The 141,959-nt window shown below is 47.7% G+C and overlaps 3 protein-coding genes across 3 annotated transcripts; 1 reads left to right on the top strand and 2 right to left on the bottom strand.

Annotated features, from left to right (window-relative positions):
- Positions 1-21,254: 21,254 nt before the first annotated feature.
- On the bottom strand, positions 21,255-37,476 carry PARD6B (par-6 family cell polarity regulator beta). The gene is made up of 3 exons (XM_084217792.1): positions 37,311-37,476; positions 32,452-32,674; positions 21,255-25,776 (listed from the first exon to the last, which is right to left on the bottom strand). The coding sequence occupies exons 1-3, from the start codon at positions 37,374-37,376 to the stop codon at positions 24,947-24,949; spliced, it is 1,119 nt and encodes a 372-aa protein (XP_084073918.1). The 5' UTR covers positions 37,377-37,476; the 3' UTR covers positions 21,255-24,946.
- Positions 37,477-46,979: 9,503 nt separating this feature from the next.
- RIPOR3 (RIPOR family member 3) lies at positions 46,980-87,496 on the top strand. Its single transcript, XM_084217996.1, has 22 exons — positions 46,980-47,040; positions 64,249-64,377; positions 68,679-68,825; positions 70,992-71,070; positions 71,430-71,453; positions 71,586-71,639; positions 72,295-72,444; positions 72,878-72,941; positions 73,293-73,336; positions 73,894-74,019; positions 75,081-75,226; positions 79,173-79,302; positions 79,670-80,254; positions 81,231-81,367; positions 81,627-81,759; positions 82,203-82,311; positions 83,357-83,521; positions 83,677-83,835; positions 84,444-84,646; positions 84,967-85,050; positions 85,820-85,910; positions 86,687-87,496. Exons 2-22 carry the CDS (start codon positions 64,277-64,279, stop codon positions 86,782-86,784), a joined length of 2,829 nt encoding a protein of 942 aa, XP_084074122.1. The 5' UTR covers positions 46,980-47,040; positions 64,249-64,276; the 3' UTR covers positions 86,785-87,496.
- A 1,998-nt stretch (positions 87,497-89,494) lies between these two features.
- On the bottom strand, positions 89,495-119,319 carry PTPN1 (protein tyrosine phosphatase non-receptor type 1). Its single transcript, XM_084217635.1, has 9 exons — positions 119,191-119,319; positions 98,497-98,587; positions 96,813-96,913; positions 95,483-95,581; positions 93,836-93,973; positions 93,186-93,395; positions 92,648-92,809; positions 91,807-92,042; positions 89,495-91,288 (listed from the first exon to the last, which is right to left on the bottom strand). The coding sequence occupies exons 1-9, from the start codon at positions 119,251-119,253 to the stop codon at positions 91,084-91,086; spliced, it is 1,305 nt and encodes a 434-aa protein (XP_084073761.1). The 5' UTR covers positions 119,254-119,319; the 3' UTR covers positions 89,495-91,083.
- Positions 119,320-141,959: the final 22,640 nt, after the last annotated feature.

The following is a 141,959-nucleotide window of genomic DNA, read 5'->3' as shown; positions in this document are numbered from 1 at the left end:
GTGGGTTCTCCATCTTGAGCTTTTCCACATGCATTTTTAAAACAAGCATTTTTTCCATTTCTCCATATTGTACTTGATGCAAAGCCAGTCATCTAAAAGGTAGATCCCCTCCTCTCTTCCCTATTCAAAGAACTAAGGGGGTTTAGTGCTCCTGGGCCTGTTTTGAAGTAAAAAACCTTTAAAATGCTACAGGTGCAGGGATGGGCTGGGCTGCTGGTGGTCCTGGCTAAAGCACACCTACACTGCAGAATGGAACAGGCAAAGGCCCAGAACAGCTGCACAGAAGGTTTATTTCTATCATTCAGGTTATATCACACAACAGCTTGTAAAACACTGCTCCTGGTGCAAAGAGTGTGCTGGAGGCTTCAGCCAGGTGGTGTTTATGGCATTTTAAAATTCTGCCATTGGCTTCAAATTCTCCTGCAAATTCAGAGTGTTTGTGGAGCTGGCAGTGTTGGCACCTGACTAGCAGGTTTGCACTAGAACACTTAACCCCCTGATCATTTCAAATATGAAACATGAAGGTAAACAAAGTGAGATTTTTGGACATTGTCTTCACTGAATTTGGAAGCTCAACCAAGTACAGACTCCTGGGATCAAATCTTTTAATAAATCTTCCCTCTCCAGAGAGCTACAACAGGGTCAGAAATCTGCTTCCCCTTAGAGCTGCCAGCCAAAGACCTGAGGTGTAACAGAGCCAGGGTGTCCTGAAGGATGAACCCTTCAGAATAAACTCAGGCACCTTTCCTAGGAGCCTCTTGGTTATCAAGAATGACTTACTTTGACTTTTGGTACCTACACAGTCCCAGGAGAAAAACTTCAGCTGGGGAGGCTCTGCAGGTCAGAGGGGCGAGGTGCTGGCAGGGCACGGCTCTGAAACAGAAACAGGGCAGAAATTCAGCTTCTTGCTCAAGAACAGGAAATAATACTTGAGGGAATTGTCTGCTAAAAGAGACAAGGGGGGTGGAATCATCATCTCAGAACTGAAGTTGCGCTCCAGTAATAACTGACTTTGTAAGAGGTGCTGAAAATGTGAAGTTGTTTACTCTCACACCTGATTCTACAGACTTTGAAATCATCTTAGCTGGGTTAATATTGAACAGATAAAAATAGAGTAGAACACGGGGGAAATCAGTTTTAAAGCACAGAGAAATGCAAATGAATTAGTACCACTGGAAAATACTGACTACAGAAGAAATACAGAGAGGGATTCGGGTTTGCTTCTGGGGTTTTTAAGAATTCAAATAATTGATTAATCCAGAATTAAGGAGATAAAGTAATTTCTTTCTGTAGTGCAGCAATCCAAACCTCTAGCTAAAATCCCAGTCTCAATGGAAAAGGAGCCTGTCTTTCCCCTGAGGCTGATGCTCTCCAGGCTCTAAACTTCACCTATTTCCAGAGGCCAGTTTGCTATTTAGATTAAATCCTCCCATGTATTTGTGTGCAATTCTCCTCCCCGTGTTTCACCACCTCCATCCCATGGGCACAGCTTTCAATGTAACACAAACCCAAGTTTTCCTTCTCTGACTCTCAGCCTTCACAGGCACTGGTCAGACAAGCTGAGGAATCTGAACTGACCATGGAAGTGCTGCTAGTCGTGACCTGCACCCCTGTGAAACAGAAAGGACAAAAAGCCAGAAGCAAAGAAGCTGTGAGAATATCCAGCTGTAGTAATTCATGGTGGGATATGAACACTATCATTGTCTTCCTCAAAATAAAAGTAGAGAGAAGGAAAAGTTACAGCCCACTCCAGTTTCCTAAGTAAAATAATCTGTCCCTCACTTCTAAGGCAGCACTGCCAGTGGTCACCCCGGGAGCAAAATTGGGCTGTGAATGACAGTAATTAAGCTTAACGAGCTGGGTGCCAATCTGTTTGCAGAAAGCTCTGGCCAGAGCAAGCCAGCTTCACTGTGGGCACAGCCTCTCCCACCAGCCTCAAAAGCAGCCTCTGGCTTTCCCACAGCTCATGAAACCTCTGTGCCACTCTGCTTTGTAACCAGTTACTTGAGAGAGTGAGAGCACTTACTGTCCAAAATTCCTCCAAAAAGATGATGCCACAGTTGCAATGTGAATTTAGTATTTTTTAGATCCCTGCAATAGTAAATCTGATGCTTTGATGTCTAATACCTCACTCTTTCTATAACACTGCAGCTCTTTGGACTCACACCTTCCCCTCTGACCTGCAGGTACCACATTCTCTGTACCCCCTTGCCATGGGGCATTTTTGGGGGTGACTCTCAGAACTGTGCCATAACCACTTCCAAAACCACTCCTCCTTTGGCTGCATCCCCCAAACTCAGGGAGGAACTCTTGTTACCAGCCAGAGTTAAAGGAACCACTTCAATCTTATCTGCTCAGCTGCTGAATCACTGGGAAATGAGAGGCAAAGCTCCCAGGCCACACAAGGTTTTCCAAAGGGCACAAGGAAAGCTTTTCCACAGTGGGGCAGGAGGAATCTCTGTGCTGTGCACAGCTCACAGGCTGAGATGAAATAATTCCTTTGTGGTCAGGCTGCTGCGAAACTCAAAGGAGAAGTGAGGTGGTTGCCTGCTAAGCAAGAGGGGGATGTGGGGAAGAGGGAGAAAATGTCTTGAAATTCCAAAGTGATCAAAAGAGAAAGGTTTAGGCAGGAGCAAAGAGCTTTTTTCCTCCAGATCACTGGATTCCTCTGTGTCCCCAGATCATAAAGGCAGATCTCTCTTGATCTGCCCCTGTATTCTATTAACTCAGATACAACAATGAGGGAATAAACTGAGAAAATAAAGATTAAAGGAATTACCGAGGAATTCAGCATTTGGAAGGCAGTGTAGCATGTTCAGATGAGGCCTGATCAAATAATAGTAACTAAAGGATTAAAACATTTAGGAGAGCTTTTGAAAAATCAAGCACGCACCGCTCTGCACTTGCAGGCAAATAAAAGCACTGGCATGTAGAATCATGCCTGGAAGATTAAAACTTCTGGTGCCAGCTTTAGAGACTTCAGTCAGCTGCAATTTAACAGGAAGCCAGGTTATCCAGGGAGACAAATTGTGTGACACACTGTGGAAGGCACTAAAAGCACCCTGGAGAAATGCAGTTGGAAGCCCCCCCAGGCCCCAGATGGCACAGCAAACACAAGGAGCAGAAAGGGAATGACCCATTTAAGGGCAGAGTGGTCACTGACAACTGCAGCCCAGCCTCAGAACAGCAAAGCTGGGTCTAAAGCTGATCACTTCCAGGGTACATCACATCCAGGTGGAAATTCTCTTCAAGACAGGAGTAGCTTCTGTCCTAAGGCAAACACAGCGATGTCAAATCACTCCAACTTTCAGAGCACAAGCCTTGGAGCCCAGTTTTTGCTTTCCTCCCACACTACATACCCTGCACTCAGCATTCCTTGGATTCCATTCTCCATATGGAACACCTTTATTATCACAGACAGGTAAAGGAATCAAACTACTGCCCTGCAAGCCCAAAATGACTGAATGAGGAGCACAAGCTGCAGGATTTTCTTTCTGGAGAAACACAAAAGTCCTTTCCTTCCTGTTGCTCTAAACACTTCTGTGCAAGCACTTTGGAGCAAAGTCAATTCCATGCAAGCTCCAGAAAGCATCACATAGATCTTGTTGACTGAAACTAGTCATTAATGACAACCTTTCACTAACAACATATCATTTCCTCGAGGCAAGGATAAATCAGGCTTCCCTTGTGAAGCACAATGCCCTGACAATACAAAAAATAATCTGCCAAAGAGTTATTTGTATTTCATAAATAATAATGAGATACATGAAGTCAAGAGAATTTAGAAAAAACACAGGAGAAAAAAACAAAAACCATGTCCCACTTTTTCTCCCTCAGTCTCTTCAGATCTGTTCAACAGCTGCAATAGTGATCTGCACAGATCAATAATCTTGCAGGAGCCTTGGGAGCTCAGTTCATTGGAAAGAGACAGGGATGCACCCAGGAGTGTGGGAGGCAGCAGAGGTGGGACAGCTCCCAGGAACTCACCACAAGCTGAGTTCTGAGTGTCCAGTCCCAACGTGGTGCTGGGTCTGTTGCACACCCGGTGATGGATTCAGCTCCTCACTGATAGAATAATTTCCCCAGGATGCTGTTGCCAGGAGGAGCAAGTCCTTTCCAAGAGAAGGTCTGGATGTGTTTTGTTGCCATTTGTGGCTGGTGTGACAATCTGTGTCTGTGAGGCTTCCTCGGGCAGCCAGCCCTGGCTGTGGCATGCCCAGACTCCCAGCTGCCTCCTGCTCAGCTCCAGGAAAGCCAAGAGGGAGCTGGAGTGAAACAAGGAATGGGACAAACCAAGATAAATAAAAACCAACACTGTGAGCATTTCAACCTTCAGGAGCAGCACAGGCAGAGACCTTCACAGCACCCTTCTAGCACAAATACTCTCATTTTATCAGTAAGGTAACTCCATGCATTCTTTGCCCTGGCTTTTACTGCCAGCTCTGCTCTCAGGTTCCCAGGTCCCTGTCCAGTGGGACAATCTAAGGAAGTGCCTAGGACAGGCAGATCCAGAGAAGGACTATTGCAGCAAGCTGGTAAAAAGAGAAAAAAAACAACAAACACTAACAATACCTTTGGGACCAGATGATGCATTTGGGGATGCTAAAGCTGTTGGGTCACAGCACTGTGAGGCTGCTGTCAATCAGCTGAAATGCCAGGGCAATCAGAGCAGGGTCTTGATGGCTGGAAAAAAGCCAAATGTCGTGTTCAGCTTCCAGAAGGCTGAGGAGGAAGAACTACAGGATGTTCAGCCTAACCTCAGTCCCAACAAAAACATGGAGCAGAACCTTTTGGAATCCATTTCCAGCACTCCAAAGGAAAGGGGATGATCAGAAAGAGTTGGCACAGCTCTGCTCAGGGTGAGCAGTGGTCAGTGACCCAAATTCCCAGCTGGCAAGGGGGCAGTTCTGTGGGCAGGGCTGGTGCCCCTCAGAGAGCAGCAGCTGCCCTGAGCAGCAGCCTGTGGCAGGGAGAGGTGGCACAGGGGGCATGGGGACCAGCACAGCCAGGCTGGACACACCAGCCATCAGCAGAGGCTGAGCCAGCTGCTCTCTCAGCCTCAGGAAGAGAAGGAATGGGCATGGAAAGCACCTTGGACGCTCCAGCAGATCCTGCAAGTGTGGCAAAACTGCAAGTGTCAGATTTAGCCTGGCAAAATACTCAATATTCTCATGCTCATTGGGAAGGCATTCAGACAAACAGAGACTGACCCACCCACAAGTCACAGGAGATGGAAAATCACACTCATTTTCCAAGAGTAATCCAGCAGGAAATAAAGATCAGTGAGGGCTGGCTTGTACGTCAACTCTAGTGAGCAGCTGGGATGCTGTTCTGTGGTGGTACAGCAGAAATTTGCCCACAAATACAAGAATAGCCAGCATGGTTTCACCGTCCAACAAAGCTGAGGAACTTGTTTCCAGCTGAGACCAGCAGCTGATGCTCAGAGTATAAAAACAGGGCAAGTATGCAGCACTCCTTCCTGAAATACTGCCCTAACCTATAGGAATTTGCAGCATAGGAGTTCTTTGAAATAGAAAGATAGCTTTGCTAAACAACTTTGATGAATTTTAACATATATAAATCTTCTTTCAGTTACAACTGCAACAAAGAGTTCCAAACCTCAGTGATGCATTACATGTCAAAACCCCTCCCTTAGTTCATTTGGAGACCATTTCTTGATAATTTCTACTTACTGTCACGTGAAATTTCAGATTTCATAAACTCTACCGGATTCCTGTTCAGCGTGGAAAAGGGAAGACTAAAATCTGTTCAGCTGTTTCCCAAAGGGATGTGGATCCCAACTCCTGCTCCAGTCCTGCTGCAACAGGATCAGAACTTCAAAGATGAAACCACAGATGCAGAGAGGGACAGAAGATGGTTTTGATTTTCTGTCTTCATACTTCTCCTAATGGTTCCTAACTTTCCTAATTCTTTCTTGCCTGTAACTGACCTGTGAGCTGAAGGTTTTCCTGAGGCCATCTGGATTACTTCATGATCTCTTTCTTTAATGAAAAATGCTGGTTCACAGACCAGCACCACCCACCTGAGGCTCCCTTGCATCAGCCTCAGCTGCATCATAATTTATCGACACCTTGTTTTGGCCAGAGTTTTCCTCTCAGTCTCTCAATGTTGCAAGGTCTATCTGCACCTCTCTGCAGTTGCCATTCCCTTTTGTGATCTCAAAACAGCCATGTCAATAACCGTTCTCACCTCATGGTTTGCCTCATTTTCTAAATCCTTTGTGAAGGCTGAGCAGCCTGCTAGGGATACAGACAGCACCTGAAAGGCTTCTTCCCAAGCCTCTTAGCTCAGGAGCATGTAAAATATTTGTGATCCCAAGAGGATGAAGGGGCCCGCACTGCATTTCTACACTTTGCAGGCCCATCATGGAATTTGAATATGTGACTTCTAGCAACCTGATAAGAGCACAGCCACAGTGCTTAGGTGGGAGAACACCTCGGACAGTTCCTCCCCTGATACAAGCCTCTGTTTCTTTCTTTTGTAAAAAGAAAGAATGTTTTCTCTTATGGGCTGGAAATTAGAATAGCTTTGCAGTCCCACAAAGTCCTGCTTGCAGAGGGCACTCAGGAAAGGAAAGAGCTCAGCAGGAATGGTGGGGGCTCTGCACGGGTTACCCAGACTTTTCTGGAAGAGACACTAGCAGGGAAGAGTTCTCCTTCAGTTGGGTCAGGGGGCAGAACAGGGACACAGCAGAGCTGGGGGGCCTTTGGGGTCCCCCAAACCTGGCCCCACCCCGCCAGCCTGGCCGGGGCAGTGAGGGGAGCCCCGGGTCAGCCCGGGCCGGCCGCACACGGACACACGGACAGGCAGACACATGTCCTGCACGTCTGTTCCTGGCAGAGCGCTGGGCAATCGCTGCAGGTGTGCCGGGCCGGCACAGCCCAGCAGGGAGACGCCCAGAGCGCCCTAAGTGTGAAATCCCTCAAATCCCTGCCAGCAGAGCTGGCACCCGCGGCGCTCAGTGCAAACGTGCCGCGCTCATACCTGGCGTTCTGCTTCCCCAGCCACATTGACACATGGACTCTGCGACAAAACGAGCGCTACTGAAGCCCAAAAATATCTGCACTGACTATAAATATATTATGAAAGAGCTTTAAACTCTGCCCTGAAGCAGTTCCCGATTGGCTGCCAATGATGTCACCCAGCCCCGGAGCCGGCGGAGCGCGGGGCTGGGGAGGCTCCGCTCGGAGCTGCCGGCAGCGGGAGCGCGCACCGCGGGGCCGAGCACGGCGGGACCGCGGGGGAACCGGGCTGTAACCAGAGTGCAACCACGGCGGAACCGCGGGGTAACCTCGGCGGAACCGCGGGGTAACCGGGCTGTAACCAGAGTGCAACCACGGCGGAACCGCGGGGTAACCGGGCTGTAACCAGAGTGCAACCACGGCGGAACCGCGGGGTAACCTCAGTGTAACCAGAGTGCAACCACGGCGGAACCGCGGGGTAACCTCAGTGTAACCAGAGTGCAACCACGGCGGAACCGCGGGGTAACCGCGCTGTAACCAGAGTGCAACCACGGCGGAACCGCGGGGTAACCACGGCGGAACCGCGGGGTAACCGGGCTGTAACCAGAGTGCAACCACGGCGGAACCGCGGGGTAACCTCGGTGTAACCAGAGTGCAACCACGGCGGAACCGCGGGGTAACCGCGGTGTAACCAGAGTGCAACCACGGCGGAACCGCGGGGTAACCGCACTATAACCACAGCGCAACCACGTGTAACCACGCTGTGTAACCCTATTGTAACCACGGTGGAAGCACAGTGTAAGCGCACGGTGTAGCCCCACGCTGACTGCCCCAGCCCCACACCGGAGCCGCAGCAGACCCGCACCTTCCCCCAGGAACCGCTGTGCCCTCAGGCCCTGCTGTGCTCACAGCCCGATCCCAAGGACGGCGCTTTACTTGGAGAGAAGCCTTTCTAAAGGGTACGCAAATCAGCGTTTGGATATTAAAGACACCCTTGTGCACATTCAGAGCAAGTCGTTTGGTCTTTCCCAGCAGCTGTGACCTTACATTTCTAGTCAAAGGCGAGCTAAGTACTCTGCCCTTGCCTTTCCACACAGGCACCTGGCCTCCAGTCCTGTTTGAATAAACTGCTATGGACGTGAACATTTTACACAAACCCAGCAATACCACTATCCCAGGGTGCTCTAAGCCCTGTCCAACCTGGCCTTGGACACTTCCAGGGACAGCCACAGCTGCTCTGGGCAACCTGTGCCAGAGCATCACCACGCTCACAGCACAGAATTTCTTTCCAACATGCCATCTAGCATCGCTCTCCAGCCATTGCTCCTTGTCCTCTCACTCCAGGCTCTTTTAAACTGTCCCTTTCCATTTTTCTTGTTGGTGCCTTCAGGTGAAGGCTGCATATTGTTATCCACTGTTGTTCCTTCTGCCTTTCTTTGCAGTTTCATATTAAAGACAAATGCGCTAAAATCAGTCATAGGGAAAAAAACCCCACAAGCTCAGCGTCTAAAAAACTCCCGCTTTCCTCGATTACTCCTAAAGGACCTCTTGACCGCTGAACCCAGCACATACCATGGGTTATTTCGAGTGGAACAAGTCCATTAACTTGTAAACACTCCTGGAAACCGGGAGGCAGCGCCAGCCCGCTCCCTGCTCCCGGCTCAGGCAGAGCCGCAGTCCGTGTGCTCACACTCGCCATCTGCTCGGCTGCGTTTGTACCGCAGGAGAAAATGGGACTGCTGAGCAAAGGCTCCTCGGAAGCACGAGAGGATAACCCGACCTCACCGAGCCATAAACTCGGGCTCGTTTGGATTTTCCTTCCAGGCGCACAGCCCTCGCTCTCTCGCCGCTCAGCGCACCTGTGTAAAACGTGCTGCCAGCGCTGCCGCCGGCAATGGCCACGCTGGAACCGGGAGAAGCAGCCGGAGCACGGGCGTGAGCGCGGGCAGCGAGGGATCCGGCGGGGACAGGCGGGGCCGGGCGGCGGGCGGAGCGCGCGGGGATGCGCCGGGATGCGCGAGTGAGCCCGGGGATGCTCAGGGATGCTCAAGGATGCTCAGGGATGCTCAGGGAGGCGCGGGTGAGCCCGGGGATGCTCAGGGATGCTCAGGGAGGCGCGGGTGAGCCCGGGGATGCTCAGGGAAGCTCAGGGATGCTCAGGGATGCTCAGGGAAGCTCAGGGATGCTCAGGGAAGCTCAGGGATGCTCAGAGAGGCGCAGTGAGCCCGGGGATGCTCAGGGAAGCTCAGGGATGCTCAGGGAAGCTCAGGGAGGCGCGGTGAGCCCGGGGATGCTCAGGGATGCTCAGGGATGCTCAGGGAGGCGCGGTGAGCCCGGGGATGCGCGAGTGAGCCCGGGGATGCTCAGGGATGCTCAGGGATGCTCAGGGATACTCAGGGATGCTCAGGGAAGCTCAGGGATGCTCAGGGAGGCGCGGTGAGCCCGGGGATGCACGGGGGGATGCACACTTCGCTGCCGCTGCTGCGCAGCAAAGTCCCTGCCCCGGAACACCGCGACATCAGCCCAGAGTGCCCAAGGCCACGGGGCCAGCGATGGAATGTGCTCCATTTTGGGAAACAAGCATGGCTTAAATTAATTCTTTTCAAAAATGAGATTTACAGTACAAACCCCTTCTGACTCACTGGGAAACTAAGGAAAATCAATTCTTTGCCCCAAAAGTCAGACACAGCTGGAAAAAAGGGCTTTAGCAGGACATACTCATGCCCCAAACACCTGAGCACAAGGCATCTTTAGACTGAAAACTTCTTCACCTGGTCCCAGATCCTTCATCCTTCACACCCACACCCTTTTACTGCCAATCCAGCTCTGGCCTCTGCACAAAGGAGCCCAGGTGTTTCTTGAATTCACTTTGCCTTTCCAACGCTTCACTCATTCCCCTATTAATGAAACCCATATGGTTAAGTATTACTGCCTTCCCTGTCTTCCTCAAGGCCCTTTTCCAGAGACTTGAATTCACTTTACGACTAGCTTTCCCTGTACTACAAAAAGTTGCAGAGGTTTTATGAGCACATTTCACGATTCTGAAGGCTACTATAAAATGGCTTATTTACTTGAGCCCATTTGGACATGAGGAACCCAAGATGAGCGTCTCCTATTTTCAAAAGCATCTTTGTCCAAGATCACCCCTTTTACAGCTTTCCACTTAAGAGCCACTTCAAGAATTAATGTGGCAGACTGCATATATTAAACTGGAAGCTCAGAGACAGAACAGATTGCATGAAGACAGCTGCAGTGATTTTCAACCCCAATTGAATCCCGAGTATAAATTATGAACTTGTTTTTATAAAGTAAAATGTTTGTAAACAGATAATAATTTTATAGCTTTTTTTTTTCCTGTGCAGATATAAAAATAGGAACAGAATAAACAGAGATTTTTGCTTTTGTCACACTGAGACCACAATTTCCACAGACATTCCTCTGATGGGACACTGTTCCAAAAGTATCTATTACATGGTTATAGCAGCGAGGAGAGGAGCATAACGTGCTTGGAGTCAATAATCCACAGAAATATGGTAGAATAAAGTTCCCAACATGCTCACCACAACTATGGCTGGCAAGAACAGAAATTCTCAGTGTACTAACAAAGCCCATTTGAAATGCTTAATCCTAACATCATCCAATCTGCAGGATGTTTCCTCATCTCAGCTGGAATAGAACGTGTGGCTGGTAGAGCACAGACAGAAAAACAGCATAACCAAAGAAACCCTGAAACAGGAAACAGTCAGCCTTCCCTGGTAAGGCAATTCTAATATTTGGAAATGTGGTTATTTTCTCTTAACAGCAGATGTATAAATGGCACACCTGTAGCAAAGTTCCAGCCCAGGTTTGTGAAGAGGAGCCCTGACCCATAAGTCAGAACACAGGTTGTTTTGTAACGCTGAGCACACCCAGCCCTGTCTGATGGTGTAAATGTGGCACTGAGCCTGCACTGCAGACAGAAATGCGAATACAGCAGAGCTGCTGCAGCTGCAGCGACTCCCCCTGCCCCAGCAGCCAGGCCTGCAGAGCTGCAGTGGAACATGCAAACACTTCCATCAGCGTTGGCAGCAGCTCTGCTCCTGCATTCCTGAAGGAGCAGCACAGGGCCTGGGGTGAGCACTCAATTCCTGCTAGTGACGGTACCAGCAGCACTGCTCTGTAAGGAACTCACTCCAACTCTGCACAGGGCAGGGCTGTGCAAAACGCCGCCCAAGGAAGATTTTTCTGCTTTTCAAGAGCAAGCATCACAGCCAGCACCGTGTGCTGCAGAGTGCATTTCAAGCTGAACTAACCAACAGTGCCTGGCACTGACACGGGGGAGGAGCTGTGGTTCCTATTTTCTGGCACAGATCAGACCAGCTTACAGAAAGGCAGCATTTTATAAATCTTTACATATGTAGCCAGAAGCTTTTGTCAGTGAGATCCAATTATAGCTTAAAAACAATTCCTATGACAGAAAAGAGGCGAGAGCACTAATGAAGGTGCCTCTCTGACAAACCGAGTTTTTTCTAGTTGTTTTTGTTCATTCATTTGATCTCAGTACTGGAATTTTGTAACAAGAATTGGCTTCATATCTTTCAAAACATAAAGGGCCTAATCCCTCCCATTAGAGAACAGGAAGTCAGAAAAGAATCTAGCACGTGCTTAAATATGTAATGTTAAGAACTTTAGGGGGATATTCAGTTTATTTTACCTGCAGCTGTGCTTAAAGTTCATCCAGTAAAAAAAATGGCCTGTAGTACTCAGCACTTGAAAATTAATGAGTTTTAAATATGAATATAGTACACCCCCAGTTTTGAAATATTCTGCTCTATTTTCCCTCCTCTCATCTTTCCCATCTGGTATGGTTTAGTATTAATTTAACAAATATTTTTCTTCAAGACTGTCACAAAAATCTCATAGCACTTTGAAAACACCAAATATTATCTTGTGAGGTAAATTAGGACACAAAAAGTAGTGCGACGTACATGTGATCACACATTGTCAGTGGCAAAGAATAACAGAAACTGCAGTATGTGCTGCTCTGGAGTCTTCAAGAAGAGAAACTGCTAATATACAGCAAAGAGTGAGGCTGACACCTCCCTCAAGTTACATTTGAAGGATGATCTGCAGAAGTTAAAAAGTGCAAAGCCTCCACATGGGAGAGATTTCTCACTCCAGTGATTTGTTTCTGATAAGACACAGCTTGCTGTACTCTACATGAAGCAGAACCCAAACTCCACGGAGCTCCTGAGCCCTGCTGAGCTGTGTTCTGCCAGAGGAGGGTCTCTGAACACTCTGTGGAGATGCAGCCAGCAGTGAGGGATGCCACCAGCCCTGGGCAGCCCTGCTAAGCAGAGGTCTCTTCCCCAGGTTCTCCAGTCAGACCCATCAACAACTCCTGCTCCTTTCTGGGCTCAGGTGAGCCAGTAGAGGAACACAGAGAATGTTCCATATCCCACTCTCAGTTTCCCACTTCCATTTCAGAGAATCAGCTCCAGGGGTCAGGAAAAACCTCAGCCAGGACAAGAGAGCAAACCCCAGAGGAGCAGCAGCTGGTCTACAGATTACAATATTTGTATGGCAAAAAAGACAGTAAAATGCCTCTAGAATAATTATCTAATAAATGTGCACTTTTTCTCCATACCAACAGCATGAGATTTTTTTTGAGGTTATAAGTCTGCAATTACACAAGGGTTAAAAAATACTCTTTAAATAAGCATTTGACAAGATTCTCAGCCAATGCCATTGAAAGAAAATTTCCAGCTTTAAGAACACAGCAGCTATTACAAGCTGAAAACAGCAAGAGTTGCTAATGTCCAGCTTTCTTCCATCAGAAGATACAAGTGGTTTCTTTAAACTCCACATGCTGAAGTTCTTTAAAACAGATTTACTGCCCTTTCTCTAATACTGCTGCACCCCATTCAGCCAGGGCACAGATAACATCTTTGAAGAAAAATGTCTGAAATTACAGTGTCTGCCATATGAAGTTCAAGCTTTACAGCAGAAAAGCTTTTCTGCCACAGAGCTGCAAACTTCACAAGAGAAGGCTTCTTCCCCTGTTCTGCTCCCTCTGGAGGTGTTTTATTCTTACAACCCAGCAGCCTTACACAGCCATATTTGTAATTTATATTGAGTACAAGGTCCTTTCTCTTCAGCCCACCTTGGATGTTCCAAACACAGAGTAAATCCTGATAACTCACTTTACTCCTACAGATTAGAGCCCTTTCTCTTTTCTTCACCAATGTCATCATTCCAAGGTGCTTCCAAGCACGAATACACCATTATGCAAAATTTCAGCATTTTTCTTAAAAAAAAATAAAATGAAAGCACTGTGCTTGTTCAAGCCCAACTCAAGGAAGTTTCTGTGCTTCCAGCCTGGCCTTCGTGTTCTTACTGGTGTCCCAGTTACACAACATTGTTTGTATGGGCAGCCCAGCCCTGCAGAACCTCCAGCTTGGATCTTTTTTCCATTTGCTGCAGGTTTAACAATTTTGGAAATTTCTAGGGAATAAAACCAAATCAATTTAGATAATGAAATTAAGGAAAAGTACGTGTTGTTTAGTGCTTTTGAAAAGCCCCGATGCCTTCATAAGCTACAGCAGAGATTTTAAATTGGCAGAAACCTACCCTCATCTGGGACATATTTTCCCATTTCCAGGAAAATTTGACGGAATTTGGCCAAGCTGCAATTCTTTACTGAATTCTTTACTGTATATAAACTGTGTTTTCCTGAAGATTCGCTGGAGCCCGACAGCTGAGGGTGAAATCAGTGTGCACCAGCCACACTGAAGAGCCTTTATTGTCCTGGCAGCTCCTCTGTGCCACGGACCTGCAGGAGCTGAGCAGGATTCTGAGCAGGACTCTGGATTCTCCTGCAGCTGAAGCTCCCCGAGCTCGCCCTGGCCCCGGCAGAGCTGTGAATTTGTGCAGCTGTGCCCCGTGGCACCTGTGAGGAGTGGGAGGGCTGAGGTCAGGAAGGGCCACCTGGAGATGTGGGGCAGGAGAAATTCTTCTTTAACCACACAGAAAAGAGTGAGGATCTTAGCTAGAATGGAGAGAACCTGGCACTGGGCTAATAGTGCAGGGAATTTTTTTAGGATTTTCAGGTATTTAATCTAGAATCTCAAATAAAGCATGAATGACTGCTGTAGGTCATTTAATCCATGGATGAGCTTTATAAACCCCAACAGGTACTCGTACATTTTACTGATTTACTTTTACATTTACATTTTACTCCAACAGGTACTCGTACATTTTTACTTCCTAAAAAAAGGCAAAGACACAAATGAGTAACATTTGGTGAAAAATGTGACTCATTTGTGTCTTCGCTTATTTCAGGTAGTTGTGTTTTTAACAGCTGAGTATAAACAGAACAACATAGTATATAACGACTCCTAGTAAGATTTGATGGTATTTTTATTACCAGGAGTAGATCAATGCAGATCAAGTGCTTTTTTAGTGCTCCAAGTGTTCTGCAGTAGCAGTTCAAACAGCTGTGTGGGCTGGTTTGGGGTTGGTTTAGGGCTGTTTTAGGGCAGTTTTAGGGCTGTTTTCGGGTGTTTTTGCAGGCTCCGCGGTGTTTTAGGGCTGTTTTAGGGCTGTTTTGGGGCTGTTTTAGGTGTTTTCGCAGGCTCCGCGGTGTTTTGGGGCTGTTTTGGGGCTGTTTTGGGGCTGTTTTGGGGCTGTTTTGGTGCTGGTTTAGGGCTGTTTTAGGGTGTTTTTGCAGGCTCCGCGGTGTTTTGGTGCTGTTTTAGGGCTGTTTTATGGCTGTTTTAGGTGTTTTCGCAGGCTCCGCGGTGTTTTGGGGCTGTTTTAGGGCTGTTTTAGGTGTTTTTGCAGGCTCCGCGGTGTTTTAGGGCTGTTTTGGTGCTGTTTTAGGGCTGTTTTAGGTGTTTTAGGGCTGTTTTGGGGCTGTTTTGGGGCTGTTTTAGGTGTTTTCGCAGGCTCCGCGGTGTTTTAGGGCTGTTTTGGTGCTGTTTTAGGGCTGTTTTAGGTGTTTTAGGGCTGTTTTGGGGCTGTTTTAGGGCTGTTTTAGGTGTTTTCGCAGGCTCCGTGGTGTTTTAGGGCTGTTTTGGGGCTGTTTTCGGGCTGTTTTAGGTGTTTTCGCAAGCTCCGCGGTGTTTTGGGGTTGTTTTGGTGCTATTTTAGGGCTGTTTTAGGTGTTTTAGGGCTGTTTTGGTGCTGTTTTAGGTGTTTTCGCAGGCTCCGCGGTGTTTTGGTGCTGTTTTAGGGCTGTTTTGGTGCTGTTTTAGGCTGTTTTAGGTGTTTTCGCAGGCTCCGCGGTGTTTTGGGGCTGTTTTGGGGCTGTTTTATGGCTGTTTTAGGTGTTTTCGCAGGCTCCGCGGTGTTTTGGGGCTGTTTTATGGCTGTTTTAGGTGTTTTCGCAGGCTCCGCGGTGTTTTGGGGCTGTTTTAGGGCTGTTTTAGGTGTTTTCGGGCAGTTTTGGTGCTACTTTAGGGCTGTTTTAGGTGTTTTCGGGCAGTTTTTGGTGCTATTTTAGGGCTGTTTTAGGTGTTTTAGGGCAGTTTTATGGCTGTTTTAGGTGTTTTTGCAGCCCCCGCGGCGCTCGCTCCGGGCCCGACCCGCCGCCCCCCTCGCCCCTCCGGCGGCCCCGCGCGCGCCCCGGCGCCCCCTGGCGGTGACGGCCCCGCAGCGCCGCCCGCGGCCAAGATGGCGCCCCGAGGGCCCGGCCCAGAGCGGGCCCGGCCCGGGCCCAACCGGGGACAGAGCGAGGGGACAGAGCGAGCGGAACGGCGGGGACACCCCCACAGAGCCCGTCCCAGCCCTGCCCAGGGACACGCACATCAGGCACAGCCATGTCCTGCGGCAGAGGCACGAGAGGTTCCGCTGGGCGAAGCCTTCTACGGGACCGTACTGAGCTCCTCGGGAGCGCGGCTTAACCTGCTGCAAATGCTAATTAAACATCCTAAACCCAAGCGCTGCACGAAATAAACATCAGCATGGACGGCAGAAGCCGTACACTAGAGGAAAGTGCTATGCCTGACTGAAAATGTGAAAAACAACAGTGAGGCAACTCTCCGTGAAAAGGAGCCGAAGTTCCCATTTCTAAGGCCAAAGAAGACACTGGAGAAGACTCAGCCACAGAAGCTGCGATCAACTCTCAAGCAAGAAAACACCCAAATTCCACGGCTGCTTGGAGCAGGCTACCAAGATGTGCGAGGATCAAGAGAGGTCAGCAGTAAACCAGGTGTTTAATTTCAGCTGAAGAGTCTGAAGGGAACAGAATGACTTCCAGCGAGCAAAGAACATAAATTATTTCTGTATTTCTCACCAGAACTAGCAGGCACTCACTTGCTGTACAGCACTGCACGGCAAAGCCGTTTGTGTCTTCTTTATTTCTTATTTAACACCAGTACAAGTGGCACTTAACTAAACCACTAGACTCCAGCTGACACGAACTAATGCTTGAATGAAACTTGTTCCCTATTAAGTAGTTCACTTTGCAACATCATCTTAATCAAGCTTGAAAATTCATTATTCATTTTTTGCAAATGTAAACAGCGTTAACAAGATTTGTGTCTTGCCCACTGCAGATGTGTAGTTGACAGAAATAAGACAAACACTGCCAGCGGCTTAACCGCATGAAAATGATGTGGGTATCCTGGACCAAGCATTGTGTCATCACCTTGAAAATGCTGAACACAAAACCAAAACAAAGATCCCAAGATGTGGATATGTGTAAGTGGCCTGATTATTGCAAATCATTGACAACCACATATGTAAAGATGATGTCAAGGAAGAGGCATGGAAAAAAATTCTCTGAATAACGAAACTGAACAAATTTCCATTTTTTTTTCCCTTGGAGACAGAAATAAATTGCATCAACATTTTACTGTCAAAATTAAGGAAGGGGGTGAGGGGAAGCTATTTAAAAGGCTGGCTTAGGAGCATCTTTTGTCATGACAAGAGAAAATTTTAAATAAACTGCCCCAAAAGAACATTACCAACTTTACATCACCACCAGGCTCAGGTGGGATATCAGCTTCCTTTGGGTCACAAAGGGAGCGCCCTTAAGTGCTCCCACTTGGGGTTTGGAGCCTTCCTCTCTCCCTTGGTGGTGGTGGGGAAGTGTCTCAGCCTACAGAGGGCAACTTCAAAGCTTCGGTCTCTGCTCTCGGGGGTCCCTGTTCCTTACCGGTGGAGCTCAGCAGCCGGAGGGCAGCCGGCTGCACCTCGGGTCCTCCAGCTGCCCATGGTCCCGCTCAGCCTCACGCACCGCCGGGCTTCATTCCTGCAAACCAAATAGCCAGCACCAGGCACAGCGATTAACAGGAAAAAAATAATCTAAACAAACAAAAGCACGCAAATACTTTTCCTGCAGCAGCTCGGCTTTACCCAGCGCTGCATCCCAGCCGCGGGAGTCCCGCAGACCCGTCTCTGCTCATCCCGAGGGAACACCGGCACTCACGGAGCACCGGGCCGGAACCGCCCCGCCGGAGGGCTCGCTCCGGGCTCAGGAGCCCCCGCGGCTGCAGCGGCACCGGCCGGGCGGCGCGGGCTGCAGCCCCCTCGGTACCGTCCCGCCGGGACCCCCGGCCGCGCCTGCAGCCCCCCGCCCGTGCCCCCGCTAGGACCGCTCCGAGCCCCCTCCTCTGCACCCACCTCCTCCCGGGCCGGGGCTGCTCCGGCCGCGCATCCCGAGCGCCCCCGGTGTCTCCGGTCCATCCCGAGTGCCCCCGAGCGCCCCCGGTCCAGTCCGAACGCTGCCGGTCCATCCCGAGCGTCCCCGGTCCATCCCGAGCGCCCCCGAGCGCTCCCGGTCCATCCCGAACGCTCTCGGTGCCTCTCGAGCGCTCCCGGTCCATCCCGAGCGCCCCCGATGCCTCCCGAGCGCTCCCGGTCCATCCCGAGCGCCCCCGAGCGCTCCCGGTCCATCCCGAGCGCCCCCGAGCGCTCCCGGTCCATCCCGAGCGCCCCCTATGCCTCCCGAGCGTCCCCGGTCCATCCCGAGCGCTCCCGGTCCATCCCGAGCGTCCCCGGTCCATCCTGAGCGCTCCCGGTCCATCCCGAGCGTCCCCGGTCCATCCTGAGCGCCCCCCGTCCATCCCGAGCGCCCCCGGTGCGCTCCGGGCCCGGCTGAGCTCAGCGCGCCGAGCGCGGCACCCGGCGGAGCGGGGCGGGAGCGGCTGAGCGAGCGGGGCGGGCTCGGCTCTCCGGTTTTAGTCACCGGGAAATTAAAGAGCTGCAGAGGAAAATGTAGCCCCAAGGTGCTCGGAATTTTTCCGTCCCCGTTTCTGGGTATGGAAAGGATTTGAGGTCAGAGATGTGCCCAGCTCACAACCAGGTGCTGTCCTTGCCCCCTTCCTTTCTACACTATAGAGATCCAGGTATTGACCACCTGAAGCATATTTGAAAGACAGTTAACAGCATTTCAATGTTTAATAAAACCCAAATGGTCTTTTGCGAGTAGTTTTTTGTTTTAAGTTTTAGCTCACTCATAAAATCATGAGTTTGCAAAAATATATATCCACTTTTCTCATTTTGCTGCACAGGACAGAGTATGAATAGCAGACTAAGTAACAAGGTATTCACAAGATTTAAGCACTTAGGTTTTTTAATTTCAGCATTACAACACCAAGCATTTTATACAACCTCATGCAGCATTCATAAAGTCAGAGAAATCTATGTTTCAACTCATTCTCCTCAGCATTTTCAGAATTTCAAATCATTTGTGTCCTCCAACAGAAAAGAGAAACCCTTTTTTTTTTGAGTACACAATATCCATGACAAAAGGAAAAAAAAAAACAAAAGAAAAAAAATGGCAAAAAGTCTTGAGAAATCCCAGTGTCTCACAAGAAGAATACTCTTCTCATGCCTAGAATTTACTGCTACAGCTATGGGGTCGAAAGGGACCAGGCTTGCAGGTAGAGATAGGATCTTTTCTTTGACCAGCTCATACAGCTTCATGGAGCAGACAAACTTGTGGCCACTGCAGAATTATGTATTCCTTTCTGCAGTGTTTGGGACTCTCACCTCCCTTATTAGTTAATTTATTTGCTTCCTGCTCTTTATTTTTTCTCCATTTTCTCTTGCAGCTGTAGATATTGGGCCACTTCGAGCCCTGGTTTAGACAGGACAGACTGTGATGCACACCAGCTTTGTGTGTTATAAGCACACCAACCAAATGCCATTTATAAAAGCATGACCCCTGCACTGGGTGGTGTCCCTACCTTCTCTGGCTCCTTCCACATCAGCTGTGCCCTCTGTTCCTCAGCTCTGAGCACTGCCATTCCATTGGTGACTACAAAAAAGCCATTATCAGTACCTGGCACTGCCAGGTGCTCACGAGAGCACTCTGGAGAAGTCACTGCGCCTCACAGGACAAGAACCACGTTCTGATGTGGGGACAGTAAATACACTCATACACCTCCTTAAAGGTAACACCCCAGAGCCTGAAACAAGTGTCTCACTGATGAAATGCAAGGTATTTCCTTACGCTATCAGGTAATAAAATAGTAGTTCAATAGAAAGGAATGTTAATTGCAAAAAGAGGAAATGATATCTTATTAGCAACACTGCTGAACTGGGTATGAGAACCGCTGGTTTAATAGCACAGCACTTCTTTAATCGCTTTGTGCTTCATGGCCCTAAAGCACTTTTAAATCAAGCACACGACATCAAGTCCCCAGAGACAGGTTTATCTCCTGTGTGAGAGGAAAAGTACACAAGTGATCTGTCAGAGCTGCACAAGGAGTCTGAATTCCTACATCTTGGCTGCAGTCTCGCCTCCCCAAGGAGCAGCTCTGCCATTTACTGCATACTTCTACAGCATCCAAAAATATTGTTACCATCCAGCACATCTTCCCTCCTCTTAGCATTGGAAGCCATTTATGAAGCTACCTTAAAGCTGTTTTTTCCTCTCTAGCATTACCATGTGCAACTACATCCCAGTATCTGAGTGTAACACTTGGATTGCAAGGAACACATACTCAGAAGACTTCTGGAAAGTCTGTAGAATGCCACAGGTAATTTGAGGCTAAAAAAAAAAATTCAAAGGGGTATTTAGCACTAGTCTAAATCTTTCTCCTGTTGGTATACTAGTTAGAGTAGGACTTCCACTTGATTACTTATGAAAATACTGTATCTGTAAGCATACATGAATTCTCAATTTCATAAAATAACCCAAGTCCTAATGCCTTAAGAGCTCATCACCTTGAGAAAAGTGAAATGCTGCCGGGTTTAAAGGACAGCTGCAGTTAACAGCTGCATTCCTTCCTCAAGGAGGCAGCAGTAGGGAAAGTCAGTCTTGCTTTAAATAAGTTTCTCAGTTTTAAGAAGACTGCTGTGGGTATGAGTGCTCTGCAGAAGCAGCGCTGCTGACCTGTGTGAGTGCACTGAGCCTCCTTCCCTGGCAGTCCCAGCTCAGGGGCTGTGCTGTGCCTGCTCTGCGGAGCCAGCCCCATCGGGCTCACTCCATCCTCTCAGACAGCCGTTCCCAAGGACAGCTCCTCAGCCTTTGCTCTGCTGCCTCGGGGGATGACCCCAGCGCCCCGCTGAGCCAGGAACACGGCAGAGAATGCACTGCAGAGCTCACACCATGCCGGGAATGCCACTCTGCTTCCAGCATTCCTTCCAACTGTCCTGTCCGAAGAGAGCAAGACTCCCCCAGCTCCAAGCCACTCATGCTCCAGTGCCCAGGGCACAGCCTGGGTTCTCTGGGCTGCACTCTGAGTCAATGCTGATCCCAGCCTCGCTGTCCCCTCCCCAGGGCTCTGTCTGCAGGGGTGGAAAGCCCTGAGCACACAAACAAACCAGTCCCACAGACACGAGGGAGGTGCAGGGCAGAACTGTGCTCAGCCCCAAAGCAGCACGCAAAGGGCTGAGCACAGCCCCAGTCTCTCCTCCCTGGGTAAATGTTTACAAGGGCTGCCAAGGCAAGAGGTGAAACAGTTGTAAGTGAAATGGGTTTGAGAGTTCAAGCTGCCCCGTGGACGCTTCTAGAGACACTCACAGCAGCAGTGACAGCGTCCCCAGCAGGAGGGACCTGAACCTGTGCCAGGAGCAGTCCTCACTGAAGGGTCGCTGCTGCGGGAGCAAGCACAGCACAGCACAGAGAGCAGCAGCACTGAGGGACTGCCCAGGGGAGGGACAGGGACACTTGGAGAACACTGCCAGGAAAACACTGCCTGCTCCGCTGGCCAGGAGAGAAACATTAAGCCCATCTGTTGTCACACTTGAGAAAAAGGATACATTCTTCCTCATTTTATCTGACAGAGTAATTGAGAAAAAACCATTTCATTTCTATATCCATTTATTATTTTGGTCTGTAAAAATATAAGACTAATATACAACTACATCTAGCTTGATTTCTGTAAAATCAATCTTCATTCGGTGAGATACCAATGTACATTATACATTAAAGTTGTAAGAAAAATACTGATATTTGACATTTTAAACAAGTTCATTCATGTAAAAATCACATTGCAAGTAAAATTTAATTAGAAAATACATAATATTCACAAAAATACACATGTTAAAGACAGCTTGTGAGAACATTGTCCTAAATTTAATTCAGGTGTGGAAAAAAACATACGATTCACAGTTAGGCTTGACTTCTCCAGTACCACAGCAGAACTTTAAAGTAAATGCATCTTAATTCTATTAAGAATTTGTTCTTCCTATTAAGGTGCACTTGGATCTCCCAACCACCAGGGAGGAATCACTTGTCCCCCTCTGTGCATGAACACAACATATAACACTAGTCAAAGTAATTTTAGTTTTTCATTCCATTCTGAAATAATTTGGGTATTTTATAAATTAATTTATAAAATCTGGATTGAAAATACAATTTACACACACAGGATACTTAATACACAGATTACATCAATAGCAGCGTAGTATTGTCAATCATGCGCAGCATCCTCACTATCACTTCTGGAATTCTTTCTCCTTTTTTTAGCTATAGATAAAATCTATATAAAACAGTCAAGCCTTTAAGTATTGTCTTCCAGGGAGAAAACAGTATAGATGTTAAAAATTTAGGAGGTAGTGAATGACAGGCTAACAATATCAGCATATTTTTAAAAACCTTATACTGAACCCCAGTATCATTTATATATAAAATTAAATTTAGCCACTCATAATCAACCACTGATCATCCCAAAATAGCAATTTAAAAATCTTTTGTAATTAACAGTGTATGTATTAGTAAGATATGGAAGAACTTTAGAAACTTTATGGTAACTGCAGAGTTAAGCAATTACATGCTGTGCAGTCTGTCACTGTAACTGTAAATACACATTCTTCAGTTTTATTCTTTTAAGTTTTTATCAAGGCCCAAATGCTTAGTTTTACTACATGTCATCAAATTTCTGTGAAACAGAATATGATCTATGTCAAAAAGAACATTAACTCACGTTTAGATTACTCAGTTTGCAGGAAAGGTCCTAAGAGATGAAGTCTCATGCAGTTTAGAGTAGGACCTCAGTTAAATTTCTACAAGTCCTTAATACTGGCATCAATATTATTCAGACTACCAACGCACGTGCCTGGCAGCACAGCAGCCTCAGGGCTGGCACCTGCCCAGGTTCCTGGCCAGACTCAGCCCTCCCAGGCAACTTCAAAATCCTCATGGGCCACATCAGCCCCGGAGTGGATTTGCATGGAATGAAAACGTTACACCTGCATTAAGTGCACTACCAGTTCATTCTCTGTACCTCTGGACCTCTCTTCTCTTCCCATCCAAGTGCCTTTATTCCTTTGATTATTCACAATACATTCAAGTAAACCAAAGGCACAGAAGTGCAAACTAGCAGAAGAATGAGTCTCACCCTCCACTGGTGATTTCATACAGGAAGGAAAGTCTTTTGACAAAGGAAAATAAAGATATTTTCAAAGTAAACAATCTTCCACAAAGAAAGGAAGTGTAGAGCAGCACTGAGAGAAAACATGCACAGGTAAAGTCTCCATGTTGCAGAATGAACATTACTTTTTCTCATTTCACACTAAGGGAATGCAGTTACTTCATTTTCAATAATTATTAGCAAAACAAGTGAAACGCTTGAAAGATCTTGTTCTTGTAAAAGATTCCAGGGCTCTCCACACACACACTAAGAAACCATAAATAAGTGTAACAAAAGAGCCCCTCACCTGTATTTGCAGAGTACCACTGGCTGCTGTGCCTATTCTCCGTAAATCCTAAGGGGGATGAATGCCTCTCTTGGCATTGGAGGTTTGAGAAAACTGCTCATCAGATACTAATTTCCAACGTGCACTTTGTAACATCAAACAGCAGGCATTTGTTTCTGCAGCAGTGTTTGCATCATCACAAAAACCTGAAACAAACAGGTTTAGGCTCCGATAGTCTGTGACGACTTTTACAGATGCCCTACCATTAAACTTACAGTTGAGTTGGTCTCCTGTTAGTAAAGTTACCAGAGGTAGATTTTCCTCAAATAGACTGAGGGGAAAAAAAGAAAGGGGTCAGTCTCCATTCCCACTCATCACATCTTCCCAGAGGGTAGAACATGCTCCCAAGCACCTGACTGCTGCTCTGGGGAGCACAGGACAGAACTGGCAGCACCCTACTCCTCCTGACAGGCTGACAGAGGCCACAGCATCCCTGGGGAGATCCTTCTCCCCAGTCCTATTAGTCCCAGCTCATTTTCCCACCACAGCTTCTGTTCCCAGAGGAGGGTCAGGTTGGGAACCAGGGGCCAAAGGGGTAAAGTGGGAGATACAAAAAGGGGAAGGATAAAAACAATGCTAGAGGTCTCCCCTGCAGCTGTCCCAGTGAGTGCAGTAGTTACACACACACACACCTTTGCTCTTGCAGCATCAGGACTTGTCATCAGTGTTTTCACACAGAGCAACACTGTAATATCCACAACACCCAGCCAGGGGCACACAACAATCTTCATTTACAGAACAGCTCCTAGTAATGAATAAGTTAATATCACACGGCTCAAACAAGGTGTAGTAAAGCCTCATTCTGATTGAAAACTTTTTTAATCCAGGGATTTAACAAGACTGTTCTAATTTGTTCAGGTTTGAAGAAAGTCACTTGTATATAATCCAGACTCATTCCAACAAACCTCTGCTAGTAGAAATCATTACAGTTTCTACAAGGACTGCAAGTGTAACAGAGATTACATTATGCTATTTCCATAGCATTAAGTTTACATTTGATTTGTTTGTAATTTACTGGGATTAATAACTAAATCCAATTATATCCTGAAATATTGCAAACTAGAATGAGAACAGGTCTTTGATGCATTAGTGTTAAGACTTTCACATCTGAATTTCAAAATCAGAGTCATTAAAAGTAAGCTTGCCTGGCCATTAAAACCAGTAATGGTGCCTGACTAACACGCCTGTGGTTGCACATTCACTCACAAAGGAACAGTGACCTCCAAAGCCCCACTGCCCACAGAGCCCTGCTGTCCCTGTGTCAGGCAGGACCAGACCAGTCATCCCATCTCTTCCCAGCCCACCTCTGGCCCTCTCCCAGCTCCCTCTTGCCCAGAGCCCATGCACAGCTCTGCCAGGGGAGCAGCAGCCAGGACAGGAGTGATGTGGCTGGAGCAGCTCCATCACACATAAGCAGCACTTCAGAGGACCGTGAAACCACAGCCCACGAGACGGTCAGCTGCACAGGTAAGGAAGTTTACTTCTATAGAACCAGTAGTATACGGCATAAAAAAATAATAAAAATCAAGTACCTTTAAAAGAAAGCTCACAGCCATCTCTTAGCTATCCTTCATTTTCAATTTAAATTTTCCTCATTCAATTTCAGCTATTTATCAATCTTTGTCCTGCTTTGTGAATTATTTACATTGAAGTGCAGAATTAATGAAGTTAGTCAACTTATGTAATTTTGAATTTCTTGAATTTACTTTTTTTCCCTCCTTTTAATCTAACTGCAGTGCTTGGTAGATGGAGAGGTATAAAGTGTGTTACATATTAAGCCCAATGAAAACATGTATGGCATCCTTACTTATACAAAGTACACCAATGTCACTTCATAGTGTTATTATAGTTCCATCTTCTTCTAAGGACTTACGCCCTGGCTCTGGGACTTCATACTCCATGCTAATGCTGCCTGTTGAGTGATTCAAGTTCATCTCGCTGGAAGGAAGGAATCCATTTTGTGTGGACTCGTGAAGGAGTTCAATTTGTGATAAGGATTCTATGCTTTCGCTGGCAGGCGTAGCTTTTGGGATCTGCTGTGGCTCGCCACTGTCTTCAATAATAATGTCCTCCTCATCGCTCTCCTCTTCTCCTTGCAGCAGACTCCCCAGAACGTTTGGAGTGCTGCTGGGAAGGCTGGACTCAGTGGACTGGCCGGAGCTGCCCGAAGTCCGACTGTTCCTCACGACGTTGTTCCTCTGGTTGGCGGGTCTGACCGTGATGATCAGGTTGCGGCTGTTGGCAATCATCATGTCTGTAACTTGATCGAGGCTTTTTCCCGACACCTCTATGCCATTCACCTCCAGCACTTCATCATTGACAGCCAGCAGGCCCGTGCTCTGAGCCAGCCCCCCGGGGACCAGCCTGGATATGAAAATGCCCGGCACCTTCTCCAGCCCGTGCGGGGTGACCCTGACGCTGGAGCCGTCGCGGATGTAGAAGCCCAGCGGTTTGTCGGTGCCGTACTTGTAGAGCCGCACCCTGCGGTGGGTCTCGGGCAGAATATCCACGTCTATGATGGAGGACACGGGCCTGAAGTCCTGGGGCATGCTAATGACAATGTGGGGTTTCTTCTTGTGGTTGTCCGGACGTAGCACGTTGGATAAGACATTCTTCTTCCTCGTCATGGTATCCGTCCCAAAGGCACTGTAGTCTGCATCCTCTGGAAGACAGAGCACACGGGGATTAGAGCTTGCAGACAGCCAGGTCACACTGCTCCCATGTGTTAGCTCAGCAGAGACAAACAGCTCATCTAGGTGTTAGCCTTACTATCACAGAAGAATTTCTCTCTACGCATGAAACAAAAGCTTTAATGTTATGAAACACAAAGTCTGGAATACTTTTGGTTTTCTACTACCGAAGGAAAGAGTGAGCAAAACAAATTAAAACCAGTTAGCAGCAGCAGAAACAAAGAGCTACAGCGGCCTGAGAAGGGTAGAATGGAAAGAGTGAACACATTCCTAGAAACATTTTAATTTTATTCAGAGTAATTCCACTTGCTAGTTTTCTCTCCTCAGGTTTCAGATCATTGGAAAAGAAAGAATGAAAAAGGGAAAGCAGCCAGCATGCCTATTATTGCCTAGTTACTGGGAGCCAGCCAAGTGACCTGGATTCAAACTCCAGAAAGCTTATTCCATTCTGCACTCTTCCCTGCCCCCACGCCATGTAGGTAAAATGGCTGTGGAGCAGAAACAAAGAGACCTCGCACACAAGTACTTCAAGCAAAACTGTTCATGCAAGCAATGCTGTAACTGCCACAACTTGATAAAGGAATAGGCAAATGGCTTAGAGCTTAAAAAAAATCCAAAAGAAAACATATTAGTCCCACAACTACTTGTAAGGGACAAGAAAACATGTTCTGAGGAAGCAATACTAATTTCTGAAATGCTTATTTACCAAAGGTTCCATTTTTCTTTTTACTATGCAATAACTCACCAAAAAGAATCAACCTAAATACATTCAGATCTGAGCTTCCTCAGAGTTACACTTGTAAATTGAGTGTAATCACTCAGACTACACAAATCTTTGTTCTGCAGGGGAAAAGCCCCAATAATCATGCAGAACTGGACTGCACTAACCCCAGGACCCAGAGAAGTTGGGATTTCTTTGTATTATCCCATTCAGATGCCACTGGTACAGCCAAGAGAGTGGAAGAATGGCTATACATTTCAATCTGTGGACTGGGCTGACTGTGGCAATGCTGCCCTGGTGGCATTTCAGGACAGCTGCCAGCTGCTGAGGAAATCAATGAGTGCACTTGCTTCTAAGGCTGAGATATATAGAAATGAACCAGTTAGATTTGGACTCCTCAGATGCTTCAAGCAAAACAGACCAGAGAAAGTATTCCTAGAGCAACAGGCTAACACTACTGCTAGTGTAACACCAAGTCCTCCCCTCCCAGCTTTTAGGGCTGCTGAAAACAAGAACAGTCCTTTGGCTGCTCTAGGAAGGCAGTCTCGGACCTGGTACTCTAAAAGATAAAGGACAAGAAGAAAAGAAACAAATTTAAATTAGCCCACAAAAAAAACCTCAAAGGGATTTATTGTCAACTCCTGGCTTGTGTGTACACAATAGTTCATCAACATGTCTTAGAAAAATGTGTCCTGATGATGGCCTCATTTACATTTCCTTTTTATTTCCTTTGTTTAAAAAAAATAATTACACCATAAGGAAGGCAAAGCTCTTGCTTAGCTGTTTCCTAAACCAGAGCATCTTTTGCACTGATGTTTATAGATAAAGTTGTTCAACAATTTAACTCACACAATTAAGAGTTATTTCTGTAGATATCCGATTCACACAGCCCTACTATAGCCTGAAGTCACTCCTGTAGCAATCTGAGTTACTTTGTAACTTAAGGTTTAATTAATATAACATTAGATCTTAACATCAAGCACAAAGGCTTTAGAAATAGCCTAAAATCTGATCTTCTCATGTCTAAGAGTGTTAGGTCAGCTGTGTTGAAGAGCTGGTGCATGAAAAAACAATTCAAGCTCCCCAGCCAAAGCATTTTAACAGGTGAGCAGTGTCTGAAGTGGAACACCTACACAAATGCAAACTCAGCCTTTTCTCTGTAGAAGGCCCTTTGGAATGTCTGACTGACTAAGATCAGCTGGATAAACCCCTGTACTCCATCCACTGCTGACAACATGCTGACTTTTCAGACAACACGGAACAATTATTTTCATGTTTGCTAAAAATTTATGATCAAATGGAAAAGTGAGAGAAGTTTTGCCCTTATCTCCCCTGACAGGGTCCAACCAGTTTCCAGTTAGACATCTGGTGTTTCATTGAAAGGATTTTTGCAACTCAAAGAGGCACAATAACTTCTCTTTTTTTATTTAGAACTACAATTGTTTACAAAACAACCTGGAAAGGAGAATTGTGAAATCAGATCCTAGACAGGGCTTACTTTAAATATCTCTTGCTGCTTTAAATATAAGGAAACACTTGCACTTATTCCTGCTGAAGTGCAAGTTCCTGATGACAGCTCCAGGACACAGGTCCCAACAGACTGGTGCCACTCAAGCACTCTGCTCCTGCTGCTCTTAGTACAACAGCTGGTTTAGAAAAAGACACGAGAAAACAGGACAGCAAAGCTTTGTCAGGACTGATTCTGCCACGAGTGTTCTCCCACATCATTGTAACATTCAGTTGATGGGGTTTTCTCCTTAAATTCAAAGTGCACAAAGTCAGAGAATCAGACAGACTGTGGTATTTTACCTATTCTGTCATATCAAATATGTAAAGTATTCAATGATCCAAGCTTGCCACAATGGCTATAAGGCTTCTTCACCTTCGTGGCAGGACACACACCCTGCAGGAAGTCTGGCATGAACTGGATATACAAACACATTTATTACGTCCAAGTAGATCTGTCGTGTCCTGTAAATGATCAAAGACAGTCTGTGCTCTTTACTCAAGGTAGATTTAGAACTGTTCCCAACTTCCTTCACAGAAACCACCTCCCAGCCTGCCTTCCACAACTATCAGCTGATAACTTCTGTCTAAATCAAATTTTTCCAGTTAGCAGAGAAGCACTAAGATCAGCTGCAACAGGACTGGCTTTGAAAGAAATATTATGTAAATGTCTGTATGCAAATAACAGATTCCGAAGGACTTTTTAAACAAAAACTAAGAACAGAAAAAATTTCTTGGAAAAGAAAGGAATTTTAAAAGTCTCTTTCAGAAGACAAATCAGAAGTCTTAAATTGAGCTGGTGGTTTTGTTTTTAGTAACTTTCTTAAGTTACAGGACACATGGCTGAAGTAAAAGCATCCCAAAACTGCAAGCCAGATGTCAAAACATTTAAGAAACTCTGACAAATCAGAAGCAAAGTTTTTTTCATTATAAATGCTCTTAATAGTTAAATAATTCAGAACTAGCACGAATCTTCAGATAGACAGTTAAGGTTAGAGAATTTGTGAGGAAAAAAATTGTGGAAGGTTGATAAACTCATCTCCCCAAATCGCAGCAGAACAGCACACTCTGGGTAACCTCTCTTCCACTGCTAAACAAGTTTTCTAAAGCAATACTCTCAAGTACAAAGGCATCTTTGTTCTGGCACCTCACTAATCAGTTTAAAGCCCCGGCAAAAATATTTTGGCCTAAAGCCAAAGGACAAGGTGTTAACCGCTGATAGTGTGAAGGAGAGGCGCAGGAAGGATTTCTCCCCCCAGCAGTTTCAAGCTCAAGGTGGCACCAATCTGTACAGACTTACTACATGAAATTGAAAACAAAAACCCACAAATGCCAAATGTGGTTTCAATTTAATGTTATTGAAGACAGATTTTTGAAATATTTTCCTGACCCATTTGCAAATCAATGTAGAGTAACCTGTTAAGAATTAAATTTTCAAAGCCCCCAAGTAGTTAGTGTATTTGAAGAGAGATGCAATTTAGCATTTTTAAAATATGACCCAACAAATCTCCTCCTATTTAGTCACAAAATATAACAAAACATGGTTTTAGGAAACCAACCTGTGTTTTTAGGAAGAGACCTCAGAATAGCTAGGCTAGTCCACAAAGAGCTGTTTAAAAAGCCAACTGCTCTTACTTCTCAGCAAAGTAAAGCTTCTCAGTGACAAAGTGTCTCTCAAGAGGCACAAGTGGATTAACCAAAGAATCCACTTCTCACTAAATACAGCCACATCCATGCAGAACTTGCAGGAATTGGATATTGTAATTTAGAATCCTTCGAGGGACTGTTAAGGATAAATAATGAAATGCATCTTCTGTTATCTCTGCTGTTCTTGTATTTACAATGCAAAGCTCCCCACATCAAGCTGCCCTTCAGCCTGTGCAGACTGTTATCCTCCATTTTCTCTTCTGAAGGGTTTTTCTCACAGACAGAGTGACTCCCATACATCTGGATTTAATCACAATACATCAGTTTAACCTTTAAATACCAGATGTCAACAGTACCTGTTAATCTGTTAAACTGCAGAATGAAATTCCAGTGAGGAATGTTTTCTGCAAGCTGACAGCCAATCCTGACTTGAGCAACATCAAGCCCCAGTTTAGATTCTAGCATTGGAGCAGTTTGTAAAGTATTTTAAAGGAATTTTGTGAAATACAATTAGAGGAACCTAAGAGGAATAATTTGTGATTTCATCACAGGATCTCTAGGTTTTTTACCACATCAACATAAATGTTCAGGACAAACACAGCTTTCAGAAATGAGGAGTCAAAATCAAACAGGAGAGAGAAGAGTTGTTACTCTGGCATAACATTTCCCAAAGTCTGGAGTCCCATTATCACAACCATTGCTTATTAATAGAAGCCAAACCATCTTGCAGCTCCCATTTCAACCCCTCAAGGTGTTCCTTGGATGCAATATACTAAGAAGTTAATATTATTTACATTAGATTTCACTGCAGTCTGCTCATACCTCAAGGTGGCTTCGCGCAAATTATGTGAAGTTTCTAAATAGTTAAGACAGTATGATAAAAATTTCACACATTATAAAGAATCAAAATGCTTTCTTTCCCCACAGTGGCTTTTTTTCAAAGATCTTAAATTACCAACTACTGCTGCTGGAAATACAAAAGAAGTCAAAGTTCCATTACAAAACCCACAAAAACTTTTCAGCTGATTTAAGAGAATGCATGAAAGCCACAAGTAGCCTTGCAGGTGGAAAAGTAACTTGTGTCACTTATTATAGTTCCAAACCAGCCCAGATCAAAGCAGCCCCATCAATAGCAGGTATTTGCTAAGACCTTTCCATTCCAGAGGCAGAGCTAGTAAGGTTGCTGCAATCTGTGAACAGAGGACACCTAAATCATGCTGCAGAATATATGAACCACCCCTAACTCCACCAATCCAGCCTTGGTTACAAGCAAACCATCACAAATAAAATACAGAATAAAGTTATTTCTGTATTTCCCATCCAATAAACATCTACTCTGCATGCAAAGATGTCAGTGAAGGCAAAGCATCAATTTCATCAACAGACGTCATCAGTCTGATCACAACTAATTCCCTGCAAAGTGCAGTAGGGACTGTGGTGCCAGCCTGGGCTCTATTTCCTGAAACTCCACAGGCAGAAGGCTCTCATGTCCAAGGGAAGGCAGTGACAACTAGTACTTCCTACACAGCTTTTCCTACTCATCAATTCTTGTTCTGATAAACTAAAATGGATTCATCATCTCCTTTTGTGCATTATATCAACTCCTGGCACCAGAGTAGTAACAAATAATCCACCTGGATCAAATCAAGGTAAATGATTGTAGGAAACTAAAGAAGCGTGATAAATGCAACACTAGGAACAGGCAACGTTAGACCTGTCACAGTAGGAACAATCTAAAACCATATGGTGTTAAAATATAAACTCAATAATCCCAGTCTGACAAAGTGGCTTATCCCTTCCTGTCATATGGCTACTGTAGGGGATTAGATGGAATCATAGGCCTTGTCTCCCTCCAGGTTCTGCGAAAGCAAATGCTTCATGCCTTTGGCATTTCAGCACTGAGAAACCAGGCCTTACCAGTCTATTCTACCAACACAAGCAAAACAAACATTTTACCAGCACTCAGCAGCTGCCAAGCAGCCACACTGCTTATGAACATTGTGTTTGTGTCAGGCTCTTGTGGAGTTCACTTTTTGGAGTGGGAGTTGATAGAAGGTTCTGAAGCCCAGCATTTTCTAAGGAAAAGATGCCTGTCTTTGCAACAACGAGGAACAACACCACAAGAACAAATACAAACTTCTAATTAGATTTGGTTTTTTTCCCTTCATGAACAAAAGCAGACAGTGGGAACACACAACCACAGCAGACACACTACTTTTAAAGGCAAACCATCATAGCAAGCAGCCCTCACTCCTGAGGTCTGCTAACTGATATAAGCTTGTCAACTGAAAACTTCAAGATGCTTTATTAGGAAAGTGTAATAAGAGTAGCATATTACAAAGTTAGTCTTGAATCTATATTTTAATATTGCATTTAATACTTCATGTAATAACATTTTTAGTATTACTTTCCATCCTGTAATGTCTCTCTTCTTGTTTGATCAAGATTGGATTTTTAAGTGAAAAGTATCCAATACAGAGCAGAAAAGCTTAGAGGTTAAAAGTTTATTTTCACTTGCTTACATAAAACCAGAAAGAGGCACTTGCTAGAGATTTAACTTGACTTTAACTCAACTAAATATAAGCAAAACACCACAAAGTATAAATAGGTTGCCTGAGGAAGCCCTTGCAAGAGAAACAAGCTGTGAATACCTTTCATGACCCATAATTATTACGGAATTTGACACGAAGAAATAGGACTGAAGGGTTTTTTCCTCCATACATCACACTGTAACTGGATGAACAGATGATTCACATTCTTCAAGTGCTCCTACCTTTTCTCTGAATGAAAATCCTGAGGAGAGGATTGGCTGTAGAAACTGCTTTGTGATAATTGTCATCATTATTGATAGGCAGCAGGTCTCCGTGAATGTCCGTGTATCCTACCAGAACATCAACATTTGGGATCTTGTGTACATGCTGCAGTAATCCATAGAACTCCTCAAACTTTCCAGGTTTGGATCTCTCCAGAGAAAATCGTCGAAATTCTGCCCCAAACTACAACAAAAACATATCTTACATCATTAATATGGAAGCAACAATTATTTTATGTTAAACCAGAAACATTATGGAATTAAAAGTGCACCAAAAACTACAACAAACAATTTTGACATGGTATAAAACAGTCAGTGAAAACAGCTGGTTTTTTCCCCCCAAAGTTATAGCTAGTTTTGTACATGTACCTTTGAGCATGCCAAGGCTGTTTCATGGCTCCATTTAACGGGAGCACTAAGGTGACAAACCGGTGCAGGGATTGCTGCAGATTCTCACAGGCTCATGGAGCAACCACGCTGGGCAAGGCACAGAACAGAGGCAGCGCTGCTGTGGTGCTCAAAGCAGGACTGATTAACATCCTCTGGTATGTGCCTACCTGGAATTTGGTTCTGAGAACTACCAGTACCCTTGGAAACAGTGTGTAGAGACTCTTACACAACTCTGGGTCACCCACGCAAGGCTGAGCAGCCTTCACACCCCCAGCTGTTTGGGCAGGAAGTGAAAATGCCCCTTGGCTGTGAAGACCACAAAGAACTGCTGCTGCTTTTCAGTACAACTCTGGGGAGCTGATCTCAGCTCCACTCTGCTCCCACCTAAAGAGAGATAACAGAGGCAACCAGCCACTGCCTTTAAGAGCATTCAAAAGATTCCTGCGCATGAGCAAGGCTCAAATCTTGATTGCAACAGTCTTTTAAATCAGGGTTCTAGCCAGGGTATAAATCTGGTAAGGTTCAGAAAATATGGGAAAAAAATAGTCACTGATACTACTTTAAGGGGCAGCATTTGCTTGTAGTCAACATAATCATTCAAGAAAAAAACACAGCTCACAAATCCACTCAAGCTCAGTCTCCTAAATCATCTCTAAAGCAAACACTTATTAAAACACGTTGCTTATTAAGGCAATAATACAGTGGGAGTAGGCAGAGACTCAACTGGGTGCCAAGAAAAGGGTGAGCATTAGATGTAGACTAGACAAATTGTGATTTTTATCACACATAGCTAGTAAAATGTTGGTGTTCTGCCTAATAAGGGCAGGACCCAAAGCAAACAGAATAGTGGATAAAAATTACTCTAAAACCTCCGTATCAAGCACATACACAACATACCAGAGACGTCAAAAGGAATTCAGAGATAGCGGCAGCCAGGTTCCAAAAACCAGAACAGATTGTATACGAATTAAAAGGATAATAAGCTAATAATTCAAAAAAACTCAAGGTGGCTGGTTTTGTGTGTGTGTGTGAATTCTATTGCTGACCTACAGTGAAAATAAAGACTTTAAATAATTTCTTTAGCAAGTTTAGTTTTCAGTAGAGTAGAACCACACTGGAAAAAAATGCTCTGAGTGCACGTTTGAGCCTCAGCATCACATACTTTGGGTGTATCTTACACACAGGAGATGTGGAGGTGCACTTTACTTCACACCTGATTACAATCTTTTGGAGAATAAAAGCCTTGGAGCTCTCACATACAAACAAAGCACTGAAAATCAGGAGACAAGGACCTCGTTGTTAGCACGTTTACACCAATGTGTAACTCAAAGCAAGCTACACCTTCAACACCCCACCTTCCTCCAAAGGCTTCAAACAAAGGAATTATCTGGGACCATTCCGGCTCTAAAAAAACTGCAATTACCCCAACATTGACTAATGAGGCAGAAGGGATGATTCGTACCTGCTTACAAACAAAAGCCCAGCCCACAGGAGGAACTCCCATCACTGTGCTCCCTCCCGTCAGAGGCAGCACAGCTTAATCGTGACATCAGAGCAGGACTTCGTCCTGCCTCAGCTCCTTCCCCAGCTACGCGAGGTGTGAGCCCCGCAGGAACTGCCCAGGCATGGCAGCCATCGAAATTGTTTGGCTTTCAAGGATTACATAGCTTAAACATAATTCAGTAATTAAAGTTTTAAAAAGCCAACAACCTCACTCTCAGGTTGCAATAAATGTTGAATCTTACCACAGCAAGCAAAGGGCCAGATTTTCAAATGTGCGATTTTTATTTTTTCCATGTTATTTTATACATATTTGGTGCAAATACTAAAATACTCCTAACCCACTCGTATTCCTAACACAGCTTGCTCAATACTATTAGAAAGCAGATAAAAGACAATTCCGACTGTGCAACTGCACAATCTGAATCCCTGAAATGTCTGCATTTTCTATCAGATGCTGCCCTCCATCCCATGAAACAGGCCTGCACTTGATGTTCTGGAGGAGTAACTTAAGCAGAGAAGGCTCCTTGCCACCTGAGCTCTTTACAAGCCCGTGCTGCTCCCGTGTAACTCCCCCGGGAGAAGGCAAGGGAGCCATGGCAGCACACCAGGAAGGCACCCGGGATGCTCACTTAACACTCATTTGTGGGTCACCTTTTTAAAGTCCTCTGAAACACAGCACAGAGCTGCTCAATGCAAGTCTCCATCACTGACAGAACATGAGCTGCAGTGACCTTCTCTGCCTTACCAGTTATTAAGACTTTACTCAGAAAAAGATGTTATTCCAAGCCATGAAAAAGGGGGAAACCTGAATTTTAATATATAGAAAACTAGAAGCTTATTTTGGGGTTTCCATACCATCAGCAGGAACTCTAGTCTGGGGTATAAAGTTTTATTTTCCATGACAAGAAAATGGGCTGACTGGAATTCAAGAACTATGGGGAATCTCAGGGCAAGCTCAGACCAGTTACCCAAACTGAATAAACTAAACTAACAACAGGATTGTGCTCATGTAACTGCAAGCACAGTTGGGCTGTGCTGGCCCAGCTTTGTCAGCTGAGGCAGAATTATTGATTTGGAATATCTAAATAAAGAGCTGTACATCATGGAGCAGCCTTCAAAGCCCAGGCCACTCCACAGGAATGGCTCCCTCCACCTCCCACACAGGCACTTCTTCTTTCTCTCCAGAATTGCTCATTTTCATAGAAGGAAGATGACTCCTCAGCGATATTAAACTGAGGTGCTGTTAAATAATGCATTAGCAACTATTAGTTCTAGGAATGCCTTGAATCCTGCTCCATAATATGCACTTGAGGGACAATCCCTATTCATTAGGGCTACACCTCTCTGCACAAACACCAGGAAGGCATCACACGGCTGATTCCCTAGATAGATTTTAAATCAAGGAAAACACACAGCATGAAAACAGTAAACCCAGAGTTCTGGGCTGAGGAAACAAGTGATTTGGCTTTGTAAGCACATCATACTGATAATTCTCAACCTTACAAGAGCATAAATAATAGACTTCACCATCACGGTACTGACTTAAGTGGTATTTGAAATAACAGCTACCAGATACTCCTGTGCTTGCTGGTTCACGTCACATGAAAAATGAACACTTCAAAGAAATCTTCCTCATTCAGGCTGTAGAGACCAAGGTCACACTCCCCAGAAGTTCCAGCACTATGATGCATTATCCTTAAATGTCCACACAGCTCGAGTCATGACTGCTTCACCTGCACTGCTGCTGTAACACCTCACTAGCAAGAAAGGAGGGGACAGAACACAGGCTGCTCCCCACTTCAAAAAAACAGCTCAAGAAAGCCATGTATCCACCAATGAAAAACACATTCCCATGTGCATGCACTTACAATCTGTCTAGGCAATGAAAAAAGGGTTTTACCTAAACATTTCTTCAATAGAGACACGCTATCTCATACTGTGCATCCAGCAGTTTTACAACTTGGAAATTAAAAATGCTTTATATTAAAAATATAAAACAGAATAAAAAAGATTTCTAATTTCTCTCAGAATATCTAAGTTTTATCAGAAAAACTTTGCCTAACCATCAAATAAAAATTAAAACATAGGCATGGATACACGCATGGGAGAATTTACAGAGCTGGGCAAAGCTGTGAGCACCTAACACGGGTGATCTCTGCGGGAACACACAGGTACACACTCCTGCAACACTGCCAGGGTAAAAGTCTCTCGAGGTCTCTAAGAGAAGGCAAACTCCACTTTTGGATAAGCTAGCCAGGGCTCACCTCTACCTCTACAGTGAGCCTACCCTGTACCGCACTAAAAGCTACAGAAGGACACAATCATTAGGGGAAAAAAGGTAACTACAGAAACAGTCACTAACAAACGCACTCATTGCAATTCGGACAAAGAGAGGGTCTTTGACGCTTGCAAATTACCACAGAACTTTTACGGCTGGAACGGTCCTCTGGAGATCATGTATCCACTCCCCAAGCATGTCTCTTAACACCTCTTTTGGCCCCGTGATCCCGCACTTTCCTCACAGCACATATTTGTCTGTACGTCTTTTAGTCTATCCAGAAACTTAGGGGCCAACTCCACTTACCTGTTTTTTTTTAAAACCACCTCAAAACCATTTGTATTTTCGCCCGCAGACAGCGCGCCCAGCAAGCGACCCCACGACCTTCGGCAGCCGCGGCCCCGGGGGCGGCGGGGACAGGTGGGGAGGGAGCGCCGGGCCCGCCCGCCCGAGCCCGGTGGCCTGCGGAGCGCTCAGGCCCCGGCGGGGCCGTGCCCCCGCGGCCCTCGGGCAGGTGAGTCAGCAGCTGACGCCGTCCCTGTCCCTGTCCCCGTCCTGTCCCCGCAGCGACACCGCGGCCCGACGGCCCCGCAGGGCCGGCCCGGTCCCTCCCCCGCGCCCGCGGCCCTCAGGCGGCGGCGGCTCCCACCTTGCTCTTCACCTCCATGGTGCCCAGGCCGCGGCTGCCCGCGGCCCCGCGCTGAGCCCGGTTCATGCCTCGCGCGGTCGCTGCTCTCGCTCCTCTGTCCGCCGGAGCGCTGCGGGACGGGCAGCGGCGCGGCCCAGCCAAGAGCCCCGGCACCCGCGGCCGCTCCGCCGCCTCCGCCCTCAGCGCGGCCGGGCCGGGGCGGGGCCGCGCGGCTCCGGCACCTGCCGGGGACCGGGGCGGGGCCCTCGCCGCGCCTGCGCCGCCTCCGCGGGGCCGCGCACGGGCGGGGCCGCGCACCTGCGGCCGCAGCGCAAGATGGGGGCGGCCGGGCGGGAGCGGAGCGGCCTCTCTGCTCCCGTCCCCGGCAGGTGCGGGCCCTGCCGCCGCAGACGTTGTCCCGCAGCGGCCGCGGCTGTGCGCGCACGGGGCTGGAGCGCGGCTCGGCTCCCGCTGCCTCCTCAGGCACCTCCCGCCCCGAGGGCCGCCATCCCGCGGCTCCGCATCCTCCCGCGGCCCTCCGGAGCCTCCATGCCGAGCTGCGGGTCCTCCACAGCCCTGAGGAGCAGCCCTAACCCTACCCCTAACCATCCCACAGCCCTGAGGAGTAACCCTAACCCTAACCCTACCCCTAACCATCCCACAGCCCTGAGGAGTAACCCTAACCCTAACCCTAACCCTAACCCTAACTGTCCCACAGCCCCCGGGTCAGGCTGCCCTGAAGGCTCCAGCCCCTCAGACGTGGAGCTTGGTGCTGGACTGAGCCATCTCCAGACAAAGATCCCTTCCAGCCCCAGCGATCCTGTGATTCAGGGATCTCGGGGTCCCATGGATGTAGCACACAAACCATACCAGTGTTAGCTTATATAAATAAACCTTGGTCAGGCCAAAAGTGTGAAGTCTCCCTCTGGGGACGTGGCTCTGTGTCCACCTGTAAAGGTGTTCATAGAGCTTATTTTCATTTTAGTCACAAATAAGATTGCAGGATCTGGTAATGTCAGAGCTAACCTTCCTTATTGTATTAATTCTGAGACAGATCAATTTCATTTAAAGGCCAGTTAAGCTACCCTGACAAAAGTACAAACCCCAGAGATTGTAAACCGTCTGAAAATAAAAGACTTGTCACGTGTATGGACAAGAAGAAAGCATGTGCATTAATCTCATCATGTCAACAGACCTTTGAGTTACAGGTCTCTCCATTAGCCATAAATCTGGTGGAGGAGAACGCAGTGTGAGGTTTCATCCTGTAGATCTTGTGTGGATGGCGTGATGGGCGCTCAAACAATGCCCGCACCCGAGGCACGCCGTGGGTGTCTAGTCAGTTCTCAAGTCTCACTTGGTAATCAGTAATTAAATAAAAAGCATCCAGTGCTGAATCACTTCTAAGTCAGTGCTGATTTTTGTACAGTTGATCTTCCTCCCATCACGCCAAAGGCAAAGGAATTGCAGCTCTCACTCGAGCCAAGACAAGCTGTAATTAGCACAGAGGATATTGTTAATAGTTAAGTATAGTTTGCTGCCAGACAGTGTCTAGGCTGATTCAAGTCTTCTTGTGCTTTATCCAGCGTGTTTTGGTTTTACACTGCAGAAGGATGCAGCCTGTAAATTCAGATAGAATCTGTGATCCTGGTGCAGTAGAAGGCAGATTACAGCTATGAGAGCGAGACCAGGATAAAACCTCTTGTTCTGTCACTTTGTAATTATAACATTGAAAAGGGTTTGGACTGCTTTCCATATCTGTCTTCTACAGCTCTGTTTAATAAGCTGAGCACGGAGAAGAGTGCAAGAGACAAGGGAACAGTGATTTCTCTGGGGCTTTAAAGCTGTTGGGTTGGCTCTTTTCTCCTGGAGAAAGGGAGGAAAAACCTCCCGAAGCTGATTTCTGTTTGGAGCCGCTGTGCAGTTAATTTTACTGCTATAGATTTATGAGGTATCGCCTAAGATAATTTGTTTTCTATTGTGCATTCCTAGCATGGCTGGAGTGCCAGGCAGTGGGTGTGGGAGCGAGCCTGAGGAGTCAGGGCAAATTCATTTCAAGTCACTGGAACCAACCTAATAAAATGTATTAATCACTGGCTGGCTTTCATCACAAGGAGCTGACGTATGAGGAAGGAATGTGATAAACAATTTGATCTGAGATAAAGGTGGGGAGGGAGGCAGGCTCTTTGTGCCTGCTGTAAGGTAAGCTTATAGAGCTATTTTAGTCCCAGGTTCCGTACAACCTGTGATTCAGACCTGATCAAGCTATTCATGGCACGTTCCGTTTCTGTAAAGTTGAAAGACAGGTTGGGTTTCCTGATCTCTGAGCAGCTGGGGGAGCATTTTGGGAGGCCTTTTTTTTTTTTCTTTGTTTGTTTTGGTGTAGAAATTCCATCACTTATGTCCACTGTGCAGTATAGTGAGGTTGTGCCGTGATGTTGCTTTCCTGTCCCAGATTTCCCACATTTCAGTGGAATTGTTGTATTCCATTCAGCCCTGCTGGGAGCTCACAGAGTACTTCCAAGAATAAAGCACAGAAAATTTCTGTCAGCATAGGCTGACTGTTATTGATGATCCACCTAATCTTTTATTGCATAGTGCAGGGCTTATGCTGACTTCATATTTAACATAAAGTAGTCTTAATTTACACTGTCAGTGCCAGCTCAGAGGAGTGATTGTTAGATGTACTAGATTGTAATCTGATCTTGTCTTGGAGTTGATGAGAGACTGGAGAGTTTTTTTGATGGGGAGAGAAAACTAAAAAGGAAAAAGAGAAGCTTTATTTTCAAAATGATAATAAGGTCCTGCTTTCTTTAAAAAATAAATTCTGTACTTACAGGCTTTGATACGTTCTGCAATTTTGATACGTTAATCTTGTGTCCCAGTTACATTTCCCTACAAAGAAGCATTTTCAACAGCAGGGAATACTCTTGGATACTCCATTTTCAGAATATTAGGGACCAGCATGACCTCAAATTGCTTTTGCCCTCCCCTTGATAAGTGAGGGGTGCAGACAAACCACTGCTGCCACGAAGGCATCTGATGTTGACAAATGCAAAAATATTGCAGAGCACCACTTCCAGGTGCCCAGGAATCCAGGGAAATACATTGAATACCTTTCTGCTGATAGGGCTGATCCTGAGGCAGAAGGTGTGCGTTCACAAAGGCTGCATCAGAGGGGAGGAATCTGAGAAGGGGAGTTTGTTGCATTTTATCTCCATGGAACACACTCCATACCAACAGCTCTACACAAACACAAGAGCAAGGCTCAGCAAGTAAACCCCAGGACATGGCAACTTAGCTAATTTATTAATAACAGGAGTATTTAAATAGCACTCATGTAATAAAAATTTTATTGCTTACCCTGAAACTGTGACAGCTATAGGATTTTAATTTTGGTGGGTTATGTTTATTTGTTTGAGTTTCTAAAACGTTATTTTATTGAGGGGGGAGACAATAGTTGGGTTAGTAATGAGTTTTTGTGTTCTGTTTCTGCCTTTGCTTTCTTCTTTCTTGTCAGGAAAACTAGCAGCATTTTTTAATTCCCCACTCCTCTTCCAGGAATCTTTAGTTGTTACTTTGCTGCAATATTTATTTACCTGTCTGTGACAAAATGAATTGTTTTTAAAGCTCATATATGAGATCTTTTCCAATAAAATATTTATAGTTTTCTGGGGTTGGAGGGTTTTCTTTCATTTTGTACTTTTATTTTGTCTGCCTTTATGGGAAAGGTTGTCTTCATACTATGCTGCCTGTGAAAGAAACATTTGTTTCAGGTGTGTTATAAATCCAGTTATAAACTAGGTCCAGCAATACACTCATGACGTTTTCTGAAAATACTTTCCTAGCAAGTCATAAGCTGATACTGACACATTAATTTAAATTCTCAGAGGTTTCTAACTCAAATAATGAAAAGCTTTTAAAGCTTTTTCTTCCCCTTCATCTAGTAATCCATTTGTGTCCAATGACTCTGAATTCCTTCGGAATTCCCCCCTGTTTAAACAGGGCAGTTGTGAGCCCAGCTGACACCTCACACTTGCACTCGTGTGGGTTTAATGATTTAACTCTCCTGCCGAAGAGCTCAGAGAAGCCACGCTGGTGCTGAGCTGTCCAGCCCAATGGGTGACACTTCAGGCTTCTTTACACAAAAGAATTTGTGAACATTTGCTGCTTGGTTTTCCACTACTCACTGAGTTTTCCTGGTCCAGAATTCTGGGGGGAAAAAAGGGGCAAATCAGAGGAATAATTGTTGCAACATTTACTTTAAACTTTGTTTGGTACAGATTGGGATTTAAATTTTGTCATGTTCTTAGATAAAACCTCTGCTTAATAGGCCTTTTGGAATAAAGCCTTTGCTGTTAAGCTTATCTGGAAAACATATGATGTCTATTTGTGAAGAAAGCTTTGCCCTCTGCTAGTGACTGTCACCCAGTAAATGTGACATAAGTGACATTTAAGTGCCAGCACTGAATAAGGAGCACTTGTACCTTTTGCCACCAAGGAACATTTTTACTTGAATGGTGCTTGATAGACCTCAAAATTACAAGCAGCCTCTGTGGAGTGCCCAGTTCCATAAGCACCAGCTCCTGTTCGAGTGCCTGGAGTCCCAGCTGGAGTGGCCCAGTGTGAGGTGTCCCCTGTGCCCCAGGTGTGCGGGGTGAGCACAGGTGTTACTTTGGCCTCCCTTTGTGAGTTTGTGTAGTGCTCCCATGGCCAAATCCCTCGTGCCCCGCGCTTTGGTAGGTGCTGTTCCAGAAACCTTGCATCGAGCCCTTTTCCTGAGCTGACAAGGGTTTTGTGTTTGCCTCCTTTCAGAGCTGCTGCAGCGCATTTCTGCCCTGCGAGTCAAAGGGCTGCGGCAGAAACGCGTGGGGAGGGGAGCTCACGGCAGGGACTGCTCCCGTGTCTGACTGGCACAATGAATGCGTTTTGCCAATGATTCCTGCATATATAATGATAGCAAAAATAATGATAGCTTTTATGGAGTAACGAACCGTTCCTTGTTGAGGTCGAATTATTATCGGATGGCACACGAGTCACGCAGGAGCGCTCACCCAGAGCAGGAGCTGGCAGCACCGCAGCGCTTGAGAAGGGGATCGGCCATTCAGGAAGGGAGTCCCTGCGGACTGGCCGTGTCCGTGGCGCGGGGAGCCTGGGTCGCCGCTGTCGCGACTGTCGCCGCTGTCGCCACCGTCCGCCCCCGCGGGTGCAGCGGGAGCCGCCGCCGCCAGAGGGCGCCACGCCCGCGCTGTCCCCGTCACCCGGGGCTGCTGTCACCGGAGCGACGTCCGTTAATCACACCATTAATTACACCATTAATTACACCATTAATTACACCATTAATTACGCCATTAATTACTCTGCTAATTAATTACAGCAGCGGCCTTGGCTGCACCAGACTGCCCAGGACATTAAGCGCTCCCACAGCCTTACCTGTATTTGTACTGGCTGTGTCACATTACTGTCACTGCGTTTTAAAATGTCTCACAAAATCACAGAATGGCTCGGGCTGGAAGGGACCTTAAAGCTCATCCCATTCCACCCCCTGCCACGGACAACTTCTGTTATCCCAGGCTGCTCCAAGCCCCATCCAAGCTGGCCTTGGACACTTCCAGGGGTGGGACAACGTTCCCAGGGAAGGTGCACACCCATTTGATTTCTTTGTCGTAGACTTCTTATTGTAATAGTAAGATGAAGTTATCAACACTTTGGGAAAATGTAAAACCATCATAAGGAGCAAATTTTTTTAGGGAAATATGAAACTTTTAGTGTAATTAGATGATCAGATTAATTTAGGCTTTTTTGTCTCGGTGTTTTATGTGTCCATACACAAACAAGTCAACCCCCTGTGAGACCCCAGAGAGAAAACAGACAGGTATGTACACATTAATGCAACAGAACTGCCCCTCTTTATTAACCAGACACTGCTGGGGCAGTGGTCGTAAGTAAAACTACAAAAGTAAAGCCAAGGAGGCTTGAAAAGTAATTCAAACTTTCCATGCATGTCACATTTGGAAATACTGAATCCTGTGAGTTCAGCCACTGTCCCAGTTGTGTTGAGGTTTAGAGATACTCTTTGCTTCTGTTGGCAGGTCTCTTAGCTTCCCTCCTGAGCTATAATACCAGGAACTAAAAACTCCAGCACAGATAGATGCACAAAGAGGGAAAAATAATCATGTGCTTGGACGTGGGATGTGTATTTACAGTTCCATCTCACTATAACCCCCCCTCAGAGGCTCAGAGCAAATGCTCTGTGCAGGGATGGTTTGCTGGAACATGCTCTGCAGTTTGTTGTGTTACAGCAATGAAAGTGCCTGGTCAATATATCTGTAGACTGAGAGAGAATCCACTTCTATGCAGATCACTCCACATTATGAGGATGTAAGTAACATTCTAAAATTAAAAAAATACAAACTAGAAAGGGGTGGGGTGGAGCCACAGGCAAATGTTGGCATACATATTGCTTGCATTAGGAGCAGCAGGAATTATTGTCTCTGCAAGTCAGCCTGGTGCAAAGGATCACAGCAACAGGCCCAGCTACTGAGTTATTAGCTCTTGCTTTTATAAACAGAGCTCTGGTTTACAGCAGCCTTTCTAAAAGTCAGTTTAGTCTGGATCTTCTTGAGAAGGCTGGGCTGGTCTGCTGGTTGGCTGTCTGTAATCTGGTCCATTTAGAAAACAAACAAAAACGACTTTATTCAGGATTTAAACAATAAAGTTATGATTAATCTGATTATGCCAGAGCACTGGTGATGCTGAAGCACTAAATGTGTAATGTTGTTGCAGCCACGGTGAATGCTTTGCTGCAAAATGATCTTTGTGTATTGTTGGCTTACAGTGATGGATGTTGAGTGGCTGAATTTGGGAAGGGTTTTTGTGAAGCGTGCTGAGATCCTGGAGGAAACATACTGGCATTTTTTTATGTCCCTTTAGGTCTGAGACACATCAGAGTGTGTTTTATTTTTTCACTGTAAATATTATAATGGTGCCAGCAATGCAGTATTTACTGCTTTTCATATGCGTGAGAATACTAAACATATGTATTTCTAAAGGAAATTCCAGAAGAATGTGAAACTAGCTTGTAGCAATAATTTGTAGGTCTGTGTCCATTGTTTTCAGGAATATGTAAATTGTTACATTATAGAACTCACTTTGAACCCTGCTGCATAATTAGCTGCACTAAACATCAGTATTCAATTTGGGAAATCTGTAGCCAAGTGTTTTATTAGAGTTTCGTGGAAAAGGAGAATGTGAACAAAACCATAGAGCAAATGATCTGAAATGCAGTTAAAAATAATGAAAACCAAGCACCAGCCACATAAACACACCAGAAGAAGACACAGCAAATGAAGATCATAAAAAGTAAACTGGAATAAAAACACATAAAGCCATTCCTCAGCTGAAGTAAACGGGGACATCTGCACCAGGAGTGAGGGAACCGTGGTCATTGGTGTTTGCTGAGGGGCTGCTCTGTGAATTTTGTTAAAAGGCTCATGGTTAGGAGGAAATGGCATTAACAGTAATGGCCTTTTGGGCAACTGGTTGCACAGGGCTCCTGCAGAGATTTGGTGTTGTGACAAATGTCCTCCTACAAATCCAGCTGATTTCAGCTTGTCCCAGTGTGCTCCACCCTGCTGCGGGGCCAGCACTGGGGACAGGGACCTGCTGCAGTGCCAGCAGTGTTCCAGCACTGTCCTGAGCTGCAGGAGCTGCTGTGGCACTGTCCTCTGCCCGAGGCTGGGGCACACAGCCACTGCTGCCTGCCTCAGCAGCCTGGAAAACCCCAGGGAGCAGCAGGACAGCTGCAGTTGCACTTGCTGGGGAGGATTCTCCAGGCACTCGGTGAGTGGGATCATAACCCCCCAAAATGCCAGGAGAATCGAGCCAAGAGTTAGAGGTACAATGGCTGTACTGCCATGTACTCACCTGTACAGATCCATGGCTTTGCATCTCCTTGCTTTGTGCTCCAGGTGCCCCAGCTGTGACACCCATGGTGTGCCCCCACTGCCCTTTGCAGTGCTCCAAGCCCTGGTGTTTGAAGACCTGGTGTGAAACCCACTGTTGCTTGCATCTCAGCGCTGTTCTTTCTAACACAGATAAAACCCAGGGTGCTCAAATCGTTGGCTCAGGCAATTCCATCTGCCCATCTGGTTTTGCTCTCACTGTCATGTGTGCCAGTTCCCTCACGCCTCTCTTCACAAGCATGTTCAGCTGTGCAAGAGATCCTCCTCTGCCTCCTTCCAGACTTTCCTTCAAACATGTGCACAGGAAAATACAAATCCTGACCAACTGCATAAGGAACGGGGAAAGAAAGCAGTAACCCTGCCCTGAGAGGTTCTTGTATGGGATCTCTGGTCAGCTGGAGCTTTGAGAACACTTTGTGTGGAACACTTTGTGTGAAACACTTTGTGTTTCAGCCTCCTGCAGCGGGGTGGGTTTCAGGATGTGTGAGCTGGATGCTGCAGAGCATGGTGCAAAGGGAAGAAAACAGCATTACTAATAAAGTTATGGTAAGGGCATGGCCAAATTCCATGCAGTCAGCTCATTTTCCCCGTGGGGAGTGTCTGTCTGCCTGTGCTGTCACTCAGTCAGCACGGGGAAGTGCTGCTAGAAACCAGGGGAAAATGGAAGATAGATGAGCCACAGCAGCAGCCCAGGTGCTGTGCCCAGGCAGGGACAGGTTTGTGTGGGGTGTTTGCAAAAGGCCCGGCCAGGCATTGTTCAGAAGAGAGGTGTGAGTGCGGGGGTGCACGGGGGCAGACAAAGAGCAGAGAGATCCCAGCCTGCTTCCCACAGGACAGCTTCACCTCCTCCTGCCAGGACTGCCTGGAAGGCATCCCGAGGGCTGGCAGGAGGGAGCCCGTGCCCAAGGAGCAGCACCTGCCCGCAGAAGGAGGTCAGCAGTGGGTGCAGCAGGAAGGACTCGGAGCAGGATTGTTCAACAGAGAATCAAAGAGAGCAAATGACATCTCCCAGTACCAGCAAACCTACGGCAGGGCGGGATGGGGAGGGCGGGAGACAGTCAGAGAAAGATGTGATGATGGTGATGATGATGATGATGATGATTAGCGTTGTATGACCGAGGGCTTTAAAGGGATGGTGAAGAGGCAGTGTGGGGTGAGGGCAGAGGAGGAGGGAGCAATGGCTGGGGAAGGTGGGAAAGGCGGGATGTGGGCACGGCAGAAGAGGCCTGAGCAGAGGGGGTAAGAGCCGGGGGCAGAGGAGCGGGGGCAGTCCGGGCTGCAGGGAGGGTGTCCCGCGAACGCTGCCGCTCCGGGGCTGCGCTGCGGGAGCCGCAGCTGGAGCGAGCGCTCGGGCGCCTGGGATGCTCCTGATGAACAGCAGAGGGTCCGGGCCGTGACCGCCGGCTCGGCGTGCGCTGCAGCCGCGGGCGCGTTCCCAGCCCCCCTGCCAGCGCCAGGGGGGTCGGAGGGGGAGCGAGGGAGAGAGGGAGGGAGAGAGGGAGGGAGGGAGGGAAGGAGGGAGGGGGAGCGAAGGGAAGCAGCGAGCGGCACGGAGCGCTCGGCATCCAGCGGCAAACGAGCTCTCCGGAGCCGCGGCTTCCTGGAAGCGGAGCCCGGCTGGGCGGCGATAAGCGGCGATAAGCGGCGATAAGCGGCGGCTGTCCGAGCCCTCCCGCACCCGCCGCGACAGCCGCGACAGCCGCGACAGCCGCGACAGCCGCGACAGCCGCCACGGCAGCGGAGCCGAGCCGCGCTGCGCGCCCGCCGGCCCCAGCGCAGGTGGGGCACAGGTAGGGCACACCTGGGCACACCTGGGCACACCTGGGCACAGCTGGGCACAGAGCGGGGCTCGGGGGGCGCGGGGCACCCGCACTGCCCGCAGGGACACCAGCTGGCGGGGACACGGACAGCCGAGCAGGGATGGGTCACCCGCGGGGATGCGGTACCTGGTGTGTCAGTGGGCAAGCCTCAAAGGGTGCCAGCGCTCCTGCAGAGCTGCAGCCGCCAGAGAGGCTGGGGGCTTTTTCTCCGGGGTGAAGGCACTCCCGGCAGGAAGCAGCCCGGAACCTCGGCCGGACAGCACCTGGCTGGGGCAGGTGGAACAGCGAGAGGAGCGGGATGAGGTTTATGCCATCCCGTAGAGTTTGCCTTTTGGAGGTGTCGTGGCATGAGCTGGTTGTATTTTAGTTAACTCTCTTTGTCTGTGCAAAGATTACATTTTATTTGCCTTCTTTTTTTTTTATTGCTTATTCGTGTAAATACAACTTGAGGTTTTGGGTGACAGCCCAGTTACATTTTGATTCAGACAGAGTTTAATTTCCCCTTTTAAAAAGTGTTTTAAATAAGTTGGGCCATATGGAAGTAGAGTTGTTAATCAACCAAAGAAACTTGAAGGAGTTTGAAAAATAAGGTTATATATTTCTGGAGCCATTTCTTGAGTATTGAACCAGCACCAGTACTCAAACTCCTGATTCAGTCATTTCCTTTGTTGGGATCAAGACTTAATCTGTCCATACCTGTGTTTTCACAGCTGCAAAATGGGAGCTGCACCTATTGATGAGGTGCTTTACTTTTTTTTTTTTTTTTTTTGGAAAGCCCTTAATTAAAACCAAGAAAAACAGAGGAAGATCATTTGCAAGGGTAGTAAACAGTGCAAAATATGCCTGAGGGAATATTGCATGTTGAATGGAGAGGCTCACCAAGGATGCTGTGGCTGAAGGAGTGTGCAGTGAGGAGCTCCTCTCTGTTGTACTCCTGGGTCATGCCGTTCATCCCTTCCCTGCTGCTGCTCTGACTCCTGCACAGTGACTGACACAAGCACCACATGTGGCAGTGCAGGAAAAGGCTGCACAGACCCTGCCAAAATGGGCTGGAGCTGTGCAGTGGCAGGCCCAGCCTCTTTATGCCCCAGGTCTGCAGAGAAACGTGTGAGATGCAACACGTGTGAGCTGGTGGTGCACATTAACCTGGCAGCATTCCCCTTCAGTGAGAGCCTGGGTACCCTCTGGGGGAATGGAAGGGCTTCCCTGAGCGGGCAGGACCGGGCAGGAGCTGCAGGGGTGTTCTGTCAGCAGCACGGGCAGGGCTGTGGGGAGGGAGGCCAGGAGGAAGTTATGTAATGGATTCCCCGAGGGACAGGGGAAGATGGGATGGTTTCCTTCTGCCAGGACAAAGAGCAGCTGCACAGCTGCTCTACAATGCTCTCCCCAGCCCTGGGCTCCTGTGGAGCAATGCAGGCAGGGAGCTGGGATCCTGTAACAGCACCTCCACCAGTGCCACTTTACTCCTTCCAAGCTGATTAATTCCCTCACAAATGCTCCTCTGCAATATCCTCATAAAGAGTCTGAGAGATGGGCTAGAGCCACTCTGGCTAGAAAGGGAAACCAGGCTCAGTCTGTGGGGAGGGAAAGTTGTGATCCTCAGGGTCTGAGGAGTGACAAAGTGGGGTCACAGAGCACCAGGACAAGGCAGAGGTTCTGGTATAGAAAGTTATCCAAAATAAAGCAAGCCAGGGGGAACTGTCTCTGAAGGGTGATTAATTTGTTCTATTTGGATGAAATAAATAGAAAGGCTGGAATTGAAGGAGATAATTTGTGTAAAATAGTAGGTTTAATATTATTTGAATCTGCACACTTGATCTTAGCCAAAAGGCTGAGAAAGAGGGAGCAGACAGGGTTGAATTCTCCAGACTGTTGTTGGCCAGCGCTGGATTTTGGGAGGTGACTGGCTGGTGACAATCCAGGATTATGGACAGCAAGTTGTGCAGAGGACATCAGCCTGCCTTTAATGGCTACAGGTGCTCGGGGCCTGGCTTCAGTTCCCATCCCCGGATGCTGCCTCCAGAAGCACAAAAGGCACATACATATTTATGAAATACCAGGTCTTATCCACTTTTTTTTCAACTTTTCCATTTCTGCTGCCAGTTTATTCTCCCTGAGGACAGTCTGCTTTAAACCAGCATGTCTTCAAAGACAGAATTCCTGAAAACTATCATTTTTATTCAGTTCAACTTTTTAGAGCAAAAGCTTGGTTTTCAGACAGACAAGGCATTTAATCACCAGTAATTCAGAAGATCAGAACACTGAGATGGTCTTGTCATTAATACAGAAATACCCTAAGTGTAGTTAGCAAACAGATTTATATGTAACTGCTCTAGATGTGAATTTAGCTGTTTCAAATTAAATAATAAAAACTATTTTATGGAGAACATATGCAATTATTATTGGGACAGTAACAGTGTCAGTGACATTTTATTGCTCATGTTCTTTCCTGATCTGCTTGATGAAGTAGCAAAAATCCACTTCCATTATTTCCATAATGTAAAATCTATTGGTTCTCAAGACCTTGAAGAGCCCAGGGCTGCATGTTTTGGGAAGAATTTTTTCCACTGGAAGGGTGCTCAGGGCTTGGAGGGGCTGCCCAGGAGGGTTGGTGCCCATCCCTGGAGGTGAAAGAAGGGCTGGAGGTGGCACTCAGGGCTCTGGGCTGGGGCAGGGTGGGGATGGGCACAGCTGGGATTTGGTGTTCTGGGAGGGGTTTCCAGCTTTGGTGATTCTGTGATCCTGGGAGGGGTATCTGCTCCTCCTGGGGCAGCTGAGTTTCACAGACACTTGGGGGGTTTTGGCCTCATGTGCTCCTGACAGGTCAGGTGTGACACGGTGATGATCCAGCAGTGTTTGTGCAGCGCTGGAGATAAGAGATCAGCATCAGTCTTGCTCATTGCACGTTATGTTTATGATTAGGGCAGGAACCTTGTTCCTCTCTGCTGGATAATTGATTTATTTCACACGGTAGGAGCAGCAGTAGCAAAGCACTCATCATTTTATTTAAAAACCCCTGGCTTATAACTTGCAGGTTTGGGCTATGCATAAACATCCCTGGCTGATGTTCTGTGTGCCTGGGGAGGCAGGAGGGGCGACCTGCTTACGTGTGCTCACACATCCCTCTCTTGCAGACAGAACAACAACATCACTTTCTTTTTGCAGCATAGTTAATGTTCTGGCCCAGAATTACAGCACCAGATGTGTTGCCACAGAAACAATTTAAAGGGAGAAGGAATTGTGAGCAAATTGTCTTTCTTGTGGAAAATGTTTGAGAGCCTCTCCTTGGTTTCCCTGTTTCTATCTATGTGTGTGCACAGCAGAGAATAAGAGACAATTTTGCTTTTGTTTTGTACATCTGCTATTGGTTTAAAATTCTCTATACAGGGTTGAAAATTGAAAGATATTCTATTATGGGCGTGACTTACGTACCTCAGAGACATTTTTTATTAAATCCTGATTCATTTTTAGAAACTTTTTTCCTTTAAAAATGTGCTGTGTGCTAGCTGATTTACTTACCTCCACTTGCAACATGCTTTGGAAAATATTTCCAGTCACAGTTGTTTCTGTGAAAGTAAGAAAACATTTGACTTTATAGCTATCCCAGATTTGGATGCTGAGAATTAGGATCACATTCTCCTTACTACAACTGACATGCTGATGAAAAGAGGGAATGTTTACAGGAAATATTTTGATTTAATCTTGCCTAGGAAGCCTTAAAGTAGCCAAAGCCCTTGATTTTAGCTAGTGTTTCTTTTTCTCAAACCAGTGGACGCTTTATTCAACACACTTTTTTTTTCAGCTGTTATGAAAATATTTGTCTGAACAAAATGCAGTGTGAATTACCTCAACATGTCCTTTTGACATTCCTGACCACAGCACAGCATCTTTATCCTGCAGGTTTGCATTCTGTTTGGGGAGAGTAAGGAGAGGAACATCCAGGAGGGTCTCAGCCCTGGCAAAACTCTCAAAAGGCCACAACCCAGACATCAAGAGCCTTGTTTCCACAGCTCTTTGTGCTTCGTGCATTTGGGAGGTCTCTGTGCCTGCACATTTTGAAATACTGCTGCCTGTGGAACTGGAAGAGCCATAACTGGCTTATCTTACCAACAGCCAAGGTGAAGTTTGGCTCTCTTTGGAGTGATGGAAGATTTGCCATATGCAGTTGTATGCATGGTGCTGCCCATGATTTGGGAGGGAATGGACACACAGGGTTATCCTGAGAAACCTCCTGTCCTCATTTGTGTGTTTAGTATTCCCCTCTGTGAGAGTTATGAATGTTAAATCTATTTTCTTATAGCCAGACTTTCAAATGCCCCTGAGTCTGGAAATGCACAATTTATTCCCTTTCTTACTCATTCTTGTACAAATCTGGGATCTTCACTTTTCCTTTGATGAAAATTCTTTCTAAGAGAAATATACCCGGGTATCCCCGAGTCAGGAGCAGTTGCTTATGGTTTAGAAAGCAGTTCAGCCTTATTCCAAGTGTCCTGCCAGAGCCCTGGACTGCAGTCTGGAGCTAGGCTGCATGCCATGTCCCACACTGGAGTCCTGGCAGCTCCACAGGCATCTACATCACCCAACAAGATCTGCCAGGCCGATAAGAAACTCATTTCTCTGCTGCATTCCTTCTCCAGGCACAACTCCAGCCCTGGGTGTGGAAGGAATGCGGAGCTGGGGCTGGAGCTTGTGTCTGCACAGGTCAGAAAGGAGCTTGCAGAGGGAAGTGTGGCTCTGCAGCCCTGCTTGCCTGGGACACCTCAGCCATTTGCATCCAGGTTTCTGCCCTGGGAGCTCTTTGGGCTGGAATCAGCCTTGGTTTACAGGCTGATCCAAAGGTGCCCTTAATTAGTTCACATCTCTGCTGTCTGATCCCATGAGAAGGCAGCTTGCTGTTTCCTTAGGCAGTGGAGCTTTCCCAGACAGGCATTGTAAACTGGAAATATAGGTACTTGTAATTTTCTTGAAAACCTCCTTTGAGCCTGAAATGTCTTGTGCTTGGTTTCAATCCAGTATTGACTAAGACTGGAAAGTGTGAATAATGTCAGTTCAGCTGTATTTGAGTTATTCAAATGAATTTAAAACTATGTACTTTCCACTTACATTGTTCCATAATTCTCTGCACTTACACAACCTCTGTTTTATTATTGAAATTGCTGCAGACTTGAAGAGGGAAATATAATTTTCCAATACTGGGCCTGAACAGATAAACAGGGAGGCAATTCCAAGGCCTCAGTGTGCTTTAAAATCTGAATGTTTCTGCTTTAATGTTGGTGTGAAAAGGTTTGTACTTTTACTAGTGCAGAAGAAACACCACCTCCATAACCTTCCCTTTCCCTGGGCACTGAATTTCTGAGATGTTTCCATTATGTAATTGAAATTTCACAGAGAGAGTTTAGAAGATTTCTCCGGATTGTAAGGAAGGATTTTGTTTGATGAGCTAAATATGAGGATTTTGTTTGATGAGTTAAAATAGCAGGCCAGGGTTTTCCACAGGGATATTCTCCATGCAGCTGTTGGAGCCAGCGCTGCAGCCCAGGGCGTGTGGCTGAGGCTCGGTCTGCACAGAAAGCTTTGCTAAGGTTTTGAAGGCAAGGGGTCTGTAGCAAGTGAGTGACCATTTTAGAATGGCAGAGAAGAGAAGAGCATTTACACTGGGTGGATCATGAGTGGAAATGCCTGGCTTTGAGTCCTGCAGTAGCACACAGCCTTGTGTAAGCTTGTTGTAAATGTAACTGCACATTTCTTGGGGTGTTAGTGCAGCACCAAGTGCCCAGATGGATGGAAATGTGTCACTGTTGTCTGAAGTGCCCCAGACACTGCCCTGGAAGGTGAGGCCCCCTCTGAAGAGCCCTGACATACAGAAATGTTCCTTCAGTCAGGCACAACAGGCTCTGGGACAATGGAGCTGTCCTTTGTGTAACTCTGCTGAGGTCATTGGAGCTCCTTCCTAATTCCACTGAGGCCGAGTTGTGCCTCTCCCTTTTTCTGAAGGGTTCACATGCCAATGTGTTGTGCAACAACATAATTTGTTAACAAATAAAGAAGAATTTAAATAACCTTAGAAGATCAGTGTGAGCATCCCAGCTGCCTGCAAACAAACAGCAGAAGTGCAAAACATGTAAGTAGCAATGCAAAGTATCTCAAAATTGCTTGAGCTCTGGTTCTTCGAGAACAAAACCACGATTGTAAGGAGAACATGCTCTGCAGGAGAAGGCTCTGGATGAGAACACACACTGCATCTCCACTCCAGACATAACTTCTGTGCTGTGCTCCCCAGAGCTGTAGTAACACTCGATGAATCTTTTCCCCACGTGTGTATGTATGAATTTGACTACTTTTAGTTTCATTTAAAGCAATAAGTGAGGATACTTTGACCTGTAATTGTCAAATTATGTTTACAGTAAAACTGTATCTTCCTGTAAAATATCTGTCTTGAGGAAGCCAAACCACATGGAGCAAAACTGCACATTTCTGTCAGGACACGGAGTGCACTGCCTGCCCCTGCTGCTGCAGTTGGGTCAGTCTGGATTAGTCCTGGTCCTTGTCAGCATGTTTTCTACCTGAATGGCCATTTCTGAATTTGGAAAACAACCCAAGGGTGCCTTTGTGCCAGGAGGGTCCCTGACCTGTGCTCAGCTCTGCAGAGCATCCCCGGAGGGGGCTCAGAAGACCCCTGGCCCATGGATGCTGAGTTAACCACGCCAAGGTCTAAGGAAAACTCCTGGTGATGCTGAAAAATAGGGAACTCTGAGCAGATGTGCTAGTTGCAGTAAAAGCCCTGGCTCCTCAGGGAGCAAACAATTGGGTTCACAGTCTTTGAAGAAGTCTGAGACAGAGAGCTGATTGATTTTTTTGTGCACAAAGCTGAAATGCATTTTCATGAGTGACTCTTGCCGTGTTTGTTGATGGTATTCATAACATTTCAAGGGACCTTAAATTACATTAGCTTTTGGCCTAAATGTTGAAGTGGTTTGATCTTGACTGATCCTGCTGAGCAGCTCCTGCTTAGCACTCCCAGTTGGGTCTGCCTTTTCCTTCCAGGGAGCAGCTCTGCTGTGCCTGGGCTGGGTGTGCTGGGGGCCCTGGCGTTTCCAGGAATTTGTTATCTCTGGCAGAGGCCTCCTCACTGTCACCCACTGATAAGTGGAAAGTAAACATGTTGCTGATGAGACGGTGCCCCTCCGGTGGCTGAGCACCAGTCTGCTTCCACTGCACGCTGTGCTCCTCCAGAGAAACATTCTTCTACCACTCATTAATTTTTAGAATTGTCTTACTCTATGGTTCTTGTTATGACTTATCTACTCTTGCTCCCTTTTAATGTAGAGGGGTTTTTCTGGTTTGCAAATTTCAGTCACCTTAGAGCCATCACTTCCTAGTCTTGCTAGAAACACTTCTGAAATAAGAGTGGCAACTATTTAACTTCTAATGAGTATGAAAAGGGAGTTCTCATGTTTTCCAGCCTGTGGAACGCCTGAATTAAACAGCAGTGACACAAACCCGGGCAGGGAGTGTGGAGAGGCAGGGCAGGTCTCAGCCAGGTGGAAGCACAGCCACCCTCCTTTGGAGATGTGCTGTCAGGAGGGCTTTGGGGAGCCCTTCCCAGCAGACTTGCAGGAAAACAGCTGCTTTAGGAAAGCCACATCCCCCTGCTGGGATGTCTTCTTGAGGCTGGAGGAGGTTTCAGGGGCACTCCAGGAAGCAGCAATCCCTGTAGGGTTTGTAGGGTTTTGTAGGGTTTTGTAGGGTTTTGTAGGGTTTTGTAGGGTTTCCTGGGCAAGTGATGACCAGAAGTCAATACACAAGTTTGCCCCCTCTGATTTTACAACTTTCCAGAGAGTGTTGCTGTAATTCTGTTTAGGCTTGAAACAATCCAAAGCTTTCTTCTAGGCAGGACCAGACTGACTGAACTTGAATATCTGGTTTAAAAGTAAATGCAGTCCAGTTTAGACTGCATTTTCCTCAGCTGCTCACTGCACCATTTGTATCCTAATGCGCATTACCCTTTCAGCTGTTTCCAAAGCCATCTCCTTTGAATGTTTAATATCTAAGAACCAATTAGTTCCATTTTGTTTTCCTTGGATAGTTTGCAATTAAACATTCTTTCAAGTGGGCTTTATTTAGCTAATTCCATCACAAAAATAAGCTCTAAGGGAATGAAGAGAAGTTCAAGCTAGCCAATGTTTGTTTTTATTATTAATAATTTATATTATGGGAGTCCCCAGGGGAACCAGGGCCCCACTAAACCCACTTTCCTCTGCATGTAATGACTGTGTCTCACAAGGCTTTATTCAGCAGAAGATCCCTTTTTGCTGCTGTGCAAGGGACCTGCTCCACGCTGCAGGGAAAGGCTGATGAAGAGCACGTGAAAACAAATCAAGAATCATTGTTTTAAAGGAGCTTAAGCTTGGCACCAGAGGGAGAATCTGATGCAGCTTTTCTAAAAAAGAAAAAAAAGCCACACTTATGCATTTTTCCAGTCTGAGTGCCAAGCCACGACCTCCAAGGTCTCGTTGATCATCTCTGAAGTGATGGCAATGCTCCCAGTGGCTCTGAGGGAGTGAGACTGGGCAGAGAAGTGATGGCCCTAAAAATCTTATCTCTTTCTGAGCTAGCAGCAGGGGACTCTGTATATTTCAAAAACACACTGGTGGGCAAAGTTAGTTTAAAAAATGCTCTCGTTTAGTCAGATTTCTACCAGAAGTTATGGTTTTCACAGCGTCTGACCCTCAAGGGTTGGTCTGCTTTCTGTTTTGGGAAGTCTTGGGAGGAGCAGTTTGGAGTCAGCCCTGGGCTCTGAGATGGGTCCAGCAGGGTCAGAGCAGCTCCCACCCCCTGGCTCCTGTGGGGCTCAGGGCTGGAAGTGCTTTTGGGGTGAGCAGGGCTGTGGGCTGCGAGCGCAGCCCTGCAGATTTTCCTCCTGGAGGAATTCTCCTCCTCCTCCCTTTCCCTTCTGAGGAAGCATCAGGCTTTGCAGCACTCTTTCCATAATTCCACAGACAGGGGTTTTCCTGACCATCCTCCTGTCCTCATTAGCTCACTTTAAGGGGGGTGAGACATCTGGTTCCAAGTACAGCTGTGTGGTTAGCATGGGGGCTTTTTCTCTCCACAGAAAAATCACTAAATCTGGCCATTTAAGACACAGATTTTATAGGAGCTAGAGCTGGGCTGTGCAAAGTTCACCTCATTAAAAACAAGCCCAAACCAAATAAAAGCAGAGAGTAACAGTATAAAAAATGAGGGCCATGAATGTCAGAGCATGTGTATTAGGAACTGGTAAGAAGTGGAGGGAAAAATACAGATGTACCCACATCCATGAGAATTCCTGGGTTTTTCCACAAGTAAATATTTGGCTTTACAGCATAAACCTTTTGTCCCTTCTATTTATCTCTTCTACGCAATTTTATGTACTTTTCCTCTTTTTCCAGTGTTCTTTGGGATACTGATCCTAACCTAGCAACTTGATTTCTGTGGCACAGGATTATCTTGGTAACACTTATGGGAATAAACCATGGTTGCCACAGGAATGGGCTGGATGGTTCAATTCCTAGTAAAGGGACAGTTTCCCTGGTCAGACAGGTAAATGACACAGGGTTTGGCCCAGTTCAGAAGCACCAGGATGCTGTGATTCACGGAATTCAGGCTTTGGAGATAACAAATTACATCCCCCATGCTGATGGACATCAGCTTTCCCTCCTGCTGGAAGTTTGTATCTGATTTGGTTAAACACCCTTCTCTGTAAGGATCAAAGCATTTATCTGTCCATCATGTGCTGCCACTGAAACTCAGCCTTGGGACTTCCCACAGCCCTGGGGCTGGGATGAAGGACCTTCCTGATGTCACAGTGAACCTGCTGCATGAGGAGGCTGGCTGCAGACAGGAGCACACCCTGAGGCACAGGCTGGGGACACCAGGGGCAGCGAGGTCTGCAGGACAGAGGGATGATCCTCGGGGCTCATCACCAATAAGGAGGAATCTAGGAGCCTGTGCATCACTGTAAACTGCTCTGCCTCAGCTCCTCCTGCTTCCCCAGCCCGGGGGTTTGGGCTCTGGGAGTGTCCTGCCAGGCAGGCTGAGCTGGACCTGCAGGTCTGGCAGTGCCAGCCTGGGAGCTGCCACCCTCCTGAGCCCCCAGTGCAGCCTTGCAGTGTGCCAGCAAGCTGGGAGCTGGACCCGGGCAGCACAGTGCTCCTAAATCACCTGGTCCTGGGGGACTGTGCTGGGCCTGCCCCAGCAGGGAAGGAGAGTCCAGAGGGCTCCCAGCAGCTGGGGGAGATGAGCACAGAGGGGCCAGGGCTGGGCCATGGGCTGGCAGAGGAGGGGGCACAGCTCTGGGGGCACAGCTCTGGGCTATGGGCACAGCTCTGGGTTATGGGGGCACAGCTCTGGGCTATGGGCACAGCTCTGGGTTATGGGGGCACAGCTCTGGGTTATGGGGGCACAGCTCTGGGCTATGGGCACAGCTCTGGGCTATGGGCACAGCTCTGGGCTATGGGGGCACAGCTCTGGGCTATGGGGGCACAGCTCTGGGCTTTGGGCACAGCTCTGAGCTATGGGCACAGCTCTGGGCTATGGGGGCACAGCTCTGGGTTATGGGCACAGCTCTGGGTTATGGGGGCACAGCTCTGGGCTATGGGCACAGCTCTGGGCTTGGGGCACAGCTCTGGGCTATGGGGGCACAGCTCTGGGCTATGGACACAGCTCTGGGCTATGGGGGCACAGCTCTGGGCTATGGGCACAGCTCTGGGCTATGGGCACAGCTCTGGGCTTTGGGCACAGCTCTGGGCTATGGGGGCACAGCTCTGGGCTATGGGCACAGCTCTGGGCTATGGGCACAGCTCTGGGTTATGGGGCACAGCTCTGGGCTATGGGGCACAGCTCTGGGTTATGGACACAGCTCTGGGCTATGGGGGCACAGCTCTGGGCTATGGGCACAGCTCTGGGTTATGGGGCACAGCTCTGGGCTATGGGGGCACAGCTCTGGGCTATGGGCACAGCTCTGGGCTATGGACACAGCTCTGGGCTATGGGCACAGCTCTGGGCTATGGGGGCACAGCTCTGGGCTATGGGGGCACAGCTCTGGGTTATGGGGGCACAGCTCTGGGCTATGGGCACAGCTCTGGGTTATGGGGGCACAGCTCTGGGCTATGGGCACAGCTCTGGGCTATGGGGGCACAGCTCTGGGCTATGGGGGCACAGCTCTGGGTTATGGGGGCACAGCTCTGGGCTATGGGGGCACAGCTCTGGGCTATGGGCACAGCTCTGGGTTATGGGGCACAGCTCTGGGTTATGGGGGCACAGCTCTGGGCTATGGGGGCACAGCTCTGGGCTATGGGCACAGCTCTGGGCTATGGGGGCACAGCTCTGGGCTATGGGGGCACAGCTCTGGGTTATGGGGGCACAGCTCTGGGCTATGGGGGCACAGCTCTGGGCTTTGGGCACAGCTCTGAGCTATGGGGGCACAGCTCTGAGCTATGGGGGCACAGCTCTGGGCTATGGGCACAGCTCTGGGCTTGGGGCACAGCTCTGGGCTATGGGCACAGCTCTGGGCTATGGAGCCACAGCTCTGGGCTATGGGGCACAGCTCTGGGTTATGGACACAGCTCTGGGCTATGGGGGCACAGCTCTGGGCTATGGGGCACAGCTCTGGGCTATGGGCACAGCTCTGGGCTATGGGGGCACAGCTCTGGGCTATGGGCACAGCTCTGGGTTATGGGCACAGCTCTGGGTTATGGGCACAGCTCTGGGCTATGGGGGCACAGCTCTGGGTTATGGGGGCACAGCTCTGGGCTATGGGGGCACAGCTCTGGGCTTGGGGCACTCCCAGCAGCTGTCCTGAGTCCAGTGCTGGGGCTCACAGCCAGCTGGGGCTCCCAGAAGCACATTTCCATGAGGAAAGGGCACTGCCCATGGGTGAGCCGTGCTGAGCTCCCCCAGGGCTCCCTGGCAGCTGCTGCTGCTGCTGAGGCACGCAGGGGCCACGGCACCGTGCCTTGGAAAATCATTTCCAGGTCATTAACTGGGTCAGGCCAACTCCTGCTGCCGGATTCTGCTGGGAATCTGGAATAAATGGCTGATTAATTTCCTCTGGATGTGCACACTGCCACTGAGAGCAGAACCTGGAGCTGAGTGCTGAGATGGGAAGTGATTGGAAACACAGGAACGTTTGGGGTGCAGGCTTGAAAAGCAGCTTGCCCTGCACTTGAAACTTGAGTCCTGTGTCAAAGAACCCCCTGGAAACAGGGCCACCAGACCTGACCTCCAGCATGGGACAAGCTGTCTGACAGCACTGCTGTGATACTCAAATTTATTGCTGCCCAGGAAGCCTGGACTCCTGAATGCCATTTCCAGAAGCTGGCAGGGAGCTGTGGGAGGGCCTGATGAGTAAAGCAATAACTTGGATCAAAGCTGTTTATCTGATTTCTTTCAATGGCTTAAGCATGGCTAGGAGGAAAGTATGTCAGATGTGCAGTATTTAAATATGCATTCAAGAGCTGAATCTGCATAGGTGAAATTTGCATAAGTACAAAACTAGTTACACTCTGAAGTCCTGTCTTTCTAAACAATGCAAGCTCTGAATGCAATTCTTATTAAAAATCAATTGAAGCTGCTCTTAAGAGCCTGAAGTGCCTATGAGAGTGGGGGTTATGTTCCTGAATAATTTGATATTTTCCAAATAGGACCTGACAGATGAAAGTTTGGTGCAGAGTAAAGGGCCCATCTCATAATCTGAGTTAAACAGGCTCAGGTCAAGAAGTTCTGTGGAACATGTGCTGCTACACAGGGGAGCAAAAGCTTCCATCTGGAGCAAAACTGTGATGTAATTGCTCATATTGCTCATTCCTAACCCAGCAGAGCTGCCTGCTGAATGGGTGGAAGCTGTTGGTGTCCCTCCTGTCCCTTTCCAGGGATCTGTGTTACCAGATAGAGCTCCATCTCCAGCACACATCTCCCATCTGTATCTGCAGGGCTCTGCCCTGAGTGTGCTGCAGCTCAGCTGGCAGCAGCTCCACAGCAGGGACAGCCACAGGGCAGAATTCCTGCTGCAGGAATTGCCCCAAACCTGCTCAGATTCTGCTGGCAATCCTGCTGCTGGGAGTTCTTGCCACAGCCTGGATCTGTCTGAAGAAAAGATCCCTATTTGGGTGTGGTGTTGTGCCAAAATACCCATTTTGGGATGTCTCCTGAGATCAAGGGCGCTGTGCGTCTCCCTAATTCAAATTATTTTTCTTCTTTGGAAAGATAATTTTCTCTTAGTTCTGCCCATAGCTGTATAAATAGAATGTTTGTCAAACAGCTGAACTAAACCACTTGAAGTGTAAGGGGTCTGAATGATAAATTTGGAATGTTTATGTAGCACAGCAGACACTGCTCCTGAGGTCGATGGTTTTGCTGAGGAATGCTGGAGAGCAGGGACTGAGCCCAGGGTGGATTTTCCCAGGGGATTCAGCCCAGAGGGTCACTCAGTGCTGCTCCCAGCCTCCATCACACCCCGGGGCTGAGCCAGCCCTTATCACCTCTCACCCTGCTGTGCCCTGGCTGCTTTACATGCCCAGCACTGCCGAGTCCAGGCAGGACTGAAATCACAAAATCACAAAACCTTCAGTGGGTCAGGCCTGGAGCAGCCCCGGGGCTCTGACAGGGCTGTACTCCAGGGTGGCAATCTGATTTTTTCCTTGATCAGAGTCACAAAAGACAAATGCCATTGTCAGCTGTGAGAGCACACAGCGCCCAGGAGGGGCAGTTAAACCCACTCTCCCTGGGGGCTGGAACAAGCAAGAAGGAAAATAATTGTGATTGCATCAATGTGATGTAGGCAAGCATAGCCCAGCTTGCAAAGTCAGTCTAAAAGCTGAAGATTTTTGGTGTAGTTTTGCTAAGGTTGCCTTTTCACCCATGAAGTGCTTGCAGTGTGTATTTCTTCCAGCTAAAACCCTGATCCTGATGCAATTCCAGCAGCAAAGCTGTTATTCTGTTAGAATTTATAACAAATTCAGGGAAGCAGAATGGAAACCTAGCAGCTTTGACTGGCTTTTTTTGGAAGCAGCTGGTGATTATTTGGAATGACAGCTCATTCCTGAAGTCCAGGGAAGGTCTCTGAAGGCCCTACATGTCCATGCACTGCATCACTGCTGATTCTGGCTCTGTGCACTCAGAGCTGGCTTTCAGCAGAGGTGGTGCAAACCAGCACAGCCCCATGTCACCTTTGCTTGGCTGCCATGAGGTGAATTTTATAAAACCATGCTGTAAAAGACATAAATTCCAGGTGGCAACTCTGCACCAGACTGGTGTGCTCTGCTGTGCACAGGGAGTCCCTGGCAGGCACCAATCTCAGCCCAGGCTCCAGCAGGAAGGCTCCAATAAACTGCTGGACACTGAATTAAGCATTGTGTTGTGATAGCACAGGATGAAATGAACTCTGCTTGGTTCCCACAGCCAGAAGATAAAATTGCTCTCTTGTCTTTCCAAGCAAAGCGAGCGCAATATTTACAAATGTAATTATGTACAAAAGTAACAAGGGTCTGGAAGCCTGAGGAGGAGGTTTGAGCAGGCAGTGAAGGCAAATTCAATCACAGAAGGTGTCCACAGTCACACAGGTGAGCCTCAGCCTCTGGAGCCATGAGCAGCTGATGTCTGTCAGGAATTGTTATTTATATTGTTATTTTTATTGATATTGTTACTGATATTGTTATTTTCTCTAGTGCATGCCTTGGTTTCAGCCTGGCTTCTGTGGTGCCAGTGAAGGGCAGGGGTGCCCATGGTGAGCTCTGGAGCCTGCCCAGGCTGCCAGGGCCCACCAGCAGCCCAGGGAAGCAGGAGCTGGTGCAGTTTGTGCAGAAACACAGCCAGGAGAAAGTGTCTCCTGCCCACTGCCCACTCCCAGCTGGGGCATCACAGACTTCAGGGAAACAGGAACTCTTTCCTCTAGCAGGGATTCACCCAGTGGGCCTCTCTGAGAGGCTGACACCAAGTCATGGCCACTCATTTAAAGCCCAAAACACGAGCAGAAACGTTTTGCAAGTCGGTGAGTCATATTTTCCTCATAAAATTGTTGAAACCATTGTGCCCAGAAACAATTAAAGATGCGAGTAGGGCTGGAAAAGCTCAGCCATAAACACAAACAGACACCATGATGCTGTTTGCAGAAGGTGAAGGTCACTTGGCTCAGGAGAGGGGAGCAGAAGGTGCAGTTGGTGTGTCCTGGCTGCCAGGGCAGCCCCAGCCTGCCTGGACCCCCGGTCACACCAGAGCTGACCCCCCAAAATCTGTCAGGCAGGCTCCAGAGCAGCTGCTCCCACCCTTTCCTCCTCCCTTATACCCATGAACTGAGTTTCCCAGGTTAAAGAGCTGAAAAATAGATCCTGGGAATCTGGCTTAGCCTTGATGAGGGATGTGGTCAATAACCACAAGGCTATTCCTTTTATTTCTTCCTTTAACAGCTTGTTATGCAATTGCATTTTTCAGTAAGTTGCATGCTTTCTGCAGGCTAATGATCCTTTTGATGGGGTGACAGTTCACAGACTTACAAACATCTCAAATCTAGAGGGAAGGATGGAAAATGTTTTGAAACTTCGGCCGTGATCGGATGCAAGTCCAAGCTCTGATGAGGGGTGTCAAGGGGGATCTTCTCAAAGCAAGACAGCCTGAGTGCTGTGTGGTTTGATTAAGGGTGGGGAAGAGGCACCTGAATTCTGTGTGGCACATTTCTGTGGATCCTCCTGCTGCTCTGGGGTGCCAAGGACTCTGCTCCTCTGAGCTGGGCAGTGCCTGGCCGTGCCCAGCCCCTCCTGGCCTGCAGGTGTCTGTTGGCTCTGTTATCATGGTCACATCTCGCTCTGCAGGGCTCTGCCTGCTTTCCCCAGGCCTATTCCTGAACTTGGCACAGCCCACAGAACAGGCAGGGAGATGGGAGTTTAAATCCAGCCCAGGGAAGGATGAGAGGCTTCTCCTGAACAGGCTCCTGGAAACCCAGGACAGCTTTTGTTCCTGCCTTGGGTGGTGGCCCCAAAGCTGGTCCCTGGCAGCAATTCCCTGTGCTTGTGGGCTAGCCCAGAATCAGCACAGCACTCCCAAATGCCCGTGGGATGCACTGAACAGCCCTGTGCAGGCAGCCCCAGGGGCAGGAGGAGGCTGCTCTGCAGGGCAGCGGCAGAGCCAGCACAGAGCCTTGCACTGACCCTGCTGGGCTTGCAGTCCGGCTGATGCAGCAATGCTGAAGGTCCAGGGCAGGCACAGGGGCAGAGCTCCTCTCCAGAGCCCTCTGTGATGGACTCAGAGTGCTGGATGATGGATCCTGATCCCTTCAGAGCACTTCCCGAGATGTGGGACAAACCTCTGCATGCAGCGTGCAGAGCTCCTCCTTGGAGCTTGTCCTTCTCCCCCCAAACACATCCTCCAGCTTTTTGTTATACCCAGATTTACTCACTTGTGGTGTTTACATTACACCAGCTTGAGGGGGAAAGGAAGGGAATTTTTCTGTATATGAACTGTCTGGGTGATTTTCTACAGCTGCTTTGAAGGATATGTCTGTTACTTATATTGGGACTTGGATTCTGTAGACATATGGCAGAGAACACAATTCTCCACAAAGCAAAAGAGTTTGACTGATGGAAAACAAGAGAGCAATCCAAGAGAAACCCTGCCAGAGGAGGAGCATGAACCTGAAATTTACTGTTGAAACCAGACTTCTGCCTTAGGCTTAAGCACCACGCAGCCAATCCTACCAGAGTGCAGCGTGGCTCTGCACAGATGCAAGGAGCTGCTTTTGGGACCCAGCTGAGTCTGGAGCTTAAGTATGGTTCTGGCATCCACACTGGTTTGGAAATGCACAGGTTGGCCCCCGCTCCTGCAGCACTGGGACAATTACAGGGCTTTTAAAAAGGCAGAAATGTAGAGAGCCTCTGAATTGAGGCTATTCTGGCTTTTGCATAGTGAGTTTGTAAAATCAATCAGAAATTGAAGAGGGCATGAGAGATTTCATTTTAGACTATTCAGTCCTCTAATTAATTGTACCGTGGATGGCAACACAGGAAACGTGAATTGCAGACAAGCCTTGTTTTCCAATTTCTTCTGCCGCGTGTTGTTTTGACTTTCCACTTCCCTGCAGCTCACGCTTGCAGCAGCACGAGAACCAAGCCGAGGAGGTTTGGCCTGATGTGTTTCTGCGCTTTGTTGCAGGAGGCAGCAGAGTCCCTGAGTGCGAGCCATGTCGGTGAAGCTCACGTTCGTGTCCCCTGGGGACGGGGGTGGGATCAGCAGGAGCTGCTCCTTCACCGGCTTCAGCACCGTGCAGAGCAGGAAACTGGGGTGAGTGACCCGGGACAGAGCCCTGCTGCTGGCACTGCCCCGGGACAGAGCCCTGCTGCTGGCACTGCCCGCGGGGCTTGGGGGGCTGCTCCTGCCCTGCCTGCAGCGGCTGGTGCCCTGGCTGTGCTGCCAGGGTGGGCACTGCCTGCAGGGCCAGCAGGGATGGACAGGCTGCACTGCCATTCCTGCTGGGAGGTGAGGCTGCAGCCCTTCCTGCTGCCAGCCTGGATCCCATTCCTGCTGCCAGCCTGGAGCCCATTCCTGCTGCCATCCTAGAGCCCCATTCCTGCTGCCATCCTAGAGCCCCATTCCTGCTGCCAGCCTGGATCCCATTCCTGCTGCCAGCCTGGAGCCCCATTCCTGCTGCCAGCCTGGATCCCATTCCTGCTGCCAGCCTGGAATCCCATTCCTGCTGCCATCCTAGAGCCCCATTCCTGCTGCCAGCCTGGATCCCATTCCTGCTGCCAGCCTGGAGCCCCATTCCTGCTGCCAGCCTGGAGCCCCATTCCTGCTGCCAGCCTGGATCCCATTCCTGCTGCCAGCCTGGAGCCCCATTCCTGCTGCCAGCCTGGATCCCATTCCTGCTGCCAGCCTGGATCCCATTCCTGCTGCCAGCCTGGAATCCCATTCCTGCTGCCATCCTAGAGCCCCATTCCTGCTGCCATCCTGGAATCCCATTCCTGCTGCCATCCTAGAGCCCCATTCCTGCTGCCAGCCTGGATCCCATTCCTGCTGCCATCCTGGAATCCCATTCCTGCTGCCAGCCTGGAGCCCCATTCCTGCTGCCATCCTGGAATCCCATTCCTGCTGCCAGCCTGGAGCCCATTCCTGCTGCCAGCCTGGAATCCCCTTCCTGCTGCCAGCCTGGAGCCCATTCCTGCTGGGAGGTGAGGCTGCAGCCCTTCCTGCTGCCAGCCTGGATCCCATTCCTGCTGGGAGGTGAGGCTGCAGCCCTTCCTGCTGCCAGCCTGGATCCCATTCCTGCTGGGAGGTGAGGCTGCAGCCCTTCCTGCTGCCAGCCTGAGCCTGCTGAGCTCTGGGTGAGCCTCCATCCAGCCATGGGAGCCAAACTCTGCTGGGCTGCCCCTGGTGAATCCTGGCCAGGTGAGGAGCTGAGCCCCAGCCAAACCCTCCTGGAGCTTTGGGGCAGAGCAGCACCACGGGGACGAAGGGCAGTGCCACAGGAGGGGAGGCAGGACTCCAGCACTGCAATTCCCTGCTCCCAGGGCAGCCCAGAGCCCAGCACTCAGCCCCAGCTGGCCCCTGGAGCTGCTGAGCCATCCTGCACTGATGGTCCCACTCTGTTTTCCATAACTCTTTGGGCAGCACTGCTCTGTGCAGTAACTGCAGCCATTCCACTAAGAATCCTGTGCTTTTTGTGAATTTAGCAATCCCTGTAAATCCCTCTAGATCCTGAGTGCTCTTAGAAGATATGACCTAGAAATGGAAAATTAATACAATCTCTGACTGCCAGTGCATGCTGGAGCAATAACAAAGGGAGTCATTTAGCAGCACCATACAGAAGTACTAGGATGTGTATTGTAGGCAAAAAAACATCCTGTTGTGTGTCAGTAAAATACCTGACTCAGGTAATGAAATATCCTTTCAGAGAACCAGATGACTGAATTAAATTTTTGGGTAAACACAGCATGGTAAAATATGAGCAAAAAAATGAAATTCCTGTGTGATTGTGATGCATCTGAGGAGTCTTCAATTTGAATAAATTAATTTGTTGGTGAAAGTGAAAAATAATGTTACCCCAGGAAAGATCAGATATGTAAAATCACACCAACTGCTAAGAGCAGGAGAAAAACTCTGTGAGACTGTACAGAAAAACTCTGTGAGACTGTACAGAAAAGCTCTGTCAGACTGTTCAGAAAGCTCAGACTGTTCAGAAAGCTCTGTCAGGCTGTTCAGAAAGCTCTGTCAGATTGCACAGAAAGCTCAGACTGTTCAGAAAGCTCAGACTGTTCAGAAAGCTCTGTCAGACTGTTCAGAAAGCTCAGACTGTTCAGAAAGCTCTGTCAGACTGTTCAGAATGCTCCAGTGCTCCAGACAGAGTAATTCACCTTCCCTCAGGGCTGTCCCCTGGCTGCAGAGCTCTCCTGACCAAGTGCCTCTCTTCATGCCCTCCTGTGACGCTGTTTTCCATTATTTGAGTGTTGAGACAGTTTTGTTCAGGAGTCCCTGCCACAGGGAAGATTTCTGTCCTAGCCACTCAGTCACAGCCCGTGAACATGAGAGCCTGGAAGGTTTTGAGTCACCCTTTGCTGACTTATCTCTCCCCCAGGCACCGCTGCAAAGCTCAGCAGGAGCTGGCAGGGCCCCGTGCAAGGTCTGCCCAAGGATGACACACAAATCAGGCCCACATGGACATTCTTCTGCACATGCTAAATAGACTTTTGCTTTTCTTCAGCAGCTTCCCCTTGGGTCTCTCAGTCAGACACGATTTTGTGTTTCCCCACCACGGTCTCCACAGGAAGTAAATGTTATTACTGTTATCTGTAAAGTGGGAAATCTGATCCTGAAATTACCAGGTTCACAAGGGAAAGCAGCATGAGAACATCCAGCCTTCAGCTACTGGCCCTCCAGGCCGTGTCAGCTCCTTCCTTTTTCTGTGAAATGCATGGAAATGGGATTAACATCAGCGCTCAGATGGGCTGCAGAGAGTGGGAGATGCTGAGGGAAGGGGCAGTGGGAAATCCCAGCCCTGTGTGCAGGACTGAGACGCTGTACAAGGGGAGTCACCTCCAGAACTTAGGGTCTGCACTCCAAAAATCTGAAGGTAAATTCCACAAGGAAACAAAACCCAGGAGTATTTGGGTTTTTAATTTAAAAATTAATTTTAATTTGGGCGTTTAATTTCAAAACACAATTATCTTTTCTATTTGGTATCTTGCTAATTGGAGTACTCTAGAGCTTAGAATTAGATGCTATTTCTTCTTGGCATGAAAGAATTTTAAGCAATGAGCATTCTAGGAGACTCTTTCAACTGCTCTTATTGGTCAGACTGCCCCTTCCAGTGCTTTTCCTTTGAAAGCCTCTCACTTTGCATGGAATTCCCAAAGATACATCATCAGAGTACAGAAAAGTGATATTAATGAAAGGTTCTAATTTAACAATTATGTTCCTCATTGTAGGTAACCTGAGCTGCAAATGGTTTGGTTAATGAATACTTTCCATTAAGGCATCATAAAAAACTGAGATTATCAGTGGTGTGAAGAAATCAAGCATCCAGCAATGTTTGGCACCCCCTAGTTTATCAGATGTTTTGCAGAACAGCTGTTACAAACTGGAGTTAAGTGGAAATTTAGGACAAGGATAATTAAAGCAGGTACTCAAGGGCTTCTCTAATAGGACTAGGGGCAGCTCTCAGGTGTGCTGGGCCTGGCTTTAATCACCCACACAATAATCTGCTCAGCCTCAGCCAAAGCCTGGGACTGAAACCAGCCAGGGGGTACCCACTGAGCCTGAGGGAGCTCATCTTTCCTCCAGGTGAGTGGAATTCAGGATGGAAATTGTAGAGAAGGTAGAAAGCTTTTCAGAGAGCAACTGGCTGGTGTGGCTTGCCTCAGGAGATGGGAAACTTCTGCAGGTAATGTTATTTTAGAGGCTTTTCTTACAGGGATTATTAACAAACCTATGTAAAAATAGCCAAGACTTAGGGGAGGATTTAGAGAGAGGGAAGCCAGGCAGGAATTATTTGCAGAGAGCTCACTTTCTGCTTTAAAGGTGTTGCTAACTGGTGCTTCAGGATGTTCTAACTCCTTAGGCTGGCACAAAAAAAGTCCATAATAAAAAAGTGGGGGACTTCTGGTAGAAACAATATTTAATTTTGACGTTGCAGTTGCTTCTAAAAGTAATTAGCTGAGGTGCTAGGTGCTGAAAAAAGCCCTTGATAATTATATCCTGTGTGCAATCTGGACTGGCCTTTGGAAACAGAGCAGTCTGAGCTGGTTTAAATGGATGGTGAGTGCTGGCCAGGAAACTGCAGCTCCCCAAGGCTCTTTGGGGAGCTTTGCCCCCCGACCCTGAGCAGCCAAAGGTTCTGCCTGGCTTGCAGGGGGTCAGAGGGGGCTGCACTGCCTGAGCTGGGCTCCCCTGGGGTGAGCCAGGCTGTGCCCAGCCCTGCCCTGCTGGGCACACAGAGCCAGCACTGGGGGTTCCCTTCCTGCCCCCAGGTGCCCAAGCACGTGGAGGTTTCCAGTGAGTGTGTTTGGGATTGCAGAAGTGTCCCTGACCTGTGTGCCCAGGCATCTCTGGGCTCTGCACCCCTGCTGACCCTCCTTCTCCTCCTGCAGCAAGTCCCTCAGCAGAAGCTCAGTGAGATCCAGGATGTCCCTGAAGCCCCCCAAGGCCTACAATTCCCTGCAGAAGGGGGCACTCATCTGGGATCCAAAGCCACTGCAGGTGAAGAAAATTTTTGAAGCTTTGAAGAAAGGACTTAAGTAAGGACTTTTTCAATATTGTGCTTTGCCCTCCCTGCTGGTGCTGCTGAAGTGTGTGTGGCACTGTGCCCTGTCCCCACCTGGCATCCCTGGACCTGTGTGGTGACTGCCCCACTCTGGGACCCTGGGGAATGGATGTCACTCCCTCTCAGGCTGCTGGCAGCACAGGCTGTGTTAGCTCCTGGTGATTGCAGGGCAGAGAGCTCTGCCCCTCTCCTGGGAGCAGCTGAGGGTGGGCAGTGACTGGCACAAAGCTTCTGCAGTGTGGGGTTTATTTAGCTCAAAAGCTGACTCAAACCCGAGCCTGGAAGGGAGGTGTGCCCTGCAAGGGCAGCCTGGGGAGGGGAGGCTGGCTCACCGAGCTCTTCAGCGCTCCTTGTGCTAATTGCTGAACTAATTACACAGTCAGCTCTTCTAGCAGGGTGTCAGGATGGGTCTTTTGGTTTTTTCTTTATTTTTTCTTCTCCCTCTTTTAATAGAATTAAACTCTGAAGTTCAAATTAACTCTGCGATCTCTGGGTGCCTCATAAGGCAAAGTCTAAGCAGGTTCACCTGAAAACTTCAGCTTTTTGATTCCCCAGAATGTTCTGGGTCTGTTATCACAGGAACTTCATTTACAGCCTGCAGCTGCTGTCAGAAGATAAAATACCTTTCCCTGGATTTGTGACCCCTGGAGCTCTTTGTGCTGGCACCCTCCTGGCAGCTCCTGCAGTGCGTTACTGCTGCCCTCCAGTTCTGCTACCGTGCTCATTTTGGGGATAGTTTATGTTCTTAAGCAAAGAACATCAAATGCACTGTAGTAACACTTTATAAAGTCTGATGTGTCACGTTTTCAGGCCAATAAAAGACTATGAAGTCTTCCCCCTAAAAATACCCACCAATGTCTTATAGAGGATTTAGATTTAAAAGAAACAAGGAAGCCAAATGTTTTTGCAGAGCTGAGAATTTATCTGAGCTTAGGGAGGAGAAGCTATAAAGTGGGTCAGAATTTGTTCCCAGTTTTGCAGCGAGTGCCACATGCTCAGCCTCCTGCCAGCAGTGAGTGGTGACTAATTGACTGGAGGGACCCACAGAAAACAACTGGATCAAATAGCACTGCAGAGGCCAAGCTTTAAGTAAATGCAGACTGAGTCCACTCGGTGCTGCAGTGGCTTGAGCGTTCAGTACAGAACATATTTTACGTGCCTGTTTCTTTATAGCCCTAGAAAATACCTCTTTATTCTGTTAACCATCTGGCTGCCATTCCAGCAAGCTGGTAATTCTAACATACTAAAGCTAAAAGTGATGAAGCTTTTCTGAGAGGTGAGTGGTGCTTTTCTGCCTCCAGCCTTGGCTGCTCCTGCCCTGGGCTGCTCTGGGCAGGTGTCAGGAGCTCCAGCTGAGTGCTGGAGATGTGGGATGTCTGGGGGGACCCCCTTTTGGAACAGGGAGAAAATGAAACGCATCAAAGCCAGCGTGAGGAAGTGGAGCTGTCTAAAATGAAGTTATTTGGACTGCTCGGAGACTGTGTCTAAGAATGCAGTGTTTACCAGGTGATTCTGGTCCCTTTTAAACACTGCAGGAAAAAGTTACCTAAGTCTGCTCTGTATTAAAAGCAGAGTTGGAGGAGTCCCAGCTGAAAAGGTTTCAGGCCCTGTGGAAAGTCCAAAGGCACAACCCTTGCATGCAAGCAGCTCTGGAGAAGCCAACTGGCACCCAGTGCTTCACACCTTGCAAAATGGATCTCATCCTGGAAAAAGGATTAAGAAATTGCCTTAACACAGCCTTCAGCTCTGTTTGCTAAAGCCCCGGGCAGGGTTTGTGAGCTGGGCTGGGAGTGCAGCTGCTCCATGGGGAGAGGCTCTGCCTCTCAGGTGGGGCTGCTTGTGGGCTCCTCCTCCTCCTCCTCAGGCACTGTGGGCAGGTGAGGGACCTTTCTGCTGAGGAACCTGTGAGCAGAGGGACCTTTCTGCTGAGGAACCTGTGAGCAGAGGGACCTTTCTGCTGCCTCACAGGAAAGGGTCATGCAGGAGCAGTTAGAGAAGCCCGAGAGGGCCATCTGTGATTTGTGGGTGCGTTAGAATCTGATGTTCTCCTCCTCCATCACCCGTAACCTTCTGCTGAAGCACCTCCCCAGAAATCTCTAATGAATCCCCAGGGTCTGACATGGGCTTCCTTTCTCCCCAGTGAATACCTGGAAGCACACCAGGCTGAGCTGGACTACCTCTCTGGGCGGCACAAGGACACCAAAAGGAACTCGAGATTGGTAAGGGGGTTTCAATGTTAAATACTGAAATAAAGATCACAGGAGTAGGTGCTTTCTCCCCCTGGGACTCCCAGGGGCTGTCCAGTTGGAACACTGAGGTGGGATCACCATCAGAAATGTCCCAGGCAAGGCAGTCCCAGCTGTGGGAGTTTACCTTGAAATTTCTCATTTTTTCAGTACCCAGTGCCCTTCAGATCCTGGTTCTCTACTGGGCTGTGTCTGCTCACTGATCAGTGCTTGTAATATTTATTTGGTGTCAATTAGGATGCTCCTAGTGACTCTTGCAGTACCTGTGGGGGTCTCAGTAGTGGCACAGATCCAGGTGCTCTCCTCCTCAGCCTGTGCCATTTCTCTTTCAGGCTTTCTACTACGACCTGGACAAGGTAAGGCTGTTGGGGACGGGATGGAATGTTTTAAATGGAGAAAAGGAGGGATCTTCTGTCTGCTGAGTTACCTAATGGCTCATTTGGAAAATGATTCCTTACATCCCTTTCTCTCTCTGCCCTCCTGAAAAGCAAATCCGCTCTGTGGAGAGGTACATCAGGAAATTGGAGTTTCACATCAGCAAGGTAAGGGTCTGTACAGTGTGCCTGTAGGGCTCCCTCTGCTTTGTAAGGGATCTCTCCATGTGGAAAACACTCTGACTGCAGTTCAGCTGAAGGGGAGAGTGCTGGGGACTTGCAGAGAGCTGTAGCCACTCTTTTTACAGCAGGAGGGGATTTTTATTTATTTATTTATTTCCTGAATGGCTCTATTCAGGCTGAATGTTGGGCACGGCCCAACCTGAGTTTTCCTGTGAAACCAGTTTGCATTTTCTGCCAGTTTGTTCAGAAGTGCTGCTCTGGGAAGCCTGGCATGTTCTCCCCCTTCCCTTGGGGGCCAGTTCTGTGTCTGCTGCCTGCCAGGGCTTCCAGAGCCTCTCCTGTGGCACAGCCAGCACTGCCAGGCTGTGCCCAGGGAGCTGGACCCCTGCTCTGGCATTTCTGTGAGCAAAGTGTTACTCTGCTTCTTGTCCTCTGCTCTGGAAAAAGCAGAGCTGGTTGTGTTCCTGGAGAAAGCAGGGATATCGAGGAGCAAAGGTGAATGCAGGAGCTGCAGCATCCTGCAGAGCTCTGACAGAGGGACTTGGGTCGGCTGTTGGGTTTTTGGCCAGGAAACACTGCTGATGTTCCTTTCCAGAGCCGTGCCAGGCTAACTGCAGTGCCTTCTCTGCGTGTCCCAAAGGTAGAGGAGCTCTATGAAGCTTACTGCATCCAGTGCAGGCTGCGGGACGGGGCCACCAACATGAAACAGGCCTTCTCCCTGTCCCCTGCCACCAAAGCCTCCAGGGAGAGCCTGGTGGAGCTCTACAGGAACGTGCAGGAGTGCACAGAGGTAGGAGATCCTTCCCACTGCCAGCCAGGACCTGCCTGCTCCTCCACAGCCACGGGCTGGGGGCTTTTGTCAATGGTGGGGGTGAACAGCTTCATGTGTGGGAATAAAACACAGCTACATGGTAGGAAAAACACGTTGTATGGGAAAGCCTGGGTGCTGGGGTCTCTTGTGACTTCCATGGAGGTGTGGGATGAGGACTGAAGGAATAAGCTGTGCTAGGTTTACAAAACCAGTGATGAGTCAAGGAGCTCCACTCTTCTGTGGAAGCCTTCCTGTTGAACAGAATCCATGCAGTTTGCTTTTGTCTGCCTTTACTGGTGAAAATGTTTGTGTGTCCTTTAAAAAAAAAAGAAATGAAGTCCTTTAAAAGAAGTAGCATGTGTGGGGAAGCAGCTGCTCTGCAGAGCTGGTGACTGTGCAGCCTTTCTTCCAGGACATGTGCTTCATCGAGGGGGCTCTGGAGGTGCACCTGGGAGAGTTCCATGTGAAGATGAAAGGTAGGGCCCTTCCTCCTTTCCTCATTCACTGCTTTGGGGTATCTGGGGAGCGCTCTGACCCACTGGGAGTCCTGTTATTGAGACACCTTGGATGGAGTTCTGGCTTTGCCCCAGTGCCATCCAGCAGACCTGCCACGGTGTCTTATATTTGAGCACCCAGCTGCCAGGCTTTCTTGTTCAGCTCAGTTAAATGCTGAGTGTGCTTTAGGAGCGTGCTGGGCTGGGGGAGCTGGCTCTGCACAGGGCTGGGGACAAGAGGGGGTGTTCCCCAGAGGGTCACTGGGTTTGTGGCTGAGCTGCTGGGGGGTTTGTAGAGCTCTACAGACACTGGGAGTTTCCTTCTCTTTGCAGGGCTGGTGGGCTTTGCTCGTCTCTGCCCAGGAGACCAGTATGAGGTGCAGTATACAGCTTTGTCCTTTTGTCCTGTTCCCTGAGGGAGGGGCAGTGGGCTGGGGCAGGGTGGGAGGTGTGCAGGGAGAGCAGGAGGCAGGCTCTGCTGTCAGGGGGCAGAGCCTTGGCGCTCTCACTGTGCCCTGGGCAGGCACAGAGGGACTGTGATCGGTGGGAGGCTTTAAGTGATGCCAGAGATTGCCTACAAACCCCAGTGCCAGGGCTTGGCCTTCAGAGCTGCCCTGCAGTCAAAGAGCAGGGGCTGCCTGGAAGCTTGCCCTTGGCACGAGGTGAATGCAGCCAGTGTCTCCCTGTCCTCACCTTTCCCAGGGAATTGCAGCGGTGCATTCTGTGCCTCAGCACCACCCCAGCTGCAGGGCAGTGTGCTCTGGGCTCTTCCCCTGTGCCTTTGGGTGCTTTTCAGGGGTTAAACCTGCTGCCCCTTCCTGTCTCCACTTTTCTGCTCTGTCCAGGGGGGCAAGGGAATGGCTTTGCTCCCGTAGACCTGGGCTGAAGGGAATGCTCTGGGATCTGCTGATCCCCTTTCCTCTCTGGTTTCCAGGTGTTTGTGCGACTGGGCCGCCAGAAATGGAGGCTGAGAGGCAAAATTGAGACTGATGACAGCCAGACATGGGATGAGGAAGAAAAGATTTTTATCCCCAATCTGCACGAGAAGTTTGAAATCAAGGTGTGGTGTATAATGGTTGGATTGGAAGCAGGGTTAACGGGTCTTCTGCTACTTCCCCCTTAGGCTACCAAGGGTTTCTCAGCATTCTTAGATAGTTTTCTTTTTCTATGTAAAAAATGGCAGTCAATCCATGCTCTGCCCAGTGAAGGGTCATTACTTCTGATTTTTCTTTGCACTAGCACCTGTATTAGTCCATCTGCTTTCCCATGCTCTGGGATATGTGGTTGTGTTCAGGGTTTTTTGTTTGCTTGTTTTTTTCAAGAACTCCTAGATGAATATCTGGGAGTTTCTAGGACACAGCCTGGATGTGGAGACACAGATGTGCCTGTGGATATTATTGTTATCCCCCACGTGGACGCTGGGTGCCTGCAGTGCTGCTCTCTTGCAGGAGGGAAATTCCTGTGTGGAAACCCAGCTGTGGCTCTGGCAGGTGGGGTCAGCAGTGGGCAGCCCTGCCTGGCCCCACTCAGGGGCTGGCCCTGCCAGGGGCTGGGGCTGGGGGCTGTGCTGGGCTCTGTCCCCCAGGGCAGCCCCTGGGCTCTGGCTGGGGAGCAGCTCCTGCAGAGCTGCCCTGCCTGGCAGCAGCTGGGTACACAGGGGGCTCTCTCTGGCACCTTGCCTTTGGGAATGGGTTTATGGGGGGGTTTACTTTCACTGCACAATGAGGATCAGGTGAGAAGCTAATTCAGATCCCTGATTTACCATAATTGTTGTAAGAACTCGTCCCACTTTGTGTGACAGTGGCAGTTTTTCTCTCTCTGTCAGCTGATGAAATCTCTGGCAAATGTCCTCCTCACCCCCTGCTCTTCCCACTCAGTGCTCCCTGATTAAAAGAGCAGGTTGCAGAGCAGTCAAAGCTGCTCAGCTGTGTGTCCCCAGCTCCTGAGCCCCTCCCCTCTGTCAGTGTCCCTTGTGGGGACAGTGGCTCTCAGCTTTGGTGGCTCAGGGCCGTGTCAGGCTGGTTTGCTGGCCCAGAGCAGGCGTGAGCTGGGCTGTTCTCTCTGTGCAGGCGGTTTAGGCTTGCCTGCTGAGCTGGAACTGCTGTGTTTGTGTCCCTGCAGGTGACAGAGCTGCGAGGCCTGGCCACCATCCTGGTGGGGGTGGTGACGTGTGACAGCACCAACTTCTTCAGCACCAAGCCCCAGGCCATCGTGGTGGACATCACCGAGCTGGGCACCATCAAGCTGCGCCTGGAGGTGCTCTGGAAGTGAGTACAGCCCCGGACCTGGGAGCAGGGCAGGGCTCCAGGAGTGGTTCAGCATCGTGGTTCCACTCCTGTCTGAGCCAGGGTGCAGAGCAGCCCCTGCCCCTCACAGCCAGCCCTGGGCAGGGGACAGGAGCTGCTCCTGTGACCTTCCAGCTCCTCCTTGTGTCACCACAGCCAGGGCACCTCAGCATGCCTGTCCTGGCTCTCTTGGCAGAGTTTTCCTGCCCCTGTTTCTGATGCTTTTTCCTCCTGAGATCTGGCAGTGGCCACAGTGGGGAGTTTATAGTCTGGAAGGAATCCCTTCTGCTCTCCTCCTGTGTCCCCAGCAGTGGCACTGATGGGCAGAGTCCTTCACTCCCACTGCTGGATCTGCCTCCTTCCTGTCCTCGCTGGCAGAACTGCAGAATCAATCATGCACACAGGCTGCTCTTACAAGGACTGGATGAGGAGAGCCCCCTCCTTCCTGGGCTGCTGCTCAGCTCCTCCTAACCTGGATCCCCTCAGCACATTGTCTCTGGGGCAGAGCTGGGCACAAGCTCCCATCCCAGTGCCCTGCCTGGCTGCAGTCTGCTGCTCAGGGTGCAGCTTGGGGCTGGCAGGAGGAGTCCCTGGGATTGGGGACAGCATCCCACAGCCCTGGAGCTGGCAGAGCTGAGAGGGCTGCTGGTGACTCGTTGTCCTGGGGAGTTAATCCCCCCTGGAATCTCCCAGAGCCTGAGAGCTGTGTCCCTGCTGTGTTTGAGTCTGGGATGTGCTGGGGTCCCACCAAGTGGATTCCCCAGAGCTCTTGGTGCAGAGCTGGCCTCTCCTCTCTGACAGTCTGTCTGCTGGGCTGTTTACAGAAGAGAGAGGCTGTGTGTGATAACTCAGGGTGTTTCTCTTTTCAGAGATACAGTACTCATAATAACAGCTGCTTTTTCCTCTGATTTAAGAATAACTAAACAAATCCATCTGATTTACCCAAAGTTCCCCGAGAGGCAATTTTTCAGTCTAGACCTGCTTTGTGAGGAATCCAAATGTAGATCTCTCTTCTGCTTCTAAATGTACATTTTCTTTAAATAGGCCTCTGGTCTTCTGGGCTCAAACAAAAGTGCCTTCAGCTCCTTTATAGATTGTGCCATGAGGAGTGTGAATGAGCTTGGGCCCTTGCAGAACGGCTTTGTTGGCCAGTTTGGCAAAAGGCTTTGGGTTTTTTGCCAACCTAAACAGCAGTCTGAGTTGTGTGTCTCACATGCAGGATAAAGAGGGCTGTATTCTCCTTTCAGAGCTCCAGTAGTGCCCTGCACTGGGATCCAGGGGCACCGTCCAGGCAGAGCCCCTCTGCTTTGAGCAGTGCTGGCTCACAAGGGCTCCTGGAGCAGGGGGACAAAAACCAAAGGGAGAGTAAAAAAGGAAGGTCTGGCTTTGATTTGGGGGTGCACAGCTACTGCCAGCATTGCTCTGACAGCTGCAGCCTAGGGGAAGAGGCAGTTCCTCCTGCAGGGCCTTCAGGCAGGGATCCACTGGGGCATCTCTGCCTTCAGAGCTGCTGCTGAGCTGGGTAACCTGACAGTGGTTCCTGTTGGGCTGGGAAGGCTGGGGGAGACCCAACAGCCCCCTCTCTGCTGGATTCCAGAAATCCCTGGGGCATTTCCCCAGGGCTTAACGGGGGAAAGAAAAACCTCATTATTAACAGCGAGTCCAGTCTGCTTGAGCAGAATTGGCCTTTCTGGGGGTGTAAATGTCAGCCTGGTTCACAGGCTGAGCAGGGGGATTCAGGCAGGGGATTCTATCCACGCTTCTGCTCTGGGGGCATTGAAGCCATGGAGTGGCTGGACAGGAGGGAATGACTGGGGCACAGAATGGGGACAGCAAAGATGATCAGACTGCTGGGCCACTTTAGCTTTGGGTTTTTTTTAATAGAGTTTTTGAGTCCTGAAAAGCTGTTGCTGGATAATCCTGTGCAGGCATGTGGATGTTGGCTGGGAAATGTGGACAGGAAATGTGGAGCCACTCTTTCTCTCAGTTCAGCCACAGCCACCCCCCCTCAAAGTACTTGCTCCACAATTTAAGGTTAAACAACGACATTCCTGCATAGTTTCTACCTATGCAGAGGTTTTATGTCAATGATTTCAGGAAGTGACTAAACAAACTGAGGAAAAGCCAGTGACAATTAAAGACAATAGTGTGCTTGCAGAGTCTGCTGCATGACAGCTCCTGGCCATGGGCTGCCTCGAAGTGCAGCCTGTGTCTGGGGAAAGCCCACTCCATCTCATCTGCCTGCTCTGCCTGGCCCTGGAACATGCCCTGCTGGGCCCTGTCTGTGTCACAGGCTGGGAGAATGGGTTCATGGAGCTGCCCCAGTTTGCTGGGCAGTTGTGGGGGGATGATGGATCGTGCCCGAGGAGCTCAGAGCCCAGGGCTAAGAGAAGCTCCAGAGCAGGGTCCATTCCTGCTGTCTCCTCTGCCCTCTCTCAGTCTCTCCTGCCAGGACCAGGAGCTGGTGCTGGTCTGGACGCAGCTGAAGAGCTGCATTTTGCTGGAGGCTTTTAGGAATTGTCAAAGGGGCAAAGCAGATTTTGTTTGTTCTTGTTCCTCTCCTAGAAGTGTCATTTTGCATTACTACATCACAGTATCAAAAGCTGAAAATGAAAAATCTGAGGAATGGATCCCTGTGACTTTTGTTAAGAATGCCATGGGTAGGAGTCATTTGCTGCCATTAGTAAACACAGCAGGCTTTGGCTAAAAGGCTCTTGCTGTCAGAAACCCGATTTATTTCTGCCCATGAGCCAGTGCAGATGGCTGTTGCTGAGCTCTGAGGGGCTGATGGAGCCCAGCTGGGTGACCCTGCCTGGCTCAGCCAGCTGACCTGGCCTGGGGAGCTCCCAGGCCCTCTCTGTGCTCAGGGGAGCAGAGTGCTGCCCTGCAGGATGCTCTGCAGGACTGGCCCTGAGCGACCTGAGGAGCCAGAGAGGGCTGGGACTCTGCTTTTCAACCTTTGCTAGCGAGCAGAAATTAATTTCCCTGTAGTTGATTAGTCCCTGTTATCACTTGCATCTCCTGCAAGGTACAGCTGAATTCAGCTGATTTTATCCTGCTCTTTGGTAGCTGTATTCAATCACTGAGGCTGCAGATTCGTTGCAAAAAATTCACTGCTTTCAAAATGCCAGCGCTCAAGTGGGAAAACAAACTTTCTTTTGGTGCCACAAGGCGTCTCAGTAGGCAACATAAGTAACACATATAGAAACCAAACCTGCTTTACTTAACGTGAAATGTGTTTTCTGTCTCCTGGTCCGCTGAGCTGCATCCCAGGGGATCGTTCATGCAGGTTTCCTTGGACTGCTTTGCAAAGGAGTTGAGAAGCCAATGGCTGAGGTGGAGTAGGTAATTAGGAAGTCTTTGGAGCAGCCCTTGACAAACCCTGGCAGACCACAGGCAGACTCCTCCGGGGCTGTAGCTGGCTCATCCCTGCCTGTGTGCAGCACAGACCCTGCCAAGCAGCGCTGCACAGGCCTCCTCTGCCAGCCAGAGGAATTGCTTATTAATAGCTGAAGGATAATGAGGGCTTTTATTGGTTTTTCCAGGTGGTGTGTGCTCTGCAGGAGGGAAGCTGGCTGTTCTCCTTCATTACATGAGCTGTATTTCCTTCCTCTGGGGTTCTGTGGCTGTCACTGCCCGGTGCTGGGCCAGCCCTGGTGTCAGGAGGGCAGAGCACTCCTGCCTTGGGCCCGCTGGGCTCCTCTTCCCAAGGCTCTGCCACAGGTTTCTGTCCAAAGGATGTTGAGGAATCCATGTACAAACCACAGCCTGTGTCTTTCTCTGCTGGAGCAATCGAAGGCTCTGGCTAGAGAAGTGGTTTCTGTTTCATTTTATTCTGTGTGTGGCTGACTAAACATCCCTGTTCAAATCCTACCAACACCTCTGTGCTTGCTCTCAGTGGCCCTTGGGCCTTTGTTTTCTGCTGCAGCCCCTTTGACACGGAGAGCCTGTTCCTGTCACCTGGGAGCACTGCCAAGTTTTCTGTGGGTAGCAGGAAGAGCTCCTTGTACAACTGGACCCCCCCAAACACCCCCAGCTTCAGAGAGAGGTATTACCTGGTGAGTACACGGGGGAGAGCGAAAGGCAGAGCAGAGCTGGGGCTTGGCTTTTGGGCTGGAGCAGACTGTCCAGGAGCACACCCAGAAATGTGAAAACAGCACTCTGGCACCTTTGCAGTTTACCTGGGGGCTTCGTTAAATTTTTCTTTCACCCCCTATTCTTTGGAGTTCTATTTTAGATTTGTAAAACAGTTTTAAAAACCCTCACCAAGGCTCTGCTCAGCACCCGGGATGGCAGGGGTGGGGGTGTCTGCTGCAGTAGTCCGAGGTGGGAATCCTGCTGGCAGCCAGGGAGGCAGAGTCCCCTCTCCCGGGTGGGACCTCGGGCTGGCAGCGTCTCCAGGCTCACCTGGGGATCTCTTTGCAGTCTGTTTTGCAGCAGAGGCAGAGCCCGGGCGATGGAGGGGAGGAAGCCCAGCCTCCCAGCATCCTGAGCTACTTGGCCGCCTGTGATTTCGATGTCCCTGGGAGGAACAAGCCCCACAACCCCGCGGAGACGAGCGAGGGAGACTCGTTCAGCTCTGAGGACCAGAAAGGGGCGGAATCCAGAAGCACGACCCCGGCCCTGGACCACAGGATGTTGCCGCTGGTGATTATTCAGGAGACTGGAGCAGAAGAGCAGCAGCATCCCCTCCCAGACCACAGCACTCTGGACATCCTGAAGAAGACCCCGTGCGGGGATGGGTTCCCGAGGAGCCCCTCCAGCGTTCCCCCCCGTCACAAAGGCAGGGGAGACTCCTTGGGCCAGGCCCGGGGCCGCCGCCTGGCAGAGCAGGAGAACATCAGCCAGAGGAGCTGGAGCGCTGCCAGCGACCTCCGGGCGGACGGGCGGGCGCGGAGCCTGGACCGGGCTGTGCAGGAGGTGCTGAGCCTGCTGAGGTCGCGTCCGGAGCGCCGGGCGCAGCTGGACAAGCTGGGCTGCCAGGTGTCCTCCCTGCGGGACAAGCTGAAGGTGGGGCGGGTTCGGCTGCTCCCGGGGCTTCGGGTCACTCTCCGCCTGATGCAGGGTCCGTGTGTGCCCGCACTTGCGGCCGGGCAGATCGGGCGGGACCGGGGCAGCGACCGGGGCTGCGGAACCGGGCACGGAGCGGCTGCGGAGGGACCGGGTGGGCGCGGACCGGGGGAGCAAAGGCAGCCCCGATGGAGCAAAGGCAGCCCCGGTGGCAGCTCCGGGCTGGTGTCTGGCTCTCGGTGTCTGGGCTGGCTTGGAACCTTTCGGTGTTGTTCGAGCTCGGTGTGGCTCGAGGTGACCGCAGCAGCCCAGAAAGGCCACTCTGCCCCTCTCCTGCCCCCGCTCTGTGCCCCTCTCCTGCCCGGCTGGCAGGGGCTGGACTCGCTCCTGCCCTCGGAGGAAAGGCCCTGGAGAAGAGCAGGCAGGGGCTGAACTGCAGGTTTGGAGCTGGGCTGTGGAGGGGATCCAGAACTGATGATAACACACTGCCCTGGCCTCCTGCTCCAGGGAAACCCCTGGAAAAACAGCATTTCAACCCAAATCAAGTACCCTCAGAGCAGCCTTTCCAAGGGGGACAAAGGTAGTGGCTCCATGAAATTCAGTATTGGTATGAAACTCGTGGGTGCTGTGCTGGGAGGTAACAGCCCCCCAGGCTGCTGCTCTGAGCTCAGAAGCAGGGGATGAGTGAAAACTCTGTTAGTGACTGAGGATGCAGAGAATATCAGCTCTCACCACCCTTGGCAGGCATGGAGATAAAGAATCCATAGAGATTAAAATATTGAAACGTGTTTTGAGTTTAACTAGCACATTATCTTGGAGTCAGAGAGGTACACCTGATTGTTAAGAATTAATAAGAATGAAATCAGAAAAGCAAAGTGATTTATTACTGGGAATGATTTCAAAACCAGCAAAGAACAACTGTGAAATGGCTGGCCAACTACAAATAACGGTATTTCTTTTTCCCTTTCATCGACAGCTGAAGACACTTCACAAACATTCCTCTATGGAGAGTTTGATGGTGGAGACAGTGCTGGAGAGTTTTGATTTCCTGAACAATGACTGCAGCGCTGACGAGCTCTCCTTGTTTGGGAGTGTGAGGACAGGCAGTGTCAGGTATGTGCTGCAGCACCTCGTGGGACAGGCAGAGGGGTCCCACAGGAGCCTCACTGGGCTGGGAAACAGCTGTGGTGTCAAATCCAGCACAGAAATGCCTGCCCATGGTTTTGGAGAGGAATATAAATATAAACAGTTAAAGAAAAAGCTGGTTTCTGTTCAATGCCACCTGGTTTCTTTCTCAGTCCTGTTGAGGCTGTCCATTTCAACTCTGCTCAGTGATGAGACTTGTAACTCTCTTTTCCCCTCATCTCACCAGCACATACAATGACAACGTGCTCCAGTCCCTGAGCTGTGACACGAGACCAGAAGCCCGGGATGTCACCACTGGGGATGAGAACCTGGATGTGCTGCTGCTGGCACACCTGAGGCTGTGCAAAGGTCTCCTGCAGGTACAGAGCAGCCTGGGGGTTTCCAGGGCACTGCCACTGTTGATTCTGATCGCAGGAAAATCTGATATTTTGTTTGTGTGATAACAGCAGAGAGACTCAGAATGGAAACGGGGTGCATTAATGCAGGGTACGTGTGTGTGTCCACACAGAACGTGTCATGAAAAACTCTGCTGCTCTTCTCAGCCTCTGGGGTTTGCTGAAGCTCTGAGCAGCAGCTCTGTGCCAGAGCAGGCTGCAAACACACAGGCTTGGCTTGGGCCATGTGTAATGAGTGAAAACTGCTACAACAGGGAGCAGGTGTCTGGTGGGCAAGGGGCCTCCTGAGAGCAGCTGGGGGTTTCTCACTTGTCCTCAAAGCTGGATTCTGAGAAATAAATCCTCGTTTATCTGGAGCTTGATCCTGCCCTTGTTTCAGCTCCTGAGTTATGTCTGTTGCCTTTCAGAAACTGAGGGCCCCAAACGTAGCCCAGGTGGTCCAGGAGAGCATTTTGGAAGAAGTGTCAGAGCAGACACGAGTCCTGGGGGATGTCCTGGATCTGTCTGTTGAGAAAAGTGAGTACCTGCCCTACCCCAAGGCGTGCAGGGATGGGAGAGCTGCACCCCTGGGTGTCTGCTGGAGCCTCCCCAGACCCAGGGCTTTCATTCTAAATTCCTTGCAAACACTGACATCATTAAACCAGGGCTCATTCTTTGGTTCATTTTTTCTTCTACACAGAAGGAAAAAATTTGGAGAAGTTGGTCTCAGAGAAATACCAGTTCAGGTACTCTATCTTAGACAGGGATGTTGTAGATGATGGAGTTTGCAGTCAAAGAGCAGCAGAGCAGCCTTAATAAAATCCTCTTTTACATCTGTGCTTTTCCTTGGTAAGCAAACAGCCCAAATTCTGGGCCCACTTGCCAGAACAGTTTGGTGGGCACAGAATTTTGTCTCAGGTCTTCCCACTACTAAATTCTCCCATTGGCTGTTGGACATGACAAAATGCTACAGCACAATGAGAGGCTTGGGAGGCTTTTGTTCTCATCTTGGTAAATACAGCAGCAAGAATGCAAATTTTAGTTGGAAGCGTTTGCTGCCAGATTTTATCCCGGAGATGTGAGAATAAACTGTTCCCTGGAGCGGGGCTGGTGCAGAGTGACAGGGGAGGTGTGGGAGTCTGACAGGCAGGAGCTCCGTGCCTGGAGGTAAAAGGGAGGGATGGAGGGTCCAAATGAGGAGCCACAGGGCTCCTGAAGAGTCTGAGAGCCCCGAGGTCAGAGCTCTGCCTTGGGCAAGGAACAGAGGCAAAAACCCTTGGAGTGGCACCTCCTTGGCTGACAGAAGGGCAGCCCCTTGAACTGCCAGAATGTTCTTCGGGAAATAACTCAGAGATAAAGGGAACAATAAGGGGCAGAAGAGCTGCTGATGGCAGTTCAGGAGCTCAGTGCTTGCAGGTGTGAACATCTGGGCAGCAAATGTCCCGTTTTTAACAAAACCATCCCTAATACAAATACAAGTTAGTGCTGCCCCACGTCCAGATAGGCCATCTGCTGCCTCATTTCTCATGTAAAATCCCAAAGCTGCTAGAGCTCACTGACTTTTTAAAATGTTGGATTTCAGTTATTCAGAAGACTAAAAAGAAGAAGCAATATCTGAAAATCTGGAGCGATCTTGCAGAGCCTGGCAGCAGCATCTTGGTGACCTCAGCAGAAAGGTTCCGTCACGCTCTGAAATACACAATGATGCTCAAAGTGAAGGAGAAGTACCCCAGCCACCTGGAGACAGGTACCCCGTGGGCACAGGCCAGGCTGCCTTCATCTCATTGCAGTGCGGTGCTGAAAACTGTCCCTGTGCATTTAAAAAACCCCAAAGCTCTCGCTTGCTTCCAGCAGCTTCCGTGTAACCAACCTGCTGTTTTGTGTCTGTCCTTCTCCCTGCAGTGCTGCAGAGGCTGCTGGAGCAGGTCCTCACCTGTGATGGGCTGCTCCCCTCCTCCCATTTCCAAACGGAGCCGGTGACTTTGTTCCAGTTCTACCGTTACCTGGAGAGACACCGCATTGGCAGCCTGGAGAAACACCTGGCAAAACTCGCCAAGGAAGGTACAGGCAGAGCTTGGCTCCTCCTGCAGGGCAGCGCCCGCCAGGGTCCCGCTCCGGAGCAGGAAACAGCCCGGCCCTTGCACTGACAACTTGTTTCCATTTTTATTCCCCGAATGACCGGGTAGTTTTAATCAGAACAGGAAAAGCATGCTTGACTCCCGCATCTAAGCGTGTGCAAACAAACCCCGTGTGAAGGATGGGCTTATCTTAAGTGCCCTGAAAATAGTTCTGGGATATTCCAAAGCTAAAGCAGACACGGGGTCAGGAGCAGCCTCCAGCTGGATCCCAGGACTGAGCACGGTCTGTGGCTTGGGTCCCTGCTGTAGCTGGACCCAGACACAGAACAATAAAATTGCAGAGGTTCTTGACCTGCATTTCGTAGCCTGAGGTAGCCAGTGCCTCACTGGAGTCTTGTGCAACCTGTGAAAGTACTCCAAAACTTTCTCTGTCTTAGAAAAGAATTATTTAAAAACAGTCCTGGTATTGGCTGCATCTTCAGGCTTGTGCTGATGCAGAGGACCCGTGCGGAGGGGGCTGAGAGCCCGAGCTGGCCGGGGCTGTGTCCCTGGCCGAGGCGTTTCCTCAGCGAGTGCCGTTCTTCCCGGCAGTGATGCTGATCGAGGAGCTGCAGTGCCCGGGCAGGCTGAAGACGCTGAAGAGGCTGAAGGGGAAGAGGCTGAGCCGGCTGCAGCCGCTGCCGCGGACGCTGCGGCTGCTCGGGCTGCTGCAGCTGGACGAGAACCACCGGGTGGGCAAAGCGGCCACGGCCTGCCTGGCCCGGGCCGGCGGCAGCGGCGGCCTGCGGGCCCGGGTGAGTGCGGGGAACGGGGGGGACGGCGGGGAACGGGGGGGACGGCGGGGAACGGGGGGGACGGCGGGGAACGGGGGGGACGGCCGGGAGTGGGGGGGACGGCCGGGAATGGGGGGGACGGCGAAGACTTCGGGGACAGCGGGAGCTTCCCCGGGGCCGGCACCGCTGTCCTGGCCGCGTTCTCGCCGGGACCGAGCCCGAAGGCAGCGGTGCTCCGGTGCTCTCTAGCTTGGCTCGTTTCACGGGGGTAACCCCGCTCCTGCCACTTGGGCTGGGTATTAGATTGACTTTGCGTTTTATTTCGCCGTGTCTTGCCGCAGGCTGTGCTGTTTTACACGGATGCTTTGTCCGGCTGTGACACGAGGCTGCAGCAGGCTGCGTGCCTGGCTCTGAAGAACCTCAGGGTGAGCGCTCGGGCTCTGCCGGGATGCGGGGGCTCGGCTGGGTTTATCGGGGAGGGGTTACCGCGGCCGGGAGCCCCCCAGCTCCGGCTGCCGCGGCTCCGAGCTGTGAATGCCATCACTTCACTGCCCGGGCAGCGGGAGAGGGAGCGGCGGGCACGGGGAGCGCCTGCCCCGCCGGGCACAGCGCGGGGGACGCGCGATCCCTGCGATGCTCAGGGCTGAAGGACCGCGTCCGACTGGGCCATCCAGCTCGAGGAGAAACCACCAACATTTAACTGTAGAAATCTGAAGTTAAATCAGGGGGTATTTTTAACAACAGCTGATTAAAGTCAGGAAACAAAAGTAATATTTGCATTGCTATTCTAAGAAACGGCACAGAAACACCCTTCCCAAGAGCCCTAAGCTGTAATAGGTTTGCACACAGTGAACCAATGTCTGCAGACAGGTACTCACACAACAGCAAATCAGGGTCGATTCCACAGCACCAGCCGGGATTAACCCTTTCAGTGAAGGTCCTTGGTGGCTGGTACTGATTAATGGTCCCACAAGCGTGACCTGTACCCTGGGACTTTTACACTTTCTGATGCCCTAAAAGAGGAAAGAAGGTAACAGAGGTGAGATCATATCAGGAAATGTAACTGCAACCCAGTATGCTGGGGAAGAGGAAGGTCCTGGTGGAATTTGGATGTCACAGGAGATGGGAGTTTGTGTCTGTGTTTGCTTTGTAGAAAATGCCCACCAAACTGCTGAAAAACTTATTTTCCAACAGGCTGTGGAGAGCATTGAGCAGGTTGCCCACCTGTGCCAGTCTGAAACAGAGGAAGTCAGGAATGCAGCCAGGGAAACTACACTTTCCTTTGGTAAGGCTTTTGTACAGCTTTAAAATGGTCTGAAAGAGGGATGTGAAGTAGTGCAAGAGCAGGAGGGGCCTCAAGTTCAGCCTGAACACATCCAGGATAACAGAAATATTTAATGAACAGCTGTTTCATACCATGAAGATAAACTTTACATCACACATAACAGCCAAGGGCCCCTGATGAAGTTTATAGAACCAGACCAAGGGGATCCTGAAGGATTAAGTGCTTTAGGAACCACTGAACCTTTTGAAAAGGTTGTAGATAAGGACTGACAGTTTTATGCTGGTTCATTACCTGTTACTTCACTGGAATCCAAGTGACAAGTGATTGACAGTGGAGGGGACCTGGTAAAATGTCAGTGTTCCCCACCTCCTACTGCCCAGCATTTGTGCTTTTCCTGGGGGCTCACCAGCTGGAATGCTGCCAGAGCATGGCCAGGTCATGCAGGAGACAATCACTTCCCTGTTGTGTTCTTCCAGACCCCACTTTGAGCCAAGCTTAGTTCTGGGCATCTCCAGCCCTGCCCCACAGAACACTCAGGCCCACATGAGACAGGTTTTCCAGCTGTGATACCCCAAGCTGTTACTCATGGAAATCATTGCAGGAGGCCTGATTTTCCACGGTGGCTTCCAGCAGTTTTTGGAAAACTATTCCCTGAGGGATGTTTGTCACTCTTGAGTCCTTCCTTCCTTCCAAGCCAGGCTGACAGGAGTGTCCCCAGAGGGTTCCTCGGGGTGCTCTGCCTGTCCCTCAGCAGGGGCTGTTTTCTCTCTCCACAGGGGAACGGGGCCGACAAGCCTTTGAGAAGATGGACAGGATCTGCTGTGAGCTGAGGGAAACTGCTCAGGAGGCTGAGATTGAAATCACAGTGTTTTAGTAGTGGAATGGGAGAGCTGGATCCCGTTGTCCTCACAGCCACCTGGGTGCCTGAGGGTTTGGTTTGTCTGGTTTCCTTTGTTCTGTCCTGTCCCTGCCATCTCCTGCCCCAGCACAGGTGTATTTCCAAAGGGGACAGTTTGTCACCTCCTTGATGGAGCTGGAATTTATTTTCTGTCTCTCAGCATCTCTCAAGTGCTGGACAAGTGAAAACTGGGAACTCTCAGAAGGTGGATCCAAGTCTTAACTGGACTTCAAATCTCCATCTTGCTGGAATTAGCTGCCCCTGCTCCAACTCTGTCCAATATGATCAATCTTCCCAGGAAGTGATTTATTGATTTGGCATCCTCCAAGGAGAGAAATGATCACTCTCCCAGACCAACTGCCCTGTCAGTAGAACAAATCCAGCACTGCTGCTTGGTGGCTTCCTCTGCTTGGGCCATTTAGCTGCAGAAGGAGAAGCTGGTCCTCCCTGTGTCACCCTGTAATTGCTGCAGCTCAGGCCAGGTGCAGCAGGGCCTGGCAGGCTCTGGGAGAGCTGGGTGTGCTCAGCTGCAGGCATTTGCCCTGTGCAGGTCTGACTGAGGGAGGGACAGGTTTGTTTTTTTAAAATTCTGGATTTAGTCACAGACCAAGACTTCTCCTCCTCATCCCCAGCCCTGGCTGGCAGGGTGCCCATGGGGAGCAGCCTGGCTTCAGGTGCAATACTTGAAAGGAGGTTGGGGTTGTGTGTACATATTTATATATATAAAACTTTTCTATTTGGTATTTATTTGTTGGATTTCATACTGTTTTCTAAAGCTCTAATAAACCATTTGAGACAAGTTCCTGGGAGTGTTTCCTACTGCTGTGCTTACAGCCCTGGGGACAGGTAAGAGGCACTAATAAACCCCCAAGGGACAGGGCCCTGATCTGCCCTGTCCTGCTCCACTTAGGTGAACTCACTCCTCTATTTGTAGTTTCCTTAAAAATATAAACCAAAGGTAAGTACTGGAACTCAAACACCAGGATGTGCAAGCTGCAGCTGCAAACAGGGTCAGCATCTCCTCTTGCAGAAACCAACCAGGCTGCTTGAGTTCCTGCACTTCTTACCCTTAAAATTTAACTGTTCCATGTGAAAGACCAGAAGAGGGAAATGGAGGTGGCAGGGAGAGATGGGGATCCTCTATTCTTTTACTGGAGCTCTGCCTCCAGGAAGTTCTCACAGCAACTTTTAAATGCCTTTACTCTACAAACCCACCCCCCCAGCCCTCATGTGCACGTGGGTCAAGCAGGAGCCCATGGATCCAGCCCAGAAGCAATAACACAGTCAAGTGAGTTCTTTAAAAAAAGAGTTTTATTGTTACAACTAAAATGAGAACTGAAAACTTGTATGGGAGATTGAAAAACTGTACAGTTGTACTCTAACCTGGGAGGCCCAGCAGCGGCTTACACAAAAGACAAGATACCTGAAACTGTATTATACCAAAACATTCAGCTTTTTTGTTGAGTTTTTACATATTTTTTTATAAAAGTTTATTCTATGGCAATCTGTAAAAAAGAAAGACCTGATGAGTAAATATTTGCTTAAGGCAGATAGCAGAGCAGCTCACTAACTTTCTAACGAGTCTAACATGGATGTTTGTCCATTTCCAAGAACAGGTTACCCAACACCCCACTGTGCTACGGTATATACACCCCCCAACTACCACAGACAGTACAGGACAGCAAACAAAATGGGCACAGCTCAGCACTGCCAGCCCTGCCCACACCTCCCTGGGCTCTGGGCACAGCTGCCGTGTCCCAGACAGGGTCAGAGCTGGGCCTGGAACGCAGGAAAGAAACAGGCACCAAGAGGATGCTCATAGCTCTTCTGTCATCTGCAGGAACCTGGTCTGGGTAGAATCATTTGCAGTTGAATAACTCTGTATTCAAAGGAAGGATCTTTTCTTTTCCTGCCAGACCTAGCATTTAAAATATTCCCTCTTGGGCAGGGGGCCAGAGGTGGGGTGGGTTTGTTTCTTTCCCCCAGTGTCCCAGGGCCAGGGGAGGTGTGGAAGGGCTGCCTGAGCTCTCTGGAATGTCTGTACTACACTCACTCAGCTGAAAGGAACATGCTACCACCGGGCACACGGAGCACACGGGATCCCACGGGAAGTCATGCCAAGGATTAGGCGAGTACACGGGCTCTGATAAACACCAATCGGTCCAGTGCTGAACAGAGAGACTCAGCAACACCCTCTGAACCACAGCCACTAAGGATCAGGTCATGCAAATATCATTTGGGCACATCAGGAAGCAGGAATATAAGTTCTGTCACCTTTCAAGCAGGTGGTGTTTCATCGGGACACCGCAGACTTCACATGCACTTTAATACAAAGGGGTACAAATGGTGCCTCAGGGCAGGGTCCTGCCCACGCTGCAGAGAACAGTGGGGACAAAGCAATCACAGAATGTATCTTAAATACACAGATGAGCCATTATATATTACCATTTTTCTATACTCATTTTTCCTGTTTCCAATAATATAACTAAATATTGACTGATTACAACATTCCTCCTTTCAAGTACTGGTCTGACCAACAGTCTCACAGGTAAAGGATTGATTCCCAGTACTACCTGAGGATTTATTATTGTACTCTTGAAAAGCCCTTGATGCAAGCTTAACAAAACACAGAATAGAAGTAACTCCCACCCCCACCCACCCCCTCACCTACTCACCCACTGAAGGAAGAGCTACACCTACAGCCAGCTTGGCAAAAATAAATACGGAGTGGAGGGGCTCCCCTGGGCTCCTCCACAGCGAGGGCTGCACTGAGGGTGGCTAAGTGCTATAGATCTAGAAAGACTTTAGAAATAAAACAAATCAGTAACACTGCTGCAGATAGCTGTCATGGGGCAGTTCAATCACTACAGCTCCCAGGAGTGACTTTGCTCCTGTCCTCTGCACCACGACACAAGCAAAGAAATCTTTGCTATTATTGTTGAAACTATTAATAATTTGGTATTACCCCGAGGAACAGCACTGGCTGCTTGGTGCAATGCTGCCTTCCAGTGCCAGTCCTCCCCACAGAGCCCAACCCTCCCCTAGCAGCACTTCAGCCCCTGAGCCCTGGCTGCTGTGGGACCCCACGGGGCTGAGCCGTGGCTGCCAGAGCCAGGACTGGGACTCTGCTTCCAACAAAGCAGGACACACCAGCGCTGCCATCACAGCCACGGGGCTGCTCAGAGCCCAGCCCGGCTCTGCTGGCCTGTTCCTGGCCAAGGGAAGCTGCCCCAGCAGGGATTGCTCTGGCTCTCCCCAGAGCTTCCCTGCTCAGAGCCACGCTGGGCCCGAGGGAGCAGCTGCAGAGTGAAACTGCATTTTACATTCCAAATGCTGAGGTTCAAGGACTGGTCCTTCCATGGGCCACGGGCATGGCCCCACTGCTGGTGGACATGGTTTGGTTGAATTTCCCTTTCCTGTTTCTCTCCCTCCCCTCGACCTCTCCCAAGCCAGAATATAAAAGTAAAAACAGCTTTAGAAAGGATGGTGCAATGTAAAGAGGCATATGTGCAAGTAGAGTGCAACAAAAGTCAATGAGGAGATACACTTAGTAAAGGAAAAAAAAAAAGAAAAAAAAAATCAAAGAGCTGGACGTGTTGGGATACCCTGAGCAAATGCAGAAGCCTGGTTCTATCAACACAAGTAAAACAATCAGCTCTTTAAGAACAGTTATGCCAAGATTAAATATATCAATACCACAGGCACTGCCCACAACTCAGTCTTTAAAGATGAAGCAAATTTAAAAAAAGACAAAAAACAAACCAAAAACCAACCACAAACACACCTCCCCTTCCAAAAGTTTACATTCTTCAGGTATGTGGGTTTCTTTTTCTTTTTTTGGGAACTTGTCAATGTAAGTCATGTATTTGGTTACAACACTTGGAGAGTACAAGCAAGTTTCACTTGTGCCTATTTTTCTGAAACAAAAGAAAATGAACTGGCTTTTTAAAAAAGGCTAAAAACAACAATGTGTTGTAATTCTATTATTTAGTTTAAAAAAAAAAAAAAGAAAACAAAAAAGGAAAACAGACTATTTGGCATTTTCTCTGCTTACTCCTGAATATTTCAAGGCCCTGAGATTACAATATTATGTTCTTGGGACCACAGGGCTGGATAAAACCCTAGTGCATCAATTCTCTCATGAAGCCCTACCCAAAGTTCTGGCCTTTCCCCCTAAATCTACCTGCTCTGAGCCAAGGCTGCCCTGCCTGGAGGGGCTCCGCGGAGCCGAGCGCGAGCCGGGAGCGGCGCTCCCGCGGCGGCTCCGGCCGCTGCTCAGTGGAAACACACCCTGTAGCAGAGATAAGCTCCTGCCGTGAGGAAAGTGAACATGCAGATATTCACTAGGAAGGGCTTCCAAGTGGCCACCACGTTCTCATCCTCCTCCTCCGAGTTCTCCTTCACCGACTCCTCCTTGCGGGGCGAGAGCCGCGGGTTGTCCCCAACAGGTCTCCTCCGGGCTTCAGTGTCGTGACTAGTGCTGAGGACAGAGGGAGGGACGGTCAGGGCTGGGTAGGAACAAATATTCCATGCTGGACTGGCCATGGAGGAGAGGAGCCATGCAGGTGCTCCAAGGGCAGGGAACAGCACAGAGCTGGAAAGCTCTTGGAGCTGCAGCAGCTACCGAAGCGCAGCCTGTCTCCAGTTAGGACACATCTGGCTGCTCAGCAGAGGTTTAGGAAGAGCTTGGGAGGATTCTGTGCCCTTTAAGAATAAGCTTTAACCACCACCTGCTTTCACTGCTCATCCCAAATCTGCACCAAGACAGGCAGTGAAGGAACCCAGCTCCCACCCACAGCCAGGTGAGGGGAACACCAGAGCTCTAAACTCGAGCACCTGCCCAGAAAGCCAGAAAAGGATGGAATGTGGCTGCTTGCTCAGCCTTAACTCCCAAAGAGCATCTCAAGGTGGAAGCGAGCATCTCTTCCCCTCTGTCACTCCCTGCCTGTGGCTCTGTGTGCAGAGCCCAGCTGTCAGGGCAGGCAGCGGGTGCTTTACCTGTCTGTGCTGGGGGCCGCAGCTGAGTGGGCCCTGCTGTCTGGAGCTGCCTCCTCCACGCTGCTGAGCGAGCTCCTGATCTCCTCCTCCACTGCCTGGGGCTTGGCCAGGAGCTCTGGGTGCTCGTGCATCCTCCCGTTGTGCATCTCTGAGGTTCTCTTTGGGGGCCTGGGAGGTGGGGGGGTGTGCTCAGGGGGTGGCTCCAGGTCTTCGTTGGAGAGCTCTTTCCACTGCTCCTTCAGGGAAGGACAAACCCTGTTAAGCTTTTCTCTTTTAAGCTGCTCTAACTTTAAACTTTACCATGGCAGAATCTTTATTCTCTACCTTTTAATTAACTCTTACAGTGGCTCTTCATTTGCATTGCAAAAAAAAAGGAAGAAAAACCAGACACGAGAACTCCAAGCCCAAGCTACATCCACTACACAAAACACATTGGCCATAAAAGCAAGAAATTCCAATCTGCTTCTAAAAAACTTAAAATAAAATCTATTTTGCTAGAGTTCTGCTTACCATAAAAAACCCTGATGAATTTAATCATGACACTTAAACTTCAGGCATATTAGAAAACTTGTACTGTCTGAAATTCCAGGGGAGGCTGATGCAGCACCACCCCAGTCACGGTGCAGGAAAGCACAGGTGGCACCTGCTACAAAACAGGTACTTTTGGAAATAAATAAAATACAGCACTTTAGGTCATGACAGATTGTAAAGCACTGTACCTAAAAACCCCATAATACAAACACGTACTGAAGCTGAAGCAAGCACCAAATTTGAAGTTTCATTCCGTCCTGTTCCTCCCACCCACTTGCTGCAGTTCTCTGGAGCTGCCAGGAGCACTCACTTGCACTGAAGCATCTCCCATGATGAATTTTGCCCCTTCAATAACAGCTAGGTAGGAGAAGCGGAGCTGGTCTGCAGTCTGGATGAGCCCCATCCTGTACTTCCTCATTTCCAGGAGAACCTGCTTGACGTCCACAGAAGAAGGATCTTTCCGTGTGTCCATCTGCAGATAGAAATGTGAAACATGTTTTCTGCTCTGAGGAGGTTCACTACAGTGACTCATTTTAGGTAGGGCCTTCATACCACCCTCCACGCTACAGAATGAACAAACTCACACACAACTGGTATCAGCAGCTCATTACTGGGTCTCCAAAAACACTGAGGGGAAAACACTGGGCCTCAAATATGCTGCCTTCCCTGAAGGCAAAGCCTGTCTTCATGCATCACTCAAAACTGGAGACCTCCCTTCCCCAGACTCAAAACGGCCACTTAGGACCCAGACCTGCCTTGGAACACGCTCCTGGGGCAGCAGAGTAAAGCGATGGCAGGTGCCAGGAGCCCTCCCCAGCCCTGCCCTGCCCTGCCCAGCAGTCCCTTACCAGCAGCAGACAGGTGTCCACCAGGCAGAAGGTGCCCGAGCGGCCGATGCCCGCGCTGCAGTGCACCACGACCGGGCCGTGCCCGGGGCTCAGCGAGCCCGACTCCCGCACCTTGAACAGGAAATTCAGGAACGACGCCGGCGACTCCGGCACCCCGAAGTCGGGCCAGGTGGTGTAGTGAAAGTGCAGAATCTCTCGAGTTTCCTGGCTCTGCAGAAACAGGGGTTGGGAACTCTTAGCCTGGGTACACCAGTCAGGACGGGGAACAGCTGACTAAATTCCAAAGTTTCACCAGTCTGAGGGAGCTTTTATAGCTGCACAGCCAAGAAACTCATTATGAGTAATGGTCTCTTGTTGTGAAGGTCTCCACTGGGAGCAAAGGGAGTTGGGTAAGTAAATTTACTTGTTTCGAGTTGAGGTATGTCAGTACAGTTCAAAAGCTTGTGTCGCTCTGGGTACGGCTGAGCCATTAAACTGCCTGGAGGGTCCCCAGAACATTTCATAAATACCCAAGAGTTCCACTTCCACAACATCTCATGCAGGATCATCATATCCAGGACAATTCATGACCACCAATTTCAAGCCCTTGCTGGTGAGGATGTGAATCTCACCCCAAGGAGAACAAGGACTGGATGAGACCCGGTACTCACGGTCAGGTTTTCCAATTCCAGCTGTCGTACTGTGTAGTAGGATTTGATATCTTCAGATATCAAGGTTAGTTTCAAGTTTGTATCTTCAAAAAACATTTCTTTCTCTTCCTTCCGTGGCCAGTACTGTGCACACTTTACCTAAAACCAAGCAGGAGACACATAAATGTCATTACCCACTCCTGACTGAATTGCAGTTTTCTTATTAAGGTCTCCCAGAGAGATGAGCTCTGCAGAGACTGCTGCATGCCAGGGACTTTAATGAGCCAACCAAATAGGAAAGCAGCACACTTTCAAGTGTGCAGGAAAAACCTGCAACTAAAATACTCATCAGCAGCACAGAAAGGGAAGTCTGCACCCAAGCTCCTGACACTGAAATGTGGGATCCTGTGCCTGGGAGAGCTGGCCCCTCCTGCTGCCCCCGAGCAACTCCTCTGCCCTGGGATCTGGATCACCCCCTGACCCTCCCCTCTCCCAGGCTCTGCACATGGCTCAGGCTTCTTTTGTTTAAGGGCACACAATGTGGCCAAACCAAAAGTGGCAGAACAATGCTAAACCAACAGCAGGCTCAAGACTAAGGTGATTTCAGACGGCACTTTAATAAACAGAAAACCCCTTCAGCATTTTCTTCATAGGCAGACTAAGAGTGGTTTTGCTCAAACTAATTCTAATTTATTTTGGTAATACATCCTCTTGTTTATCAGGGTGTAGAATGCAGTTTTAATTCTTTGCACTTTTGGTCTGGATTTATAAAAGTTACAGCAATTGCCTTTGTGTCTAATTTCTCCACAATGTGTCTGCAAACAATATTTTGTTGTGCTCCACTCTAAGTACCCCACTGCTGTTTGCTGAGAGTGTAAGCACTGCCCTAAGGGATCACAGTAATTTGTTTTGTTCAAAACTAGAGAAGTGTAGAGAGGGAGCAGGAATGGTTGGAAAGGAAGAAATTATTGAAAAATTTGGTTACTGCATCTCTTTTGAAGATTAAATTTCACTTGTAGTACAAAACCCAGCAAAACACTGAAAAATCCAGACTGCAGTTTATTAAAACACAGCTCACTGCCCAAGAATTTTCCTGATTATTGGGAATGCTTTTCTGATGATGAAAAGCATGTACCACCCAGTTATCACTGTGGATACCCAACACCCTCAGTGCCCTTCTCCAAGAGGTCTTTACACATTATTATACTTTACTGTGTACAGCAGTGTCCCTGGAGGGGACAGTGTGCCTCGGGGGGCCACTGCACCATCAGAGCTCAGTGTGTGATGGAAACCTGGAGCCCCAGAGCTCCTCTCTCTACTGCAGAGCCACCTCACGCTGCAGAGCCCTGAGAGGTGCAGTCTGTGCACACTGAGAACAACTCCAGAGCCCCTGGTTAGCAGCAGAGACTTCCATTTGTGCGGAGTCATGGCGTGCTTGTGTTTTATTTTAGCCAAATTCACAGGAAATTAGGCCCCACGGTTACAAACGAGCGGTCTTCTGACTGCACTAGGATCAGTTCACCAAGTATTCAATTCCAGGTACAATTTCTTAGACAAAACTACTTGCAATCATCCCATCCAATTCTTTGGGTTGGTTTTACTTGGGTTTTTTATTACAGCAAACCATAAATGTGATGAACACACAGCTAGAACTGGGTGAGTACTTACGGATCCCTTTTCCATCACTCTGTTCAACATGACAACACCACGGCTTTTCTGTTCCCAAACCATCTCCCAAAAGTGACCACAAGTATTTGGCAAAGGTCCCTGCAGAGACAGAATCCCCAGAAATAAGCATTATTTTCTGTAAATGTCAGTGCATTCTTCCCCAGTAACAGTCCCTGCACAAGGCAATAGATTTAAACAAGTAACAAGCAACTTCTCATTTAAAACTGTAAAAAAATGCAGTGAGACAACTAAGTTTCATGTTATGAATTTACCCATGAAATCATGGTTAATCTTTTCCCCCCATACATAAGAGGAAGAGAGACACAGTCTCATTGTGAGAACAGAACTGGGAGTGAAAAGTGCTGCATTTTCTTTGGAAAGATATACAAAGGTCATGGGGAAATAAACCCCACTGACTAAAAGCAAAAATAACATCTGTGTCAAACTACTCTGCAATCCCTCATCCTTATTCATGATACTTGAAAATTACTTGACTAAAACATCCAAAAGACTGAAAGGATGCAAAATCAGTAACAAATTATATGGTTTTCCACAATCTTCACAGATTTATCTTGGGACTGAATGAAGTAGCGACTCCTTTTAAAGGCTATCTATTCCCAAAGTAGATTTCCTTATAAATTCCCATTTATGCTACGTTCCCTTGCCATTTTCTACTCTGAAGCCAGTGCTCTGAAGTTTGGGTTTGATCCACTGCTGTGCTCAAACAGAACAGCAGGTCCTCAAAAGAATGACTGGATTTAAATAAAGCATTGAATGTGGCTCAGGGCAGTGACCAGTAACCAGTACCAGTCAGCTGCACATCTGCCCATTCCCCACAGAGCTCTCCCCTGTGATCCACCCCCATCCTGAGGCAGGGCAATGGGAGCTGTGCTCAAGGACCATGTTCACATTGCACACTGCTCTGCCCATTTCTTCCTGAGGAGATTTATCTCTATTCTTTAGAAACAGGAAGGAAGAGCTGTCACTTGAAAATATTAATCCCAGTCTACCTTTATCTAAAGTGTGGGAGGAAGGGTAAAAAAAGAGCCAAGATTAGAGATCAGGACAGTCTCCAGGGAACTGAACATTTAGCACAAACAAGAAGCCTGGCACAGTCGCTGGCTCTCAGAATAAGACAACAGAGCAACTTTTAAATTTGTTACACAGATAGGTGGGCAACTGACAGATTCAGGGAAAAGCAGTGACTTTCATACATACACAGATGTTTGTATGCAGGTAAGTAGCTTTACAATAAAGAAAACAAACAGAAAATCCATGAAAAACAACTCCAGCCACCATAATATTTTTATTATCCACTGCCAGCAATTACCTGGGTAAGGATGTAGCTCCTTTGGGCCTCTTCCATTTTTATCAAACTAGCATTGATATAGTCATTGTCACCTTGGTTTAGCTTAATTCGACTGTGATCAACTGCAGCACAATTAGAAAGCACAGGTTAATGAATATGGAACACAGTGCAGGCACATCCTCATCAGCAGGTGGGGTCAAGCAGCTGAGCTGTGCTGGGCCATGCAGGGCTCAGCCCAGCCAGGGCAGTGCTCACTGGAATCAGCCCCTGACAGAGCGGGGAGCACAGTTCCCACCTCACCTCCCAAGAGCACACTGCAAGGGTGAGGCCCTGGCCTCTGAAATAATCCCCACTGCAATTTGCAAGCCAGATCACGCTGACCTATCCATACAGTCATCAAGTTGCTGGTTTTAAATAAATCTAATTACACAACTGCTTATCTTTTCAGCTTAAACACTCAAATACAGCTACAGCTTGTTCAAGGTTGTTAAAGGTTTGTCTAAACATATATTGGGCAAACAGGACAGAGACCTTTTATTCTTATAGGTATTTAGCTACTGAACCCAACCTGACCACCCTTTATCAAAATTCAAAAACTACAGCAAATGTAAATGCTTTGCTCTTTTGTTAGTCACTTGCTCAACTTGGGACTAAAGAAACCAAACCACCAACTAAAAAACTTCACTACGCACAAGGGTTCCCATATTTTGCAAGAAAGCAAACAGACTGGGAACAGGATTATCTAAAGGCAAGAAGGAATTTGTTTCTCACAACCTCAAACATTAGAACTGCTTAGTAAAGCATTTACAGTAAAGCATGACTGTCCTGGTTAACTGCCCCAAAGGCTGGAGGAGCTTTAAGCACCAAGGCAGAAGTGCTGTGGCCCAGAGCAGCACTCTGGCCAGGGACAGCAGCTGGGCATCTGCACCCTGAGGGACATGTGGCCCAGGACTGGCACTGCCCTGTGCAGAGAAGGCTCAGAGACCTCCTGGGAGCTCCCTGCAGTGTCAGACACATTAAACATTACTGCTGCCCAGATCCAGGGAGCATCAGTTCTGCCAGGTGACTGCAGCCCAAGGCCCTGGATGCCAGGTGTGGGCAGGTGGCAGGGGGACTGTCCCTGTCTCTGGGATGGCAGCAGGAGAGCCAGGCTGCAGCAGCACAGTGAGCTGTGCTTGCACTGGACCTGCGCTCAGAGAGGCATTTCCCCCAGCACAGGGGACACAGCCACTTCAAAAACCCAGCTGTGGCCTGGCAGCACCACCTGTGCTCCTCCTCTGCTCCGAGGAGCTCAGCTCTGTCTCTGGCAGAGTTCTGTGCCACCCTGCTCCCAGGAGGGGCACTGCTGCCACCTGTGCTGCCTGGCAGGAGGCTCTGCTGGCTGAGAGCTGCACAGAAGCCACCCCTGCAACCTCAGAAACGCTACTTCAGCCACCATTCTTCTCTAGCAGAAGAACTCAAAGGTAAAGCAAGTTTCCTTCTTCAGATTTCTGCCCACAAATACAGACTCTGTGTGCTGCTCTTGTATAACCCTGTGGATATAAAAGCATCCTGTCTCACAAATAAATAAATAAATATAATAACAAAGAGTTGTCCTGGGTGCTTATCCACCTAACAGAATCTTGTCCTTACAATGAACATTTAGCTGTGAAAAATAATTAGAAGTCAACAGTCTTACAAACAACGGAAAAGAAATTGTACTTACAGGGGCTGACATCTCTGTACCTATTTCTATTTTTGTTTCTGGGATGTTTGGCCACTTTACATGGAAAATCACTGGCTTCATGCCTGATGTCCTGAAACAAAAAAAAAAAAAAACAAACCCTGTTACGTATGAATCCATCTAATTTCATACCATTAGCTGTTTAAGGCAAATACCCATCTGACTTCACAGCTTCATGTGAGGGAATTCTGGACAGAAAGCACTGTGGGCCTCCAATTAAGAATCGAGTTTAAATTTCTCAGAATACAACACTAACATTACTTATTAAAATATTATTAGTTTGCATAATAAAGCAGCACAACATTCACCAGACATGATGCCTTTCAGCTCCTCAAGGAGCAGGGTCTCTGCCCCAAAGTGCTTCCACATAAACTGCTTTAAGCACTTTGCAGCATCAGTGAAAATATCAGCCCTGCTTCTGACTCAGCAGCAGTGAAAACATTCACTGTGAGAGAAAAGAACTTGTCTGCCCCCCTGGGCATCACACACACGCAGAGTGATTTGTCTAAGACCACTTTCATCATTATCCTGAGTTATCAGCGCGATGTCACAGAGCTGCAGTGGTAGCTGCAGTCCATGTGCTCAGCTAAAACAGATGCAGCACCTCAAACAGACCACCAGGGCTCTCTCAGACAGGTTTTATCAGGTATATATAATAGCTCAGCTATCTGAGACAATCTCAGAAGTTAAAATAAAAAGAATTCTGCTGTCCTTGGACATTAGTCCCAATTTGCTGAAACAGAATTTCACATTGTAAATAAATACTGTGTAAGCACAGTTCTGCATGTAATGAACCAAGATTTTTTCAAGTGGGCCATCTACTGCAGCACATTACCTGTTTATCTCTTGTGCTGCATTATTCAGGTATGTACCAATGTACCCTGAATGCTCCATGTCAGGAGAAGAGTTCTGATTTACATAAACCTGCCCAAAATTAGCACAGTATTCCAAACCTGAAATAAGGGCTGACATCAGCTGCCAGCTTTTTATAACTGAACACATGGCTGCCAGTATTTCTGCTTATGAAGAATGCAGTCTGGAGAATATGATCTGGACTGCCACAGTCTAATATCTCAAACATGAGGCAGCTAAAATGGGTGTTTTCAGAAATTTGTCTCTGACACTAGGCTAGTGACTTTGTACTTTACAGGGATTTATTCTTCCATACTAACTGTGAAGGATTAACAAGAGAAAAAAACCCCAGGGAACTAGGAAAAATGGTTTTCTAGATCACTAACCACATTTCCCAAATGTGTGTTGAAAATCCCTAACACCCAAAACCAACACAACTCCCCCTCCACTCAGGATTCATATTATAGAAGCATCAAAATGCAAACCAAACCAAGATCCCTAAGGAATTTTCCTGTAAATACTGGACTATTTTAGCAGCAGCACTAATACACAGTTTCGTTTCACAGTACTAACAGATTTGAAAAAAACTGTCCCCTCTTTTAAAACTAAATGGATCAAATGCTTCTTTACAAAATGGAATTCTACAAAGGAACTCTAATACAAAAATTTTACACTGAAGCATCCACATGTATGTGCACACAAAAACTACTGCCAGTCCCCAGGAGTTCCACAGATTCCAACATCAACATCAAGTATTTCAGGGACTAAAAGTGGCAATTTATTGTGCAGGGAATAGAGAGCGGGCTATTACCTCACCAGCAAATATCAGATCTTTTTCAAGATGCCACAGTGCCTAAAGGTACTTGGAGAATAATGGAGCTCTAGAGATGCTGAACTCCCACAGGCACAGAGAAAATGGAAAGAAACAAGTCACTCGTGTGCCTTCAGCAGACTATTTAAAACCAGCAGTGTATTTCTGGAGCATGTTTCAAGAAACAGGAAAAACCACGGGCTGGGGGTGGGAAGGAAGGGATGGAAGCATGGCAACAGGGAAGCTGCTGCCTGGTGTGGAAAGCCAGCCAGCACCCAGCACTCCACTGCTGAGCATAAGGAACATGGGAAAATGGAAAATCCAGGACAGCAGACATTGCTGCACATCAGACAGAACACACTCTCCTCAGCAACGTGGGGGGAAGTGGTTTGGAATTTTGGTTGGGGTTTTTTTGGATATAGAAGTTGCTAGAACATCTAAAGTGACCAAAGAAAATTTATCATCCAAGGTCACTTCCAGGATATGAAGCTGACTTTAGTGGAAATGCAATTTGCCTTGAACAGAGAACGTGGCTGGAGAGAAAGAGCCCAGTGCCACAGGAGTTACCCACGGGAGCCGAGTGGCCATGTCAGGAGCCTTGTCAAACACTGCTGGTCCTGGTCCCTGCTGGAGCCACATCATTACTGACACCACTCAACTGCTCTTAGGGTAGGCTCAGAACATGCTCAAAACAGTACCACAGGGTCTCCAGCTGGAGAAATCAGAGTCATTCACAGCAGGGAATTATTGTGCTCTGAGGAACTTGAAGCCAGAGATGTCACGAGAACTGAAGGTAGTGGATGAAGGCAGGGATTCATGAAGTTACAAAACACCTTCTTGAATCACACCCAGTCACACTGCAGAGATCCCGCCTGTCGAAAAGGAAGCTTGACATTTCATTTAAAAGGTCGTGCAATATAAAACTTTAAAGAGGAAGGGCTAGAACTGAAGTCAGTTTTCCAAAGTCAAATGCTTTGGGTTTGGAGCATGAGTCACTTCATGCCACTCATCTCCTGGTTTTAAGCCCTGTCCCCCCAGTACTTGGGGGTGGAAAGAGGAAGTCTGCTGAAGCCCTGTTCTTCAAAAGGGAACTTCCTGCAGCTCTGAGCACAGCAGCACATCAGGCTTCACTTTCCCCATCCAGTTCAGATGCCAGCAGGAGATTCAGAAAGAGAAGATGCACCTCAGAATCTTCAAGCAAATATTATGTAAGAGCACAGGAAGAGTGGCCATGCCATCAGCCATTCAAGCACACTGTGTAGATTTGTGTATCAGTGTTTAGAACAACACTAAAGGTGCAGTCTCAATGTCTCCAGCTTCACCAGACAGACTCCCAGGAAGCCTTGCAGCAGGGCTCAATTTGATCACACTGTTTAATTACACCATAAACCCTGGAGCAGATCAAACTGAGATAACAATTTACTGTCATTTTAGCAGTTCTGCTCCTGCAGGAAGCAGCAAATGCCAGGTTCTTATCAGGGGCTACAGAATTGCTCCTAATCCATCTACTGAGGCACTCATACTAAGGACAGCACTTCACAAAAATTATATATAAAGACTTATATAAAAAAGTAATCTTAGCTTAAAAAACAGGTTTCCCCTTAAAGCTGCCACTGAAAAAAATGACGACACATGATATTGCTGGAAAAGGTGGAAGAGTAAAAAGTTACAATAAAGTCAAGTGGAAGCTTCTCTTTCCCTAAGAAGTCATTCAGGCTGGTTTCAGAATGTAAATACCCTGCAGCCCAATGAGGCTACAAAGACCTGCACAGAAGAGCACAAGAAAACCAGCAAGTACCAAGAGATCCACAACAAACACCTACTTCACACAAATGGGAAAAGGTCTTCAGCATGGGAGAGAGCAACCTGAGGCCCTGAACTCACTCTCCAACAAAAGAACTTCATGAAGATATAAAACACCCAACTGCACAGGTAGCCCACCTCAACAAGGAAGATTTGATTTCTTGTCCTACATCAAGCTTTACACCAGACTATTTGAGCAAGAACAAGAAATGAGGATGTAACTTGTAGGTAAGAGGAAGGTCATCTAAAGATCAGAAAAATGAACAGACAGCTGCATCACACAACATAAATCTTAACAAGCAGCTGCAGCTAAGTGAAATAAATGTGGATTTTAATACCCTTTAAAAACATTTTATCTGGTCTCCTAATTTTGCTTTCAACTAAGATTTGGTAGGGTTGATTTGCTTACTAATCTCCCTCAAAAAAAAAAAAAAAAAAGAAACCAGTTGCCTGCTATGTGAAGCTTCTTCCTGAGGTTGAGCAGCACAGAGAGGAAAGGACAGGCTTGTTTAAAGTTCACACCACTCTTACAGGAGGTTAAAATAAAAAAATAAATAAGAAATCACACACTTGCAACACGGTTTCCTAGAAAGCCCCCTGCTAGTTCAGCAGTGCCCGGGCACCCGAGCTGGCCGCGGTGGCCAGAGGGTTTGTGACACCAGTCAGCTGCTGGGAGCACGGAAATAACCCCCAGGAGAATGTAAACTGGCCATGGCTGCCGCATTAAATCATATCACCACGAGGCAAAGTGGGCTCATTTTTCCCAGGGCCGTATTTATCACAGCTAGCAGGTATTCCAGGCTGTCTCCCAGCACGGACCAGTTCCAGCACGCCTCATTGGAGAGGCTCCTGACAGCAGACCCTGCAGCCCTTCATGGCACCCACTCCAGCAGGGAGATAACTGCACACTGTACAGGCTCACTTTAACACCTGCACCTGAGTGCCTCTCAGGGCCTGGCAGGACTTCCAGAAGGGAGAAAGCCACAGACTTGTGCCACGTCCAGACTTTACCAGGGCATTTATCTTGCGTGTTCCCAGAAGGAAGGCACTGCTGTCAATAAACCGCAGCAACACTGCACAGCTCAGCCGCTCAGATTCTTGGATTGCCTCAGTGTCATCTGCAATGGGTAAAAACTGATTTTTCAGTTCTGGTTCTTATGAGTGTTGCAACACAGACAGGGAAATCAAAGAGCTAAACTCTAGTATCAGGTTAAAGAATTACATGAGACTTCTCAAATTTCAGTAAGTTCAAAATATAGTTTGTCCTTGAAATTTATGACCCATAACAGAAGAAGTTCAGAGCTGCTGGCAGGAACATTCTACTTCTGCTGTTTTGTAGCCATGTACTCACTGCCAAAACAGGAAACAACTGAATGGAGTGTCAGCATAAGAAAACAACTCAAGTTCCCCTCTTCTTCTTCACATCCATCTCTATTTTCCCTCCCAGATACTCAATCTGCTCTAGAAGTGCATCTTGGACATTATTGGAAGGATAGAGACGTTTGAGAATGTGAAATGGCTTTTTCTTGACAGCTGCTGTGCAAAAGCAAAGCTTTGCTATCTGTATCATCAAACGAAGTCAGTGCCAGGAAATAAACCACACTCTCATTAAAGTGTCAGGAGGTTCTAACTCAGTTGCTCTTCTTCTGTAAGAAAATAACCACTGCAATGAGATCCACATCTTGATTTGCCCAAACATTAGGGTCTCTACATAGAGAGCTTTGGTTTAACCTCATCTCAAATAGGCTGGTGTAACCCACCGACAAGATATCCACACAACTCCTAAAGGAATTTAGTCTGCCTAGCAAATCCAGACCTTAATTTGTTTGCAGTATGGGTTTTGTGTGAGTTTAAAAACGTATCATTGCTGGCCCGTAGGGCATTCCAGGCTTCACAGACTGACAACTGTGGTTATAAACAGTCCTGCTTTCCTAGATACCTAATATTTTCACTCTGACATTTCACAAGCCAGCTAAGAGCATTATAGCTTTTACAGAGCTACCACCAAAAAAAACCACAAACAAAACCCAAGGCTTTGGATGCTTTGGAGGAGAAAAAAAAGACATGAACCCTGCAAATGCTAGACCTAACGGAGGGAGAAGAAACACTTAGCACACCTTTCCATGTGCTGCATAACCAAGGTATTTCCTAGAATTCAGACAAGCTGAAAATGGCATGTTTCAAATTGGAATCAAAAGGACAAGATATGCCCCTACTGCAGATAGCTTACAGTTTCTCAAGGGGATCTCTGGCTTCACAAAATAGGAACCCTGGAATGATTTACCATGGAATTTTTATCTATACTCACTCAGAGCCCTCTACTCTCTTTCAGAGATGCTGTGCTGATAACCTCAGTTAAGAAAGCAAGACTGTACTATCTCCCCCAAATCTTGCATAATCCATTATCACCATTCCCCCAAATCTTGTGTAATCCATTACCACCATGTAATCTTAAGATAAATGAGCTAATTTGATTAATAAGTAAACAAGATAATCAAATGTAAGTCTTGCTTCTTCACCAGGTAACACATTCAAGGTCTTACCAGTTAAAAGCTGAACAAATCTGTACAGATTCTTTTTCCTTTTCTCCCATTTTTGATCCCAGTGTATGCATCTGTTCCAAGATTCCCACCTGTTTGGTTCAGTTGGGCATGCTGGCACACTGCCCACTGAAAGAATACAAATATGCAGAATATCTGGTGTTACCTGCAGCTGAGGAGGACTCTGAAAGGCCACTGCAGAACCAGGTACTGTCCCAGCAGAGAAGGACATTGTCACCTTCTGCCTGAAGAGATTCCAGGACACTGCTTAGTACTGGATCTACTGTCACAGTTGAAGGCCCCCTAAATCAGTTGGGAAGATCATGAACACACTCATCTAATGACCTGTGCCAGCCCCACTGCAATGAGCAGGAGCACACAGACACAGGACAAGCTCAGTGCACTCCATGAGTAATATCACAAGTGAGTTTGAAAGCAACCAGCCCCAAGTACCTGAGTTCCACTCTTCCTACGAACCTCAATGAAGTTTTTTAAAAAGAGCCTTCATTTTAGATTAAGACGTGCACTTCACATGCACTGAGCTACAACCGAAACTCGTCTGTGGTGTTTGTGTCCTTTCACCTTTTCCTGGAAAGTATGTTGACTAAAAGCCAAACAAACAGCACAGCACTTTAGCTGCTTAGCAGACAAACAACGCAGTCATTTCACTCAGGACAAATATTTTAAAGAAACAAAATAAGATTGCAAATGTTTGATTTATTTTCCAAAAAAGAAATGCCAACATTCATGTAGTTCTTTCATCAGCAGTTTAAACTCACATAGATCACTATCACAGCATTATTTTTAATGGAGATTACATGAGTTTAACACATCTAGGTTACTAATTGGTATCTTAAAAACACTGGTCACAATAACAGGTAATGAGACAGGTCCAATATTGCCCATCTACAGCAACATCTGCTCATCTGTGACATGCAGAATTTGCTAAAATACCAGAACTATCGAAGAAAAAAGGGCAGTTTGCCATTCCCAAGTGATCTTAACCTTGCTGAGATCATTTTCAACATAAGGTCCCATATGTGAGAGAGCTACTTGCCCAGCACACAGCGTGACCAGAAGGTACAGGGAAAACCAAACTCAGGCTGAGAACAGCATTCCAGCGGGGCCGTGCTCCAGGGGCAGCCCCACCACAGGGGCATTCCCACAACACAGCCCATACAAGCTCACAGCCTCCTTCCTGCTGAGTTATGAAATTAGCCACGGGAGCAGAACAGAGCCCCGAGCTCCCCAGCAAAGGGTGATTCCCCAGACACTGCAGCTGCCACGACACACGATCCTGTTCCCTGCTCGCCAGCGCAGAGCCCACTGCCGAACCCCAGGCCTCTTCTGGGACAGGAGCTGAAGGAGAAGGACAAGTGTTCCCAAAGCACTCCCAAACACCAACCACACCTTCCTGGGAGCACAACCTCACCAACACATTAGCTTTCCCTTTTGTCCCTAATTGAAACTAATTAGGGAGCAGCCACGAAGCACCAGGGAGTTTAGTCAGGGGTAAGGCTGTGACTCCCACAGGGACAGGTACAGCGCCTACAAATACACAAGACCTGAGCAGCACCTGTGGTGTGGCTAAAACTTCTTTTCAGCTACTACAAAGTCATCATCTCTCCTAAATCCATCATTTTTGCTTATCCAGAAGGGATAAATTATTTGTGAAGCTTTGAGACATTCTGCAGTTTTAATTCTCAAGGCAATCCTAACAAGTCAGAAAAAGAGAAGATTTTTAAATGGTCTCCTAGTGGCGATGTTGGGGTTTTTTTAGTTTGATTTTATACCCATCCATTTAGCACTAGGACAATTCCCTGGAAGGCATGTGATTCCCTGAATAAGATCACAAGGATTTCTAACCCTGGATTTAGCAAACAGGACAATGCTTCTGACACTTCTCAGCCTGTTCTGCAGCACTGCTTCTGTCACAGAGAGGTGAGGGGGCTCCAACAGAAGAAAACAGACATCTCTCCTGAAAGGTGCCACTGACTACATTAAAGGGATTACTAGTAACGAAGAGTAAAGAAGTTTACATTACTTCTTGAAAACAGGACATAATCTGGCCTCAGAAATTCTGGTGGGTGCTCAAAATAAGTATTACAAACTAGGTGGAATCAGAGATGTCTACACAGAGACAAAGTCAGAGCAAAACCTTCACTGATGTCAGAGAGGCCTTACAGAACCACACCTCAAAACAAAAAATCTGAGTTGTCAAAGAGCTCCACACTTCCCACATTTACTTATCAAGCTCTTTACAAATTCAACAACTTGACTTGGCACCGTACAACACCTCCCAAAACCACAGGCAACCCAGTGAGTAATAGGGCAAGCAGGCGACTTTGTTACACTCCAAGACTTATCATCAATTCCTTTTTGTTATGCTGTTAACACACCACCAGCATTTGCTGCAAAGGGAAAACATGGGCTGGTTGTGAGAACGTGCACACACATAATCCTTTGCTCATCAGAGACTCAGAGCTACAAAAACATACTTCTAGAGTTTACAAAGCAAAATACCACACATTTTTTCACATCACTGCTATTGTCCTTTGAATACCCTAATGTCAAGTTTGTTGCTGTCATTACATTCCAAAATAAACATCTCTGCCTTCTTGGACTGCTAAAACATTACAGGGTTTCAGTGAGAATGAGACCTTATTCTAGAGCAGGGATTTTGATCTCCACTCTCTCTCCCAAACAGCACTCATGTCCTCCCTGAGGAGTGGTGGCCCAAGGCAGCGCCCAGCAAGGACAGGCAACACCTCCTGGTTGCTCTAAGGGATGCTGCTTGTGCTCTCCCAGTGGGTTCATTCCCAGATGGGGTGCTCCAGCTCCTTGGTTTCTAACTTAGCATCTCTCACTGCCATTTCAGGAACCCAGCCCTTGCCTGTAACCAACAGCTGTGCTGGGACAACTCTAGAATTCTCCTTTCAGCAGGGAGACCATTTCTCTGGGCAATTTTTTGGTAGGCTCTTGTAGGAATGCTTTTTCTTCCCTGGTTCTGGAGGCAAGGGAAGAAAGCTTTAGATGAGCTCCCCTACCCCATCATGAGCACCGTGGGAGAAAGACCTGGCCCTGGAAGGGAGCACCGTTCAGGGAATCCTGCACTCCACTTGTATTCCTGGTGAGACACTCCTTGTGCAAAAATACAAAAGCACTTCTAGATTAACTCTCAGTGGCATATTTCTGTATGTTCCATGATGACACAAAGCCAGAAACAAAATGATTCTTACCTAGGAATCAGAATTTCTGGAGTTTGCTTCATTTTTATTTTCTTGATTTGAGTTGGTTTGAAAGTCTCTTATCATCAAGGAAACAGGATTTTGTGAAAACAGAGTAAATTTGCAAACCTCATTTTCTACCCCCAACACTGACTAAAACTAAACTCATATTTTATCTACTATAATTTATAGGATAGAGTAAGCAAGCTATTGGTGTTCACAGAAGAAAATACGAATTACAATGGTTTTTCTTTAATACTTATCTGGAGTTAAGTGAGTTATATATGCATTTAGAAAGTACAGCCAGTTGAAGCAGTTTTAGACACCAGCTTGCCATATGCTATGTTAAAATTAGACTGATTTGGTTTTTTTTAAGGAACAAATTTATGCATGAAGTGGGTCTATTCAGTACACTCAGATTTTGAGGAATGCTTTTTCTCATCCGGTAATCTTTGCAGAAAGTTCCAAACAAAGCTTAGTAGAAAAAAGAAACTAGTTCAGAATGTGATTTTGAAGATATCTTTGCAATATCTCACAGAACTGCAAACACTTTGATTTAAAAAGTAATGGACTGGTTGCACTAAAAATGCTTATTGTCAGGGTGATAAACACACAACAATATCATTTTTAGAATTAATAACATGGGTATCATTGAAAACTAGAGACCTTGTAAGATGGCTAAAAATAGTAATTTGAATTCCTAGCTTAGTCAGCTTGGCCAGAAACAGCTGTGTTCACTGTAACCTCTAATTAGTTTGCATATTATAAGAGCCCCAAAGATTTTTCCCCTCTCCAAAACCTACAAAATTAGCCTTCACAGCACAATGCTGTTACCACACCAGATGCAACAGAATATCCAGACTTTAGACACTTCCCACTACTCTTTCTGAAGTGTTTCTTTTATAAAGGCAAATATTCTCATTTGATAAAGTAAAAGCCAACTCCCCTCCACCTGGAGCATTCAGAGAATCTGCCTTGAAAGGTAAAGACAAGATCCAGCTCCCAGCTGCTTCAGATGAGAAAGAAAGGTCTTGGTTCTAACACAAGTAAACTGTTCATTACTTTGAAACACAAAGCAAAGTCAGAATTTGAAGCAAATCTCTCTTCCCTCATGGCTAAGGGGTGCTCCTCTGTATAAATAATTTCACTCACACTGGGTACTCCAATGTGAATCTAAAAGCTAAATTGGACTTTCTAATGTATATGCACAGGTTAATGAAATAGTCACACCATTACTACAGTGGGGCACATGTTCAGACCATGTCAGTGTTATTTTTCTATTTAGAATTCCATGGGACAAGCAACAGCCGTATTTCCAACTTTCTACTAATTCCATAAAAATTCTCCAAGATACAAGGTTGTACGTAGAGGAAGTACTAAAGCACACCAGAAAGGGAGTGGAGGAATTGTTATATAGGAAATTGTGAACTCTGCTTTACCTATTAAAAAAATATCATTATCTACATCTTCTTCAGTGGCAAACTTCATTTCCTTGAAGCTGTTTGTACCATGCATTGCTTTACTGGCTTTCTTGTGATGCAGACTTTAAATCAGATGTAGGCGGGGGAAAACTGAATTTATTTAGTATCAAGGAACCCCATGCATCCAAAATTGTGAACCATATGTTACACAGGCACCAGCTCCATAATCTAAGTGGGTCTGCATTCTATCTGTTCCCTACAATTAAGGGTATAAGACCAAACTCCAGCAAGTTCTAATCTATGGCACAGGAATGTTTCACCGTGTTGGCCATTAGTAAGTAGACAGGCAATGGAACTACGAATTCATTCTGCCAAAGCATGCTCATTACACTGTTACTAAAAGCTTTTTATCATTTCCAACCTAACAAGATTCCAAGAGTTTAAAGAGAATGTACAATTACCAGGATTGCACAATGCTGGTTCATGCCTCTGCATGCAGGGAAAGGTCAAACTCGAGCTTTGCTCCTACAGCAGAACCAGCAACCAGCCCTGCTTTCAGCAGCTTTGCTTCTCAGCACACTGCCCAAATCCCTCTCTGGGAACTTAAAGTAGCTGTAACTGCTTAACTGCCATTTCCAGAAAGAAGATTTAAGTATCTTTTCTTAAGAAAGACTTTCGGACAGCAATTGAAAGAACTTGCTGGATTACAAATTTGCATGAACGGCTTGTTTCAGCTGGGATCTGTTTAACGTGGTGGCTGCAGTTATGATTACAGATGCCCACTCCACTGTACTTAGAATATTCAAATTTGGAAAGGAAAATCGTAGTGATTATTAAAACCATACTGAATTCACTGAATGGTGCAACCTACAGGTTGCCAAGCTACTGCAATGCACACAAAAACCTGCTGAGAACAAACAGTACTGCTGCAAACAGATGTTAGATAAAGCAGAATTAGGATACTCCTGCTTTTCCACATGACTGTCTAATTTGTGTTTAGGAAAGCAATCTAGGTAAGCTAGGTTAATATTAAACCTTACAGCATTCTGAGCTGCTCAGCTCCCAGTCCATGGCCCAAACACAGTTTGGGGTCAAACAGCACCCTAAACCAGCCAGACCTTACAAGCTAAAATGTATTCAGTATTTCTATTTCTCCAAGCTGCAAAGCAATGCTTCAAGACACTGACAGAACCAGTCCTGTGTTATTAGAGGATGTTTAAACTGTCACTACAGGGACAGAGAGCTTTCATGCCCAGCTGTACAGGACATCTCATCTGAAAGCAACAGAGTTTATAAAAACAAATGTCAGTGTTAAACAGGGACATCACATAACCAAGATAAATGCTCACAGACATCCTAATGCAGGACAGATCCACACTCTGCACTCCAGCACATGAAAAAGACTGCAAAACTTGACAAGCCAGGCCTTCAAAGGACTGGTGAATGCTCCCCATGCTAATGAAACAGACTGCAGTGAGAGTCAGTTGTGTGCATCAGATGAGATAAACAGTTTTGCCACTTCATACATCTACTCATCCTGCTAGTTAAAAATAATTAATTCTGAGAACTAAACCAGCTGATTTAGCACAGCCAAGCAACCCTCACAACTTCTACCTCTTGTAGCGGCAGTATCCTCTCTGGGAACACATGACTCCCATTACTTCCAGCACTCCTTGCCAGCCCAGACAGTGCTGCACTGAACCCACCACACCCCAGGCTCCACCAGACTCTTGCTCATCGTGTTCCACTTCCTGCCAGCCAAAGCCAGTTATCAGTTGTGACTAAACATGCTTTATCACTTGATGTCTACCTCAAATCCTCATTTGCAACCGTAGAACAGATCTGGAACGCTTACAGAAAAAAATAATACTGAAAAATGCAGTAAATATCTTTAAATAAACCCTTCACATCTATCACAACCCTTTCCACTCCCCACTTCCAAAAGACAGCTACACCAAAGGCTTCTGAGCACTAATCCACAAATAAAGGTTATCAACTATCAGAATCACACACAAATGCCTCCTTTAATATCAACACTGCTGAGAGCAAAGCGTTTTTAGATTATATTATTCTTCTGTAAGTATTTCAAGACAATTTTGCCTGTAGAGAGAGTTTAATATGCAGAACACATTGTTAGCAAAGACTTTGGAACAAGAAAACCCAAAAGATGTAGATGTTATTACATGAAAGCAATAAATGTTTGAATGCTTGCTCCTAACTGGGTAGCAATATTAACTTATTTAGCTATTCTTACAAGATAATAAGCACATAACAGTTTTACCACCCCAAATTTCATGTGGTAGAGAACTCAGCAGGCAGAGCAGCACATAAGGAATTTCCTGCTGTCAGCCAGTCAGCCACAGAGGAGTATCCTGGACACTGGACTGTGTGGGCGACCAAGCAAAGCCTTGTCCGACGGGCTTGGCTCCCAGTGGAGGCTCCTGATGGTCAGCTTTACGCAAATTAAAACACAAAATCAATGACAGATAAGACGTAAGTCAGTAGTTTCCATGAAACCTTTCTGCTCCGTCTGCTTCCTGACAGGCTCTAAAAAGACTGGTAAGATTAGACCTCTCTGCTAATGCTCTCACGTGGGCTAATAAATCCAGCAACTCAGCAGCTCTAAAGATTTCACATATTTTCAACCTCCTGTTCCAATCTTTTGCCTCTGCTGAGCACCAGATGAGTCTGATGGACACAGGGCAAAGAAGCCGCAGAAGCTGAGGGCGCCTGAAAACAGCCCCGTTCTGAGCCTTGCTCCAGAGCAGGGCTGAGCACCGTGGGCCTTGCACCTCCAAGTGATCAGAGCTTCCCCCTCCCCAGCCAACACTGCCCACAGTCAGCAGCTGCTGGGCCCTGCTGCTCCCAACAGGAGCCAGGTGCCACATGCCCTCCTGGTTTATCTCTCAGGAGGTGTGTCAGTTATCGGGGATTGCTGGAGGACAGAAGGCAAAGGGAATGATTTCCAAAGGGAAATCATAAATGAGCCAGGCAGGTAAGGCTGCTCAGTGCCAAAGAGCACTGCCCCAGTGCTCACACCAACCCCGGCAACTTTGGAGCCCTACCGATGGCACCCCAGCTAGGGGATGTGCAGGGATCAGAGGAAGGGGTTTCTTGGTTCCCAACACACACTGTGCTGCACACAGTCCCTACAGGAGCTGTGAAACAGCACCAGGGCAGATCTGCTCTGCTCATGAAACACCTGAGGCCAGTTCTGAGAAGGTTTCAATACCGGGAAGGAAAAAGAGTACAGGCTGAAACACGATTCTTGTTTGTGACACCCACAGACCACGAAGTTCTAGGTAGGAACTGCGATTTACTGTGAAAATCCTCCACTGGCAGAAGTTTAAGAAGTGACAGCGTTGATTTCCAATTTAATTAAGCTCTTAAGGAGGAAAACAAAAACTTTTTCCAGAGTTGGGTAGCTGTCCACCCCCACTCCTTCACCGGGGAGAATTCCCCATCTCTCTTCCACTTCCAGAAATATGGGGAAATTCTGTCAAATGTGTCAATATGTATTTTAGCTGTTGAAGAAGCTATGTAGTATTTTTCCAGTTCTTGCTCCAATGACCCACCCTTTCCTTCTTTCCAAAAGAAGTTCCTCTTACTAAAACCTCTTGCTTGTGTCAGAGTTGTGTTTTTCCTGTACCCCCATCTTTAGTCACTGATGGCTGTGCAAATGTTAACAAAGGAGATACAATTCCACGTGAGGATGGCAGAGGTTTAGTCCTACTTCAAGCAGCTACAATGACTGTACAGAAGACTGGAAAAAATAGGCCACACACAGTAAAATGGAATTGAGACCTCCTGAACGAGCATGGGTTATTTTTCCTGTCAGAAAAAAGGAAGTATACTCTTCCTTCGTCAAAGATGCATTTTTAAAATAGATTTCACATTTTACTTCCTGCCATCGCATTAAAAGGTCACGCTGTTTATGTTACTGTAACCTGTTACTGTGGGATCAGGAATGGTATAAACAAGCAATTCTCATTGAACTGTGCACAGGGGAAGAAGGTTATGAGAACATTCCTCTTTATGTGTAGAACACTTGTTCCATATAAATATAAAGAATCTGAGAAACAGAGTGTCTTTTGTAGGATGGCTCTCAGCATCAAGTACTTGACGAATCAAGCACTTGACAGAAGCAGCATAAAATTCTGGGAACTTCAGATACAAGCAAAAGCACCTGGCAGATCACAAATATAACAGCTGCTTTAGGTTCAGAATAGTACTATGTAGTAGCATTTTGAACTAGCAATTATTTTAGTCCATGAAGTACAGAGAGCTGTCAGCCCAGAGGGGAGGCTTTCCTCTGCCTGCAGCGAGGTCTGCCCAGCTCCACACTCACCCCTGTACTCCACAAAAGTTTTCCTGTAATTGCCTAAACTGGCAGAATGCAAAACCTGCTGTATCGTTGCTTTATTTTCTATTTCTATTGATGTAGATACTGTTTTAAGCTTCTAGGGAGAAGAAAAAGACTGCACAGAACAAACAAATCTGATTAAATGATCTCTTCATCATTAGTGAAACAGGTAAATCTTCACCACTGATCTCTTCACCCTCAGTGCTGAAGATGACTTTTGACCCCTTAAACTACACGTTCCGAAAGCATCCACAACGACCAAGAGCTGAGATAACTGTTCACATGGAAGGTGTACAGAATTAAAAGTAAGAAAAAGAAAAACATGTCTAAAAGTTTCATATTATGCCAGCTTATTTTCCTTCCCAACCAGGATGCAAATTTTTTGCTACTGTTCTATGGACCTGCTTTCTTAAATGCAGAAAATACAACCCAATTTGAAAGTAGATCAGCTATCACTATTAGCAGAATCACATACATTTCCAAGAATCACTTTTACCAGTTTTTCTTGGTATAATATGACAGGCAAGCTGTTGAATCTTAGCTATATTCTGCGTGGGTGAGAGAAAAAGCACATCTGAATTCACAGAGTATGGTAGAAAATGAACTGGTATTTGTACTACACGATCTACAAAGTGAACACACAAAGGCATTTGGATGCTCTATCAAAGTGCCTCTCCCAGTCAAACCAGCAAGGGCATGTCTCCTGGCACCAGGGAGAAAAAAACCACCTCTTCTGCAAATCAACATGAAACAAGTTGACCAATGACTAAAAAACCCCAGAAAACCTCAATGGTAAGCACTGCAAACATCCAAGCTCAGGGATCAGACCAAGTCTGTGTTCATTATGAGCACTGCAGAGAAGCAATCCTCAGGTATTTAACGAGGCTAAATTCACAACCCAAACAGATACCTGCAAGTGACACTGATCTAAAACCTGGTAATTCTCATGATTACAAGAAAGTAGCAGTGATATTTCAGTGGAAGCCACATCTTTTGAAGACTCAACTAAAGAGAACCTTTGGACAAAGTCCATTTGCAACGCAAGTATTACAGGAAAACATTTAATTTTCATGTTTAGTTAACTATAGGATGAACTGTTATTTCAAACCTACCAAGCACATTCGGAAAGTTATTTTAGTTCAAAAAATGTTTGGTCTACCACTACCACATTTTATTCTCTGCTTACAAGGGCTATTTCTATTTGAATTTACCATCATTTGGCATGTGGCCAACACTGCTTTCTCCTTAGCAGTTTTCTTCCATACATCTGTGCTTCCAGCACACAGAGGAGGCAACAGTACCATGTGAAAGAGCACACTAACACCATAAAACCCTTCCAAAAATGCCCAGAAGCAGGGGAGCACTGTGCTAAATTTTTAGCAAATGATAACCATAACAGGCTCCATTTTTCCATGCTCTGTTACCAGCAAGGCTATCACAGAAGCTCTGGGTTCAAGTGTTTAGATTTTAAACTCTGTAGAAAAAGCAAGAGTAAGTGGCTCAGGTAGCTGTATGTAATGGGACCTACCCAGTCTCAAATCTGCCAGCAGCAGACAAAACTGGTGCTGCTCTGAAAGAGGCAGCAGTAAAATCTAACCCAGGCAGCAGAGTGCCCTGAGCCAGCCCCAGGGGCACAAAGGTGCCATCACCTGCAGCTGAACAGCAGCTCTGCTTTTCAGGGAGGATCTTGACTTTGTGAGCCACAGACACTTTGCTTCTCCATCACTAACCCAGCACATGTAGAAGACTCAGTGTACAGCACAGGAAAACATGGAATATCTTCAGCTGATTGAAGGAACAGAGACTCCCTGCAACCCTGAGCTCTAAAACCAGCTTTCCACAACCAGAGCCAATTATGCTGAGCCTCAAATGAATCAACAGAGCACGAATTAAGCAGTGGCAAGGCACTGCATGCAGAGACCTGCAGCTAGAACTGGCAGAATAAAGCACAAAGATGCATTTATAAGAAGTCATGTTCATGCCACAATTTATCTGCTGCTTAGCACCCAAGCAAAGGAGTAGCCCAAATACTTTCAGACTGCAGCCTGCACTCTAGCAGCAGCTTATAAACCTACAACACTTGTAGAGCTTCCTGTCTGCTGACTTTAAATACACAACACAGCCACACTGTTACAATTCTTCAGGGTCAACCATTTCACAGTTTACCTTCAGCTTCAAAATCTACCTACATTAGAAAATATTCTACAAATATTTTTCCAGAGACAGTGAACACCTACAAAACTTCCCATGCCTTTTCTGTCTTGACAGAGGGATATCCAAAATGTCCATGATATCTATCTTCCTCCCATAATCTAAATGAAGTTCATTAATTTTCATAATTTGTAGTATTTTAGTTTAGCTTAAAGAGGTTTGAAAAACTATCATTCACGTTAATATTTGGTTAAAAGACCCTCAAAAATTAATAAAGAAACTGAGAACAGTTATTTACAGGCCTCAAACCCAACTCCAACTCCACTTCAGCTTTCCAGAGATAGGTAGTGCTGTTTTCAGGATACTCACTTCCAAACATGCTGGGAAATCTAAACTATATCCAGTTCTTATTATATATTCCACTAACTATAAAAACTAGAAAAGAATGCACATTTTAGTTGCATTTTGCTACCTTCACATGAAAAACTCTGCATGAGCTGTCCCCAAATGGCATCTCTGCCTCCGCCCATAGTGAATGGAATCCCCAGTTGAATGGTACATCAGTAAATAATTCAGAGGTACTTTTACTGTTCCTGATAAGCACATCAAAGTTAGTATCATTGGCCAACATACTAAAGTCAACATATCTGGTTTATATAAACACAAGAAGCAACTCTACCTGTACTCGAGGGATGTGTTTTTAAGATAATATCTCCTTTTATCACCCTGTGTAAGAAGTTAGAAACTCAAATCTCTCCTAAAGTTCTGAAAGACTTCTGCATGTAAAATTACTATGAAAATCTGATACCGCACTCACCATGAGCAAATGACAATCCAGTGTTGTTTTGATATTCTGGACAAATATTTACTTTTCTTCCCTGCTTTAAAAGCCTAAACTGCGCTTTCCTTAGCTTTGGGGTATGGGTTTTCTGTTGTGACATCTCCAGAGTGAATGCTTCTCATTCCAATAGATACTTCTGATGATATTTCTGCAGGGTGCATATCATTCACTTACCCATAAGCATTTGTTTTCTGTTGCACACCTTTACCACAGTTTGGTAAAGGTGTGCATGGTAAAGCTCACATTCCTCTAACTCACTGTTTTATGGAAGAGGATTTTAATTTGAATGTGCCTTTCTTATGCTTATGTTTCTCTATAATACAAGCGACAGCCAGAACCTAGCAATTATTTTTCTCACTTGGGTCCCTGAACAATCTCCACAGGACCTCATGGCTCATAGTTCTTGTAACAAGCAAATCTAGAGGAACATAAGGGATAGAAATAGGTATTGAAACCCAAACAAACATTCAAAAAAACCCCAGAGTGAGAAAACACGAAGCTCATCACTGTTCACCTTGTTCTGACCAGCTATACAAAGAATGGTTCCATGTTGTGCAGTTCCCAAGACATGATCATCATAAAATCACCTAAACTAGGTCTGCATTTTGAAATGTTTGTATCCCCATCCTGTGATTACTTCTGCTGAAAAAAGAAGGCAATCTAAATTCTATTCTTTCACAACTGTACTATCATAGCTGAACACAGCTTCCGCTCGTCCAAAAAAAAGAAGCATGGACAATTTTAACCACTTTAACCCTTCCAGGTCATGTGGCACACAGACACGTCTCCTTCAGCCACACCTCCCTGTCTGCTGCTGATTCCTCCTGGAGATGCTGGGCTGTATCTTGAGATAACAGACAAGGAACACGGGCCAGCTGCAGGATGCTTCACCTGCAGCACTGGTGAACGTTTCTGAATTTCAGCAGTTACAATCATAACTGAGGTACCAGAAGCCCGTGGTACAATTACCCTGGGGGAAGATGTTTTTCTGCACCAACCACATACACTGCTCTACTTACTGCATTCTTCAAGCAAAAACCAGCGTTGCAGGAAAAATGCTTTATTAATGTCACAGCTCAGGCACCAAAAGTACAGCTTACAGAGAAGTACATTGTTCTTCCAGATGTACATGACCTGCCAAGATGCTATTTTCAACAGCTTATTTAAAAGCAGGATGCAGATGAGAAACTGAATTTCATGACATAGATGCACATATTTACTAATCAATCAGGGGAAAAAAACAAGTAAAAATCCCACCCCCTGTGCTTGTCAATAGTTGGATGCAAATCAAAGAATCACTTTAGTCCTTTTTTAAATTGAATTTTAGTCGTCAATCAAAGCTCATGCTGTGCTACAGTTTGAGCAGGCCACTGAGTCATATCATTCAAAGAGAGCAGGACAAAAATATGACTGAATGCTGATCCCTCATTGAAAATGGGCCATTCCCTCATTCTACTTAGATATTTCACTTCTGTAATTAAATTGTACCTGTAGAAATGTACCACTTCAATTACAAAGCTCTATTACTCAAAATCATTTCCTGAGCACTAAGCCCGCAACACACCAAATCATCCAGAACAGTTCAGCAAAAACATAACGTCATATATCCACATGACTTTCAACTGATACAGTCAGCAAGCACTCGGCAGGGAAGGGAAATGTAGGAAATGAACCTTCCGAAAAGCAGGCTCAACATGTCATGCTTATTCTTTAAATGCCAGACAACTGAAGATGTTCACCCTGCAAGCTATTGCCGTTAAAACTTGCCCGCTGCGATTCTGAAACTGAAGTCCATTTATTTCACTTTTACAGGCCTCCTTCTCTCAATGGTCTATTGCCAGAGAAATTCACACTGAAAGAAGCGAAGCTCAACGTCTATGTTGCAAACGTGAACTTCCAAGTCATTCATTTATGCAATATACCAGCTTAAACATTCAAATGGATGTTACAGCAATGCTGCCCGATCTGACTGAACACATCCGCCCAGTCATTCATGTATTTCAGCTTCTCTTCAACTTCATTTTAGATAAAGGTGTGAAGAACTTTTAAAGATAAAAGCACTAACTTCTGTGGCTTGTACGTGAAGCTGGATCCAGAAGGCAAATACTATTGCAAGCATTCACGTTTGTGACAGGGTCGTTTTAAATATCACAAAAGAATCTAAATGCAGTAAATGACACAATAAAAACCCAGTACCAGCTAGCTGCACAAGTACTGCTAATCCGCTGCTTCAGGCTCTGTTCTATGATTAAGGTGACTGAAAAGCTAAACGCATTTGATGCCCCCTTCGCTGCTTCTCTGTTCTAACCCAAAGACAAATCTGAGGGATCGGCTGGCCCCGGTCCGGGAGGGGCAGCTCGAGCAGCTCTGCGGACCGATGTCCCCGCGGGGCTCCAGCGGCGGAGGATGTGCCCGCGGCAGGAGCCGAGCGGGGCTGCCCCGCCGGACCCGCCCGCCCGCCGTGCGCGGCAGCTCCCGGCGCCCCTGAAGCGGGGAACGAGCGGGGAGCGGGGCGGCGGTGCCCGGGCAGGGCAGGGCAGGGCAGGGCAGGGCAGGGCTGGCCTCGGGGCCGGGGCAGCACCGGCGGCATCGCGGGCAGCGGGAGGCAGGGACGGGAGGGAGCGCTCCCGGCCGGGCCGGGCAGAGCCGGCGGGCGCTGCCCCTCACCTGGTAGATGGCGGGCCAGCTGGCGGCCTGGTCCAGCCGCTGGAACTCCTTCTCGATCTCCATGGCGGGGGCCTGGCCCCCCGCGCCGCTCCGGCTGCAGCTGCTGCCGAGGCCGCGGCGGCTCTGCCCGGCCCCCGCCCTCCCGCTGCCGCCGGAACTGCGCACCCGCCCCGGCGACGCGACGTCCGGGGCGGCGGGAGCGGGGCCGGGCCCGCCCCGCGGCCCGGGGGGCTGCGAGGGGCGCGCCGGGGGCAGCGCGCTCCGCCCGGGCCGCCGCCGTGCCCGCGGGCCCGCGGCCGCCGCCGGCTGCGAGCGGGGCGGCCCCGGGGGGCCCCGCAGCCCCCGCGGGCCCGGCCCGGCCCCGGGTACGGCGGCCCCGGCCCGGCGGAGGGGCCGCAGGGCGGCGGCGATGGCGAGGAGGCGGCGGAGCGGGGCCATTCTGCCCCCGGGCCGGCCTGTCCCCGCCGCCAGGAGCGGCTCGGGTCGGCTCGGGTCATGCGCTCGCGGCGGCGGGAGGGCCCGCGGTCCTGGCATTCTCTTGCGGGCAGCGCGGGGCGCAGGACGGGCGCTGAGGGCGCCGGCGGAGGGGCTCAGGGCCGGTCTGGCGGTGCACGGGGCTGGGGTGCGGGTCCGTGGGCTCCTTAGCGACCGGCAGGACATTCTCTCTTGCTGCGGACAGAGGATGGAGAGGGTTTTCGCTCTTACGCGGTCTGCAGAATGAAATCAGTCGTGTCAGTTTCCCCATACCGTTTGATCTAAGGAAATCGACAAGCTCCGGATGGTATTTGATCGTCTGTTCTCGGCGCTTGCATTGCCCTTGCTATCCAGGTGCTATAGTTCTGTCCAAGGAGGCAAACCGGTCAGTCTGCCTCAGCTTGTCCGTAAGGCCTTTCGTTCCCAAATAGGGTTGTAGCCTACACATCTTTGAACGCCCTCATCCGTAGTCCTGAATTTGAAACCATATATATCCCAAGTCATATATCACAAACAAATTGGTATTTGGTTGAAGATTTCACAGAGTAACCTAGAAAATCAGTGTATCTTACATTGCTCCATAAATCTCTGTCCATCACAGTGGCAATATGTGTGACAAGTAACATTTTAAATATGTCAGTCTGGTTCAATAAATTATTTTACCAAATAACTTTTGAGCAGATAGACTACTTCATAAATATTTGCTTTTATCTGTATATGCCCATATAAAAGAAGTAAGAAGCAATTTGCAGAGTGGTACACATTCTGACTTGTTTTGGTGAAACACAGCAAATTGAATGGATGTGCTGTGGAATTCTGGCTTTTCTTTTACATGAAACAATAGCCCGGGCTAAAAAACCGAGAGCCTCACAATATGCAGATACCAATTTATGCCAAATCCCAGAATTATTTGGGTTGGAAAAGCCCTCCCAGCCCATCCAGTCCCAGCTGTGCCCAATCCCCACTTTGTCCCCAGCCCAGAGCTCTGAGTGCCACCTCCAGGGATTCCTTGGGCACCCCCAGGGATGGGCACTGCAACCCTCCTGGGCAGTTCCAATCCCTGACCCCTTTCCATGGGGAAATTCCTGCTGTGCCCACCCTGAGCTGCCCTGGCCCAGCCTGGGGCCGTTCCCTCTGCTCCTGTCCCTGTTCCCTGGAGCACAGCCCGACCCCCCGGCTGTCCCCTCCTGGCAGGAGCTGTGCAGAGCCACAAGGGCCCCCTGAGCCCCCTTTTCCCCAGGCTGAGCCCCTTCCCAGCTCCCTCAGCCCCCTCACAGGACGCTCCAGACCCTTCCCCAGCTGGGTGGATATGAAAGCTTTATCTCTTTGGCACCTTGTGCCCACAATGCTCAGGTAGCCAGTCCTGGGGAGGACCCTGGGGTGTTCAGGGTGGGTCAGCCTGGTTTGCTGGACCCTTTGTGCCTGATCAGCGTGGGAGCAGCAGCAGCTGTGAGGGGCCCGTGTGGCCTCAGTGAGGAGTGGGACAGGAGCTGGGCAGAGGGACAGCCGGGCAGAGGGATCTGGCTGGGACAGACCTGCCAGGGGGCAGGTGAGCAGAGATGAGAGTGAGGACAAGGAGATGCGACATCAGAGACCGGGCTGGGACTCAGCACCGGGCCGGGAGTCAGCCAGCCACGTCAGGCCCGTGGTACCTCAGGTGTGTGAGAGCTGGGGGGGCCTCGGATGTGTGTGAGGATTGGGGGGGGACGGGACCCTCAGGTATGTGAGGGTTGAGGGGTCCCTCAGGTGTGCGTGAGCAGGGGTCCCTCAGGTGTGTGCGGTCCAGAGTTACACAGGTGTGTGAGGGCTGGCGGGTCCCTCAGGTTGTGTGGTCCCGGGTCCCTCAGGTTGTGCGGTCCTGGCTCCCTCAGGTGTGCTGTCCCGGGTCCCTCAGGTGTGCGGTTCCAGCTCTCAGGTGTGCGGTCCCGGCTCTCTCAGGTGTGTGGTCCCGGGTCCCTCAGGTGTGCGGTTCCAGCTCTCAGGTGTGCGGTGCCGGGTCCCTCAGGTGTGTGGTGACGGCTCTCAGGTGTTCGGTCCCGGCTCCCTCAGGTGTGCGGTGCCGGCTCTCAGGTGTGCAGTCTCGGCTCCCTCAGGTGTGCGGTGCCGGCTCTCAGGTGTGCGGTCCCGGCTCCCTCAGGTGTGCGGTGCCGGCTCTCAGGTGTGCAGTCCCGGCTTTCAGGTGTGCGGTGCCGGCTCTCAGGTGTGCGGTCCCGGCTCCCTCAGGTGTGCGGTGCCGGCTCTTAGGTGTGCAGTCCCGGCTCTCAGGTGTGCGGTGCCGGCTCTTAGGTGTGCAGTCCCGGCTCTCAGGTGTGCGGTGCCGGCTCTTAGGTGTGCAGTCCCGGCTCTCAGGTGTGCGGTGCCGGCTCTCAGGTGTGCGGTCCCGGCTCTCTCAGGTGTGCGGTCCCGGCTCTCTCAGGTGTGCGGTCCTGGCTCTCTCAGGTGTGCGGTGCCGGCTCTCAGGTGTGCGGTCCCGGCTCTCTCAGGAGTGCGGTCCCGGCTCCCTCAGGTGTGCGGTCCCGGGTCCCTCAGGTGTTCGGTCCCGGCTCTCAGGTGTGCGGTCCCGGCTCCCTCAGGTGTGCTGTCCCGGCTCTCTCAGGAGTGCGGTCCCAGCTCTCAGGTGTGCGGTCCCGGCTCCCTCAGCTGTGCAGTCTCGGCTCTCAGCTGTGCGGTCCCGGTTCTCTCAGCTGTGCGGTCCCGGCTCTCAGGTGTGCGGTCCCGGCTCTCTCAGGTGTGCGGTCCCGGCTCTCAGGTGTGCGGTCCCGGCTCCCTCAGGTGTGCGGTCCCGGGTCCCTCAGGTGTGCAGTCTCGGCTCCCTCAGGTGTGCGGTCCCGGGTCCCTCAGGTGTGCGGTGCCGGCTCTCAGGTGTGCGGTGCCGGCTCCCTCAGGTGTGCGGTCCCGGCTCTCAGGTGTACGTTCCCGGCTCTCAGGTGTGCGGTCCCGGCTCCCTCAGGTGTGCGGTGCCGGCTCTCAGGTGTGCAGTCTCGGCTCCCTCAGGTGTGCGGTCCCGGCTCTCAGGTGTGCGGTCCCGGCCCCTCTCCGCAGCCCGCAGCCCGCAGCCGGGTCGCTGTCCCGGCGGGGCTCCGGCGGGGATCCCCGGCAGCAGGGCCCTGCGGCAGCGCATCCCGCAGCGGAGGCAGGAGCCGCTGGGTGTCACTGCTCCATCGCGGTGCTGCGGGAGCGCAGGCAGCTGGAATCCAGCCCTGCAGCAGCGCCGGGGCCAGGTGGGCAGGGCTCAGCTCCTCCTCCTGCCAGCTTTTACACTGTTTCTTTCCGTTCCTCATTGTGAAGATGTATTTTGCCAGTGCCCGAATATTTCAGTCTGAAATGCTTCTGCAGAGAAAATTTGCCCTGGCATAGTTTGGCTTGTTTTGTAATGTTTCTTTGGTGGCCTCTGAACTATTTCCTTCTTTGTAGGAAGCAGTACAAATTTTAAAAAACCGAACCAAACATCTTACAATACAATTTATTGATGGTTGGGATAGAATAGGAAAGGTAATAGGAATGTCTGGATTGGAATTGTTACATCTGTTTTCATGACATTTCCAGTCCTGGCTTGCAATGGAAAAGGGTAAATTAATCTCTGGATTTCTAAGTTCAGCTGAAGCCAGAGGGGGTTTACCCCAGTGCTGATTTGAACTCAACTGGCTCCACGCTTTTGGATACCTGTCCCAGTAGAGTTGAATGTCTGAAATACTCCAGCCAAGAATATGGGCTGGAAAGGGCCACTTGGATCAGACATCTGTGCCCTACAAACATGTTCACCCCTTAATACATATTTAATCCTCAAATTCTGCCTCCACACAAATGCAGAGCAGCAAAAAATTTCCTAACAGCCTCTATGAAATTTATGATCGACCTTACAAAATACTAAAAGTTGCAAAATCTGCAAAGTATTGCAGGAAAAAAAAAAACACAGAAGAGATTAAAAGTATTACTGGTGACTTAGATCCATATAATAATGGAGGATTAGGTAAATGAAAATGCTCTGTGGTCTCAGGACACAACCCTTCTTGCACTTTGCACAGAGGAAGGCAGTCCCTTCCCAAAATAAGCTCTCATGCTTTGGCTTTTGGGAAACGAGTTCTGGATGGGATGGGATGGAACCTGAATGCTGTAAACAAGGCCAGGATACAGAAAACTCTGCTTGCCACCTCTGTTAAAGGAAAATAACTTGTGTGTGTGTGCCTGGGCAGCTTCTGCTGGTTCGGATCTTTTGGAGCCCCCATGGGTTTGCAGGGTGGTTCACACCCTGCTGTGGCAGGAGCAGGTAGAGGCAGAAATCCTTAATCAGAGCTGTTCATGACTGTCTCACCGTTGGGTGGCACTCCAGTCCTTACTGCTCGTGTTGGTCACAGCCTGGATTTTATTCATACACAGGATTTTTAAATCAAGTAGTAACGATTAGGAAGACTTTTTTTATGGCTAATGTGATAATAGAGTAAAATTACACTTGCAGAGCTGGCTTTAGTTTCACAGCATTAGGCTTGAGGAGGTCTGTGTTGAAATCGTGCTAGATTGTTTATTTTCTAAATAAAGATTTCCAAATGCAGTCGGTTCTGTCACAAGGGACACAGGTGTGATGGACTCTCTAGTCTTAGGAGAGATGTGTGTGTGTTTGATTGTAAGGTAATGTATCCCCAGGCTTTCAGTCACTGTTTTATGCTTTATGCAGTGTTTTAGATTAGTGAGAGAATGTTCCCAGCAACCCTTTCCTTAAATGATCCTTTTCCTTGCAGCAGATGCAGCATCCCTGAGTCTGGAATCACTTTCACCTCCCCTTCCAGGGCTGCAGAACGGTGAGTGCTCCACTCTGTGCATCTCTAGTCTGGCAAGCAGAAATATTTTTCCCCTCACACTGAAGACACAAACGTTCAATGTCTGCATTTCATTCAAAGTTTGGGCTGCTGGTTTTACAAATGCAGGGGAGCATTAGCCGTGTGGTTACTGACACAGCACAGGTTTCCTGCTGAGACAGTGCTGTGTCCTTGGTGGCACTCAGCATGGCAGTCAGGGCAAGCAGCTGCTGCGCATTTACCTGGGATTCCGCAGGGTTTTGCAGTCTGCCTCGAGTTCCTGGCTGCCAGCAGCCTTAGCCTGGGGCAAAGTGAGCTCTATTCGTGATTTGCTGACTGCACTTGAGGCTGGGTGTCCAAGGCAAAGTGTGTGACAGCAATACCGACCCAGCCTCACCTCCTCTGCCGCTTGCTGCTGGTTTCTGTGGTGTCCCAGCCCTGCAGGTCTGCCAGCCCCAGGGTTTATGCAGCTGCACTTGGGAATGGAGGTGGGAACACAGCTACTTTAAAAACTACCAAAATCCCCCCAAAAATACCACCACCAAAAACCAAACTCCACAAAAAAAAAAAAAAAAAGAAAAAAAAAGAGTTTTCCTCTGGATTAGTTTTAAGCAAGATTAGGTCTCTAGTACAGTAAACAACATAAACAATATTTCTGGGACAACAGAACACATTGATGCTGGGGCAGGAGGAGAACAGAAGATTAATATCAGTACTATAAACCAGTATTAACACTCAGGACTCCATCCTGAGACACCCCAGCTAATTCTACAATTTCAGTGATCCACAGTGTTCCTATGTTGTTATTTGTACTATTATTATTATTATTATTATTATTATTATTATTATTATTATTATTACTACTACTACTACTACTACTACTACTACTACTACTACTACTACTACTACTATATTTGTGACAAAATCCATGCCAGCCATAAGTAAGACTGTAGTTACAACAAATATCTTGTGTGGAAAGAACAGCCTGAGGAGGAGAAAAAAAATGCCTTCTCATTTCAGGTAAGTCTTTAAGTGGAAAAAATAGTGATAGGAAAATAAAATCTTATCAATTTTAACCAGTATTTCCATAAACAAGTGTGACTATTTTTATATTGTCCTCTAAGGAGCAGTTATTTCTGGAGACACATCTTAGTACTTTTACAGTGTGAGAGTTTTGTCACTCTTTATTTATTTCACATAATGGAGGAGGAGCTCAGATCAACTGCCTTTTGCAGAGTCCGAGTGCTTGGGAAACTGCCACCACATTTGGGATGGCAGCAGGGAGATTTATTGTATTTTCCCTGCACTGTATATAAACAAGTATCTTTCGGCTGAAACATTTTTTTACAAGTGAGATACAGTAAAAAAGTCTGGCCCAGTTTGAAAAGAAAATGAGACAGAAAAATCCTTCTGCAGGGCAAAGAACCTCAGTGCATGGCTGGCCTTGGTGACCACCTGCCAGGAGAAGAGGGACCTATGAAACTTTCTTCTGATGGGTTATCTGAATCTTATCTGCTCAAACACTTCAGAGTTCAGGAAAAGCAGCCAAAGTCAATTTCTGCTTAGAGTGTTTAAAACAAAAAATAAACAGAAGGGAGAAGTTGTGCGTGTGCAGGAGGAGGCGTTGGGGTGGGGAATGGGCAGGGTGGTGGGACTGGGGAGGGAATGGTTTAACCCACGTTGGCTCTTCTGAAACCCTCTTGGGTCTATCTGTTGTTTTCTCAAATGAAAGCTAAATTGCACAATCCGTAGCTGTGGTGGGGGAGAGCTGCTGGTGCTCTCTCTGACCTGCCAAGTAGGTGAAACAATTGTCAGTATAAATTAGAGAACAACTGTGTCATTATTCAGTGACAGTTATCTGGTTCTGCAAAGCCTGGAAAATGCCTTCTGAATTGTGTGAAGCAGAGTTTTCAGGTCTTTGTTAATATTTTAAAGTACTAAAAAAACCCCAAACCCAACCCCTTCTCCGTGTGCATTGTCTGATGATTGAGTTATCTGCTCTGTGCCTCCACCTTCCCACCTGGATCAGGTGTTCTCAGCCCAGACATCCAGCTACCCTAATGCTGAATGGAAATGGAAATGGTTGTATTTCTCTGTAATTTCTCTTTCAGCCTATTAACACCTTGTCTACTGAATACAAAGGCTTGTGTTCTCTGCTAACCTGGCACCGCTGGCTTTCAGAGCTGCTCTGTTCCAAAGGAAGCTCCAAGAATGATTGTGCCAGTTTAGTTTCTTTAAAAATCAGTTCCTTTCTCTGTCTGTGGCATCAGGCACACCACATACGAATCGTCTCTGAGCGCTCCTGATAAAGATTTGAATCACAAGCTTTTCTTTATAAAGAAAACCCTTCCAACAGGAATGAATCTCTCTTTTGTAGCTGATAAAATAGGAGAAAATTTAACCAAACCGATTTATTCTGGTTCCTATGAAAAATGTTGCCAGTGAAAACATGGAACCCTTACAAAATATCAACATTTCACTCCTATCTGCATGGAGATCAATATGAGTGGGTCACAGTGACCTCTCAGGGAGCAGGTGTGAGTGGCAACCAAAACTAATATGTATTTTAAGGACTAATGTCCTTAAAAAACCAGAAACCACCTTTATCCACAAAGGATCTGTTTCCAACAGGATAATTTCTATACTATTTTACAGTTGGTTTCAGGGATATTTTAGCTTTTTAGTTGTTGTAGTTGGGTTTTTTCCCACAAGGAACTTAAGAGGAAACAAGGGACTTAATTTCTGCTACAGCAAAGCATTTTCAATGTTTTCAATTAGAACATCTTGTTTTATGAAGTGAAAAATCTCTGCTGCCAGAGCATAGTTTAAAGTGCAGGAAAAGGCGGTGTCTTCACAGGAAATTGCAATTTTTCAGTGAAGCAGCATCTCTGAAATTCATTCCACCATGTAACACTTCAGTGAATCACAATAGTCTGGGGTTCAAGGTTTACTTTCCTTGTCTGAAATAGAAATATGTAGCTGAGCTTGGAAGAGCAGGGACTGAGCACTGCTTGGAAATGTTTTAGCAAAGCATCCTTTGTGTAAAAATGCTGTTTCTGGAAGAGAAAACACTTGTGGATGTGTAATTTTTACAAAAGGCATCTGAGCCTCAGATGGATTGTGCAGCCAAAGGAAGAGAATGTGAGAGACCCTCCCATTCTGGAAGGTGGAGAGGTCCAGTGAAGCGTCTCAAAGAATTGGCTCTCTGAGATTTGCCTGCCTGTTACAAGGGCTACGTGCTCGTGTTCTCTTGGAAAAGATTTGGAAGATCTTTAGTTGTAGCCAGATTTTTGATACTTGAGAATTTTTCCCAGCTATTTACTCCTGAGCAGCCTCAGGTGGTTCAGGCAGTGGTTGCATCCAGTGGCTCTCAGCCTTTGTGCAGCCTCTCTCTGTGCATTTGGTTTCACTCCTCCTCCTTGGGAAGGGTTGGTACCCTGCCTGTCCCATGTGTTGCCCAGATGAGCACAGCCACGGGATGCATGATCCACCTCGTGGCCTGGAGTTCTGGCACCGTGTCCCTGCTTGGAATAGGTGGGGCTCTGCACACCCAAAACCAAAATTGTGTGTGGGGACAATAAGGCAGTTGGGGCTTGTTTGTGTTTAGGTTTGCACATTCTGCACATAAGCCATTGATCCCAAGTAAATAATGAACAAGAGGAAATCCGTTAAATAAGTTATTCAAAATATCGCAGAACTTGTCAAATTAATGATTTCACAAGAGGCATCCAACCAATTGTTTTTGCAGTACAGCAGTTTTTTAGGGATTAGAGAAAATCCAAACTGTTGGCAGGCAAAATCCAGCTGAGGTGAGATCAAAATTTTGCATTAGAGCTTAAAAGTATGGAAAATGTTGAATTGAATAATTGTCAATTTTTTTAAAGTTTTTTTTTTTTTTGCTCTCGTGAAGCAGCTTTTATCAATGCAAGGCCAGGCATAGGAGAAGGATGAATGTATGAGCCTCAGGGCAGTTGATGTTGACCAAAGAGTGGTAAATGCTCAGTAATGAAGCTTTGGTCAAAGAGAAGTGGCTCAGTGAGATGTGAAGCTAGCAGGGCATCCATTACAAATTAAGAGATAAATCTGTGGCTACTTTGAAAGTACTCTTTATTGCTCAAACTAAGAGCAGTTGTTCAATAAGAACGGCTTACAAAAGGGATGGAAAAATAATGTTACAATTATGGTTTAAATGTTATGAGATTAGAAAATGAAAATAACTTCTAATTTAGCCATTATGAAATAATGTCAAATTGATAGGTAATATTTTCTCCATGTCGGGGTTTTAACTCAAATGAACATTTCTGATGCCAGGATAATCTTTCAATGATAATGTGACTTGACAAGAATTCCCTTTGATTGATCCATGTGTAGATGTGGGTAGGTGAAGCTTGCAGTTCACTATAGACACTGCCCATGGTATTTCAGCAGTGCTCAGGTTTATCAGCTGTCATTATTAACCATGCCTGTATTGCTCCTGCTGATTAGCAGGTACTGGGATGGTGAGATAGGCAAGGTGTGAGAGGTTCATTAGACACTGGCAGCCCAGTTAAAACTCTCCAGGGAGCAGATATGTGGGCTTGGGCAGGGCATTTTTCTGTGAAGAGTGTGGATGCTATTGTCCAGATTTGTCTCATTTCAGCTTAAGTAGTTTCAGATTTCAATGAAACATACTGTTTGTGAACTTTTTTCACTTCATATGTCCCTGATGGCTGGGTATACTCAGCTGGAAAGGGGTTTGGACACTCTACTTACTGATGCTGTGAGTCTGATGACCTGGGCCAAAAGGAATTGCTGAAATTGGCTTCTGGAATGTACATGAGATATTCATGAGTCTAGTTCAGCCTCACATTGTGGCAGGAAGTGCATAGCTCATTTCCCAAGATGTCCTTCCTGCCTGCAGTGAGCAGGAAGGAGGCCTTGAAGAGGCACTGAAATTCAGAGAGCTGTCTGGTGGCATTTGCTGAGCAGCCTCAAATTCCAGAGTAGCTGAAATGCAGCATTTTCTGTGAAGAGCCCAAGAACTCCAACAATCAGGTGATGGATATCTTCAGAAGATTTTATTGAGAATTACATTTTAAATTACTGACATATATATTTGTTTCCAAAATTAATTCCATGATAGACTATCCTAAGATTCATAGACAGTTCAGGAAATTTCTCCTACAAACGTCTATAAGTCAGTGGCTGCAGTGCTACAGCTGTGGGTATCAGTGATGGAACTCTGGTGGTTGTCAATCAGGCATTCTAAATTCATATCAGCAATGCCCATTGCAGTTGTTGCTATTCAAATATTTCCTAGTCCTTTTTACATTTATTATTATTTTATTTCTATGCTCAGTAGTTAGTTTGGAAGCTTGTTGGTCTTTGTTTTTTTACCCAGCACCTCAATTACAGTTATGAAGAGACTTACAAGATTGTTTTTCTGTCCTTAAACCACCTTCTGAGTTTTGTGTACTAACACTGCAAAGTCTCTACTTAAAGAGCTGTTTAATATTTAACTCAAATAAACAGAACAGAGATTTTTTAAATACAAATCAATTGCAGACCAAAAAAAAAAAATCTTTGGATTACTGTGTTTCAGATAATTTGAAGTAAAAAGCAAGAAAGAACGGACCTTTTGGAGCACTTCAGCAAGTGCTGCAAAGAGTAGAATGGAAAGTTTCAAGTGTTTTAGGCCATCTTTTTGCTGTGTGCTGTCTGTGTTAGTAAGATTGGTGCTTTGGAGTAGTAACCTGAGAAGGTGCTGTACAGAAAAGCAAAAGCAAAATATTGGACCTGACATAGTTCATTGAATTTTCTGCTGATTTGTCCTCAGCCTCACTCCCCAAACTCCCTCTTCCCAGGCACGGTGATAAGTTTCTGCTTGTTGCTGTTTTTTTCCATGGTAGAGCTCCTGTCCCAGTGCCAGCACATGATGTTCCTGGTTAGAGCCGTGACGTCAAATGGCATCTGGCTCCAGGCCAAGGAATGCTGCTGGGAAGGAGTGAATGAATGAATGGATTTTGGAGCTTTCAGAGCCAGGAATCCTCGTGTAATGCTCAGTCAGCTGGGTAATGGACATTTATCAGCGCTCCTTAACAGAACTGCAAGGAGCTCCAGTGGGGACTCACAACGTGGGCAGCAATTCGGGGAAAATGTTGTCATAAACCTCAGGTTCAGAGCTGGGAATAATCAGGAGAAGCATGAAAGAAGAAAGATGTGATTCAGTGCAAAGTGACTGCTAAATTCTAAATATAGTAAGTGGAAGAAGCCTGAGCCTGGAATAGTTACTGTCTAGTGCTCAGAAACTGAAACAGAGCACACATTCCAAACTGTAAACATTCCTGTGAGCTAACATTGTAACAATGCGTTTCTTTTAAAAATAATATCCTTATCTCTGCATGACAATACACTTCTGTGACCTGTACATTTGCAAAACTGAGGGATCAAAACGATCAAAATTCCAGTCAGGATTCACCATCATTGTCTGTATGAAGTTTTAGTTATTGCAGTCAGGTTCCATGTCCTCTCTAATGCCCGGCCTTGCATGGAAGAAATAATCTTCCTGTGACAATACTGTACCTGCTTGCCTTCAGCTTCATTAGCTGGAGCTCTTCAACAGCTGTTTGCACAGAAAGAGTAAATGGAACATTTAGAGCATCCTCAGAAGTTAGCTACTGCTCAGGTTTGGCAGGAGAACAGAGCACAGCCTTGAATTTATAAGGGATAAGGGAATTCACATATGGAAGCTACACGGATGGGTGAAGTGGCATAACATGCCAGCTGGGCCCTTCTGATGTGCAAAACCAGGAACTGATGAATTGAGGGCTGTCTAGTAGTACTCGGAGTTCTTCATGGCACACAGTAAAGAACAGCACTGAACGCATCGGTGCGCTCAGGATTACAATAAATGTTTTACTGTTCCGTAATTTAAAGACACTGAAATCCAGACTGTGAAAGAATTCACACTTCTAAATTCATTTTGCTAATTGCTGCTACTCTTCCATGAATATAAAGGTGCACTTCTAAATCTTCCGCTCAGTAGGAAGCAGCATAACAATCATAAGTATTCTGGCATCTGAGAGATGCACAATACCCTGTTGCAGAAAAATACCTGTATTCTTGGATGTATTTACATGTTTCTTTGAAAGGATTCATGCTTCTCCCTTATGGGCTCCTCCCAGCACTCCTCATGCCCCTCTTCACACCTCTCACCTCCGCAGAGGCCCTGCTGCAGACCCAGCCTCTGGATTTAATGCTCCAGGGCTCCTCTCCTCAGAGGTTCCACAGCTCCTTTTTCCCACAGAAGTAAAGGGAGCAGTAGGGGGGGTGGGAATTTTGTAATGCCTGGACCTCAGAACTTTGTATTTGATTTGGGTTAGTTCCCCCAAATTCCCATGCTGCTGGCCCAACCAATTCAATCTGTTTTGGTCAGCTGATAATAGGGTTGGATTATATGGTGGCACTTTTGAATCCAGACAGTGTCACAGCACATGACTACAAAGAGCTAAATAATGACAATTAACTGGACTTCCTTGAACCTTCCGAGAAATATTCTGATTTATTCATAGCAAAGGTTCAGAGCTGCTCATGTTTTAATTGAACCACTTCACTCATCCCTAAATGAAAACAGTTGCAAACAGTGTCCAACGTACATAGCCCCAGGCACTGTAAAACAATCAGATGAAAAGACTTTTCTTTGTCTTATTTATTTACTTGAAGCTGAAGAAAATGCCAAAATTCAGCCCTTGAATAAATCACCACTTTTTACATGCTTTACCCCAGGCACAAGTTCCAGTTTTTTCCTAACTTATGAGTTGTTTTTGTTTGTATTTGTGTTTGTATATTTTTTTATATCCGAGTTGTTTACTTTTCCTGCTTCTTAAAATTGTCTCTTCTCTTTAGAAGTAGGGGAGAAGGAAAGAAATTGAGGTGAAACCACAACATGTTTTCATTTTCATGTAACAAACAGATCTTTTTTCACAAGCTTCTTGAGGCACTAAATACCAAATATGGCTTGAGACAATAAATTATAAAATTCTTCAGAGAATGCAGAGCTGGGAAAAGAAGAAATTCAAGTGTTTGCAACATGTTGTAAGAGAGATAGCTGACTGAGAACTCATTAACTCTAAATTGTCTCATTATTTGCATTTGAAAAAGATACTCAAGTTATTATTTATCCTTGTGCTGCTCACTGTCAGTGGGACAGTCCTCACAAGTGTATGTACCATTATTTCTGTTTTTAAAATGCCTCTCTTACAAATTTAGCAAAATCCCCACAAAGCTGAGGCTGCCACGTTCAGAATGAGTGTCTGTGTCAGCCTGCACTGATGGCTGCCTGGTGAATGCTCTGTGGTTTGGAAATTGAATCCTGAGTAGTGCAGCAGCTCAGGTAATCAGCTCTAGGGAAGCCTCCTGCAGGGACAGGTGTAAAGCTTCACTTGCCACTCATGGCAGAAGGGGCTGAGTTACCCGAGTTACACTGCCCAGGAGCATCCCCTTTCTTGTGGCACTGCAGTGTAAGGAGGAACAATCAGTTTGTACCACCCCAAAGGAAGGCTCTGCAGAAACAAAATGATGCAAGGGGGGCTCAGGTTAAGGAGGCTGAGCCTGGGTAGTCTGATTGGTAAATTACTCTGTATGTGATTTCTGTCAGAAGCTTCAGACACCTTCACATCAGGATAGGATATAATTTCCTAGAGTCTCTGTGGGGCATGGAATTGTCCAGCAGAGCAGCCAAGGATCCCAGCGTGCCCATGTCCTGCAGGAACCCAGTCAGAGCCCAGGGACACCCAGCAGAGCAATTTAGTTTCTCCACCCTGGGTTCTGTCACTGTGTCCCGGCTTCACCTCCTCTCACGCAAAGTAGAATTCTTTCCTTCCTTGATCATTCAGTGTAACATTCATTTCTTATCACCACATGAACCTCACATACCTATGTGCTCAAACAAACTGCAAAAATTAGCTGGGCAGGTCCTGCAAAAGGCCCAAGCATTTAATGTGTCCTGCTTTAACAACCTCCACTGAAAAATGTAAATGTCATATAATGAGATGATGAATGAGATAGGGAACAATTCCTGTGTTATACCTCCTCCTGCTGCTGTAGAACTCAGAGGTGAAGTCTGCATATTGAGGTTTGTCCTGAGAAAATGAACACTGAAAGGTAAATACTTGTGAACTTGTTTTATCAGGGACTGCGCTGATTATTTTAATTATGCATGAAAAACCAGTCTTCTAGCTTTGGAGCTCTGCAGTGGTTAAAATTGTGAACTAATTTTTTGCATGAGACCTTTATAGATTAGACCACACTGAATTGTGTTACAGCCCCCAAGCCCTTCTGATGGCAGATGCTGCAGAATGAAAAGCTGAACTCTGCGTTAAGCCAGATCAGCACCAAAGGTATCCAAGCAGGCATTGCTGTGATCTTGATGGGATAACTCCACAGCTCTCTGGAATATGCTCCTGGAGAAGCTGAGGAGAGGAGTCAGTGTCAGGATCTCTGCCAGACCGGTTCCTCTCAGGTGCTGATTAATGGGACGCGGAGTTTTTGAGGAAATGCACAAAGCCATTCATCCTTATCAGCAGATGTGTCCCGAATGAGCGGTGTCAGCTGTCGGCTGGGAGCTGCACATGCTGTACCCTGGGAGCTCGGGCACGGCAGGATGATTGTTTGCTTTGCTTTTCTATCTCGGGAGCTGCGAGGTGTGTCCCGTGTGGGAAGATAGCGGCGGGCCGGGCTGGGAGGGAGGGAATGTTTAAGAAGTAGGATGATAATGAGCTGAGTGCTGTGTTGGGAAGATTTGACTGAGCCCCAAGTGATTTTAGAAAACACGGCAAGGGCTTGCAGTGCAGAGCAGAGCAGCTGGGTGCTTTGAGGTTTGCTGCAAAGTGAGCTCACAGCGCTCAAATACCAACATATATCATTATGGTAATTGTGGAATATTGTGGTAATAGGGACTTCTGCCTATGCGAAGTGCGAGTAATGGGACTTACAACATAGCTAGCCTTGAGAGAGGGAAAAATGCAGCTGCCTCTCAGAACAGATGGGAGATGCCAGTGGTTTAGAGCACGTGGTTTTAGACTCGCCGGGTTTTACTGAAATCAGGCTTCACGCCCACTGCCCACCTGATGTGGGGTTGTCATACTGACACATTAATATTTCCTTCTATTGACACAGGAACATTTGGGGTTTTCTTCAAGATGTCAGTGTGGTGTTCATCTAGGAGACTAACAGAGATACTGGTTGGAGGGGGCCTTTATTGAAAACTTATTCAAAGTTTTGCTTGAAGCAGGGTGAGCTGGGTGTAAGTCAGAGTAAGGAGTCACTGTACAGCTGAAAACTGGAGCTGTTTGACAGAGCTGGGTGGGAGCAGAGCTTTGATTTGCATGAATACAAACCCATTCTGGCTGATAAAATTCCCTGGGGGTAAAGTGCCATTTCTATGTTGCTTTCTGCCATGGGGGAAGTATAAGCAGTGCTTCTGTCACTTGAGACAGAGCTGTCAGTTGAGACAAAGATGTCCACTCTAAACCATATAAATTGAGAAGTCCTTAGTTTGCAAGCAGTTACAAATTGTGAGGAATTGTTTTCCAGTCCCTTCTGCTGCCTTTCTACATGAATTGCTTCAGCTGCTACTTTGGAGCCACCCTCATTTACACCACTATAAAGGAGAGGAGAAATGGGCTGCTTTGATTGCTTGGAAAATTTACCATGAAATGCTGAGATTGTCTACAGGGGTGTTCAGTGCCTGCAGGCAGAGGTGGTGCTACAATAAACATAAAAGAAAATGAAAAAAGTAGTGCTAAAAATCTGCATTTATGCAAAATGGAAGTCTAGCTCTAGACTAAGCTCAAGAAAACTCCCTTGACTTTCTACCTATGGTGTGGAATACATGAGGTATCCCAGCGTGGTGGGGAGCAGGACATGATCCAGCTGAGCACATGGCAGCCCTTCCATTTCCACTAGATATTGTGGGTATTTGCATTGAAGAGATCACTTTTGCTGGTATGGATGAAACAGCAGTGAAAACACTATCCTGGGATGGAGGGTTTTGCCAGTTCATAAATGCCTGCAATGGAAACAATGCTTCTGAATGAAATCAAAATGCTACATAAACTCTTCAGCCACCTCAGTGTTTCCATTTGGAATGCTGATTAAAGAGTCCTATTTCTAATCCAAGGCAGTTTTTATTAGCTCTCAGTGCATTTAGCACAAGCACAGACCAGTTCTGGAATCAGCCAGGGCACAACTTGAATAAGAGGGAGGTTATTTTCTGCCCAAACACTAGATTTATTAAGGCCTATTTTTTTCTCTCATGAAAGACTAGTTGCAACTAGTTTGAGGAAGCCATCAGAGCAGCTTATACATCCTCGGGATCTTGGGGAAAGGAAGGTGCAGCACAAACAGTGCTGCACCCAGAGCTGGCACATCTTCCCCAGAGTTCCAGGGAATCCTGGTGCAGCAGTTCCCTGCTCTGGAACATCCTCCTGCAGAGCTGCTCGAAAATTGGGATCACACCACGTGCAAAGTCCAGCTGGGTCATTCAGGCTAAAGGTGAACGAGCTCCCAGCTGTCTAAAATGAAGATTGCTTTTGCTTTACTGTCCATCTCACCCTTCCAAGGACGCTCCTGACACTGGCAGGGTTTTGTTAATTACCCCGCTAATTGACTTGCTGCTGTCCCACCATGTGACTCGCACTACAGACCCAGTGGGACGCAGAGAAGCGGGTGATGCATCAACTCCACTCATCTTCATGCTCCTCAATAAAAAAATCATCTTTCTGTTGATCCCTCTCTGGGGGCCTGTTTAATGTTTCACACAGTACAGGAAAACTGCAGCAGAAGGTCCAACATCCACTGTGACCTTGTGCTTACAGCACAGCTTTGGGAGGGTAAACGTTGCTTTCTCCAGGAGCTGCAGCAGCTTCCTGCACTTGGCTATCTTCACTGGTTTATGTTTCTTAAAAGCACCTTGAATTCTAGACAATTTTCTGCTGTTCTGTGAGAAAAAAAAAAAAATTCATATTTAATTATTTCTATTTTTTCCCTGACGTTTTATTAGCTGAAGCGAAACTATGAAGTATTTGCACATATTTTCCCCGATACTTTTGAATTAACTTGGTTTGGCCATTAAATGTCTTTCAGTTGGTTGGTTTATGCTTCTTCAGTAAGGGTTCCTGAGAAGATTTTCTGTGGAAATGTATTAGTCTGAGTGCAGGTGGTAATTGAATTTGAAGTCTATTCTCTCAGGACTGAGAGGGTTTGTGTTTAGCTTTGTAGGGTAATCCCCCTGCCAGCCTCTTTTTCTGGTGTATCAGATCTATTTAACCCTGGCCAGCTGCTGGATTTTGGAACAAGAATTCATTTTTATTGAGTTTTAAATACCTGACCAGTTTAGAAATTTTTGAATGTGTGGGCACATCTGTATGCCTCTGTATGTGGTCACCAGTGGGGCTGACATGAAGGGAAAGGCAGGAGAAATTACTGTGCTCTAAATCTCCCATCAGCTAAAGTTGAGTCTTTTTGAACTGTTGAGCTGAACTGGTGCCAGAGCGAATTGTTGTGTTGCTGGAACTAAGTAAATGCATATTGCAGAGTAAATGAAAATGTGTAAGGAATGCTGCCTGTGTGTAAGTGCATTAATCTAACACAACTGTAGGCTGTGCTCAGTGTCATGATTGAATGCAAAGAAAAACAAAATTGTGCCTGATGAAAACATCTGGGTTCAAATCTTGATGCCAGTAAATTCTTCCCCCACTGGTGAAAAAAAATAATTGTAAAATCCCATTCTTTTTGGGTTATGTGATTCCCACACAGAATCTTCTACAGAGAATTTTCTACAGAGTCCTCCAGCTCTCCTCCTGACCCCATGGCTGGCAATGGCCAGGTTTGAGATCAGCATGGGGGGCAAGGAGCCATGGCCTCACCTGGGCTGAGTTTGCACCTGGCAGGGAGGGGACAGTTCACCTTATGGACTGAATGGACATTATTGTCCATAGGTGGGGTTCACAGCCTGACAATTCCTGCTTTCTCTGTGAGGTAGGAAGTGTCTTCTGACACAAGGAATACAGAATTGGAGAGGTGAGAGTGTGGGGCTTAGGGAGGTGGCAACAAAGGATAATATGAGAGTGGAATCTTAAGTGAGTGTTCTTTCACTGAATTATGAGCAAAGAGGGAAGGATGGGATGGGGATATTCTTCTCGAATTTATTCTGAACATGAGAAAATGCAGAGTAGCAAACCTTGCCAAAGATATGACTCGGTTATTTCCAGTAAAAGCATCCAAACAGTTTGTGAGCCCTGTTTGGTGGTTGTTGTTCAGAATAAACTCCCATTGCAACCACTGGTGTTCAGCCAGCTTAGCCTTAGTCTGTGCCCAGCCACGTGGCAGCTGGCTTCAGCAGTGCCCAGGCTGGGTGCTCTGGCCCTGGCCCGGCTGTTCCCAGCAGGCAGAGCTGTGGCAGGGTAACTGCAGCCCCTGGAGCCAGCACAGCAGGATTTGAGGTCCCATCTGTGCGAGGTGCTTGGACTTTACTCAGCTGTAATCGTGGCTGGGATCCTAATTCAAACAAGCCCTGGGGGTATGTCTACACCAACCCAGAGCATGCACGGGCCTGGGTGAGCTGCCTTGGAACAGCAGCAGTGGTGGAATGGCAGCATCAGCTTTCCAAGGGGACTTGGGGCAGGGACACCAGGGACAGTGACACTGAATTTCAGGCCCCTGCTGTCCCACTGCTGTCACTCACTGCACTTGTAATGGTGCCTCTGACTGCAGTGCAGGAGTTCTATAGAGCTGCTCGGTTGCCCTGTTACAGAAAATAGGCCATTGACTGGAAAAAACCCCAAATAATGTAAAGGCAACTTGTCTTTGCTTCATTGCCAAGAGTGTGATGTGAGGCTCAAACCCACAGGAAGCGCTCACGCAGTTTCCTGCTCACTGGAGAGTACATGTGTGACATCTTTTCAGGTCAGAAACTAGGGACAGCCTCTCATCATGACCTCAGTGTAGGAGCTACTGATCAGGTCGTTTTCTTAGTGTTGCTCTGGTTTGAAATTAGAACAAAGGAAGGAAGCACTTAGCTCTTTCTAGTGAAATGCTTATCTGCCACAAGAGGCATGTGGCTTTCAAACTGTTTCTCTTGCTTGTCTCAGATGCAAAGAACATGCCCTGGATTTGGAGTTCAACCAATTTCTTAATTAAAGACAGCTTTATGGTCAGCTTGGAACCTTGTCTATTCCAATTTCAGTTGTTTCAGTTCACAAATAAGTATTTTCCAATGGAAGTTTGAAGAAGAAAAATATTTTCACAGAGTAAACATAGAATTTCTGCTGGGGAACAACTGGCTCAGTAGTCCCGATAATGGACTGGACAGTGTTTTTGTATGTAGCTTTGATCAATCCAACAGGCAGTTATTGCCTAAATGGCAATCTTAGTTGAACAGCTCTTTTAGGGCAAGAATGAGACAATTGGACTCATTTCTCTTTCTGGAGGCTAAAGGTGTCTGTATTGTAAACTCAGCCTTCTAAGCCTAGCTCTAGACTGGAAAAAAAAATCAGAGCATTCAGAAAGAACTGAGAGGACTGAAGTATTTGAAAGGTGAAATTCATAGTGATATGTTTAGTTTTGCTTTGTACCCCAAACCAGACCAGATCTGAGTTAGGACCCCTCACTGTTGGATATGATACACAATATGAATTGATACTGGGATCGGAAGTCAGACATTCGGTGAGCAATGAAAAACATATTTAACAGTTAAAAAAAAAAGGCAGGCATTTTATTAGATTTTTTGCTCACACAGTTCTAGAAATATTTTTCTAAATATTTTCTAAAATAGATGTATTCAATGAACTCGAAGAAACCAGTAAGTGATTTTCTGTAGCAGGTCAGGTTATGCAGTATGTCCCTCTGAGCTGTTGATGTGCCTAGAAACATCTAGCAGAGGTTCCTGTCGCTGCATGTCCCTGGGATGTGATGTCTCACACCTGGTGCTGTGCCCAGAAGGAGCTCACTCCCCTTCCTCCAGGGCTCCAGCAGGACTGGGAAATGAAGGCAGCTGACAGGGCAGTCAGGCTCTGCTCTGCTCTTGGTGTGTGCCAATCCACATCATGCACAAAGAGGGGAGCTCTGGTCGCTCCCTCAGCTGGCACTTGGGCTGATTTCTGCACCTTGCACATCTGGTGACCCTCAGCTGCTCAGCCTGAGAGGGCAGCCTGTGGCTCTGCAGGGAATGCACGTGTACAGCTCTGGGATGAGAGATCACGGGAGAAGAGCGATCAGTCTGCCTGCCAGGCTGTTCTCCATCCTGCTGGATCTCCACCAGCTGTGGCCTGGGGAACGTGGGCTGTCTCTCTAGGAGCTGGTCAGCTCCAGGAATGCTGTGTGCACTCACCCTGCCAGCCAAGGGCAGCACCTGAGCAGGGTGCCAGTCTGGGAGAACACACATGCATCAGATGCTTCAAATTAATGAGATAGACATTGATTCAATAATGTTCAGAGATGGGGATCGTTGGTTTGGAGGCTCAGTGGCAAAAGCTCATTTGCAAGTACTTCAGGACTGACTAGAAGCTCCCCGTGCCATTTAGCAGTAATGTATTAGACATGAAACAAGTTTTTGAGGCAGTCTAGAAACACTGTGGGGATGGAAGCCAAAATGTCAAAGCAAGGGGAAACAAGGTGAAAGTGGCTCGACCAGGAAAGGCAAGCGACTGAAATGGACAGCTATTCCTGCCACATGAAAACCTTTTAGCTGCCTTTCCTGGGGCTTTGTTTGGTAGGTCCTTGGTAGGTTTGCTAACTGACTTTGTAAAGTGTTGATTTCCTTATCCAGGAGAGACTGATACATGAGATAAGCAGATGGTCTGAGCTGGCTTTTCAAGACTGCTCACATGAGTTCACAAATATTTCTGTTTACTTAATTCGTGACAGCTATTACTGACTTCCAGCTGTTTTTGTGGCTGTGTTTTCATATACTGCTGTTAAGGATTCATTATGAAAACCTGAAAAGAATAAAATTAAAGAGTGAAGCTATGGAATACCAAGAGAGAAACCTTTCAATTTTGTATTGTTTTGATGTAAATTGTAAATCTCGAGGTGGCATCTGTTCAGAATCTAAATGTTTATGTGGGATAAAATCTGAAATCATCAGTATCAACACAGGAACCTTGTACTAGAGAGGGGCAGTGTCAGCTTGTGATACCAGGAGTCAGCTTCCACCAGAGATAACCACAGAGACGTAGGTTCACATAATCTAGCACCGTGTGTGCACAACATGTGTTGATGTAACCCTCTGGAGGCCACCTCCTGGGTAAATAAATGACATTTGTGAGTGCTGTGGGCTGGCAGGCAGTCGATAGTGCCAGAGGAAGCTGTGGATTCATTAGACCTGTTTTGCCTGAACCTCACCACAGACTCAAATTAAACAAAAAAACCCTCAAACTGACAGTAACTTTATGAAGGTGTTTGACAAATGTCTTGCCTTCCAAAAGTGGGATGAAAGTAGGGACTGTGGAACACAGTTTCAATCTGCCTCTTGTTCACAGAGAGCATTAATAAAGACAGAGGATTTAAACCTCACGTACATCTGAGTGCAGTGAAACATCACTGAAGCCTGTGAGGATCTTGATCTTAGGTTTAGATTAGATTCTCCTCATGCTCAGCTGCAGGCTGGTTGCCAAGGTCCTTAGCACTAATCACAGTGATCAGAGTAAAAGCTCAGTGAAATTTGTTTGAAAGCCGTGACACTTGTGGTAATGGTTTGAAAACGAAACATTTGTTTTTATTTGGTTTGGGAAATAAGATTTGGTAATCAGTTGGCTGTAACAGAATGAAGTGCACTCCCTCAGCCACTCCTTAAACTGGGCAAGGGCTACTCAGGTGAGCAGTGTGCCAAATGTCAAGGCTTGCAGCGTGTTCAGAAGACTGTGTCACACACCCTGCTGCAGTCTGACAGCTACCTGTGACTTCTGCCTAAGGTCACCCTTGATGCCAAAAGCCCAGCACATTCGAGCAGATCTCTGCAACAATCTGACATGTGCGTGGCATTTTTCAGGTCCTGTGATAAGATTTTCAGTGACATGCTCTTGTTTGTTTAACATAAATCATTAATTCTTGGAAACGCGTGATACCGTGTTCTCTGTGAGGAAGAGGGAATTTGTTGGAGCTGGGAAGAGGTGGGGGCAAGGTGAAACATCTGCCAGAGAATACTGTGGTGCAGTAATGTAAATGATTGGTGAGCACCTGGAATGAGCTTGGCTCTGCACCCTGGCTCAGGAGGATGGTCAAGGGGAAAGCAGTCCCACTTTAACACTTTGCTGGGTGATTTTTTGACCTGTCTCCTAAGCCTTGCCCCCAGTGCCTCAGGGGCCAGACCCTGCCATCAGTGGCTGAGGTTGTCCCTGTGGTTTGGTGAGGCAGTGACTGGCTCTGCCTTTGTGAGACAACAACACTGCAGCTTTTTTTCCAGTGCAGCCAGGGACTTACAATGGGTGTTGTGAACTCCTTTCCTCCATGCCAGTCTTATTCTTG

The sequence above is a fragment of the Fringilla coelebs genome, assembly GCF_963513975.1.
Source record: "Fringilla coelebs genome assembly, chromosome: 18".
In the NCBI taxonomy this organism is placed as follows: Eukaryota; Metazoa; Chordata; class Aves; order Passeriformes; family Fringillidae; genus Fringilla; species Fringilla coelebs.
This window is presented reverse-complemented; position numbering and strand designations above follow the sequence as displayed.

Bases quoted from the DNA above. Each gene is read 5' to 3' on its own strand.
- PTPN1 (XM_084217635.1), bottom strand. From the start codon at position 119,253: ATGGAGATCGAGAAGGAGTTCCAGCGGCTGGACCAGGCCGCCAGCTGG. The intron at 93,396-93,835 runs GTGAGTACCGGG...CTGTTTCTGCAG, and splicing joins TGGAATTGGAAAACCTGACC to AGCCAGGAAACTCGAGAGAT. The intron at 91,289-91,806 runs GTAAAGCACCCG...CTCTGTCCTCAG, and splicing joins GCGGCCCCCAGCACAGACAG to CACTAGTCACGACACTGAAG.
- RIPOR3 (XM_084217996.1), top strand. From the start codon at position 64,277: ATGTCGGTGAAGCTCACGTTCGTGTCCCCTGGGGACGGGGGTGGGATC. The intron at 64,378-68,678 runs GTGAGTGACCCG...CTCCTCCTGCAG, and splicing joins GTGCAGAGCAGGAAACTGGG to CAAGTCCCTCAGCAGAAGCT. The intron at 85,911-86,686 runs GTAAGGCTTTTG...CTCTCTCCACAG, and splicing joins GGAAACTACACTTTCCTTTG to GGGAACGGGGCCGACAAGCC.
- PARD6B (XM_084217792.1), bottom strand. From the start codon at position 37,376: ATGAACCGGGCTCAGCGCGGGGCCGCGGGCAGCCGCGGCCTGGGCACC. The intron at 32,675-37,310 runs GTGGGAGCCGCC...TTTTTGTTGTAG, and splicing joins CCATGGAGGTGAAGAGCAAG to TTTGGGGCAGAATTTCGACG. The intron at 25,777-32,451 runs GTAGGAGCACTT...TCTGTCTTCCAG, and splicing joins GATTTTCATTCAGAGAAAAG to AGGATGCAGACTACAGTGCC.